General features: G+C 46.6%; 1 protein-coding gene and 1 long non-coding RNA gene across 3 annotated transcripts; one reads left to right on the top strand and one right to left on the bottom strand.

The window, feature by feature from the left end:
- The first annotated feature begins 44,140 nt into the window (after nucleotides 1-44,140).
- LOC141085259 (zonadhesin-like) lies at nucleotides 44,141-143,004 on the top strand. Of its 2 annotated transcripts, none has more exons than XM_073570526.1 (4): nucleotides 44,141-45,106; nucleotides 134,126-134,335; nucleotides 134,481-134,522; nucleotides 141,611-143,004. In XM_073570526.1, exons 1-4 carry the CDS (start codon nucleotides 45,079-45,081, stop codon nucleotides 141,955-141,957), a joined length of 627 nt encoding a protein of 208 aa, XP_073426627.1. In that variant the 5' UTR covers nucleotides 44,141-45,078; the 3' UTR covers nucleotides 141,958-143,004. The 2 variants fall into 2 exon arrangements, 1 of the variants encoding a protein (XP_073426627.1); XR_012231255.1 differs by lacking the exon at nucleotides 44,141-45,106 and adding an exon at nucleotides 131,825-131,984.
- LOC141085260 (uncharacterized) lies at nucleotides 59,905-92,722 on the bottom strand. The gene is made up of 3 exons (XR_012231256.1): nucleotides 92,556-92,722; nucleotides 63,447-63,485; nucleotides 59,905-60,120 (listed from the first exon to the last, which is right to left on the bottom strand). It is a non-coding gene; the product is annotated as an uncharacterized lncRNA (long non-coding RNA).
- Nucleotides 143,005-144,179: the final 1,175 nt, after the last annotated feature.

The raw sequence follows: 144,179 nt of genomic DNA, 5'->3' as shown, positions 1-144,179 counted from the left end.
TTGTGTGATGTGTCTGATGTGTGCTCTCTGCTTGTGTGATGTGTCTGATGTGTGCTCTGTGCTTGTGTAATGTGTCTGATGTGTGCTCTGTGCTTGTGTGATGTGTCTGATGTGTGCTCTGTGCTTGTGTGATGTGTTTGATGTGTGCTCTGTGCTTCTGTGATGTGTCTGATGTGTATTATGTCCTTGTGTGATGTGTCTGATGTGTGCTCTGTGCTTGTGTGATGTGTATGATGTGTGTTCTGTACTTGTGTGATGTGTGCTCTGTTCTTGTGTGATGTGTCTGATGTGTGCTCTGCACTTGTGTGATGTGTCTGATGTGTGTTCTGTGCTTGTGTGATGTGTCTGATGTATGTTCTGTGCTTGTGTGATGTGTCTGATGTGTGCTATGTGCTTGTGTGATTTGTCTGATGTGTGCTCTGTGTTTGTGTGATGGTCTGATGTGTGCTCTGTGCTTGTGTGATGTGTCTGATGTGTGCTTTGTGCTTGGTGATGTGTCTGATGTGTGTTCTGTGCTTGTGTGATGTGTCTGATGTGTGCTCTGGACTTGTGTGATGTGTCTGATGTGTGCTCTGTGCTAGGGTAATGTGTCTGATGTGTGCTATGTGCTTGGGTGATGTGTCTGATGTGTGCTCTATGCTTGTGTGATGTGTCTGATGTGTGCTTTGTGCTTGGTGATGTGTCTGATGTGTGTTCTGTGCTTGTGTGATGTGTCTGATGTGTGTTCTGTTCTTGTGTGATGTGTCTGATGTGTGCTCTGTGCTTGTGTGATGTGTCTGATGTGTGCTCTGTGCTTGTGTGATATGTCTGATGTGTGCTTTGTACTTGTGTGATGTGTCTGATGTGTGCTTTGTGCTTGGTGATGTGTCTGATGTGTGCTCTGTGTTTGTGTGATGTGTCTGATGTGTGCTCTATGCTTGTGTGATGTGTCTGATGTGTGCTCTGTGCTAGGGTAATGTGTCTGATGTTTGCTATGTGCTTGAGTGATGTGTCTGATGTGTGCTATGTGCTTGTGTGATGTGTCTGGTGTGTGCTATGTGCTTGTGTGATGTGTCTGATGTGTACTATGTCCTTGTGTGATGTGTCTGATGTGTGCTCTGTGCTTGTGTAATGTGTCTGATGTGTGCTCTGTGCTTGTGTGATGTGTATGATGTGTGTTCGGTACTTGTGTGATGTGTTCTCTGTACTTGTGTGATGTGTCTGATGTGTGCTCTTTGCTTGTATGATATGTCTGATATGTGCTCTGTGCTTGTGTAATGTGTCTGATGTGTGCTATGTGCTTGTGTGATGTGTCTGATGTGTGCTCTGTGCTTGTGTAATATGTCTGATGTGTGCTCTGTGCTTGTGTGATGTGTCTGATGTGTGCTCTGTGCCTGTGTGATATGTCTGATGTGTGTTCTGCGCTTTTGTGATGTGTCTGATGTGTGCTGTGTACTTGTGTGATGTGTTTGATGTGTGCTCTATGCTTGTGTGATGTGTCTGATGTGTACTATGTCCCTGTGTGATGTGTCTGATGTGTGCTCTGTGCTTGTGTGATGTATCTGATATGTGCTCTGTGCTTGGGTGATGTGTCTGATGTGTACTCTGTCCTTGTGTGATGTGTGCACTGTGCTTGTGTAATGTGTCTGATGTGTGCTCTATGCTTGTGTGATGTGTCTGATGTGCGCTCTGTGCTTGTATGATGTGTCTGATGTGCGCTCTGTGCTTGTATGATGTGTCTGATGTGCGCTCTGTGCTTGTGTGATGTGTCTGATGTGCGCTCTGTGCTTGTGTGATGTGTCTGATGTGTGCTCTGTGCTTGTGTGATGTGTCTGATGTGTGCTCTGTGCTTGTGTGATGTGTCTGATGTGTGCTCTGTGCTTGTGTGATGTGTCTGATGTGTGCTCTGTGCTTGTGTGATGTGTTTGATGTGTGCTCTGTGCTTGTGTGATGTGTCTGATGTGTACTATGTCCTTGTGTGATGTGTCTAATGTGTGCTCTGTGCTTTTGTAATGTGTCTGATGTGTGCTCTGTGCTTGTGTGATGTGTATGATGTGTGTTCTGTACTTGTGTGATGTGTGCTCTGTACTTGTGTGATGTGTCTGATATGTGCTCTGTTCTTGTGTGATGTGTCTGATGTGTGTTCTGTGCTTGTGTGATGTGTCTGATGTGTGCTATGTGCTTGTGTGATGTGTCTGATGTGTGCTCTGTGTTTGTGTGATGGTCTGATGTGTGTTCTGTGCTTGTGTGATGTGTCTGATGTGTGCTCTGTGCTTGTGTGATGTGTCTGATTTGTGCTCTGTGCTTGTGTAATGTGTTTGATGTGTGCTTTGTACTTGTGTGATGTGTCTGATGTGTGCTCTATGCTTGTGTGATGTGTCTGATGTGTGCTTTGTGCTTTGTCTGATGTGTGTTCTGTGCTTGTGTGATGTGTCTGATGTGTGCTCTGTTCTTGTGTGATGTGTCTGATGTGTGCTCCGGACTTGTGTGATGTGTCTGATGTGTGCTCTGTGCTAGGGTAATGTGTCTGATGTGTGCTATGTGCTTGTGTGATGTGTCTGATGTGTGCTCTGTGTTTGTGTGATGTGTCTGATGTGTGCTCTGTGCTTGTATGATTTGTCTGATGTGTGCTCTGTGCTTGTGTGATGTGTCTGATGTGTGCTTTGTACTTGTGTGATGTGTCTGATGTGTGCTTTGTGCTTGGTGATGTGTCTGATGTGTGCTCTGTGTTTGTGTGATGTGTCTGATGTGTGCTCTGTGTTTGTGTGATGTGTCTGATGTGTGCTCCGGACTTGTGTGATGTGTCTGATAAGTGCTCTGTGCTTGTGTAATGTGTCTGATGTGTGCTATGTGCTTGTGTGATGTGTCTGATGTGTACTCTGTCCTTGTGTGATGTGTCTGATGTGTGCTTTGTGCTTGTGTAATGTGTCTGATGTGTGCTCTGTGCTTGTGTGATGTGTATGATGTGTGTTCTGTACTTGTGTGATGTGTTCTCTGTACTTGTGTGATGTGTCGGATGTGTGCTCTGTACTTGTGTGATGTGTCTGATGTGTGCTCTTTGCTTGTGTGATGTGTCTGATGTGTGTTCTGTGCTTGTGTGATGTGTCGGATGTGTGCTCTGTTCTTGTGTGATGTGTCTGATGTGTGCTCTGTTCTTGTGTGATGTGTCTGATGTGTGCTCTGTGCTTGTGTGATGTGTCTGATGTGTGTTCTGTGCTTGGGTGATGTGTCTGATGTGTGTTCTGTGCTTGTGTGATGTGTCTGATGTGTGCTCTGTGCTTGTGTGATGTGTCTGATGTGTGTTCTGTGCTTGTGTGATGTGTCTGATGTGTGCTCTGTTCTTGTGTGATGTGTCTGATGTGTGCTCTGTTCTTGTGTGATGTGTCTGATGTGTGCTCTGTTCTTGTGTGATGTGTCTGATGTGTGCTCTGTGCTTGTGTGATGTGTCTGATGTGTGTTCTGTGCTTGGGTGATGTGTCTGATGTGTGTTCTGTGCTTGTGTGATGTGTCTGATGTGTGCTCTGTGCTTGTGTGATGTGTCTGATGTGTGTTCTGTGCTTGTGTGATGTGTCTGATGTGTGCTCTGTGTTTGTGTGATGTGTCTGATGTGTGCTCTGTGCTTGTGTGATGTGCCTGATGTGTGCTCTTTGCTTGTGTGATGTGTCTGATGTGTGCTCTGTGCTTCTGTGATGTGACTGATATGTGGTCTGTGCTTGTGTGATGTGTCTGATGTGTGGTCTGTGCTTGTGTGATGTGTCTGATGTGTGCTCTGTCCTTGTGTGAAGAGTCTGATGTGTGCACTGTGCTTGTGTGATGTGTCTGATGTGTGTTCTGTGCTTGTGTAATGTGTATGTGTGCTCTTTGCTTGTGTAATGTGTATGATGTGTGCTTTATGCTTGTGTGATGTGTCTGATGTGTGCTCTCTCCTTGTGTGATGTGTTTGATGTGTGCTCTGTGCTTGTGTGATGTGTCTGATGTGTGCAGTGTGCTTGTGTGATGTGTCTGATGTGTGTTCTGTGCTTGTGTAATGTGTATGTGTACTCTTTGCTTGTGTAATGTGTATGATGTGTGCTTTATGCTTGTGTGATGTGGCTGATGTGTGCTCTCTCCTTGTGTGATGTGTTTGATGTGTGCTCTGTGCTTGTGTGATGTGTCTGATGTGTGCAGTGTGCTTGTGTGATGTGTCTGATGTGTGTTCTGCGCTTGTGTGATGTGTCTGATGTGTGCTCTGTTCTTGTGTGATGTGTCTGATGTGTGCTCTGTTCTTGTGTGATGTGTCTGATGTGTGGTCTGTGCTTGTGTGATGTGTCTGATGTGTGCTCTGTGCTTGTGTGATGTGTGCTATGTGCTTGTGTGATGTGTCTGATGTGTGCTCTCTGCTTGTGTGATGTGTCTGATGTGTGCTCTGTGCTTGTGTGATGTGTCTGATGTGTGCTCTCTGCTTGTGTGATGTGTCTGATGTGTGCTCTCTGCTTGTGTGATGTGTCTGATGTGTGCTCTGTGCTTGTGTAATGTGTCTGATGTGTGCTTTGTACTTGTGTAATGTGTCTGATGAGCTCTCTTTGCTTGTGTAATGTGTCTGATGTGTGCTATGTGCTTGTGTGATGTGTCTGATGTGTGCTCTATGCTTGTGTGATGTGTCTCATGTGTGCTCTGTGCTAGTGTAATGTGTCTGATGTGTGCTAAGTGCTAAAGTGATGTGTCGGATGTGTGCTATGTGCTAGTGTAATGTGTCTGATGTGTGCTATGTGCTTGTGTCTGATGTGTGCTATGTGCTTGTGTGATGTGCCTGATGTGTGCTCTGTGCTTGTGTGATGTGTCTGATTTGTGCTCTGTGCTTGTGTGATGTGTCTGATGTGTGGTCTGTGCTTGTGTGTTGTGTGCTATGTGCTTGTGTGATGTGTCTGATGTGTGCTCTCTGCTTGTGTGATGTGTCTGATGTGTGCTCTGTGCTTGTGTGATGTGTGCTCTGTGCTTGTGTAATGTGTCTGATGTGTGCTATGTGCTTGTGTAATGTGTCTGATGTGCTCTCTTTGCTTGTGTAATGTGTCTGATGTGTGCTCTGTGCTTGTGTAATGTGTCTGATGTGTGCTATGTGCTTGTGTAATGTGTCTGATGTGTGCTATGTGCTTGTGTAATGTGTCTGATGTGCTCTCTTTGCTTGTGTAATGTGTCAGATGTGTGCTATGTGCTTGTGTGATGTGTCTGATGTGTGCTCTGTGATTGTTTGATGTGTCTGATGTGTGCTCTGTGCTTGTGTGATGTGTCTGATGTGCGCTCTGTGCTTGTGTGATGTGTCTGATGTGCGATATGCGCTTGTGTGATGTGTCTGATGTGTGCTCTGTGCTTGTGAGATGTGTCTGATGTGTGTTCTGTGCTTGTGTGATGTGTCTGATATGTGCACTGTGCTTGTGTGATGTGTCTGATGTGTGCTCTGTGCTTGTGTGATGTGTCTGATGTGCGTTCTGCGCTTGTGTGATGTGTCTGATGTGTGCTCTGTGCTTGTGAGATGTGTCTGATGTGTGTTCTGTGCTTGTGTGATGTGTCTGATATGTGCACTGTGCTTGTGTGATGTGTCTGATGTGTGGTCTGTGCTTGTGTGATGTGTGCTCTGTGCAATGTGTCTGATGTGCTCTCTTTGCTTGTGTAATGTGTCTGATGTGTGCTATATGCTTGTGTGATGTGTCTGATGTGTACTCTGTCCTTGTGTGATGTGTCTGATGTGTGCACTGTGCTTGTGTGATGTGTCTGATGTGTGCACTGTGCTTGTGTGATGTGTCTGATGTGTGCTCTGTGCTTGTGTAATGTGTGTGATGTGTGCTCTGTGCTTGTGTAATGTGTATGATGTGTGCTATGTGCTTGTGTGATGTGTGCTCTGTGCTTGTGTGATATGTCTGATGTGTGCACTGTGCTTGTGTGATGTGGCTGATGTGTGCTCTGTCCTTGTGTGATGTGTTTGATGTGTGCTCTGTGCTTGTGTGAGGTGTCTGATGTGTGCAGTGTGCTTGTGTGATGTGTCTGATGTGTGTTCTGCGCTTGTGTGATGTGTCTGATGTGTGCTCTGTTCTTGTGTGATGTGTCTGATGTGTGCTCTGTTCTTGTGTGATGTGTCTGATGTGTGCTCTGTGCTTGTGTGATGTGTCTGATGTGTGCTCTGTGCTTGTGTGATGTGTCTGATGTGTGTTCTGTGCTTGTGTGATGTGTCTGATGTGTGCACTGTGCTTGTGTGTTGTGCCTCATGTGTGCTCTGTGCTTGTGTGATGTGTCTGATGTGTGCTCTGTGCTTGTGTGATGTGTCTGATAAGTGGTCTGTGCTTGTGTGATGTGTGGTCTGTGCTTGTGTGATGTGTCTGATGTGTGCTATGTGCTTGTGTGATGTGTCTGATGTGTGCTCTCTGCTTGTGTGATGTGTCTGATGTGTGCTCTGTGCTTGTGTGATGAGTCTGATGTGTGCTCTCTGCTTGTGTGATGTGTCTGATATGTGCACTGTGCTTGTGTGATGTGCCTGATGTGTGCTCTGTACTTGTGTGATGCGTCTGATGTGTGCTCTGTGCTTGTGTGATGTGTCTGATATGTGGTCTGTGCTTGTGTGATGTGTCTGATGTGCGCTCTGTGCTTGTGTGATGTGTCTGATGTGCGCTCTGTGCTTGTGTGATGTGTCTGATGTGTGCTCTGTGCTTGTGTGATGTGTCTGATGTGTGCTCTGTGCTTGTGTGATGTGTCTGATGTGTGCTCTGTCCTTGTATGATGTGTCTGATGTGTGCTCTGTGCTTGTGTGCTTGTGTCTGATGTGTGCTCTGTGCTTGTGTGATGTGTCTGATATGTGCTCTGTGCTTGTGTGATGTGTCTGATGTGTGTTCTGTGCTTGTGTGATGTGTCTGATATGTGCTATGTGCTTGTGTGATGTGTCTGATGTGTGCTCTGTGCTTGTGTGATGTGTCTGATGTGTGTTCTGTGCTTGTGTGATGTGTCATATGTGTTCTATGCTTGTGTGATGTGCCTGATGTGTGCTCTGTGCTTGTGTGATGTGTCTGGTGTGTGCTCTGTGCTTGTGTGATGTGTCTGGTGTGTGTTCTGTGCTTGTGTGATGTGTCTTACGTGCGCACTGTGCTTGTGTGATGTGTCTGATGTGCGTTCTGTGCTTGTGAGAAGTGTCTGATGTGTGCTCTGTGCTTGTGTGATGTGTCTGATGTGTGCACTGTGCTTGTGTGATGTGTCTGATGTGCGTTCTGCGCTTGTTTGACGTGTCTGATGTGTGCTCTGTGCTTGTGAGATGTGTCTGATGTGTGTTCTGTGCTTGTGTGATGTGTCTGATGTGTGTTCTGTGCTTGTGTGATGTGTCTGATGTGTGCACTGTGCTTGTGTGATGTGCCTGATGTGTGCTCTCTGCTTGTGTGATGTGCCTGATGTGTGCTCTCTGCTTGTGTGATGTGTTTGATGTGTGCTCTGTGCTTGTGTAATGTGTCTGATGTGTGCTCTGTGCTTGTGTAATGTGTCTGATGTGTGGTCTGTGCTTGGGTGATGTGTCTGATGTGTGCTCTGTGATTGTGTGATGTGTCTGATGTGTGTTCTGTACTTGTGTGATGTGTCTGATGTGCGCTCTGTGCTTGTGTGATGTGTCTGATGTGCGTTCTGCGCTTGTGTGATGTGTCTGATGTGTGCTCTGTGCTTGTGAGATGTGTCTGATGTGTGTTCTGTGCTTGTGTGATGTGTCTGATATGTGCACTGTGCTTGTGTGATGTGTCTGATGTGTGCTCTGTGCTTGTGTGATGTGTCTGATGTGCGTTCTGCGCTTGTGTGATGTGTCTGATGTGTGCTCTGTGCTTGTGAGATGTGTCTGATGTGTGTTCTGTGCTTGTGTGATGTGTCTGATATGTGCACTGTGCTTGTGTGATGTGTCTGATGTGTGGTCTGTGCTTGTGTGATGTGTGCTCTGTGCAATGTGTCTGATGTGCTCTCTTTGCTTGTGTAATGTGTCTGATGTGTGCTATATGCTTGTGTGATGTGTCTGATGTGTACTCTGTCCTTGTGTGATGTGTCTGATGTGTGCACTGTGCTTGTGTGATGTGTCTGATGTGTGCACTGTGCTTGTGTGATGTGTCTGATGTGTGCTCTGTGCTTGTGTAATGTGTGTGATGTGTGCTCTGTGCTTGTGTAATGTGTATGATGTGTGCTATGTGCTTGTGTGATGTGTGCTCTGTGCTTGTGTGATATGTCTGATGTGTGCACTGTGCTTGTGTGATGTGGCTGATGTGTGCTCTGTCCTTGTGTGATGTGTTTGATGTGTGCTCTGTGCTTGTGTGAGGTGTCTGATGTGTGCAGTGTGCTTGTGTGATGTGTCTGATGTGTGTTCTGCGCTTGTGTGATGTGTCTGATGTGTGCTCTGTTCTTGTGTGATGTGTCTGATGTGTGCTCTGTTCTTGTGTGATGTGTCTGATGTGTGCTCTGTGCTTGTGTGATGTGTCTGATGTGTGCTCTGTGCTTGTGTGATGTGTCTGATGTGTGTTCTGTGCTTGTGTGATGTGTCTGATGTGTGCTCTGTGCTTGTGTGATGTGTCTGATGTGTGTTCTGTGCTTGTGTGATGTGTCTGATGTGTGCACTGTGCTTGTGTGTTGTGCCTCATGTGTGCTCTGTGCTTGTGTGATGTGTCTGATGTGTGCTCTGTGCTTGTGTGATGTGTCTGATAAGTGGTCTGTGCTTGTGTGATGTGTGGTCTGTGCTTGTGTGATGTGTCTGATGTGTGCTATGTGCTTGTGTGATGTGTCTGATGTGTGCTCTCTGCTTGTGTGATGTGTCTGATGTGTGCTCTGTGCTTGTGTGATGAGTCTGATGTGTGCTCTCTGCTTGTGTGATGTGTCTGATATGTGCACTGTGCTTGTGTGATGTGCCTGATGTGTGCTCTGTACTTGTGTGATGCGTCTGATGTGTGCTCTGTGCTTGTGTGATGTGTCTGATATGTGGTCTGTGCTTGTGTGATGTGTCTGATGTGCGCTCTGTGCTTGTGTGATGTGTCTGATGTGCGCTCTGTGCTTGTGTGATGTGTCTGATGTGTGCTCTGTGCTTGTGTGATGTGTCTGATGTGTGCTCTGTGCTTGTGTGATGTGTCTGATGTGTGCTCTGTCCTTGTATGATGTGTCTGATGTGTGCTCTGTGCTTGTGTGCTTGTGTCTGATGTGTGCTCTGTGCTTGTGTGATGTGTCTGATATGTGCTCTGTGCTTGTGTGATGTGTCTGATGTGTGTTCTGTGCTTGTGTGATGTGTCTGATATGTGCTATGTGCTTGTGTGATGTGTCTGATGTGTGCTCTGTGATTGTGTGATGTGTCTGATGTGTGTTCTGTGCTTGTGTGATGTGTCATATGTGTTCTATGCTTGTGTGATGTGCCTGATGTGTGCTCTGTGCTTGTGTGATGTGTCTGGTGTGTGCTCTGTGCTTGTGTGATGTGTCTGGTGTGTGCTCTGTGCTTGTGTGATGTGTCTTACGTGCGCACTGTGCTTGTGTGATGTGTCTGATGTGCGTTCTGTGCTTGTGAGAAGTGTCTGATGTGTGCTCTGTGCTTGTGTGATGTGTCTGATGTGTGCACTGTGCTTGTGTGATGTGTCTGATGTGCGTTCTGCGCTTGTTTGACGTGTCTGATGTGTGCTCTGTGCTTGTGAGATGTGTCTGATGTGTGTTCTGTGCTTGTGTGATGTGTCTGATGTGTGTTCTGTGCTTGTGTGATGTGTCTGATGTGTGCACTGTGCTTGTGTGATGTGCCTGATGTGTGCTCTCTGCTTGTGTGATGTGCCTGATGTGTGCTCTCTGCTTGTGTGATGTGTTTGATGTGTGCTCTGTGCTTGTGTAATGTGTCTGATGTGTGCTCTGTGCTTGTGTAATGTGTCTGATGTGTGGTCTGTGCTTGGGTGATGTGTCTGATGTGTGCTCTGTGATTGTGTGATGTGTCTGATGTGTGTTCTGTACTTGTGTGATGTGTCTGATGTGTGCTCTGTGCTTGTGTGATGTGTCTCATGCGCGCTCTGTGCTTGTGTGATGTGTCTGATGTGCGCTCTGTGCTTGTGTGATGTGTCTGATGTGCGCTGTGCTTGTGTGATGTGTCTGATGTGTGCTCTGCACTTGTGTGATGTGTCTGATGTGTGTTCTGTGCTTGTGTGATGTGTCGGATGTGTGTTCTGTGCTTGTGTGATGTGTCTGATGTGTGCTCTGTGCTTGTATGATGTGTGTGATGTGTGCTATGTGCTTGGGTAAGATGTCTGATGTGTACTCTGTCCTTGTGTGATGTGTCTGATGTGTGCACTGTGCTTGTGTAATGTGTCTGATGTGTGCTCTGTGCTTGTGTGATGTGTGCTATGTGCTTGTGTGATGTGTCGGATGTGTGTTCTGTGCTTGTGTGATGTGTCTGATGTGTGCTCTGTGATTGTGTGATGTGTCTGATGTGTGTTCTGTGCTTGTGTGATGTGTCTGATGTGTGCTATGTGCTTGTGTGATGTGTCTGATGTGTGCTCTGTGCTTGTGTAATGTGTATGATGTGTGCTCTGTGCTTGTGTGATGTGTCTGGTGTGTGCTCTGTGCTTGTGAGATGTGTCTGATGTGTGTTCTGTGCTTGTGTGATGTGTCTGATGTGTGCACTGTGCTTGTGTGATGTGTCTGATATGTGGTCTGTGCTTGTGTGATGTGTCTGATGTGTGGTCTGTGCTTGTGTGATGTGTCAGATGTGTGCTATGTGCTTGTGTGATGTGTCTGATGTGTGCTCTGTGCTTGTGTGATGTGTCTGATGTGTGCTCTGTGCTTGTGTAATGTGTCTGATGTGTGCTCTGTGCTTGTGTGATGTGTCTGATGTGTGCTCTGTGCTTGTGTGATGTGTTTGATGTGTGCTCTGTGCTTCTGTGATGTGTCTGATGTGTATTATGTCCTTGTGTGATGTGTCTGATGTGTGCTCTGTGCTTGTGTGATGTGTATGATGTGTGTTCTGTACTTGTGTGATGTGTGCTCTGTTCTTGTGTGATGTGTCTGATGTGTGCTCTGCACTTGTGTGATGTGTCTGATGTGTGTTCTGTGCTTGTGTGATGTGTCTGATGTATGTTCTGTGCTTGTGTGATGTGTCTGATGTGTGCTATGTGCTTGTGTGATTTGTCTGATGTGTGCTCTGTGTTTGTGTGATGGTCTGATGTGTGCTCTGTGCTTGTGTGATGTGTCTGATGTGTGCTTTGTGCTTGGTGATGTGTCTGATGTGTGTTCTGTGCTTGTGTGATGTGTCTGATGTGTGCTCTGGACTTGTGTGATGTGTCTGATGTGTGCTCTGTGCTAGGGTAATGTGTCTGATGTGTGCTATGTGCTTGGGTGATGTGTCTGATGTGTGCTCTATGCTTGTGTGATGTGTCTGATGTGTGCTTTGTGCTTGGTGATGTGTCTGATGTGTGTTCTGTGCTTGTGTGATGTGTCTGATGTGTGCTCTGTTCTTGTGTGATGTGTCTGATGTGTGTTCTGTTCTTGTGTGATGTGTCTGATGTGTGCTCTGTGCTTGTGTGATGTGTCTGATGTGTGCTCTGTGCTTGTGTGATATGTCTGATGTGTGCTTTGTACTTGTGTGATGTGTCTGATGTGTGCTTTGTGCTTGGTGATGTGTCTGATGTGTGCTCTGTGTTTGTGTGATGTGTCTGATGTGTGCTCTATGCTTGTGTGATGTGTCTGATGTGTGCTCTGTGCTAGGGTAATGTTTCTGATGTTTGCTATGTGCTTGAGTGATGTGTCTGATGTGTGCTATGTGCTTGTGTGATGTGTCTGGTGTGTGCTATGTGCTTGTGTGATGTGTCTGATGTGTACTATGTCCTTGTGTGATGTGTCTGATGTGTGCTCTGTGCTTGTGTAATGTGTCTGATGTGTGCTCTGTGCTTGTGTGATGTGTATGATGTGTGTTCGGTACTTGTGTGATGTGTTCTCTGTACTTGTGTGATGTGTCTGATGTGTGCTCTTTGCTTGTATGATATGTCTGATATGTGCTCTGTGCTTGTGTAATGTGTCTGATGTGTGCTATGTGCTTGTGTGATGTGTCTGATGTGTGCTCTGTGCTTGTGTAATATGTCTGATGTGTGCTCTGTGCTTGTGTGATGTGTCTGATGTGTGCTCTGTGCCTGTGTGATATGTCTGATGTGTGTTCTGCGCTTTTGTGATGTGTCTGATGTGTGCTGTGTACTTGTGTGATGTGTTTGATGTGTGCTCTATGCTTGTGTGATGTGTCTGATGTGTGTTCTGTGCTTGTTTGATGTGTCTGATGTTTGCTCTGTACTTGTGTGATGTGTCTGATGTGTGCTCTGTACTTGTGTGATGTGTCTGATGTGTGTTCTGTGCTTGAGTGATGTGTCTGATGTGTGCTCTGTGCTTGTGTGATGTGTCTGAAGTGTGCTCTGTGCTTGTGTGATGTGTCTGATGTGTACTATGTCCCTGTGTGATGTGTCTGATGTGTGCTCTGTGCTTGTGTGATGTATCTGATGTGCGCTCTGTGCTTGTGTGATGTGTCTGATGTGTACTCTGTCCTTGTGTGATGTGTGCACTGTGCTTGTGTAATGTGTCTGATGTGTGCTCTATGCTTGTGTGATGTGTCTGATGTGTGCTCTATGCTTGTGTGATGTGTCTGATGCGCGCTCTGTGCTTGTATGATGTGTCTGATGTGCGCTCTGTGCTTGTGTGATGTGTCTGATGTGCGCTCTGTGCTTGTGTGATGTGTCTGATGTGTGCTCTGTGCTTGTGTGATGTGTCTGATGTGTGCTCTGTGCTTGTGTGATGTGTCTGATGTGTGCTCTGTGCTTGTGTGATGTGTCTGATGTGTGCTCTGTGCTTGTGTGATGTGTTTGATGTGTGCTCTGTGCTTGTGTGATGTGTCTGATGTGTACTATGTCCTTGTGTGATGTGTCTAATGTGTGCTCTGTGCTTGTGTAATGTGTCTGATGTATGCTCTGTGCTTGTGTGATGTGTATGATGTGTGTTCTGTACTTGTGTGATGTGTGCTCTGTACTTGTGTGATGTGTCTGATATGTGCTCTGTTCTTGTGTGATGTGTCTGATGTGTGTTCTGTGCTTGTGTGATGTGTCTGATGTGTGCTATGTGCTTGTGTGATGTGTCTGATGTGTGCTCTGTGTTTGTGTGATGGTCTGATGTGTGTTCTGTGCTTGTGTGATGTGTCTGATGTGTGCTCTGTGCTTGTGTGATGTGTCTGATTTGTGCTCTGTGCTTGTGTAATGTGTTTGATGTGTGCTTTGTACTTGTGTGATGTGTCTGATGTGTGCTCTATGCTTGTGTGATGTGTCTGATGTGTGCTTTGTGCTTTGTGATGTGTCTGATGTGTGTTCTGTGCTTGTGTGATGTGTCTGATGTGTGCTCTGTTCTTGTGTGATGTGTCTGATGTGTGCTCCGGACTTGTGTGATGTGTCTGATGTGTGCTCTGTGCTAGGGTAATGTGTCTGATGTGTGCTATGTGCTTGTGTGATGTGTCTGATGTGTGCTCTGTGTTTGTGTGATGTGTCTGATGTGTGCTCTGTGCTTGTATGATTTGTCTGATGTGTGCTCTGTGCTTGTGTGATGTGTCTGATGTGTGCTTTGTACTTGTGTGATGTGTCTGATGTGTGCTTTGTGCTTGGTGATGTGTCTGATGTGTGCTCTGTGTTTGTGTGATGTGTCTGATGTGTGCTCTGTGTTTGTGTGATGTGTCTGATGTGTGCTCCGGACTTGTGTGATGTGTCTGATAAGTGCTCTGTGCTTGTGTAATGTGTCTGATGTGTGCTATGTGCTTGTGTGATGTGTCTGATGTGTACTCTGTCCTTGTGTGATGTGTCTGATGTGTGCTTTGTGCTTGAGTAATGTGTCTGATGTGTGCTCTGTGCTTGTGTGATGTGTATGATGTGTGTTCTGTACTTGTGTGATGTGTTCTCTGTACTTGTGTGATGTGTCGGATGTGTGCTCTGTACTTGTGTGATGTGTCTGATGTGTGCTCTTTGCTTGTGTGATGTGTCTGATGTGTGTTCTGTGCTGGTGTGATGTGTCGGATGTGTGCTCTGTTCTTGTGTGATGTGTCTGATGTGTGCTCTGTTCTTGTGTGATGTGTCTGATGTGTGCTCTGTGCTTGTGTGATGTGTCTGATGTGTGTTCTGTGCTTGGGTGATGTGTCTGATGTGTGTTCTGTGCTTGTGTGATGTGTCTGATGTGTGCTCTGTGCTTGTGTGATGTGTCTGATGTGTGTTCTGTGCTTGTGTGATGTGTCTGATGTGTGCTCTGTTCTTGTGTGATGTGTCTGATGTGTGCTCTGTTCTTGTGTGATGTGTCTGATGTGTGCTCTGTTCTTGTGTGATGTGTCTGATGTGTGCTCTGTGCTTGTGTGATGTGTCTGATGTGTGTTCTGTGCTTGGGTGATGTGTCTGATGTGTGTTCTGTGCTTGTGTGATGTGTCTGATGTGTGCTCTGTGCTTGTGTGATGTGTCTGATGTGTGTTCTGTGCTTGTGTGATGTGTCTGATGTGTGCTCTGTGTTTGTGTGATGTGTCTGATGTGTGCTCTGTGCTTGTGTGATGTGCCTGATGTGTGCTCTTTGCTTGTGTGATGTGTCTGATGTGTGCTCTGTGCTTCTGTGATGTGACTGATATGTGGTCTGTGCTTGTGTGATGTGTCTGATGTGTGGTCTGTGCTTGTGTGATGTGTCTGATGTGTGCTCTGTCCTTGTGTGAAGAGTCTGATGTGTGCACTGTGCTTGTGTGATGTGTCTGATGTGTGTTCTGTGCTTGTGTAATGTGTATGTGTGCTCTTTGCTTGTGTAATGTGTATGATGTGTGCTTTATGCTTGTGTGATGTGTCTGATGTGTGCTCTCTCCTTGTGTGATGTGTTTGATGTGTGCTCTGTGCTTGTGTGATGTGTCTGATGTGTGCAGTGTGCTTGTGTGATGTGTCTGATGTGTGTTCTGTGCTTGTGTAATGTGTATGTGTACTCTTTGCTTGTGTAATGTGTATGATGTGTGCTTTATGCTTGTGTGATGTGGCTGATGTGTGCTCTCTCCTTGTGTGATGTGTTTGATGTGTGCTCTGTGCTTGTGTGATGTGTCTGATGTGTGCAGTGTGCTTGTGTGATGTGTCTGATGTGTGTTCTGCGCTTGTGTGATGTGTCTGATGTGTGCTCTGTTCTTGTGTGATGTGTCTGATGTGTGCTCTGTTCTTGTGTGATGTGTCTGATGTGTGCTCTGTGCTTGTGTGATGTGTCTGATGTGTGCTCTGTGCTTGTGTGATGTGTCTGATGTGTGTTCTGTGCTTGTGTGATGTGTCTGATGTGTGCACTGTGCTTGTGTGTTGTGCCTCATGTGTGCTCTGTGCTTGTGTGATGTGTCTGATGTGTGCTCTGTGCTTGTGTGATGTGTCTGATAAGTGGTCTGTGCTTGTGTGATGTGTGGTCTGTGCTTGTGTGATGTGTCTGATGTGTGCTATGTGCTTGTGTGATGTGTCTGATGTGTGCTCTCTGCTTGTGTGATGTGTCTGATGTGTGCTCTGTGCTTGTGTGATGAGTCTGATGTGTGCTCTCTGCTTGTGTGATGTGTCTGATATGTGCACTGTGCTTGTGTGATGTGCCTGATGTGTGCTCTGTACTTGTGTGATGCGTCTGATGTGTGCTCTGTGCTTGTGTGATGTGTCTGATATGTGGTCTGTGCTTGTGTGATGTGTCTGATGTGCGCTCTGTGCTTGTGTGATGTGTCTGATGTGCGCTCTGTGCTTGTGTGATGTGTCTGATGTGTGCTCTGTGCTTGTGTGATGTGTCTGATGTGTGCTCTGTGCTTGTGTGATGTGTCTGATGTGTGCTCTGTCCTTGTATGATGTGTCTGATGTGTGCTCTGTGCTTGTGTGCTTGTGTCTGATGTGTGCTCTGTGCTTGTGTGATGTGTCTGATATGTGCTCTGTGCTTGTGTGATGTGTCTGATGTGTGTTCTGTGCTTGTGTGATGTGTCTGATATGTGCTATGTGCTTGTGTGATGTGTCTGATGTGTGCTCTGTGATTGTGTGATGTGTCTGATGTGTGTTCTGTGCTTGTGTGATGTGTCATATGTGTTCTATGCTTGTGTGATGTGCCTGATGTGTGCTCTGTGCTTGTGTGATGTGTCTGGTGTGTGCTCTGTGCTTGTGTGATGTGTCTGGTGTGTGCTCTGTGCTTGTGTGATGTGTCTTACGTGCGCACTGTGCTTGTGTGATGTGTCTGATGTGCGTTCTGTGCTTGTGAGAAGTGTCTGATGTGTGCTCTGTGCTTGTGTGATGTGTCTGATGTGTGCACTGTGCTTGTGTGATGTGTCTGATGTGCGTTCTGCGCTTGTTTGACGTGTCTGATGTGTGCTCTGTGCTTGTGAGATGTGTCTGATGTGTGTTCTGTGCTTGTGTGATGTGTCTGATGTGTGTTCTGTGCTTGTGTGATGTGTCTGATGTGTGCACTGTGCTTGTGTGATGTGCCTGATGTGTGCTCTCTGCTTGTGTGATGTGCCTGATGTGTGCTCTCTGCTTGTGTGATGTGTTTGATGTGTGCTCTGTGCTTGTGTAATGTGTCTGATGTGTGCTCTGTGCTTGTGTAATGTGTCTGATGTGTGGTCTGTGCTTGGGTGATGTGTCTGATGTGTGCTCTGTGATTGTGTGATGTGTCTGATGTGTGTTCTGTACTTGTGTGATGTGTCTGATGTGTGCTCTGTGCTTGTGTGATGTGTCTCATGCGCGCTCTGTGCTTGTGTGATGTGTCTGATGTGCGCTCTGTGCTTGTGTGATGTGTCTGATGTGCGCTGTGCTTGTGTGATGTGTCTGATGTGTGCTCTGTGCTTGTGTGATGTGTCTGATATGTGCTCTGCACTTGTGTGATGTGTCTGATGTGTGTTCTGTGCTTGTGTGATGTGTCGGATGTGTGTTCTGTGCTTGTGTGATGTGTCTGATGTGTGCTCTGTGCTTGTATGATGTGTGTGATGTGTGCTATGTGCTTGGGTAAGATGTCTGATGTGTACTCTGTCCTTGTGTGATGTGTCTGATGTGTGCACTGTGCTTGTGTAATGTGTCTGATGTGTGCTCTGTGCTTGTGTGATGTGTGCTATGTGCTTGTGTGATGTGTCGGATGTGTGTTCTGTGCTTGTGTGATGTGTCTGATGTGTGCTCTGTGATTGTGTGATGTGTCTGATGTGTGTTCTGTGCTTGTGTGATGTGTCTGATGTGTGCTATGTGCTTGTGTGATGTGTCTGATGTGTGCTCTGTGCTTGTGTAATGTGTATGATGTGTGCTCTGTGCTTGTGTGATGTGTCTGGTGTGTGCTCTGTGCTTGTGAGATGTGTCTGATGTGTGTTCTGTGCTTGTGTGATGTGTCTGATGTGTGCACTGTGCTTGTGTGATGTGTCTGATATGTGGTCTGTGCTTGTGTGATGTGTCTGATGTGTGGTCTGTGCTTGTGTGATGTGTCAGATGTGTGCTATGTGCTTGTGTGATGTGTCTGATGTGTGCTCTCTGCTTGTGTGATGTGTCTGATGTGTGCTCTGTGCTTGTGTAATGTGTCTGATGTGTGCTCTGTGCTTGTGTGATGTGTCTGATGTGTGCTCTGTGCTTGTGTGATGTGTTTGATGTGTGCTCTGTGCTTCTGTGATGTGTCTGATGTGTATTATGTCCTTGTGTGATGTGTCTGATGTGTGCTCTGTGCTTGTGTGATGTGTATGATGTGTGTTCTGTACTTGTGTGATGTGTGCTCTGTTCTTGTGTGATGTGTCTGATGTGTGCTCTGCACTTGTGTGATGTGTCTGATGTGTGTTCTGTGCTTGTGTGATGTGTCTGATGTATGTTCTGTGCTTGTGTGATGTGTCTGATGTGTGCTATGTGCTTGTGTGATTTGTCTGATGTGTGCTCTGTGTTTGTGTGATGGTCTGATGTGTGCTCTGTGCTTGTGTGATGTGTCTGATGTGTGCTTTGTGCTTGGTGATGTGTCTGATGTGTGTTCTGTGCTTGTGTGATGTGTCTGATGTGTGCTCTGGACTTGTGTGATGTGTCTGATGTGTGCTCTGTGCTAGGGTAATGTGTCTGATGTGTGCTATGTGCTTGGGTGATGTGTCTGATGTGTGCTCTATGCTTGTGTGATGTGTCTGATGTGTGCTTTGTGCTTGGTGATGTGTCTGATGTGTGTTCTGTGCTTGTGTGATGTGTCTGATGTGTGCTCTGTTCTTGTGTGATGTGTCTGATGTGTGTTCTGTTCTTGTGTGATGTGTCTGATGTGTGCTCTGTGCTTGTGTGATGTGTCTGATGTGTGCTCTGTGCTTGTGTGATATGTCTGATGTGTGCTTTGTACTTGTGTGATGTGTCTGATGTGTGCTTTGTGCTTGGTGATGTGTCTGATGTGTGCTCTGTGTTTGTGTGATGTGTCTGATGTGTGCTCTATGCTTGTGTGATGTGTCTGATGTGTGCTCTGTGCTAGGGTAATGTGTCTGATGTTTGCTATGTGCTTGAGTGATGTGTCTGATGTGTGCTATGTGCTTGTGTGATGTGTCTGGTGTGTGCTATGTGCTTGTGTGATGTGTCTGATGTGTACTATGTCCTTGTGTGATGTGTCTGATGTGTGCTCTGTGCTTGTGTAATGTGTCTGATGTGTGCTCTGTGCTTGTGTGATGTGTATGATGTGTGTTCGGTACTTGTGTGATGTGTTCTCTGTACTTGTGTGATGTGTCTGATGTGTGCTCTTTGCTTGTATGATATGTCTGATATGTGCTCTGTGCTTGTGTAATGTGTCTGATGTGTGCTATGTGCTTGTGTGATGTGTCTGATGTGTGCTCTGTGCTTGTGTAATATGTCTGATGTGTGCTCTGTGCTTGTGTGATGTGTCTGATGTGTGCTCTGTGCCTGTGTGATATGTCTGATGTGTGTTCTGCGCTTTTGTGATGTGTCTGATGTGTGCTGTGTACTTGTGTGATGTGTTTGATGTGTGCTCTATGCTTGTGTGATGTGTCTGATGTGTGTTCTGTGCTTGTTTGATGTGTCTGATGTTTGCTCTGTACATGTGTGATGTGTCTGATGTGTGCTCTGTACTTGTGTGATGTGTCTGATGTGTGTTCTGTGCTTGAGTGATGTGTCTGATGTGTGCTCTGTGCTTGTGTGATGTGTCTGAAGTGTGCTCTGTGCTTGTGTGATGTGTCTGATGTGTACTATGTCCCTGTGTGATGTGTCTGATGTGCGCTCTGTGCTTGTGTGATGTGTCTGATGTGTACTCTGTCCTTGTGTGATGTGTGCACTGTGCTTGTGTAATGTGTCTGATGTGTGCTCTATGCTTGTGTGATGTGTCTGATGTGTGCTCTATGCTTGTGTGATGTGTCTGATGTGCGCTCTGTGCTTGTATGATGTGTCTGATGTGCGCTCTGTGCTTGTGTGATGTGTCTGATGTGCGCTCTGTGCTTGTGTGATGTGTCTGATGTGTGCTCTGTGCTTGTGTGATGTGTCTGATGTGTGCTCTGTGCTTGTGTGATGTGTCTGATGTGTGCTCTGTGCTTGTGTGATGTGTCTGATGTGTGCTCTGTGCTTGTGTGATGTGTTTGATGTGTGCTCTGTGCTTGTGTGATGTGTCTGATGTGTACTATGTCCTTGTGTGATGTGTCTAATGTGTGCTCTGTGCTTGTGTAATGTGTCTGATGTGTGCTCTGTGCTTGTGTGATGTGTATGATGTGTGTTCTGTACTTGTGTGATGTGTGCTCTGTACTTGTGTGATGTGTCTGATATGTGCTCTGTTCTTGTGTGATGTGTCTGATGTGTGTTCTGTGCTTGTGTGATGTGTCTGATGTGTGCTATGTGCTTGTGTGATGTGTCTGATGTGTGCTCTGTGTTTGTGTGATGGTCTGATGTGTGTTCTGTGCTTGTGTGATGTGTCTGATGTGTGCTCTGTGCTTGTGTGATGTGTCTGATTTGTGCTCTGTGCTTGTGTAATGTGTTTGATGTGTGCTTTGTACTTGTGTGATGTGTCTGATGTGTGCTCTATGCTTGTGTGATGTGTCTGATGTGTGCTTTGTGCTTTGTGATGTGTCTGATGTGTGTTCTGTGCTTGTGTGATGTGTCTGATGTGTGCTCTGTTCTTGTGTGATGTGTCTGATGTGTGCTCCGGACTTGTGTGATGTGTCTGATGTGTGCTCTGTGCTAGGGTAATGTGTCTGATGTGTGCTATGTGCTTGTGTGATGTGTCTGATGTGTGCTCTGTGTTTGTGTGATGTGTCTGATGTGTGCTCTGTGCTTGTATGATTTGTCTGATGTGTGCTCTGTGCTTGTGTGATGTGTCTGATGTGTGCTTTGTACTTGTGTGATGTGTCTGATGTGTGCTTTGTGCTTGGTGATGTGTCTGATGTGTGCTCTGTGTTTGTGTGATGTGTCTGATGTGTGCTCTGTGTTTGTGTGATGTGTCTGATGTGTGCTCCGGACTTGTGTGATGTGTCTGATAAGTGCTCTGTGCTTGTGTAATGTGTCTGATGTGTGCTATGTGCTTGTGTGATGTGTCTGATGTGTACTCTGTCCTTGTGTGATGTGTCTGATGTGTGCTTTGTGCTTGTGTAATGTGTCTGATGTGTGCTCTGTGCTTGTGTGATGTGTATGATGTGTGTTCTGTACTTGTGTGATGTGTTCTCTGTACTTGTGTGATGTGTCGGATGTGTGCTCTGTACTTGTGTGATGTGTCTGATGTGTGCTCTTTGCTTGTGTGATGTGTCTGATGTGTGTTCTGTGCTTGTGTGATGTGTCGGATGTGTGCTCTGTTCTTGTGTGATGTGTCTGATGTGTGCTCTGTTCTTGTGTGATGTGTCTGATGTGTGCTCTGTGCTTGTGTGATGTGTCTGATGTGTGTTCTGTGCTTGGGTGATGTGTCTGATGTGTGTTCTGTGCTTGTGTGATGTGTCTGATGTGTGCTCTGTGCTTGTGTGATGTGTCTGATGTGTGTTCTGTGCTTGTGTGATGTGTCTGATGTGTGCTCTGTTCTTGTGTGATGTGTCTGATGTGTGCTCTGTTCTTGTGTGATGTGTCTGATGTGTGCTCTGTTCTTGTGTGATGTGTCTGATGTGTGCTCTGTGCTTGTGTGATGTGTCTGATGTGTGTTCTGTGCTTGGGTGATGTGTCTGATGTGTGTTCTGTGCTTGTGTGATGTGTCTGATGTGTGCTCTGTGCTTGTGTGATGTGTCTGATGTGTGTTCTGTGCTTGTGTGATGTGTCTGATGTGTGCTCTGTGTTTGTGTGATGTGTCTGATGTGTGCTGTGTGCTTGTGTGATGTGCCTGATGTGTGCTCTTTGCTTGTGTGATGTGTCTGATGTGTGCTCTGTGCTTCTGTGATGTGACTGATATGTGGTCTGTGCTTGTGTGATGTGTCTGATGTGTGGTCTGTGCTTGTGTGATGTGTCTGATGTGTGCTCTGTCCTTGTGTGAAGAGTCTGATGTGTGCACTGTGCTTGTGTGATGTGTCTGATGTGTGTTCTGTGCTTGTGTAATGTGTATGTGTGCTCTTTGCTTGTGTAATGTGTATGATGTGTGCTTTATGCTTGTGTGATGTGTCTGATGTGTGCTCTCTCCTTGTGTGATGTGTTTGATGTGTGCTCTGTGCTTGTGTGATGTGTCTGATGTGTGCAGTGTGCTTGTGTGATGTGTCTGATGTGTGTTCTGTGCTTGTGTAATGTGTATGTGTACTCTTTGCTTGTGTAATGTGTATGATGTGTGCTTTATGCTTGTGTGATGTGGCTGATGTGTGCTCTCTCCTTGTGTGATGTGTTTGATGTGTGCTCTGTGCTTGTGTGATGTGTCTGATGTGTGCAGTGTGCTTGTGTGATGTGTCTGATGTGTGTTCTGCGCTTGTGTGATGTGTCTGATGTGTGCTCTGTTCTTGTGTGATGTGTCTGATGTGTGCTCTGTTCTTGTGTGATGTGTCTGATGTGTGGTCTGTGCTTGTGTGATGTGTCTGATGTGTGCTCTGTGCTTGTGTGATATGTCTGATGTGTGCTATGTACTTGTGTGATGTGTCTGATGTGTGCTCTGTGCTTGTGTAATGTGTCTGATGTGTGCTATGTGCTTGTGTGATGTGTCTGATGTGTGCTATGTGCTTGTGTGATGTGTCTGATGTGTGCTCTGTGCTTGTGTGATGTGTCTGATGTGTGCTATGTGCTGGTGTGATGTGTGCTCTGTGCTTGTGTGATGTGTCTGATGTGTGCACTGTGCTTGTGTGATGTGGCTGATGTGTGCTCTGTCCTTGTGTGATGTGTTTGATGTGTGCTCTGTGCTTGTGTGATGTGTCTGATGTGTGCACTGTGCTTGTGTGATGTGTCTGATGTGTGCTCTGTGCATGTGTGATGTGTCTGATGTGTGTTCTGCGCTTGTGTGATGTGTCTGATGTGTGCTCTGTTCTTGTGTGATGTGTCTGATGTGTGCTCTGTTCTTGTGTGATGTGTCTGATGTGTGCTCTGTGCTTGTGTGATGTGTCTGATGTGTGTTCTGTGCTTGTGTGATGTGTCTGATGTGTGTTCTGTGCTTGTGTGATGTGTCTGATGTGTGCTCTGTGCTTGTGTGATGTGTCTGATGTGTGCTCTGTGCTTGTGTGATGTGTCTGATGTGTGCTCTGTGCTTGTGTGATGTGTCTGATGTGTGCTCTGTCCTTGTGAGATGTGTCAGATGTGTGCACTGTGCTTGTGTGATGTGTCTGATGTGTGCTGTGTGCTTGTGTGTTGTGTCTGATGTGTGCACTGTGCTTGTGTGATGTGTCTGATGTGTGCTCTGTGCTTGTGTGATGTGTCTGATGTGTGGTCTGTACTTGTGTGATGTGTCTGATGTGTGCTCTGTACTAGTGTGAAGTGTCTGATGTGTGCACTGTGCTTGTGTGATGTGTCTGATGTGTGTTCTGTGCTTGTGTGATGTGTCTGATGTTTGCACTGTGCTTGTGTGATGTGTCTGATGTTTGCACTGTGCTTGTGTGATGTGTCTGATGTGTGCTCTGTGCTTGTGTAATGTGTCTGATGTGTGCTATGTGCTTGTGTGATGTGTGCTATGTGATTGTGTGATGTGTCTGATGTGTGCTCTGTGCTTGTGTAATGTGTCTGATGTGTGCTATGTGCTTGTGTGATGTGTCTGATGTGTTCACTGTGCTTGTGTGATGTGTCTGATGTGTGCTCTGTGCTTGTGTAATGTGTTTGATGTGTGCTATGTGCTTGTGTGATGTGTCTGATGTGTGCTCTGTGCTTCTGTAATGTGTTTGATGTGTGCTATGTGCTTGTGTGATGTGTCTGATGTGTGCTCTGTGCTTGTGTGATGTGTCTGATGTGTGCTCTGTGCTTGGGTAATGTGTCTGATGTGTACTCTGTCCTTGTGAGATGTGTCAGATGTGTGCACTGTGCTTGTGTGATGTGTCTGATGTGTGCTGCGTGCTTGTGTGTTGTGTCTGATATGTGCACTGTGCTTGTGTGATGTGTCTGATGTGTGCTCTGTGCTTGTGTGATGTGTCTGATGTGTGGTCTGTACTTGTGTGATGTGTCTGATGTGTGCTCTGTACTAGTGTGAAGTGTCTGATGTGTGCACTGTGCTTGTGTGATGTGTCTGATGTGTGTTCTGTGCTTGTGTGATGTGTCTGATGTTTGCACTGTGCTTGTGTGATGTGTCTGATGTGCGATCTGTACTTGTGTGATGTGTCTGATGTGTGCTCTGTACTTGCGTGATGTGTTTGATGTGTGCACTGTGCTTGTGTGATGTCTGATGTGTGCTCTATGCTTGTGTGATGTGTCTGATGTGTGCTATGTGCTTGAGTGATGTGTCTGATGTGTGCACTGTGCTTGTGTGATGTGTCTGATGTGTGCTCTGTGCTTGTGTAATGTGTATGATGTGTCCTCTTTGCTTGTGTAATGTGTATGATGTGTGCTATATGCTTGTGTGATGTGACTGATGTGTACTCTGTCCTTGTGTGATGTGTCTGATGTGTGCTCTGTGCTTGTGTAATGTGTATGATGTGTGCTATGTGCTTGTGTGATGTGTGCTCTGTGCTTGTGTGATGTGTCTGATGTGTGCACTGTGCTTGTGTGATGTGGCTGATGTGTGTTCTGTGCTTGTGTAATGTGTATGATGTGTGCTATGTGCTTGTGTGATGTGTCTGATGTGTGCTCTGTGCTTGTGTAATGTGTATGATGTGTGCTATGTGCTTGTGTGATGTGTGCTCTGTGCTTGTGTGATGTGTCTGACATGTGCTCTATGCTTGTGTGATGTGTCTGATGTGTGCTATGTGCTTGAGTGATGTGTCTGATGTGTGCTATGTGCTTGAGTGATGTGTCTGATGTGTGCACTGTGCTTGTGTGATGTGTCTGATGTGTGCTCTGTGCTTGTGTAATGTGTATGATGTGTGCTATGTGCTTGTGTGATGTATGCTCTGTGCTTGTGTGATGTGTCTCATGTCTGTTCTGCGCATGTGTGATGTCTGATGTTTGCTTTGTACTTGTGTGATGTGTCTGATGTGTGCTTTGTACTTGTGTGATGTGTCTGATGTGTGTTATGTGCTTGTGTGATGTGTCTGATATGTGCTCTGTTCTTATGTGATGTGTCTGATGTGTGCTATGTGCTTGGGTGATGTGTCTGATGGGTACTCTGTCCTTGTGTGATGTGTCTCATATGTGCACTGTGCTTGTGTGATGTGTCTGATGTGTGCTCTGTGCTTGTGTGATGTGTCTGCTGTGTGCTCTGTGCTTGTTTGATGTGTCTGATGTGTGCTCTGTGCTTGTGTGATGTGTCTGATGTGTGCTCTCTGCTTGTGTGATGTGTCTCATATGTGCACTGTGCTTGTGTGATGTGTCTGATGTGTGCTCTGTGCTTGTGTGATGTGTCTGCTGTGTGCTCTGTGCTTGTTTGATGTGTCTGATGTGTGCTCTGTGCTTGTGTGATGTGTCTAATGTGTGCTCTCTGCTTGTGTGAAGTGTCTGATGTGTGGACTGTGCTTGTGTGATGTGTCTGATGTGTGCTCTGTGCTTATGTGATGTGTCTGATGTGTGCTCTGTGCTTGTGTGATGTTCCTGATTTGTGCTCTGTGCTTGTGAGATGTGTCAGATGTGTCTGATGTGTGCACTGTACTTGTGTGATGTGCCTGATGTGTGCACTGTGCTTTTGTGATGTGCCTGATGTGTGCTCTGTGCTTTTGTGATGTGTCTGATGTGTGCTCTGTGCTTGGGTAATGTGTCTGATGTGTATTCTGTCCTTGTGTGATGTGTCTGATGTGTGCTCTGTGCTTGTGTGATGTCTGATGTGTCTGATGTGTGCACTGTACTTGTGTGATGTGCCTGATGTGTGCACTGTGCTTGGATAATGTGTCTGATGTGTGCTCTGTCCTTGTGAGATGTGTCAGATGTGTGCACTGTGCTTGTGTGATGTGTCTGATGTGTGCTGTGTGCTTGTGTGTTGTGTCTGATGTGTGCACTGTGCTTGTGTGATGTGTCTGATGTGTGCTCTGTGCTTGTGTGATGTGTCTGATTTGTGTTCTGTGCTTGTGTGATGTGTGCACTGTGCTTGTGTGATGTGTTTGATGTGCGATCTGTGCTTGCGTGATGTGTCTGATGTGTGCTCTGTGCTTGTGTGATGTCTGATGTGTGCTCTATGCTTGTGTGATGTGTCTGATGTGTGCTATGTGCTTGAGTGATGTGTCTGATGTGTGCACTGTGCTTGTGTGATGTGTATGATGTGTGCTCTTTGCTTGTGTAATGTGTATGATGTGTGCTATATGCTTGTGTGATGTGTCTGATGTGTGCTCTGTACTTGTGTAATGTGTATGATGTGTGCTATGTGCTTGTGTGATGTGTGCTCTGTGCTTGTGTGATGTGTCTGATGTGTGCACTGTGCTTGTGTGATGTGGCTGATGTTTGCTCTGTCCTTGTGTGATGTGTTTGATGTGTGCTATGTGCTTGTGTGATGTGTGCTATGTGCTTGTGAGATGTGTCTGATGTGTGCACTGTGCTTGTGTGATGTGTCTGATGTGTGCTCTGTGCATGTGTGATGTGTATGATGTGTGTTCTGCGCTTGTGTGATGTGTCTGATGTGTGCTCTGTTCTTGTGTGATGTGACTGATGTGTGCTCTGTTCTTGTGTGATGTGTCTGATGTGTGCTCTGTTCTTGTGTGATGTGTCTGATGTGTGCTCTGTGCTTGTGTGATGTGTTTGATGTGTGCTCTGTTCTTGTGTGATGTGTCTGATGTGTGCTCTGTGCTTGTGTGATGTGTCTCATATGTGCACTGTGCTTGTGTGATGTGTCTGATGTGTGCTCTGTGCTTGTGTGATGTGTCTGCTGTGTGCTCTGTGCTTGTTTGATGTGTCTGATGTGTGCTCTGTGCTTGTGTGATGTGTCTAATGTGTGCTCTCTGCTTGTGTGAAGTGTCTGATGTGTGGACTGTGCTTGTGTGATGTGTCTGATGTGTGCTCTGTGCTTATGTGATGTGTCTGATGTGTGCTCTGTGCTTGTGTGATGTTCCTGATTTGTGCTCTGTGCTTGTGAGATGTGTCAGATGTGTCTGATGTGTGCACTGTACTTGTGTGATGTGCCTGATGTGTGCACTGTGCTTGTGTGATGTGCCTGATGTGTGCTCTGTGCTTTTGTGATGTGTCTGATGTGTGCTCTGTGCTTGGGTAATGTGTCTGATGTGTATTCTGTCCTTGTGTGATGTGTCTGATGTGTGCTCTGTGCTTGTGTGATGTCTGATGTGTCTGATGTGTGCACTGTACTTGTGTGATGTGCCTGATGTGTGCACTGTGCTTGGATAATGTGTCTGATGTGTGCTCTGTCCTTGTGAGATGTGTCAGATGTGTGCACTGTGCTTGTGTGATGTGTCTGATGTGTGCTGTGTGCTTGTGTGTTGTGTCTGATGTGTGCACTGTGCTTGTGTGATGTGTCTGATGTGTGCTCTGTGCTTGTGTGATGTGTCTGATTTGTGTTCTGTGCTTGTGTGATGTGTGCACTGTGCTTGTGTGATGTGTTTGATGTGCGATCTGTGCTTGCGTGATGTGTCTGATGTGTGCTCTGTGCTTGTGTGATGTCTGATGTGTGCTCTATGCTTGTGTGATGTGTCTGATGTGTGCTATGTGCTTGAGTGATGTGTCTGATGTGTGCACTGTGCTTGTGTGATGTGTATGATGTGTGCTCTTTGCTTGTGTAATGTGTATGATGTGTGCTATATGCTTGTGTGATGTGTCTGATGTGTGCTCTGTACTTGTGTAATGTGTATGATGTGTGCTATGTGCTTGTGTGATGTGTGCTCTGTGCTTGTGTGATGTGTCTGATGTGTGCACTGTGCTTGTGTGATGTGGCTGATGTTTGCTCTGTCCTTGTGTGATGTGTTTGATGTGTGCTATGTGCTTGTGTGATGTGTGCTATGTGCTTGTGAGATGTGTCTGATGTGTGCACTGTGCTTGTGTGATGTGTCTGATGTGTGCTCTGTGCATGTGTGATGTGTATGATGTGTGTTCTGCGCTTGTGTGATGTGTCTGATGTGTGCTCTGTTCTTGTGTGATGTGACTGATGTGTGCTCTGTTCTTGTGTGATGTGTCTGATGTGTGCTCTGTTCTTGTGTGATGTGTCTGATGTGTGCTCTGTGCTTGTGTGATGTGTTTGATGTGTGCTCTGTTCTTGTGTGATGTGTCTGATGTGTGCTCTGTGCTTGTGTGATGTGTCTGATGTGTGCTCTGTGCTTGTGTGATTTGTCTGATGTGTGCTCTGTCCTTGTGAGATGTGTCAGATGTGTGCACTGTGCTTGTGTGATGTGTCTGATGTGTGCTCTGTACTTGTGTGATGTATCTGATGTGTACTCTGTCCTTGTGTGATGTGTCTGATGTTCGCACTGTGGTTGTGTGATGTGTCTGATGTGCGCACTGTGCATGTGTGATGTGTCTGCTGTGTGTTCTGTGCTTGTGTGATGTGTCTGATGTGTGCTCTGTGCTTGTGTGATGTGCCTGATGTGTGCTATGTGCTTGTGTGATGTGTTTGATGTGTACTCTGTCCTTGTCTGGTGTGCGCACTGTGCTTGTGTGATGTGTCTGATGTGTGCTAAGTGCTTGTGTAATGTGTCTGATGTGTGCTCTGTGCTTGTGTGATGTGTCTGATGTGTGCTCTGTGCTTGTGTGATGTGTCTGATGTGTGCTTTGTACTTGTGTGATGTGTATGATGTGTGCTATGTGCTTGTGTAATGTGTCTAATGTGTGATCTATGCTTGTGTGATGTGTCTGATGTGTGCTTTGTACTTGTGTGATGTGTCTGATGTGTGTTTTGTGCTTGTGTGATGTGTCTGATGTGTGCTCTGTACTTGTGTGATATGTCTGATGTGTGCACTGTGCTTGTGTGATGTGTCTGATGTGTGATCTATGCTTGTGTGATGTGTCTGATGTGTGCTTTGTACTTGTGTGATGTGTCTGATGTGTGCTCTGTGCTTGTGTAATGTGTCTGATGTGTGCTCTGTGCTTGTGTAATGTGTCTGATGTGTGCTCTGTGCTTGTGTGATGTGTCTGATGTGTGTTTTGTGCTTGTGTGATGTGTCTGATGTGTGCTCTGTACTTGTGTGATATGTCTGATGTGTGCACTGTGCTTGTGTGATGTGTCTGATGTGTGATCTATGCTTGTGTGATGCGTCTGATGTGTGCTTTGTACTTGTGTGATGTGTATGATGTGTGCTATGTGCTTGTGTAATGTGTCTGATGTGTGATCTATGCTTGTGTGATGTGTCTGATGTGTGCTTTGTACTTGTGTGATGTGTCTGATGTGTGTTTTGTGCTTGTGTGATGTGTCTGATGTGTGCTCTGTACTTGTGTGATATGTCTGATGTGTGCACTGTGCTTGTGTGATGTGTCTGATGTGTGATCTATGCTTGTGTGATGTGTCTGATGTGTGCTTTGTACTTGTGTGATGTGTCTGATGTGTGCTCTGTGCTTGTGTAATGTGTCTGATGTGTGCTCTGTCCTTGTGTGATGTGTCTGATGTGTGCTCTGTGCTTGTGTGATGTGTCTGATGTGTGCTCTGTGCTTGTGTGATGTGTCTAATGTGTGCTCTGTGCTTGTGTGATGTGTCTGATGTGTGCTCTGTGCTTGTGTAATGTGTCTGATGTGTGCTCTATGCTTGTGTAATGTGTCTGATGTGTGCTCTGTCGTTGTGTAATGTGTCTGATGTGTGTTCTGTGCTTGTGTGATGTGTCTGATGTGTGCTCTGTGCTTGTGTGATGTGTCTCATGTGTGCTCTGTGCTTGTGTGATGTGTCTCATGTGTGCTCTGTGCTTGTTTGATGTGTCTGATGTGTGCACTGTGCTTGTGTGATGTGCCTGATGTGTGTTCTGTGCTTGTGTGATGTGTGCACTGTGCTTGTTTGATGTGCCTGATGTGTGGTCTGTGCTTGTGTGATGTGTCTGATGTGTGTTCTGTGCTTGAAAAAATGTGTCTGATGTGTGCACTGTGCTTGTGTGATGTGCCTGATGTGTGCTCTGTGCTTGTGTGATGTGTGTGATGTGTGCTCTGTGCTTGTGTGATGTGTCTGATGTGTGCTCTGTGCTTGTGTGATGTGCCTGATGTGTGCTCTGTATTTGTGTGATGTGACTGATATGTGTGCTGCGCTTGTGTGATGTGTCTGATGTGAGCTCTGTGCTTGGGTGATGTGCCTGATGTGTGTTCTGTGCTTGTGTGATGTGTCTGATGTGTGCTCTGTTCTTGTGTCATGTGTCTGATGTGTGCTCTGTATTTGTGTGATGTGTCTGATGTGTGTTCTGTGCTTGTGTGATGTGTCTGATGTGTGCGCTATGCTTGTGTGATGTGTCTGATGTGTGCTATGTGCTTGGGTGATGTGTCTGATGTGTAATCTGTGCTTGTTTGATGTGTCTGATGTGCGCACTGTGCTTGTGTGATGTGTCTGATGTGCGCACTGTGCTTGTGTGATGTGTCTGATGTGTGCTCTGTGCTTGTGTGATGTGTCTGATGTGTGCTCTGTGCTTGTGTGATGTGTCTCATGTGTGCTCTGTGCTTGTGTGATGTGACTGATGTGCGCTCTGTACTTGTGTGATGTGTCTGATGTGCGCTCTGTGCTTGTGTGATGTGTCTGATGTGCGCTCTTTGCTTGTGTAATGTGTCTGATGTGTGCTCTGTTCTTGTGTCATGTGTCTGATGTGTGCTCTGTTCTTGTGTCATGTGTCTGATGTGTGCTCTGTATTTGTGTGATGTGTCTGATGTGTGTTCTGTGCTTGTGTGATGTGTCTGATGTGTGCGCTATGCTTGTGTGATGTGTCTGATGTGCGCACTGTGCTTGTGTGATGTGTCTGATGTGTGCTCTGTGCTTGTGTGATGTGTCTGATGTGTGCTCTGTGCTTGTGTGATGTGTCTCATGTGTGCTCTGTGCTTGTGTGATGTGACTGATGTGCGCTCTGTACTTGTGTGATGTGTCTGATGTGCGCTCTGTGCTTGTGTGATGTGTCTGATGTGCGCTCTTTGCTTGTGTAATGTGTCTGATGTGTGCTCTGTTCTTGTGTCATGTGTCTGATGTGTGCTCTGTCCTTGTGAGATGTGTCAGATGTGTGCACTGTGCTTGTGTGAAGTGTCTGATGTGCGCACTGTGCATGTGTGATGTGTCTGATGTGTGTTCTGTGCTTGGGTGATGTGTCTAATGTGTGTTCTGTGCTTGTGTGATGTGTCTAATGTGTGTTCTGTGCTTGTGTGATGTGTCTGATGTGTGCACTGTGCATGTGTGATGAGTCTGATGTGCGCACTATGCATTTGTGATGTGTCTGATGTGCGCACTGTGCATTTGTGATGTGTCTGATGTGTGCTCTGTGCTTGTGTGATGTTCCTGATTTGTGCTCTGTGCTTGTGAGATGTGTCAGATGTGTCTGATGTGTGCACTGTACTTGTGTGATGTGCCTGATGTGTGCACTGTGCTTGTGTGATGTGCCTGATGTGTGCTCTGTGCTTTTGTGATGTGTCTGATGTGTGCTCTGTGCTTGGGTAATGTGTCTGATGTGTATTCTGTCCTTGTGTGATGTGTCTGATGTGTGCTCTGTGCTTGTGTGATGTCTGATGTGTCTGATGTGTGCACTGTACTTGTGTGATGTGCCTGATGTGTGCACTGTGCTTGGATAATGTGTCTGATGTGTGCTCTGTCCTTGTGAGATGTGTCAGATGTGTGCACTGTGCTTGTGTGATGTGTCTGATGTGTGCTGTGTGCTTGTGTGTTGTGTCTGATGTGTGCACTGTGCTTGTGTGATGTGTCTGATGTGTGCTCTGTGCTTGTGTGATGTGTCTGATTTGTGTTCTGTGCTTGTGTGATGTGTGCACTGTGCTTGTGTGATGTGTTTGATGTGCGATCTGTGCTTGCGTGATGTGTCTGATGTGTGCTCTGTGCTTGTGTGATGTCTGATGTGTGCTCTATGCTTGTGTGATGTGTCTGATGTGTGCTATGTGCTTGAGTGATGTGTCTGATGTGTGCACTGTGCTTGTGTGATGTGTATGATGTGTGCTCTTTGCTTGTGTAATGTGTATGATGTGTGCTATATGCTTGTGTGATGTGTCTGATGTGTGCTCTGTACTTGTGTAATGTGTATGATGTGTGCTATGTGCTTGTGTGATGTGTGCTCTGTGCTTGTGTGATGTGTCTGATGTGTGCACTGTGCTTGTGTGATGTGGCTGATGTTTGCTCTGTCCTTGTGTGATGTGTTTGATGTGTGCTATGTGCTTGTGTGATGTGTGCTATGTGCTTGTGAGATGTGTCTGATGTGTGCACTGTGCTTGTGTGATGTGTCTGATGTGTGCTCTGTGCATGTGTGATGTGTATGATGTGTGTTCTGCGCTTGTGTGATGTGTCTGATGTGTGCTCTGTTCTTGTGTGATGTGACTGATGTGTGCTCTGTTCTTGTGTGATGTGTCTGATGTGTGCTCTGTTCTTGTGTGATGTGTCTGATGTGTGCTCTGTGCTTGTGTGATGTGTTTGATGTGTGCTCTGTTCTTGTGTGATGTGTCTGATGTGTGCTCTGTGCTTGTGTGATGTGTCTGATGTGTGCTCTGTGCTTGTGTGATTTGTCTGATGTGTGCTCTGTCCTTGTGAGATGTGTCAGATGTGTGCACTGTGCTTGTGTGATGTGTCTGATGTGTGCTCTGTACTTGTGTGATGTATCTGATGTGTACTCTGTCCTTGTGTGATGTGTCTGATGTTCGCACTGTGGTTGTGTGATGTGTCTGATGTGCGCACTGTGCATGTGTGATGTGTCTGCTGTGTGTTCTGTGCTTGTGTGATGTGTCTGATGTGTGCTCTGTGCTTGTGTGATGTGCCTGATGTGTGCTATGTGCTTGTGTGATGTGTTTGATGTGTACTCTGTCCTTGTCTGGTGTGCGCACTGTGCTTGTGTGATGTGTCTGATGTGTGCTAAGTGCTTGTGTAATGTGTCTGATGTGTGCTCTGTGCTTGTGTGGTGTCTGATGTGTGCTCTGTGCTTGTGTGATGTGTCTGATGTGTGCTTTGTACTTGTGTGATGTGTATGATGTGTGCTATGTGCTTGTGTAATGTGTCTAATGTGTGATCTATGCTTGTGTGATGTGTCTGATGTGTGCTTTGTACTTGTGTGATGTGTCTGATGTGTGTTTTGTGCTTGTGTGATGTGTCTGATGTGTGCTCTGTACTTGTGTGATATGTCTGATGTGTGCACTGTGCTTGTGTGATGTGTCTGATGTGTGATCTATGCTTGTGTGATGTGTCTGATGTGTGCTTTGTACTTGTGTGATGTGTCTGATGTGTGCTCTGTGCTTGTGTAATGTGTCTGATGTGTGCTCTGTGCTTGTGTAATGTGTCTGATGTGTGCTCTGTGCTTGTGTGATGTGTCTGATGTGTGTTTTGTGCTTGTGTGATGTGTCTGATGTGTGCTCTGTACTTGTGTGATATGTCTGATGTGTGCACTGTGCTTGTGTGATGTGTCTGATGTGTGATCTATGCTTGTGTGATGCGTCTGATGTGTGCTTTGTACTTGTGTGATGTGTATGATGTGTGCTATGTGCTTGTGTAATGTGTCTGATGTGTGATCTATGCTTGTGTGATGTGTCTGATGTGTGCTTTGTACTTGTGTGATGTGTCTGATGTGTGTTTTGTGCTTGTGTGATGTGTCTGATGTGTGCTCTGTACTTGTGTGATATGTCTGATGTGTGCACTGTGCTTGTGTGATGTGTCTGATGTGTGATCTATGCTTGTGTGATGTGTCTGATGTGTGCTTTGTACTTGTGTGATGTGTCTGATGTGTGCTCTGTGCTTGTGTAATGTGTCTGATGTGTGCTCTGTCCTTGTGTGATGTGTCTGATGTGTGCTCTGTGCTTGTGTGATGTGTCTGATGTGTGCTCTGTGCTTGTGTGATGTGTCTAATGTGTGCTCTGTGCTTGTGTGATGTGTCTGATGTGTGCTCTGTGCTTGTGTAATGTGTCTGATGTGTGCTCTATGCTTGTGTAATGTGTCTGATGTGTGCTCTGTCGTTGTGTAATGTGTCTGATGTGTGTTCTGTGCTTGTGTGATGTGTCTGATGTGTGCTCTGTGCTTGTGTGATGTGTCTCATGTGTGCTCTGTGCTTGTGTGATGTGTCTCATGTGTGCTCTGTGCTTGTTTGATGTGTCTGATGTGTGCACTGTGCTTGTGTGATGTGCCTGATGTGTGTTCTGTGCTTGTGTGATGTGTGCACTGTGCTTGTTTGATGTGCCTGATGTGTGGTCTGTGCTTGTGTGATGTGTCTGATGTGTGTTCTGTGCTTGAAAAAATGTGTCTGATGTGTGCACTGTGCTTGTGTGATGTGCCTGATGTGTGCTCTGTGCTTGTGTGATGTGTGTGATGTGTGCTCTGTGCTTGTGTGATGTGTCTGATGTGTGCTCTGTGCTTGTGTGATGTGCCTGATGTGTGCTCTGTATTTGTGTGATGTGACTGATATGTGTGCTGCGCTTGTGTGATGTGTCTGATGTGAGCTCTGTGCTTGGGTGATGTGCCTGATGTGTGTTCTGTGCTTGTGTGATGTGTCTGATGTGTGCTCTGTTCTTGTGTCATGTGTCTGATGTGTGCTCTGTATTTGTGTGATGTGTCTGATGTGTGTTCTGTGCTTGTGTGATGTGTCTGATGTGTGCGCTATGCTTGTGTGATGTGTCTGATGTGTGCTATGTGCTTGGGTGATGTGTCTGATGTGTAATCTGTGCTTGTTTGATGTGTCTGATGTGCGCACTGTGCTTGTGTGATGTGTCTGATGTGCGCACTGTGCTTGTGTGATGTGTCTGATGTGTGCTCTGTGCTTGTGTGATGTGTCTGATGTGTGCTCTGTGCTTGTGTGATGTGTCTCATGTGTGCTCTGTGCTTGTGTGATGTGACTGATGTGCGCTCTGTACTTGTGTGATGTGTCTGATGTGCGCTCTGTGCTTGTGTGATGTGTCTGATGTGCGCTCTTTGCTTGTGTAATGTGTCTGATGTGTGCTCTGTTCTTGTGTCATGTGTCTGATGTGTGCTCTGTTCTTGTGTCATGTGTCTGATGTGTGCTCTGTATTTGTGTGATGTGTCTGATGTGTGTTCTGTGCTTGTGTGATGTGTCTGATGTGTGCGCTATGCTTGTGTGATGTGTCTGATGTGCGCACTGTGCTTGTGTGATGTGTCTGATGTGTGCTCTGTGCTTGTGTGATGTGTCTGATGTGTGCTCTGTGCTTGTGTGATGTGTCTCATGTGTGCTCTGTGCTTGTGTGATGTGACTGATGTGCGCTCTGTACTTGTGTGATGTGTCTGATGTGCGCTCTGTGCTTGTGTGATGTGTCTGATGTGCGCTCTTTGCTTGTGTAATGTGTCTGATGTGTGCTCTGTTCTTGTGTCATGTGTCTGATGTGTGCTCTGTCCTTGTGAGATGTGTCAGATGTGTGCACTGTGCTTGTGTGAAGTGTCTGATGTGCGCACTGTGCATGTGTGATGTGTCTGATGTGTGTTCTGTGCTTGGGTGATGTGTCTAATGTGTGTTCTGTGCTTGTGTGATGTGTCTAATGTGTGTTCTGTGCTTGTGTGATGTGTCTGATGTGTGCACTGTGCATGTGTGATGAGTCTGATGTGCGCACTGTGCATTTGTGATGTGTCTGATGTGCGCACTGTGCATTTGTGATGTGTCTGATGTGTGCTATGTGCTTGTGTGATGTGTCTGATGTGTGTTCTGTGCATGTGTGATGTGTCTGATGTGTGTTCTGTGCTTGGGTGATGTGTCTAATGTGTGTTCTGTGCTTGTGTGATGTGTCTGATGTGTGCACTGTGCATGTGTGATGTGTCTGATGTGTGTTCTGTGCTTATGTGATGAGTCTGATGTGCGCACTGTGCATTTGTGATGTGTCTGATGTGTGCTATGTGCTTGTGTGATGTGTCTGATGTGTGTGATGTGTCTGATGTGTGCTCTGTGCTTGTGTGATGTGTCTGATGTGTGCTCTGTGCTTGTGTGATGTGTCTGATGTGTGCTCTGTGCTTGTGTGATGTGTCTGATGTGTGCTGTATGCTTGTGTGATGTGTCTGATATGTGCTTTGTACTTGTGTGAGGTGTCTGATGTGTGCTATGTACTTGTGTGATGTGTCTGATGTGTACTCTGTCCTTGTGTGATGTGTCTGATGTGTACCCTGTCCTTGAGTGATGTGTCTGATGTGTGCTCTATGCTTGTGTGATGTGTCTGATGTGTGCTATGTGCTTGGGTGATGTGTACTCTGTGCTTGCGTGATGTGTCTGATGTGTAATGTGTACTCTGTCCTTGTGTGATGTGTCTGATGTTTGCACTCTGCTTGTGTGATGTGTCTGATGTGTGTTCTGTGCTTGTGTGATGTGTCTGATGTGTGTTCTGTGCTTGTGTGATGTGTCTGATGTGTGTTCTGTGCTTATGTGATATGTCTGATGTGCGCACTGTGCATGTGTGATGTGTCTGATGTGTGTTCTGTGCTTGTGTGATGTGTCTGATGTGTGTTCTGTGCTTGTGTGATGTGTCTGATGTGTGCACTGTGCATGTGTGATGTGTCTGATGTGTGTTCTGTGCTTGGGTGATGTGTCTAATGTGTGTTCTGTGCTTGTGTGATGTGTCTAATGTGTGTTCTGTGCTTGTGTGATGTGTCTGATGTGTGCACTGTGCATGTGTGATGAGTCTGATGTGCGCACTGTGCATTTGTGATGTGTCTGATGTGCGCACTGTGCATTTGTGATGTGTCTGATGTGTGCTATGTGCTTGTGTGATGTGTCTGATGTGTGTTCTGTGCATGTGTGATGTGTCTGATGTGTGTTCTGTGCTTGGGTGATGTGTCTAATGTGTGTTCTGTGCTTGGGTGATGTGTCTGATGTGTGCACTGTGCATGTGTGATGTGTCTGATGTGTGTTCTGTGCTTATGTGATGAGTCTGATGTGCGCACTGTGCATTTGTGATGTGTCTGATGTGTGCTATGTGCTTGTGTGATGTGTCTGATGTGTGCTCTGTGCTTGTGTAATGTGTCTCATGTGTGCTCTGTGCTTGTGTGATGTGTCTGATGTGCGCACTGTGCTTGTGTGATGTGTCTGATGTGTGTGATGTGTCTGATGTGTGCTCTGTGCTTGTGTGATGTGTCTGATGTGTGCTCTGTGCTTGTGTGATGTGTCTGATGTGTGCTCTGTGCTTGTGTGATGTGTCTGATGTGTGCTCTGTGCTTGTGTGATGTGTCTGATGTGTGCTCTGTGCTTGTGTGATGTGTCTGATGTGTGCTCTGTGCTTGTGTGATGTGTCTGATGTGTGCTCTGTGCTTGTGTGATGTGTCTGATGTGTGCTCTGTGCTTGTGTAATGTGTCTGTGTGCTCTGTGCTTGTGTGATGTGTCTGATGTGCGCACTGTGCTTGTGTGATGTGTCTGATGTGTGTGATGTGTCTGATGTGTGCTCTGTGCTTGTGTGATGTGTCTGATGTGTGCTCTGTGCTTGTGTGATGTGTCTGATGTGTGCTCTGTGCTTGTGTGATGTGTCTGATGTGTGCTCTATGCTTGTGTGATGTGTCTGATATGTGCTTTGTACTTGTATGAGGTGTCTGATGTGTGCTATGTACTTGTGTGATGTGTCTGATGTGTACTCTGTCCTTGTGTGATGTGTCTGATGTGTACCCTGTCCTTGAGTGATGTGTCTGATGTGTGCTCTATGCTTGTGTGATGTGTCTGATGTGTGCTATGTGCTTGGGTGATGTGTACTCTGTGCTTGCGTGATGTGTCTGATGTGTAATGTGTACTCTGTCCTTGTGTGATGTGTCTGATGTTTGCACTCTGCTTGTGTGATGTGTCTGATGTGTGTTCTGTGCTTGTGTGATGTGTCTGATGTGTGTTCTGTGCTTGTGTGATGTGTCTGATGTGTGTTCTGTGCTTATGTGATATGTCTGATGTGCGCACTGTGCATGTGTGATGTGTCTGATGTGTGTTCTGTGCTTGTGTGATGTGTCTGATGTGTGCACTGTGCATGTGTGATGTGTCTGATGTGTGTTCTGTGCTTGTGTGATGTGTCTGATGTGTGTTCTGTGCTTATGTGATGAGTCTGATGTGCGCACTGTGCATTTGTAATGTGTCTGATGTGTGCTCTGTGCTTGTGTAATGTGTCTCATGTGTGCTCTGTGCTTGTGTGATGTGTCTGATGTGCGCACTGTGCTTGTGTGATGTGTCTGATGTGTGCTCTGTGCTTGTGTGATGTGTCTGATGTGTGCTCTGTGCTTGTGTGATGTGTCTGATGTGTGCTCTGTGCTTGTGTGATGTGTCTGATGTGTGCTCTGTGCTTGTGTGATGTGTCTGATGTGTGTTCTGTGCTTGTGTGATGTGTCTGATGTGTGCTCTGTGCTTGTGTGATGTGTCTGATGTGTGTTCTGTGCTTGTGTGATGTGTCTGATGTGTGTGATGTGTCTGATGTGTGCTCTGTGCTTGTGTGATGTGTCTGATGTGTGCTCTGTGCTTGTGTGATGTGTCTGATGTGTGCTCTGTGCTTGTGTGATGTGTCTGATGTGTGCACTGTGCATGTGTGATGTGTCTGATGTGTGTTCTGTGCTTGTGTGATGTGTCTGATGTGTGCTCTGTGCTTGTGTGATGTGTCTGATGTGTGTTCTGTGCTTGTGTGATGTGTCTGATGTGTGCTTTGTACTTGTGTGATGTGTCTGATGTGTGCTCTGTACTTGTGTGATGTTTCGGATGTGTGCTCTATGCTTGTGTGATGTGTCTGATGTGTGCTCTGTGCTTGTGTGATGTGTCTGATGTGTGCTCTGTGCTTGTGTGATGTGACTGATGTGTGCACTGTGCATGTGTGATGTGTCTGATGTGTGTTCTGTGCTTGTGTGATGTGTCTGATGTGTGCTCTATGCTTGTGTGATGTGTCTGATGTGTGCTCTGTGCTTGTGTGATGTGTCTGATGTGTGCTCTGTGCTTGTGTGATGTGACTGATGTGTGCTCTGTGCTTGTGTGATGTGTCTGATGTGTGTTCTGTGCTTGTGTGATGTGTCTGATGTGTGCTCTGTACTTGTGTAATGTGTCTGATGTGTGCTCTGTACTTGTGTGATGTGTCTGATGTGTGCTCTATGCTTGTGTGATATGTCTGATGTGTGCTCTGTACTTGTGTGATATGTCTGATGTGTGCTCTGTACTTGTGTAATGTGTCTGATGTGTGCTCTGTACTTGTGTGATGTGTCTGATGTGTGTTCTGTGCTTGTGTGATGTGTCTGATGTGTGCTCTGTACTTGTGTAATGTGTCTGATGTGTGCTCTGTACTTGTGTGATGTGTCTGATGTGTGCTATGTGCTTCTGTGATGTGTCTGATGTGTGCTCTGTACTTGTGTGATGTGTCTGATGTGTGCTCTATGCTTGTGTGATGTGTCTGATGTGTGCTCTGTACTTGTGTAATGTGTCTGATGTGTGTTCTGTACTTGTGTGATGTGTCTGATGTGTGCTATGTGCTTCTGTGATGTGTCTGATGTGTACTCTGTACTTGTGTAATGTGTCTGATGTGTGCTCTGTACTTGTGTGATGTGACTGATGTGTGCTCTGTGCTTGTGTGATGTGTCTGATGTGTGCTCTGTACTTGTGTGATGTGTCTGATGTGTGCTCTATGCTTCTGTGATGTGTCTGATGTGTGCTCTGTACTTGTGTGATATGTCTGATGTGTGCTCTATGCTTGTGTGATGTGTCTGATGTGTGCTCTGTGCTTGTGTGATATGTCTGATGTGTGCTCTGTACTTGTGTAATGTGTCTGATGTGTGCTCTGTACTTGTGTGATGTGTCTGATGTGTGTTCTGTGCTTGTGTGATGTGTCTGATGTGTACTCTGTACTTGTGTAATGTGTCTGATGTGTGCTCTGTACTTGTGTGATGTGTCTGATGTGTGCTATGTGCTTCTGTGATGTGTCTGATGTGTGCTCTGTGCTTGTGTGATGTGTCTGATGTGTGCTATGTGCTTGTGTGATGTGTCTGATGTGTGCTCTGTACTTGTGTGATGTGTCTGATGTGTGTTCTGTGCTTGTGTGATGTGTCTGATGTGTGCTCTGTACTTGTGTGATGTGTCTGATGTGTGCTGTGCTTGTGTGATATGTCTGATGTGTGCTCTGTACTTGTGTAATGTGTCTGATGTGTGTTCTGTGCTTGTGTGATGTGTCTGATGTGTGCTCTGTGCTTGTGTGATGTGTCTGATGTGTGCTATGTGATGTGTCTGATGTGTGCTCTGTACTTGTGTAATGTGTCTGATGTGTGTTCTGTGCTTGTGTGATGTGTCTGATGCAGGCTCGGACTGGCCCACAAAGGTACTCTTGGATCCCTCGGTGGGCCCCGCCCCCGAATGTCACTGTCACTCACTGGTCGCTGGTACCCAGGGGCAGGGCCGGCGTCAGCACCCGGGCAAGTGCTGGGGCACTGGCGAGATGGGAGGGCCCACTCACGCTGTCTGGGATACCCGCCGGCCCCCGCCACGCCCCCCATGTACTGACCCCATCCTGCGCCCTCCGCGAGGGACCCACGCAGTGACGCAGCCCCTTACAGCCAGCAATGATCATCGCTTCCTTCCACTGTAATCTTGTGTGCGGTGCCAGCACAGGACCTGTGATGAGGTCACAGGAGGGGAGGAGTCGGGTCACATGACCAGGGTGGCTGCAGGACTCTGCTCTGATGGCCGCTTTTCATTATGGTGCTGGTCTGGATGGATGAGGTAACATTTATGTGTGGGACAGTGGGCTCAGGGAGGGGTTTAACAAGGTGGATGTAGCAGAGCCGTGTGTGTACTTGTGTGGGGTCAGGAGGGGTTTAACAAGGTGGATGTAGCAGAGCCGTGTGTGTACTTGTGTGGGCTCAGGGAGGGGTTTAACAAGGTGGATGTAGCAGAGCCGTGTGTGTACTTGTGTGGGGTCAGGAGGGGTTTACAAGGTGGATGTAGCAGAGCCGTGTGTGTACTTGTGTGGGTTCAGGAGGGGTTTACAAGGTGGATGTAGCAGAGCCGTGTGTGTACTTGTGTGGGGTCAGGGAGGGGTTTAACAAGGTGGATGTAGCAGAGCCGTGTGTGTACTTGTGTGGGGTCAGGGAGGGGTTTAACAAGGTGGATGTAGCAGAGCTGTGTGTGTACTTGTGTGGGGTCAGGGAGGGGTTTAACAAGGTGGATGTAGCAGAGCCGTGTGTGTACTTGTGTGGGGTCAGGAGGGGTTTTACAAGGTAGATGTAGCAGAGCCATGTGTGTACTTGTGTGAGGTCAGGGAGGGGTTTACAAGGTGGATGTAGCAGAGCCGTGTGTGTACTTGTGTGGGGTCAGGAGGGGTTGTACAAGGTAGATGTAGCAGAGCCGTGTGTGTACTTGTGTGAGGTCAGGGAGGGGTTTACAAGGTGGATGTAGCAGAGCCGTGTGTGTACTTGTGTGGGGTCAGGGAGGGGTTTAACAAGGTGGATGTAGCAGAGCCGTGTGTGTACTTGTGTGGGGTCAGGGAGGGGTTTAACAAGGTGGATGTAGCAGAGCCGTGTGTGTACTTGTGTGGGGTCAGGGAGGGGTTTTACAAGGTGGATGTAGCAGAGCCGTGTGTGTACTTGTGTGTGGTCAGGGAGGGGTTTTACAAGGTGGATGTAGCAGAGCCGTGTGTGTACTTGTGTGGGGTCAGGAGGGGTTTACAAGGTGTATGTAGCAGAGCCGTGTGTACTTGTGTGGGGTCAGGAGGGGTTTACAAGGTGGATGTAGCAGAGCAGTGTGTGTACTTGTGTGGGGTCAGGGAGGGGTTTAACAAGGTGGATGTAGCAGAGCCGTGTGTGTACTTGTGTGGGCTCAGGGAGGGGTTTACAAGGTGTATGTAGCAGAGCCGTGTGTACTTGTGTGGGGTCAGGAGGGGTTTACAAGGTGGATGTAGCAGAGCCGTGTGTGTACTTGTGTGGGGTCAGGGAGGGGTTTAACAAGGTGGATGTAGCAGAGCCGTGTGTGTACTTGTGTGGGCTCAGGGAGGGGTTTAACAAGGTGGATGTAGCAGAGCCGTGTGTGTACTTGTGTGGGGTCAGGAGGGGTTTACAAGGTGGATGTAGCAGAGCTGTTTGTGTACTTGTGTGGGTTCAGGAGGGGTTTACAAGGTGGATGTAGCAGAGCCGTGTGTGTACTTGTGTGGGGTCAGGGAGGGGTTTAACAAGGTGGATGTAGCAGAGCCGTGTGTGTACTTGTGTGGGGTCAGGGAGGGGTTTAACAAGGTGGATGTAGCAGAGCCGTGTGTGTACTTGTGTGGGGTCAGGGAGGGGTTTAACAAGGTGGATGTAGCAGAGCCGTGTGTGTACTTGTGTGGGGTCAGGGAGGGGTTTTACAAGGTGGATGTAGCAGAGCTGTGTGTGTACTTGTGTGGGGTCAGGAGGGGTTGTACAAGGTAGATGTAGCAGAGCCGTGTGTGTACTTGTGTGAGGTCAGGGAGGGGTTTACAAGGTGGATGTAGCAGAGCCGTGTGTGTACTTGTGTGGGGTCAGGGAGGGGTTTAACAAGGTGGATGTAGCAGAGCCGTGTGTGTACTTGTGTGGGGTCAGGGAGGGGTTTAACAAGGTGGATGTAGCAGAGCCGTGTGTGTACTTGTGTGGGGTCAGGGAGGGGTTTTACAAGGTGGATGTAGCAGAGCCGTGTGTGTACTTGTGTGTGGTCAGGGAGGGGTTTTACAAGGTGGATGTAGCAGAGCCGTGTGTGTACTTGTGTGGGGTCAGGAGGGGTTTACAAGGTGGATGTAGCAGAGCCGTGTGTGTACTTGTGTGGGGTCAGGAGGGGTTTACAAGGTGGATGTAGCAGAGCCGTGTGTGTACTTGTGTGGGGTCAGGAGGGGTTTACAAGGTGGATGTAGCAGAGCCGTGTATGTACTTGTGTGTGATCAGGGAGGGGTTTAACAAGGTGGATGTAGCAGAGCCGTGCGTGTACTTGTGTGGGGTCAGGAGGGGTTTACAAAGTGGATGTAGCAGAGCCGTGTGTGTACTTGTGTGGGGTCAGGAGGGGTTTACAAGGTGGATGTAGCAGAGCCGTGTGTGTACTTGTGTGGGGTCAGGGAGGGGTTTAACAAGGTGGATGTAGCAGAGCCGTGTTTGTACTTATGTGGGGTCAGGGAGTGGTTTAACAAGGTGGATGTAGCAGAGCCGTGTGTGTACTTGTGTGGGGTCAGGAGGGGTTTAACAAGGTGGATGTAGCAGAGCCGTGTGTGTACTTGTGTGGGGTCAGGGAGGGGTTTAACAAGGTGGATGTAGCAGAGCCGTGTGTGTACTTGTGTGGGGTCAGGAGGGGTTGTACAAGGTAGATGTAGCAGAGCCGTGTGTGTACTTGTGTGGGGTCAGGAGGGGTTGTACAAGGTAGATGTAGCAGAGCCGTGTGTGTACTTGTGTGGGGTCAGGGAGAGGTTTAACAAGGTGGATGTAGCAGAGCCGTGTTTGTACTTATGTGGGGTCAGGGAGGGGTTTAACAAGGTGGATGTAGCAGAGCCGTGTGTGTACTTGTGTGGGGTCAGGAGGGGTTTAACAAGGTGGATGTAGCAGAGCCGTGTGTGTACTTGTGTGGGGTCAGGGAGGGGTTTAACAAGGTGGATGTAGCAGAGCCGTGTGTGTACTTGTGTGGGGTCAGGAGGGGTTGTACAAGGTAGATGTAGCAGAGCCGTGTGTGTACTTGTGTGGGGTCAGGAGGGGTTTACAAGGTGGATGTAGCAGAGCCTTGTGTGTACTTGTGTGAGGTCAGGGAGGGGTTTTACAAGGTGGATGTAGCAGAGCCGTGTGTGTACTTGTGTGGGGGTCAGGGAGGGGTTTTACAAGGTGGATGTAGCAGAGCCATGTGTGTACTTGTGTGGGGTCAGGGAGGGGTTTAACAAGGTGGATGTAGCAGAGCCGTGTGTGTACTTGTGTGGGGTCAGGGAGGAGTTTTACAAGGTGGATGTAGCAGAGCCGTGTGTGTACTTGTGTGGGGTCCGGGAGGGGTTTACAAGGTGGATATAGCAGAGCCGTGTGTGTACTTGTGTGGGGTCAGGGAGGGGTTTAACAAGATGGATGTAGCAGAGCCGTGTGTGTACTTGTGTGGGGTCAGGAGGGGTTTACAAGGTGGATGTAGCAGAGCCGTGTGTGTACTTGTGTGAGGTCAGGGAGGGGTTTTACAAGGTGGATGTAGCAGAGCCGTGTGTGTACTTGTGTGGGGTCAGGAGGGGTTGTACAAGGTGGATGTAGCATTGCCGTGTGTGTACTTGTGTGGGGTCAGGAGGGGTTTTACAAGGTGGATGTAGCAGAGCCGTGTGTGTACTTGTGTCGGGTCAGGGAGGGGTTTAACAAGGTGGATGTAGCAGAGCCATGTGTGTACTTGTGTTGGGTCAGGGAGGGGTTTAACAAGGTGGATGTAGCAGAGCCGTGTGTGTATTGTGTGGGGTCAGGGAGGAGTTTTACAAGAAGGATGTAGCAGAGCCGTGTGTGTACTTGTGTGGGGTCAGGAGGGGTTTAACAAGGTGGATGTAGCAGAGCCGTGTGTGTACTTGTGTGGGGTCAGGGAGGGGTTTTACAAGGTGGATGGAGCAGAGCCGTGTGTGTACTTGTGTGGGGTCAGAAGGGGTTTACAAGGTGGATGTAGCAGAGCCGTGTGTGTACTTGTGTGGGGTCAGGAGGGGTTAACAAGGTGGATGTAGCAGAGCCGTGTGTGTACTTGTGTGGGGTCAGGGAGGGGTTTTACAAGGTGGATGTAGCAGAGCCGTGTGCGTACTTGTGTGGGGTCAGGGAGGGGTTTAACAAGGTGGATGTAGCAGAGCCGTGTGTGTACTAGTGAGGGGTCAGGAGGGGTTTACAAGGTGGATGTAGCAGAGCCGTGTGTGTACTTGTGTGAGGTCAGGGAGGGGTTTTACAAGGTGGATGTAGTAGAGCCGTGTGTGTACTTGTGTGGGGTCAGGGAGGGGTTTAACAAGGTGGATGTAGCAGAGCCGTGTGTGTTCTTGGGTGGGGTCACGAGGGGTTTACAAGTTGTACGGAGCAGAGCCGTGTGTGTACGAGTTGTACAGAGCAGAGCCGTGTGTGTACGAGGTGTACGGAGCGAAGCCGTGTGTGTACGAGGTGTATGGAGCAGAGCCGTGTGTGTACGAGGTGTACGGAGCGAAGCCGTGTGTACGAGGTTTATGGAGCAGAGCCGTGTGTGTATGAGATGTACGGAACGGAGCCGTGTGTGTACGGAGCTGAGCCGTGTGTTTATGGAGCGGAGCAGAGCCGGGGGTGTACGGAGTGAAGCTGCGTGTGTACAAGGTGTACGGAGCGGAGCCGTGTGTGTACGAGGCATACAAAGTGGAGCCGTGCGTGTATGGTGGGGAGCATTTATACCTCCCGAGTCCCAACTGTCCCGGATCCAGCGAGACAGTCCCGATTTTGAGAGAGAGACTGCCCCAGCCGGGAGCATACTTTCCCCGCGGGACACAGGAGTACACAGCGGACCCCCAAGGAGCAATTTAAAACTTGCACGTAACGTTCTGCCGGAAGTGACGTGCTGGAAGCTGATCAGAAATTAGGTCATTTCAGTAGGAGATTGTGACGGAACCATGGAGGCACTTCAGGGAATGCTTCACATCCATCACCGTGTCCTCCTCTGACAGCGGACAGCGAGATTGCCTTGGAATCGGGGATGTCGGCCATGTGAGCGGATCATGATCTGTCCTGCACCAGGAGGCTCAGGTAGGCACTACAATGGGAGCTGGGCTGCTATAGTATCTTTATAGAATTTTTCTTTCTCTGTTTCTTTCTCTCTCTGTTCTTTCTCTCTAATCTTTTTTTTCTCTCTCTCTGTTCTTTCGCTCTCTGTTCTTTCTTTCTGTCTCTGTTCTTTCTCTCTGTCTGTTCTCTCTTTCCTCTTTCTTTCTCTGTCCTTTCTTTCCCCTCTTCCTCTCTGTTCTTTCCCCTCTTTCTTTTTCTCTCTACCTCTCTGTTCTTTCTTTCCCCTCCTTCTTTTTCTCTCTCTCTGTTCTTTTTTTCTGTCAACTCTTTTTCTCTCTCCTTTCTTTCTTTCTTTCTTTCTTTCTCTCTTTGTTCTTTTTTTCTGTCCACTCTTTCTTTCTCTTTGTTCTTTTTCTTTCTTTCTTCTTTCTCTCTGTTCTTTCTTTCCCCTCTTTCTTTCTCTATCTGTTCTTTCTTTCTTTACCCCCTTTCTTTCTCTTTCTCTCCGTTCTTTTCTTTCTCTGTGTTCTTCCTTTCTTTTTCTCTGCTCTTTTCTTTCTTTCTTTCTTTCTTTCTCTGTTCGTTCTTTCTATGTTCTTTCTTTCTCTCTCTGTATCTTTCTCTGTTCTTCCTTCCATTCTTTCTCTTTCTTTCTCTGTTCTTTCTCTCTCTCTCTTCTTTCTTTCATGCGTACACTACTAATCAGTAGCCTCCATCACATGAACGTGTTTTGCCACAGAGCGAGTGTCCGTGTGAATCACATGCGTGTCCGTGTGATCCACATGGAGACAAGTCCGTTTTTGGCCGTCACCACGGATGTCACATGGCATGAGTCGTGGTATGTGTTAAGGGGGGGCCAACTGAGACTTTTTTGCCCGGGGCCCTCAAAAACCTGGAGCCGGCCCTGCCCAGGGGTGGGATTCAGCGGGTTCTCCCTGGTATCTGGTACACAGGCCAACGCCGGGTCAGTGAGTTACTGTCTGTATGTGCTGCGTATTGGGGACCTGTGCTGCCTACTAGGGACCTGTGCCTGCCTTTTGGGGACCTGTGCTGCTTATTAGGGACCTGTGCTGCCTACTAGGGACCTGTGCCTGCCTATTGGGGACCTGTGCTGCCTACTAGGGACCTGTGCTGTCTATTGGGGACCTGTGCTGCCTATTGGGGACCAATGCTGCCTATAGGGAACAATGCTGCCTATTGGGGACCTGTGCTGCCTATTGGGGACCTGTGCTGCCTATTGGGGACCAATGCTGCCTATAGGGAACAATGCTGCCTATTGGGGACCTGTGCTGCCTATTGGGACCTGTGCTGCCTATTGGGGACCTGTGCTGCCTATTGGGTACAATGCTACCTATTGGGGACCTGTGCTGCCTATTGGGACCTGTGCTCCCTATTTGGGACCAATGCTGCCTATTGGGGAACAATGCTGCCTATTGGGGACCTGTGCTGCCTATTGGGGACCTGTGCTGCCTATTGGGGACCTTTGCTCCCTATTTGGGACCAATGCTGCCTATTGGGGACCTGTGCTACCTATTGGGGACCTGTGCTGCCTATTGGGGACCTGTGCTACCTATTGGGGACCTGTGCTGCCTATTGGGGAGTTGTGCTGCCTATTGGGAACCTGTGCTGCCTATAGGGACCAATGCTGCCTATTGGGGACCTGTGCTGCCTATTGGGGCAGCTAATCGCACGGGTACCGGGAGGCTTTCGCCGCTAAGACCGGCAGGCAGCAACACTGCCTGGCTGCTCCGGGGGAATTTTAGCCCCCCCTGCAGATACGAACTCTTCGATTGGCTGGGCTGTGTAGCATCTACCATGGAACTCTTGTTGGGACAAAAGTGATCACTATACCCCCTACGTTAATCCTTTGGGGTGTAGATTCCAAAATGGGGTTACTTTTTAACTTCAAAGTAACACAGGTCAGATTTGCAAAAAATGGCCTGGGCATTAAGGTGAAAACAGGCCTGCGGCCCTAAAGGATTAAATGAATCGTAGTGCGGAAAGATCTGCAGCATATGAACAAAGGTGCAGCTTTTAGTAGAATTAGGATGCTGAAATGATGCAGATTTGGCGTGGGATATACGGCAAAAGAACCCATTGTGTAATTCTGCGGTCTCAAAGCCTAAATGTTGAGTTGTACATTACTGTAGGTGGGCCCCTAAAATTAATTCCCTTAGTGGGCCCTAGACACCCCAGTCCGACCCTGGTGCTATCGGAAAGAGTCTTCAGTGCTGCTGGATCAATCCTGACAGAAAAAAGGACCCGTCTGTCGATCCAAAATGTGGATGATCTAACCTTCATTAAAATGAACCACGCATGGGTTTCCAAGGATTCTGTCCCACCGTCCTCTGATGACACATAGGTTGACAGAAAAATGGCTTGCTTTGGTCCTCCTCTTCCTGGGACTTGAACAATTTCGCATTTTGCATCAGCTGAATGTTCAACATCAACATATGCCGCTTTCTAAAACTCCCTAACTGTGCTGCCCCCCCCCCCCCATGGCCGGGGTTACCACCTAGCGCACAAAACCGTGCGAGTGCCGTTGCCCTGGACAGGTGGGTAGGCCGACTCTTGGGCGCGGGCACTGGCACAGGGTCCCTCATAGTGCAATCAGGTGTCTCTGACGGTGGTGGTGCACACCCGCCGTCAGACACACCGCCGTACTATGAGGGGCCCAGTGCCAGTACCGATGCCCACGAGTGGGCCCCCCTTGCTTGAGCAGAGCCCCAGCATTTGCAATGTTTACCTCTCCCTGCTCCTCCGCTGTGTAGTCTGGGCCGTCAAATCCATACTGGGCCTGACACCGTCTGAACCTGCCTCCTGATCTATAGACATATATTTTGAATGTGTACACTATGCTATCCATACATGTTATCCGGTGATACAGTACCCTTTCTCACCTTTGTGCAATCACGTGTAATCCATACTGGGCCTGACACCGTCTGAGCCTGCCTCCTGATCTATAGACATATATTTTGAATGTGTACACTATGCTATCCATACATGTTATCCGGTGATACGGTACCCTTTCTCACCTTTGTGCAATCACGTGTAATCCATACTGGGCCTGAGAACGGTTGGCGAGCTGTTAAGCAAGCTACAGCACCTGTGGTTTGCACACGTAAGTTTTTCATTTTTTCAGGAATGACGGTTAGGCCTAATTCCGGAACTGCGGTTGACCTGCACTTACTGGGAAATCATCGTTCGCGGGTAATAATTGTAATCCCAGATCCCCATCACTAACGGTGTTCAGCGGGTTATCTGCACCTGTAAGGCTAGTTTCACATTAGCGCTTTTGAGTGCAGCAACGGCCTGCGCACGGCCGCCGCTAAGCCCCGTCCCTGCCGCGCCTCCGCCGGTAGCTCCGCCTACCGGCGCATGACGCTGCATGCGTCCTGCGTCCCCTATCTTTATCACTGGGGGCGCAGGCCGTGCGCGGTATGAGTTTGGCGGCGCATGCGCCTTTTTGACGGTGCGCCAACCTGCGCCAAACGCAACCTGCTGCAGTTTGGTTGCGCTCGGCGCACGGTCAAAAAGGCGCATGCGCCGCCAAACGCATACTGCGCACGGCCTGCGCCCCCAGTGATAAAGATAGGGGACGCATGCAGCGTCATGCACCGGTAGGCGGAGCTACCGGCGGAGACGCGTCAGGGGCGGGGCTTAGCGGCGGCCGTGCGCAGGCCGTCGCTGCGCTCAAAAGCGCTAATGTGAAACTAGCCTAAGCGACAAACGCTGGCCCTTTCAGTGTAGCGCACATGCAGCCACGGACATGTAAGGGCATGACACACCAGTTATTGGCCAATCTCATGTGCCAGAGCCTCGTGTGTCCCTCTAGTAAGCCGGACTCGGACCGCGGGGTATGACGGAGTCTCATTCGTTAACGGAATTAAGCTTGCAATGTGTGCATCTGTTCTGTAGCTGGCATGGTTGAGGTTGCCCGTGTTGAGTCAAATTACGCTGCAGGCTCCACTCCTGGTGGTGCCCTTCTGGACATTCCTTTAAGGTTCAGCTTTGCAACCATACTGCCCACGTAAAACAAACACTTTGCCTTCATGAACGCTATTTGGAGGGTCGTGACTCGTGGGAATAACGCCGCCCAATCAGTTAACCTGCTAGAGAGATCCTTCGTTGCTCCCAAGTATGATATCACACTCCCTAGGAGGAAGGTAATGCCACTGTGGCGACCGTACTCCTGGGGGCGACACAAGTGCACTGATGCCCAGCCACTGCTCGATGAATCTGCTGGTACATTGACCCAGACCACTACATTCCCCTCGCACGCTACACGGCCTGAATCTGACCCTGATGAAACTCAGGTTACCCTTCCCATATACTGTTCCATCTTACACGGTGACAAAGAGGAAGCTGCAGGTGAAAGTGCAGGATCGGCCCACCCGCCATCAGACACACCACTGTACTATCAGGGGCCCTGTGCCAGTGCCGTCGCCAACGAGTGGGCCCCCCCTGCTTGCTCAGGATCACAGCACTTGCAAGGTTGAAATACTGTGCAGTGAGATGGAAGATGGGGACGACGAGGAGTCCAGACTAGTACAGGGATTCCCTAGCGAGGAGACTTATTTCATTGTTTTCAATGCTGGGACAGCAATTTTTGGGGAGCACTATACTCTGGAGAATGATAGATGGGGCCCACCATACACTGGAACATTCCAAAGGTGGACATCAGACACTGGAGCAGCATTTACAGGGCCCATTATACACTAGAGCATTAGAAATGGGGCCCATTATGTTTGGAGCATTATTTGGGCCCATAAGACAGTGGAGCTTCATCCATGGGGACCAACATATACTGTAGCATTATGTGGAGCTCATCATATACTGTTTCAAACATTATATGGGACCAATGATTCTGTATGGAGAAATAGATGGGCCTCGTCATGAGATGTAAAAAGTGAAGTATTTTTCTTTGTAGTATACCACTATTTCTCTGCCGTATCGGAGCAGCATGAGTTGTGGTATTATGTGTTAAAGGGGCGCTTTTTCGCCCAGGGCACATGAAAACCTGGAGCCAGCCCTACCCCCCCACAACTTTAGCCAAATAACCCCCATTTTTCAGTGCGTAACTTGTATTATGAAGTAAATAAAGGGTGACAAGCTTCAGTAATAAGAATTTATGCTTTTGGCATTCAAATGGGCACTGTAAGTGTGTTTCCTGTCCTCCTCTCACTGCCGACTTTTCTTCCCCATTGACTTACATTGGGTTTTCGTGTTTCAGTCGGACCCCCGACTTTTCCCTATAGTCGGCCGATTTCGTTCGACCCGACTTTTGCGAAAGTCGGGTTTCGCGAAACCCAACTCGACCCGAAAAAAGGCAAAGTCGCTCATCTCTAATGAACAACTATCATACCTTGAGATTTTAGCTCTACCCAACCCCCTTTAACAGTAATCTCTTTACATCCAAAAAGGCAAAGACTGACCATTACTGGCAACTACTGTCAGTTCATCAGTTGGGCCACGGGTAAGTTCAGAATCAGCTCAATACCTCTTGTAAAGAATGTACGACGTAGTGGTCACCTGAGAGCCAGTGTCCAGCAAAGCGTTCATGGGGATACCGTCAATCACCACCGGAAGGATTGGTCTCCCTCCAACATACTTAGCTCTCCAGTTCTTTGGGCCTGGGGATCCTATTCCTGGGGGTTGGGCCTCTAACCCCTGGGATTGCTCGTTTAAAGGACAGAATCTTGCAAGATGACCTGCCTTATATCAGCGACGACAGATGGGACGTCCGTCCTGGTCATAGCGATTGTTGTTCCTTCCTCGAAGTGGTGGGGTTCTCCTCCTCCAGAGCCATGGGACATCCTCTTGACTGGAAGCAAGCTGGATCTTTTCTTTAGAGGACACTTGCAGAGACTGCACATTTTTAGTAAGCGCAGCCATTCCTTTGGTCAACTCCTGGACCTGAAGACGCAGCTCTTCAGTTGGATCTTTATCCAGAGTCTGTGCATCAGCCTCCACAGGGATGGAAGGGAAAGACGTTGCTTCCGGGTGGTAGGTGATCGCTGGGCGCCTCAGGGGCGCTGGACAGCTGTCAGTGGGTTCCTGCAGAACCCGTATAACCCTGTCCTTAAAATCAGCAAAGTCCAGATCAGGGTCTTGCAGGGTTATGATGCTCAATTGTCCTCTGTGTGTACTGGATAGAAGTCCTTCAATGAACTGCTCCTTTAACAGTTTATCTTCCTCCTTTACACTGTCAGGATGAACTTGCTTAACTGCTCGCAGCGCCTCCTGCAGGTTGAGAGCATAGTCCCTTATACTGTCCTGTGCCTTCTGTTTACAGCCAAAGAACCTCATCTTGATTTCAGCTGCAGTGCCGGTGTCAAAGGTGCTTCTCAGCTTGGCCAGGATCTTTGCAACAGTCTCTTTATCAGTGTCCTGCCTGGCTTTCACCTCTCTCTGCACCCGTTAGCTGTCCATTCAGGATATTCACTTTCTCGCTTTCAGACAGAGGGTATACTTTAAACAAACTGCACAGTCTCTCTTTAAATTCACTCAGGGTGTGTGACTCACCCGAGTACTGCGTTTGCCAGGCCGCTCCCGGTATGTAGGGCATAGACAGCGGCATGATGGGGACCACCGCAGCAGGCGCTCCTCCTTGCGGTGCTGCGGGGTTGGCGGCGGCGTCCGCCTCTGCATCACCTTGTCTCTCTTTAAATTCACTCAGGGTGTGTGACTCATCCGAGTACTGAGGTACCCAGGCCGCTCCCAGTATGTAGGGCATGGACAGCGGCATTATGGGGACCGCTGCGGCGGGCGCTCCTCCTTGCGGTGCTGCGGGATCGGCAACCGCTTCCGCTGCTGCACTGCTGTGTGGCGAGGACATTCTCTTCCCCCCTAGTTAACGTTAGCAAGGGCCGGGGGTTGTATGAGCTCGCCGGCGGCCGCTTCGCAGGCCCGACGCTCTGGGCTGTAGGCCTCAGCTCCTCCCCTTCTCGCGCACTGTCCTCTCTTCCCGCGCGGCACTACACTTCTTCGCGCTCTGTGCTAGGCTCCGCCCACGAAGGCCCGCCTCTTTTGGTTCCCGCGCGCGTCAAGCAGTGCGGCAATGGCGGAAATTGGCGCCAATTTCACACTCAGTCTTTTACACCAACACAGTCTATGGCACACAGGACCCGGGGGTACTGGGCTCCGTAATCCTGTTTGTGACGCCAAGTTGGGTCGGTACCGGGCCGGTATCAGTGGGATGTGTCACAGCAGCAGTGACCCAGACTGTGGCCCTGGGTGCCCAAGTAATGGGGAAAATGGGAATGGTGGAATATAGTTAGATGAATAGTTCATGACGCCACCCGTGGTGTTCGGCAAGGGAGGTGTTAAGCCGACGCTGCATGCAGATCCGCTGGGACTGATGGTATGGTGCAGCAGAGATGTAAAAGCTCCCCACAGGTGAAGCTGTAGTCCCAGGGCAGTGTAGATGTGGTTGGCACGGGGATGTAGCGGTGCCGGAAAGGTAGGAAGCAGACAAGACACAGCGGGGTGCAATTTCTGTACCTTTACTTGATAACCGCAGTCCAGGGTCCTGATTACAGATGGTAACGGAGCAGGCTAGCCTGGAAGCAACTCAGGGATTCTCTCTCAACAGATGGGCTGTGCAGTCTCCTTCCTAGCGCTTACTTAAGGGATCTCCAGTACTGAGTTACACTGAAGTTCCTCCTGTCAGATGTTCCTAAGAACTCTACTTGTACGGCAGACAACTGTAGCCTGTTCCAGGGACTCCTCACTCCTAAGTCCCGGCTCACTATCCGTGTTGCTGTTGTTCCCTCAAGTCTTAGATGGGAGTATTGCATTTACAGCCTGCTACTCCTCTGGTGTCGTAGGACCATCAGTGTCCATCCATACAGCCGTGGAGACCAGGGAGATGAGCTTTTCCTCTCAGCTCTATCTCAGCGCTCCTTCCACACGTCTGCACACTTCACCCTCCGCAGACTAACTCACCACTCCTTCCTCTTGGCCCTCAGCGAGCACTCCTCCCCTTAATTCCGGTTCAGAACTCCCCCTGCTGGCCTGGAGTGGAACTGTGTTGCATGCATAGATTGACTGCGAGAGGGACCCGTCATTGCCTCCAAGCCTGGCATTACCCTCCCTGGAGAAAGGCAAAGCCACTGTGGCGGCCATGCTCCTGATGGAGCCACAGTTGCATGGTATTATGGTGAAGCCTGAAGTTTTTTGGTCCTTCTCTGGCTGATGTGATGTTCTGCAATGTGTAAAATAGCCATGATTAATTGAGGAGATAAAACGTCTGCTCCATTTCTTGCTTTGGTTTTTATACAGGCTTTGACAGTCCCTCATGATTGGCTGCACTATAAATGTGATATTATGGTTACATGGTACTACGGTGAAGCCTCAGGCCATGTGGTCCTTCCCTGGCTGATCTAATCTTCTGCAAGGTATAGAATGGCAATTGGCAACTGAGGCAGTAAAACGGCTGCTGCATTTCGTGCTTTGTTTTCTATACAGGCTATGACAGTCCCTCATGATTGACTGCATTATACAATGTGATGTGATGGTTACATGGTAATATGGTGAAGCCTGAAGTCATGTGGTCCTTCTCTGGCTGATCTAATCTTCAGCAATGGCCGGAGCTGAGCCTCCCCCTCCCCTACAGAAGAGGCGTGGGCGGAGGCCAAACATGACGGGGGGTTGGAAGGTGAGGGTGGGGGGAGCGTCTTCGGGGAATGGGGGGCGTTGCACATTTAAAAGGGGGTGCAGTGGGCCTTCCTCCCTCTCTGTTCCCGCTCTTACCTGCAGCTTGTCACCAGCCACTATGTCGGCCGTGGATCGGGCCTTGGAGTGTCTCCGGCAGGCGTCCATGTCGCAGCCTCCTGGCTGTTTGGCGGCGCAGCTGGCCTCTATCTCGCCTGGGACCACCGTGCAGGCGACACAGCCGGGGAGGAGAGAGCTACGGACCAGAAGGGTGAGGCCTCCCGAGCGGCTCTCCCCTGACTCGGCTCCCCGGGCCTCCCGATGGCGTAGGAGCCCCTCCCGGGACCCTCCAAGCCGTGCGCCGCGCGCTCCCCGCAATAGCGGGCCCCGGCTTGGGAGGAATCCGCAAGCCCGGCGAGGCCCTGCGGCGGTGCCCAGCCCGACGGCTCGCTCTCTGCAGGGGGCGGGGCGGACACGCGCCGGGCGGCGCAGCTCCACACAGGCATCGGGGGGCTGTGGTGACGGCGCTCCAGCGTCACAGCCTGCTCTCTCCTCCGGTTCGCGGTCGGGCAGCCCCGGGACGGCGGCCTGCCAGGCGGCAGGGCCCAGCACCTCACCCCTCACCGGGAGGGGGACTTTTGGGGGGTCGGGGGACTGCGGCGGGGGGGTGCCCGCACCGTGGTCTGCCTCTCACGCGGGGCGGCATGACAGGAGGTCCTGCAGCAGGGATGCAGCAGCCTGCAGAGCGGCAGGGCCTGTGGCTTCCACCCCATCAGACGGCGGCAGGTGGCGCGCTCTGGGGGCACATGCGTCATCACCGGGGGCCGTTACAGCAGGGTCAGATGGTAGGGGATCCAGGACCCATGACGCGGCGACCCAGGCAGCGTGGTCGCCAGGAGATTGGCTAGCGGGATCCACCCCGGGTTTCGGGTCCTGCACCCCTGATCCTCCGGGAGAGAGTCCTCAGCGTCAGCGCCAGTCCAGCGGCGCCAGCTTCGCTACAAGAACAGGTGTACATTCATCCGCGGATCCTGGTCGTTCGGCTGGAGGGCCCACAGCCCCCTCGCAGCCCGGTGAGTATGCCTCTGTGTCTACTGTTTTGTCTTCCTCTTTGGCGGGTGTGGGTTCCCCGGCGGATGGTACTGGGGTTGGAGGGGGTGTAGTTAACATGTTAGGGGATGTGCGGAATTTGTTGTCGCGCTTGGAGCGGGGTTTTCTTGCGACATCTCCGTTGGCGGCTTGGGTGGGGTCACAGTCCGGGGGGCAGGTGTGGCCGAGCGGGTTGGAGCCGTCCGGGCGTGCACGAGACCAGGTGTCAGTGTCTGTGCAAACGGAAAAGGAGCCGGAGGGTCGGGTGCACTTAGATGACAGGGCTCATGGGGAGGTATACGTTTGTTTTGAAGGCCCTCTGGGGGCTCATTTAAAGAAGGAGGTAAAGGAGCGTATTTGGAAGGACGAATACGTGGAAATTTTTTCGTTGTTGCCCCTCGAAAAATTTAACTTGGACAAGAGTAAGAAAGAGGACAGCAAGAAGGAGGAGGAGGAGAAGCGTAGGTGGCGACTCATTCCTCAGACGTTCGTGAATTGGCAGCAGGCGTTTGCCATTTTTGCGAGCGTTATCGGAGAAAAGGCCCCTGACAATTGCTCGGCATTGTTTTGTTACCTGGATGCGATCGGGGAAGCTTACAGAGTTTATGGGGGTCAGGCGTGGCTTCGGTACGACGATCAATTCCGGCAGAGGAAGGCCGTTCGGCCAGCCATTCGTTGGGACCAGAAGGATATTGGGTTGTGGATGCGGGTCATAGCGCAAAACAAGTTTGGGAGCTCCTTTCATGGGGGGGCTGGCAGCACCATCCAGAGTAGCGGAAACGCCAGTGCCACGAGTGGAAGCGGACAGGGGCAGTCCGGAAATCACAAGGTGGGGGTTTGCTGGCAGTTCAATGATGGGCAGGTTTGGGGCGAACTGCAAATTCAAACATCTCTGCTCTACCTGTAACGGGGCTTCACAGGGAGCATCTAAGTGTTTTAAGAAAGGAAAGTCAGGAGCTGGGGGCGGTAATTCAAAAGGGGGAGACTCCGGTGAATCTGGAAAGGATGGTCCCTTATCTAAATAGATACACGGACAGGGAGAAGGCTGCATTGTTACACGCAGGTTTTAAGGATGGGTTCGTTATTCCTCAGCCTCCTTTCGTTATTCCGCTAGTTCTAAAATATTTACGTTCTGCGCTGGTTCATGCTTCAGTTGTTTCAGAAAAAAATTGAAAAGGAGGTTTCTTTGGGCCGCATGGCGGGCCCTTTCGAGGCTCCCCCGTTTCCGGATCTGGTGGTTTCCCCTCTGGGCGTCGTTCCGAAGAAGGAGCCGAATAAATTTCGGCTTATTCAGCACTTGTCGTTTCCTCGTGGGAGGTCGGTCAATGATGGGATTGATCCGGAGATTTGTTCAGTGGTCTACTCGTCGTTTGATGAGGCTGCTCGGTGGGTGCGGAGCTGTGGTCGGGGGGCGCTTCTGGCTAAGACAGACATTGAAGCTGCGTTTCGCTTATTACCGGTTCATCCGAACAGCATGAGGCAGCTGGGTTGTTTTTGGGACGGCAAGTTTTTCGTGGACAGGTGCTTGCCAATGGGTTGCTCATTGTCCTGCGCATATTTTGAGGCATTTAGTTCTTTTCTGGAGTGGGTCGTTCGGGAGGTATCCGGTTGGGACTCAGTTATCCATTATTTGGATGATTTTCTGTGCGTCGGTCCCGCAGATTCATTGCGTTGTCAGAGAATTCTCCAGGCTATTGAATGGGTTGCTGAGCGATTTGGCGTGCCGTTGGCGCCCGGTAAAACGGAGGGCCCCGCTACGTGCCTGCGTTTTCTGGGGATTGTGATTGATACTGTTGCGTGGGAGTTCAGGCTACCTGAGGATAAGTTGGTGGATTTGCGGGCGGAAGTGGTTCGTGCGCGTCATTTGAAGAAGATATCGTTGCGTGACCTCCAGTCAGTGCTGGGGAAGTTGAATTTTGCGTGTCGGGTGATGCCGATGGGGCGAGTTTTTTCACGTAGGCTGGCCAGCGCTACTGCAGGGATTCAGGCCCCCCCATCATTTCATCAGATTGTCGTTGGATCTCAGGGCTGATTTGGCGGTATGGGAGTCTTTTTTGGTCGGCTACAATGGCCGCTCTTTGGTGATGTCAGACGTCGTTGGGAATGATGTCTTGGAATTGTTCACGGATGCTGCTGGCGGTGTAGGCTTCGGTGCTTACTTCAGAGGACAGTGGTGCGCGTCTCGTTGGCCCGATGAGTGGTTTGCGATCGGTTTGGTGCGTAACATTACGTTGTTGGAGATTTTTCCGATCCTTGTGGCCGTTCATTTGTGGGGGTCCGAGTTTCGCGATCGGCGCGTCCGTTTCAATTGTGACAACATGGGCGTTGTGAGTGCGATTAACGGTCTTACCGCGTCGTCGCCTCCAGTCGTTCGAGTGTTGCAACAGTTGGTTTTGCTATGCTTGTCCTTGAATGCACATGTGACTGCGTCTCATGTTCCTGGAGCCAAGAACGACATAGCTGACTCTCTCTCTCGTTCGCAGTGGGATCGTTTCCGCTCGTTGGCGCCAGAAGCGGAGGTCGAGGGTTTAGCTTGCCCCGAGGAATTGTGGAACCTGGCTTACGGGCCGCAGAGTCGCTGATCGAAGCTTCCTTGGCGCCTAAAACTTGGGAGGCTTACCAGGCAGTGTGGCGGATGTGGGAGGAAGTTGTTGCAGCTGGTCTGGTCGATGGTTTTGGGCAGGATCAAGAAGGGATGTTGTTGGCCTTGTTGGGGCGCGGCTCCGTCGAGGGTTGGTCGTGTGCAAAAGTTTCTCGCATTTTGGTCGGCCTGTCCTTTGGTTTTCACTTGCGTGGTTGTCAAGATTTGACAAAGACGTTTTTAGTCAAACAGGCGGCGAAGGGTTTTCGTCGGGGCCGAAGCAAGGGGGATTTGAGGAGGCCGGTATCCTTCAATTTATTGGAGCAATTGGATCTCACGCTGGAGTCCGTATGTTCTACGCGTTACGAGGTCTTGTTGTTTCGCTTGGCTTTTTCGTTTGCATTTTTTGGGGCTTTACGTGTTGGTGAACTTGTTTCTTCCAGTAAGAAATTGGCAGGGGGGTTATTGGCCAGGGATGTTGTATTGACTTCGGGAGGGGTTGAATTTTGGTTGCGACGTTCCAAGACGGATCAGTCGGGAAGAGGTCGCCGGGTGGTGTTGGGGAAGGTGCCTGGTTCTGCAATGTGCCCTGTTCAGTGCTTGAGGAATTTTTGGGACTTGCATCCCAGCTTGTCTGGGTCTCTCTTGTGTCATCTTGACGGCGGTAGTTTGTCCAGATATCAGTTTGATGCCGTTTTTAAGAAGTCCGTTCGGTGGCTGGGCCTGGATGACTCTCGCTTTGCTCCTCATTCTTTCAGGATAGGGGCGGCGACGGAAGCGGCAGTGGGGGGTTTGGATCCGGCTGCTATACGGCGCATTGGTGGTTGGAAGTCTGACCGATATCGGAGTTAAGTTAGGCCTTAGTCGTCATTTGTGTTGTTAGCACTCATCCTTTTTTGTTTCAGGTGTCGAACCTTTGCTGGTTTGGATTTTTGGGCACTCCTTCGTTCATTGGGGAGCTTTGAGAGCTGATGTTCGACATGAAGGCAGACAACTGGGCTTCCCCAGGAGCACGGCGGTGGTGCGGTGGCTCGGCTTCCGGGGGATGGAATGGCGGAGGGTTTTACAGGAAATTCACGTGTGTGCCCAGTTGGATCGCGCACCGGACATTCTTGTTCTTCATGTGGGGGGCAATGATTTGGCGGTTAGGCCTTTTCGGGAACTTATAAAGGACATCAAGCAGGATTGTTTGCGGTTGTGGTTGTTATATTGGGGGGTCACCATTGTGTGGTCTGAAATAGTTCCACGCAGGAGGTGGCGTTCCATGAGGTCCCTGGTAAAGGTCAACAAGGCCAGGATTAAAGTTAACAGGGCGGTGTCTTCCTTTGTGGTAAGAAACGGGGGTGTGGCTGTGCGTTTTTGAAAGGGGGGGGAGTCCTTGGAGTCGTTTGGAAATTTGGTTTTTGGAGATTCACTGTATAGGGTCTCCTCTGTTTATAAGTTGGTGGTGGTGATCTGGTGAAAGGTGGATGGGGAGTTCCGTAAAGAGTGCGGATCCCCTAGTTGCCTAGTGGACAGACGTGTCGGTGGTTGGTGCTCCCGAGCCTGTGGGGTAACGGCTGGGAGTAATATGTGGGGTTCTGTCCACAGCATTTTGGGGACGATTCACCTAGATCTTGTGGCTTCAAGGACTCCTCCTCCGGGGTCAAGTTACTGTATCTATGTTATTTATAATACTTTATTGTTAATGTTGTTTGTTTACTAAAAGGCTGCTGTGGCCATATAAATTCCAAAAGAAACCTTTGGTCTTTGGTTTTATGTTGCGGCGTATGGGATTAATTTGTGTTTGGGTGGGGGGTGCGGGGTTGTGGGTGGGTCCCGCCTCCCCCGGCTGGGAGCAACTTGACAATACCAACGTCATGCAATGTATAAAATGGCAATGGACAATTGATGGGATTCATGCTAATGTGATCGCAAATTGTTAAAATTTGTCAAGTTCAATTAATTCCCAAAAAATCAATGCCAACTTGTTTCTCATCAAGTTGATTCACTCATTTCCATTTATTTGGTTTGATTGAATAAAAAAACATGTTTTATGCGATAAAAATCATTTTTGTGTCACCACATTCTGAGATCCAGGTTTATTTTTCTTAGTCCATAGTTGTTAAGCACCTTAAATGTCTCAACTAGTTTTGGTGTAGTGGTACCTCCATTCCATTTTTCCTGTACCTGGCTGTAAGGTAACTCGCTACAGCAGAAATTCGGCCACATTATTTTTCTGTAATAGACAGCTAGGAGCACAAAGGTTCATCTACCATGAAGGATTATCACAAACAAAAGATCATAATCACACTCATTTCACGTTAATCTTCAGGGTTAACAGGCTGCCGATTACCTCGATGAACAATGAATGATTTCAATAAGATTTTTTTTTTTGGGGGGGGGTGCGAGTTTTATGATCAGAGAAGATTTAATTTTTAATTTTTGTTTTCATTCCCATTTAATTCTAATTTACTTTTCTAGAAAAGTGTGAGATCACAGAAACAGATAATAATTGTATCTCAGGACACAGCTGTGCCCTTTATTGTGTCAGATATTTAATATGGACATTGATCCTTCAAAATACATTGACCCGAATTGGGATCTCGGACAAATCCACTGTCACAAAAGCAGTTCTGAGTTCTCTTTTCAAGACACGGCTGCTTGGGAGCTTCACAGATTTCATCACAATATCCATTTCTGAGAGTACTGTGCGGTAAGCAATAAAGACCTGTAGAGTTAGAAAAAGGGTCAAATTTGCCATCACAAGTTTTGAGAAAAGAGGAAACTAAAAAAGTTGCAAAATAAGCACTGCAAAGATTTCTACTTTACAGTCTTTGTGACTTTTTTTTATAATTTCAACTTCTTTTCTTTTGTTTGTTTATTCTTACACCGTATGAGCTACTCTTCACAATTTTCCTACAATAATTTTCTGTCATGATCCATGCTAGATCAGGACTGATATAAAGCACAGGTAAACTTTTTTTTCTGTGCTTAGGTTTGATTTTTGCCCCCAGTGGCCATTAGGATTATCGCACTGTGGTGTCTTTTGTTCTAAATTTGCTCCCCAGTGGTGGTGAGCGTCATTGCACTCTGTTTCTTTAGTTAATTGCACATGTTTATAATGCAGGTGTGATTGCTGGCTCTGCTATAAAAGAGTTACAGGTGTTGCAATCACCGTTGGTGATAGTATTCATTTCAACCATCCTTGGTGGAGAAAGGAGCTGGAGAACGTTCCTTGCAGCACTGGCTTAGCCCTTGTGTGGAAGGAGTCATAGGGGATTTCCTTGCAGCTCTGACAGAGCTTGGTGGCAGCGTTTCAGGAGGAGAGCTGTATTCTGGTGGTGGACTCTGTTGCCAGGAGCAAGTGCAACAGAGTAAAGCTAAGTGGTGTTTCCCTGTTTGTGTTTTCTCTTCGTGTGTATTAGTACAGCGGTGGGTCCAGTGTCTGTGCCACCCAGCTCCCTAGCAAGGGATAGGTGTAGGGTGTGCTAGGGTGACAGGTATCCTGAGCGGCACCCGGTGCGGAACCAGCATAGGGAACGTCAGGAGTGTTAGGGACACTGACTCAGGGGAGTGCAGGAGGTCTCCACGTCCCCTTTCCCTATCGCAGGGCCCACCATTGTAACTGTTTTCCCTTCCCCTTGTCTTGTTGTTTTAGTTACTGGCCTGCGGGCCGTGTCACACAGGACTGTACCACGTGCCGCGTCTTGTTGTTTATAGTTACCGGCCTGCGAGTCGCGTCACACAGGATGGGTCCACGTGACATTTTCCAGTTAAATAAAAACATATCTTCCCTATTGTGCTTCAGCATAAAATTTGGTTTATGGAGACAACCAATATTGTTGAGGTGTTTATACCCTTATGCATGTTCAATATAACTGTGTTTCTGTAGAGATAAAAATATGTTGTATGGCTGGATAAGTCCTGGTTAGAGATAATGTGTCACCGAGGTGCCTAGCCTCAATGATTTGAAACCCAGAGAGCACATATAGTACTGAGAGATTCCTTAATGGGCACGGATTTTAGGGCCAGGTTTTAGGAATGACTGCAAGAGCTAGGTGGGACTGGCCATTCCCTTTCCTCTAGTGCCAGGCCTTTCAATGGAAGATTGAAAGTAACCCATCTGCATTCAGAAACTCAATGGGGCTATGGAGAACACCATTGAAAGTCAACTCAAGACAACTAGCACAAGTGACCATCAAATGCAGCATATACCAAGGTGATGAACTGTCCCCATTGCTGTTCTGCCTAGGCTTGAACCCCCTCAGTCAGATAATTACAGAGTATGGCTATTGATACAAGTTCAAGAGTGGAAGCACCATCAGCCACCTCCTCTACATGGATGACCTCAAGCTGTATGCGAAAAACAAACCAGACATCAATTCACTGATCCACCTGACGAGGATCTACAGTGAAGACTTCGGGATGTCCTACGGACTGGAGAAGTGCGGCCAATTGGTAATAAAGAGAGGCAAGATAGTCAAGACCTATGGAGTGGAATTACCAGCAGGGCACATAGCAGATATACACACATGCTACAAGTACCTCAGCATCCCATAGGGATACGGTAACCACGATGAGGAGGCAAGGAAAGCAGCAACATCCAAATACCATCAAAGGGTAAGACAGGTCTTGAAGAGCTAGTTCATTGGGAAGAATAAAATTTGCGCCATCAATACATATGCCCAACCAGTTATCAGATACCCTGCCGGCATAGTGTGCTGGCCAAAAGAAGAGATGGAAGCTGCAGATGTGAAGACACAGATGCTCCTCACAATGCATGGAGGTCTCCACTCTAAGTTTAGCACCCAAAGATTGTATACCACCAGAATGGAGGGTGGTCATGGCTTGATAAGCATCCAATCCACCATCACGGATGAAACAAGGTGTATCCAGGAATACATTTGAAAAATGGCACCAAAAGATGAGATGCAGCAGCAACAACAGATCTGGAAGGAGGAACAGGAACATGACGCGCCATGGCATGACAAGACGCTGCATAGGATGTACCATCAACAGATAATGGAGGTGGCTGACACAGAAAAACCCTAGCAATGGCTGGAGAAAGCTGGACTCTGAGACAGCACAGAGGCATTAATCATAGCGGCACAAGAGCAAGCACTAAGGACAAGATCCATAGAAGCAGGAATCTACCACAAAAGACAAGACTCAAGGTGCAGACTATGCAACGAAACCTCAGAAACCATCCAACACATAGTGGCAGGATGCAAAATGCAAACAGGAACAGCGTATACTGAACGCCACAACCACATAGCGGGAATTGTATGCAGGAACATCTGCACAGCATATGGGCTAAGTCCCCCTAAGTCCAGGTGGGAGACCCCAGTAAAAGTGGTGAAGAATGAAAGGGCTAAAATCCTGTGGGACTTCAAGATCCAGACGGATAAGCAGGTGAGGGCTAACCAACTAGACATTGTCATAGTAGACAAGGATCAGAAGACAGCAATGATAATAGATGTGGCAGTGCCAAGTGACAGCAACATCAGAAAGAAGGAATATGAGTAGCTGGAGAAATACCATGGCCTCAAAGGAGAACTCGAGAAGATGTGGAAGGTGAAGGCAGCAGTGATTCCAGTGGTGATAGGAGCACTTGGAGCACTGACCCCCTAAGTTGGAAGAATGACTACCACAGATCCCAAGAGCAACATCTGAGCTCTCTGTCCAGAAAAGCGCAATGCTGAGAACAACTAAGATCCTGTGCAGAAACCTCAAACTCCCAGGCCTCTGGTAGATGACCTGAGGATGAGAAAGGACAGCAAAGCCCAACCCCATTGGGGGTAAGAAGGAAGTTTTTTTTTACATTTATATGTGTGTGTGTGTGTGTATGTATGTAAAGCATATATTCTATGTGTCTATGTACATGTGTGTGTATATACATATTTGTAAGGAGTGCATGTAAGTGAGCATGGTGTATATCTGTGTGTATCTATATACGTATATTTATTTAGGTCTGTGTGTGCAGTATGCAGTGTATGTGCATGGTATGTGTGTTCCCCAAGTTCATGCATTATTTCCTGAATAAATTCTCCTTACCTGAACATATTGGTGGTCTCTGGCTCAGACATGGCAGAACTGTGGAAATGCAAAAGTTACAGATTAGGGTTGTTTTTTTTTGTTTTACTTTTTTCATGCTCACAGTCACCCAGCTGAGGTCACTGATATTTTCTAAGTTACTCATAAACTTTTTGGATCACAGTATGAAAATAGAAGACATCCATATAAAGGGACAATTCAATTGTTGGTGGTGTCATAATCTGCACCAAGGACTCGAGTTTGTAAAGTGGGGCACATGTTTAATATATTACACAATCTAGAAATAAATGCCAGTATTAGAATATAAATTGTTAGCTCAAAATTGGCTTCTTCCCTTAAAATTAATGTCTGACCCTTTAACAAGCCTTGGAATATCAAGGGACATTATCTAAGTCCATCATCCACCTGCAGACATCTCTTCAGGGGTGTTACTCCTCCTTAGTACAAAGCATTGTTTTGCAGTAAAAATGAGGCACCACTTGATTTGTTGATACTATGTAATGAGATGTCTATGCTATATGTGCCAATTTGTGGACACCAAGTAGTTGTTATACATTCATGGCCAAAAGTGTTAGCATCCTGGAAATTGTTCAAGAAAATGAAGTATTTCCCATAAAATTATTGCAATGACACATGTTTTGTTATACTCAAGTTTATTTCCTTTGTGTGTATTGGAGCAGCACAAAAACAGAGAAAAAAAGGCAAGTTGAACATAATTTCTCACAAAATCACAAAAATGATCCAGACAAAATTGTTAGCACCTTTCTTAAATTGTAGGTAAATAACTTTGTTTTAAGCATGTGATACCCATTGAAACTCACCTGTGGCAAGTAACAGGTATGGCCAATATGAAAATCACACCTGAAACCAGATAAAATGGGGAGAAGTTGACTCAATGTTTCCATTGTGTGTCTATGTGTGCCACACTAAGCATTGAGAACATAAAGAGGAGAAGAGAACTGTCTGAAAACTTGAGAATCAATATTGTTGAAAAATATCAACAATCTCAAGTTTACAAGTCCATCACCAGAGATCTTGATGTTCCTTTTTCCATGGTGCACAAAATAATCAAGAAGCTTATAACCCATGGCACTGTAGCTAATCTCCCTGGACGTGGACGTCAGATAACAATTGATGAAAGGTTACAACGCAGGAAAGTCTGAATTTTGGATAAGCAGGTCCAACTAAGTTCCAAAGAAATGCAAGTTCTGCAGACTCATGGGGCATCAGTGTCAGCACAAACTATCTGTCCACATGTGAATTAAATGAAACGCTATACCAGGAGATCCTGGAGGACCCTACTACTGACACAGACATTAAAAAGCTAGAATGAAGTTTGCCAAAATGTACGTGAGTAAGCCAAAATCCTTATGGGAAAGTATCTTGTGAACAGATGAGAAGAAAATACAGGTTTTTGGTAAATCACAGCATTATACTGTTTACAAAAGCAGAATGAGGAATACAAATAAAAAAACACAGTACATACAGTCAAATATGGTGGAGGTTCACAGATGTTTTGGGGTTGCTTTGCTGCTTCTGGCACTGGGGACCTTGACTGTGTGTAAGGCATGATGAAATCTGAAGATTAACAAAGGATTTTAGGTGGCACGCTTATGGGGGCATGGCCTGGCTGAGGATGAGAGCAGACATAGGGAGGGAGCGCTCTGGGAACTATAGCTTATCCTTAACTCCACTGGGCCATAACAGCGTTGATTTACAGCCTCATAACTTCCAAGATTATCCTGCTTGCATTGGTACCCACAGAAGACGGTTTTGTGGACGGAGGAGCAAATAAAAAGTCAAAGGTGGCAGCGGCGGGAAAACCAGAAGCCTTCCAAGCTGGCGCTGCAGAGTCTACTACAGGTATCCAAGCAGGCAGGGCTGCAGCCTTACATGCAGTGGAGAGGCTGGCAGAGTAGCCAGGGGATCAGAGAAGAGCTTCCAGGCCCCATATAAACAGCTGCAGGAGAAATCTGACTCCACTCAGGTTAACTCCTAAGATGCCATTAGAGAGAATGGGGGGAGTAGTGCTAGCTCCCATCCACTGCATTCCTGTACACAGGACAATCCTGCAATCTCAGCCACATTCCAACAGAGTACAGAGCCTACACTGGAGGACATCCTAACTGCCGCAAATCATTATGGCACTGCCATGTCATCCATCAGTACTCAAATAGGTCAAATTAAAGAGGAAATCTCTGGCATGAGGCAGGGCCTCCAGGAAGTTAATGATCGCATGGCAGCATCAGAAGGGAGGATTACTGACCTTGAGGATAAAGTACCACAGATATCGCAAGTTTCCCGCAGACACGAGCAGCAGCTGTCAGCTCTGTTGATGACTTGGAAAACAGACTAAGAAGAAATAATGTAAGAGTTATTGGAGTGCCGGAGATAACAGAAGGAACTAATCCCACTGAATTCTTTGAGAAATGGATTCACCAAATTTTTGATGCTGAGGTCCTGTCCCCACTTTATGCTGTGGAACGAGCCCATAGGGTTCCTACCAGACCCCTTCCACCGGGAGCTCCCCCAAGGCCAGTTTTAATGAAATTACTCCACTACAAAGACCTGTGGGCGGCCAGAAATAAAGATTCTATAATGGTAGATGGCCACAGAATATCATTTTTTCCTGATTACTCCGTTGAAATATCCAAATGGAGAGCTCAATTTACGAATGTGAAAAGGCGCCTGAGGAACCTCCAAGTTTCATACTCTATGCTGTATCCGGCTAGGCTCAGAGTGGTAGCTTGGAATGAAACATTCTGTTTTGAAAATCGTAAAGATGCTTCACATTGGCTGGACACGAATCAGCAACGGCTTAGACAAGAACAGCGATGCTGAAATATATTTGTTATGGCATGTGTCATCTAGGATTATTAGTTCGGCCATCGTCACTATAACATAACCACTATGACCCAGTGGATTGTCCACTTTGTTATCCATTATTCAGTCCCGGTGGATCTCTTTAAATTTCATATTACTTCATTTTCCGTTTTCAGAGCTGTAGGCTTGGCTTCATTCTTCGGCTTCAGGATGAACTGGTGCTCTTACATTGACTTTTTTGTCATGTTGCGGTTGCAGTTTGCAGGGTGGGTAAGGGTGGGAAGGGGTATGGTAGTGGCTGTTCTAACTGAGGTTTTTCTTTTTCATAACTTTTATGTGCTGCTGATCTTAGTGCTGCTCTCAGATGCCAGAACAGGTGGAATCCACCTGATAGTCATATTTGTTTATTCCATTTATCTGTCTCACTGTAATGATGGGTAAAGTCAACTTTCTTTCATGGAATGTTCGCGGTCTGGGGGATGCTACTAAAAGGGTGGCAGTTATGGATTATATTAGACCCCATTTTCCTGCAATAGTGTGCCTACAGGAGACTCATCTGGAACAAGATAAAATATCATTCTTGACTCGTGCATGGATGAGCTCTGGATATCACTCAACATATTCGAGTTATTCTAGGAGGTTATTTTGGTCCATAGGTCTATCCCTTTTATATTGATTGCATCTACAATAAATCAAGACGGTAGATATGTATGTATTCACTGTAAAGTTTTTAATACGGAATTGTTATTGATAATAGTACATATTCCTCCCCCTTTTAATAATACTGTCATGAATATTATAGCTGGTATTATTGGAAGGACCCCAGGGGTTCTGGTGATGTGCATGGGGGATTTTAATAACATCGTTCACCCATATCTGGATAAGCACAATGCGGATGCAAGCCTACATCACCCTATTTCTAGATTTGGGGAGATGGTGGCAGAGCTCTCATTGTTAGATCTGTGGAGAGTCAAAGCAGTTCTCGTGCTATTCTAAAACGCATAATACTCTATCTAGAATAGACTTGGTCCTGGGTTCGGAAGAAATATTGCACATGATGGACATAATTGCATACTTACCCAGAATACTATCTGATCACTCTCCCATGCTAACTAGTCTTAACCTCCTACCAGGTTTGAGTCTTTCTCGTAATTTGTGGTCATTCAACCCTTTTTGGTTACAGATTGTAGACATAGAGCCGACCTCGCTTGCCCTCAAACATTATTTTCGTGAAAATGATATTGGTGAAGTATCGCTTAATATGATATGGGATGCTATGAAAGCCTGTTTGAGGGGGACTTTAGTTCAGGGGGTCAGCAGGTCCAAGACTAAATCTATTCAGTTTGGAGTATTTCTTAGGGAACGTGTCCAGGCGGCAGAGCATAAATACATATCTACAGGGAAATTACGAGATTTGTTGGAGTGGAAGTGTGGCGCCCCCAGGAGTATGGTCGCCACAGTGGCATTACCTTCCTCCTAGGGAGTGTGATGTCATGCTTGGAAGCAATGAAGGGTCTCGCTATCAGTTAAATACAACACACAGCACAGTTCCCACTCCGGGCCAGCAGAGGGAGCTCTGAACCAAAACTGGGAGAAGGGCTGCTCTCTGGAGGCCAGGAAGGGGAAATTAGTTAGTTCGTGTAAGGAGGGAAACGTGTGTGGACATGAGGAGAGGAGCTGGAAGATTGAGCAGAGTTCGGGCTCACTTCTAGCTGTAGCGCATGATCTGGAGTCCGGTCTCCAAGGTTGTATGGATACTGATGTTCCTGCAGCAGAAACCAGAGGATTAGGAAGCTGTAAATGCTCTGTTTCCACATAAGACTCGGAGGCACAACAGCAACGTGTGAGCCAGAAGAAGAAGGCTACAGCTGTCTGCCATACGAGGGAGTTCCAAAAGAGAGCAAGCAAGAGGAACTTCAGTGTAACTCAGTACTGTATGTACCTCAAATAAGCGCTAGAAAGGAGACTACACAACCCATCTGCATAGAGAGATTCCTAAGTTGCTTCCAGGCTGGCCAGCCTCTGTTCCATCTGTAATCTGGATCCTGGACTGCACTTGCAAAGCAAAGTAAAGGTAAAGGAAATTGCACCCTATTGTGTCATTGCCTTCTTCTTGCAACCCCTTCAGCACTGCTACATCTCTGTGCCCAACACTGCACCCTAATCCTGAACACGTACTTCTACTGCCCTGGGACTACAGCTCTACCTGTGGGGAGCTATTACATCTTGCTGCCTTATACCACCTGTCCCAGAGGATCTGCCTGCAGCGTCGGCTTAACCCCTTCATTGTCGAGCACCACAGGTGGCGTCACGTATCATCCACTTATAAACTTTAATCAGCCATGCTTCACCCCTTTTACATGGACGCCCAGGGCCACGGACCGGGTCACTGCTACTGTGACACTTCCCTCTGAGATACCGGCCTGTTACCAAGTACCCCACTGCTCTGGCGGGTGACCCATTTTGGCATCACGAACAGGATTTATGGAGCCCGGTGCCCCCGGGTCCTGTGTGCCAGAGACTGTGTTGTGTGCCATAGACTATTTGCGCAATTGCCACCATTACCCCGCTGCTTGGCGCGCGCGGGAAGCCAAAGAAGCGGGCCGTCGTGGGTGGAGCCAGACTAAAAGCACAAAAAAGTGAAGTGCTGCGTGGGAAGAGGCCAGCGCGCGGGAAGTGAGGGGCAGAGGCCTGTGTCACCCAATCATCCAGCCTGCAGAGTGGCAGCCGGTAAGCCAGCGCAACCCAGGGCCTGGCCAAACATTAACTAGGGGGGAGGAGAATGTCTGAGACAAGAGCAGATGCAGCGGTGGACGCCACCCCCCACAGCACTGCAAGATGCAGGGGCCAGCGCAGATGTGGCTCCAATGGCACCGCAGAATCCAGCAGCCAGCGCTGCCTCCAGAGCACCGCAAGAATCAGCGCCCACCGCAGCAGTCCCCATAATGCCGCTGTCCATGCCCTATATACCAGGAGCGGCCTGATTACCGCAGTACTCAAGGGAGTCACATACCCTGAGTGAATTTAAAGAGAGACTGTGCAGTTTATTTGAGGTGTATCCTCTGTCTGAAAACCAAAAAGTGAACATCCTTATTGGGCAGCTAACTGGTGCAGCACAAAGGGAAGTAAAAGCCTGGCAGGACACTGACAAAGAGACTGTTAAAAAGATCCTGGCTAAGCTAAGAAGCACCTTTGATGCCCGCACTGCAGCTGAAATAAAAATGAGATTCTTTGGGTGTAGGCAGAGAGTGCAGGACAGTGCTATGCTCTTATCCTGCAGGAGGCGCTGCGAGCCATAAAGCAGATTGACCCTGACAGTGTGAAAGATAGAGACAGACTGTTAAAGGAGCAGTTTATTGAAGGACTCCTATCCAGTACCCACAGAGCACAGCTGCGCATCATAGCCCTACAAAACCCTGACCTAGACTTTGCAAACTTCAAAGACCGGGCTATCCGGGTGCTGCATGAACCAAATGTCAGCATTCCAGTGCCCCCTAGGCGCCCAGCGATCACATACCACCAAGAAGCAGCATCTTTCTCTCCCAGCCCTGTGGAGAAGATCCAGCTGGCCTCCAGTCCAGAGGATGTCCCGTGGCTACGGAAGAAGAGGATCCCGCCACGCCGAGGGAGAGACAACGATCACTATGACCATAATGGACGTCCCATCTGTCGTCGCTGCTGCAAGGCAGGCCACATCTCAAGATCTTGTCATTTAAACGAGCAACCCCTGGGGCAGGGGGCCGACCACAAGGCCCAAAGAACTGGCGAGCCAAGTATGTTGGAGGGCGACCGGTCCTCCCAGTAGTGATTGACAGCATCCCCATGAATGCTTTTCTGGACAGTGGCTCTAAGGTGACAACTATGCCATAAATCCTTTTACAAGCGGTATTGGGCTGACTCTGAACTTACTCGCGGCCCAAGTGATGAACTCACAGTAGTTGCCAGCAATGGTCAGTCTTTGCCGCAAGTAGGATGTAAAGAGATTACCATTAAAGTGGGGCGAGTAGAGTTAAAATCTCAAGGTCTGATAGTTGTAGACATTGATCGACGAGAATGTAACCCAATGATGACCTTAGGTACTAATGTGATTGAAAATTGTCTTGCCGAGGTTATTGGTTTGTTGCAACAGGTGGCTGAGACTGCTGGTTCCAGTGAACAACGAGTCGTGCAGAAGGAGATCAAGGCCCTGATGCAAAGACAGCAAGTAGAACTGTCTGGCGGAGAAATTGGCAGCGTCAGAGTGAGTGATCCTTTCCCCATTGCGATACCCCCCAGATGTGAAATGTTAATTTGGTGTCGGGCAGCCATAGGCCTCAGAGGAAAAGATTACCAAGCATTGGTAGAGCCAGTGTACTCTGATAGCCGGCCCACTGTCCTGACAGCCAGAGGGGTAGTCGATGTCCGAAAAGGGAGAGTACCTGTACGCCTCTTGAATTGTGGGGAAGAGGAGGCCACAATACCTCGGTATGCCACAGTTGCTAAGCTGCTTACCGTCAGTAACAACGCAATATGTGATGCAGAGCCCTTGGTCTCATCCGACCAGGTGGAGGACAATGGCTCTGTAAAGCAGCTGGAGGAGTGGTGTCAGCAGCTGCAGGTGGGAACTGACTCCACCCCTTCATACCAAAAGAATGGGGTTTACCGAGTGACTCATGAGTATGAGCGTGTATTCAGTAAACACCCTCTAGACTTTGGGAAGGCAAAAGGGGTTCAACACCATATCCCCACTGGAGATCATCCACCCATTAAAGAAAGGTACCGGCCTATACCCCCAACACAATATCAATGTGCCAAAAGTATGCTGCGGAAAATGAAGGAGGCTGGGGTGATCAGAGACAGTTGTAGCCCCTGGGCAGCTCCAATAGTCTTTGTGAAAAAGAAAGACGGTACCATGAGAATGTGTGTTGATTACAGCAAAATTAACAGCATTACACATAAGGATGCGTACCCATTAACCGGAATTGAAGAGTCATTAGCAGCACTTAAAACTGCTAACTATTTTTCCACCTAAGATCTCACTAGTGGATATTGGCAGGTTCGCGTGGCAGAGGCAGACAAGGAGAAAACAGCGTTTACCACACCAATGGGTCTCTGCGAGTTCAACTACATGCCGTTCGGGCCCTGCACCGCCCCAGGGACATTTCATTGGCTAATGGAGTGCTGTCTTGGACACAAGAACTTTGAGACAGTCCTGTTGTACCTTGATGATGTCATTGTTTTCTCCAAGACTTATGAAGACCATCTGAAACACCTGGCTGAGGTGTTTGAAGCATTGTCCAACTTTAGCCTGAAGGTGAAGCCATCCAAATGCCACCTCCTGAAGCCCAAGGTACAGTACCTCAGTCATGTGGTGAGTGCAGAAGAAGTGGCACCGGATCCTGACAAAGTCACTGTCATCCGAGACTGGCAGAAGCCCAGCAACCTCCATGAAGTGCGTCAATTCCTCAGGTTCGTAGGCTACTACCGAAGGTTCATCAAAGGCTTCACTGAGATAGCCACGCCTATGCAAAATCTTCTGGTGGGCCAGCCCAAGAAAGCAAGGAAGAAGAGTCCTACATTTGAATGGAATGAGGAATTGGAGAGGTCCTTCACTCGACTGAAGATGGCTCTCACAGGAGATGAAGTTCTGGCCTACCCAGATTATGACCAATCATTTGTTTTGTATACTGATGCCAGCAACGTGGGACTGGGAGCAGTACTTTCACAGGTACAGAATGGCAAAGAAAGAGTGATCTCCTACACAAGCAAGAAGCTTTGTCCCACTGAAAGGAACCCTGACAACTACAGTTCCTTCAAACTGGAGTTCCTCACCATAGTCTGGGCTGTGACTGAATGATTCAAGCATTACCTAGCTTCAGCCAAGTTTACCATCTTCACGGACAACAACCCGTTGACTCACTTGGAGACTGCAAAGCTAGGCGCACTGGAGCAGCGATGGATGGCCCGGCTGTCTAACTATGAATTTACCATCAAGTACCGAGCGGGGCACAAGAATGCCAATGCTGATGCGCTGTCCAGAATGCCCAATCTGCCAGATGCAGGAGAAGACCATGAGGCACTCGAAGAAATAGTATTACCTGCCTTCCACCGGCCAATTGCGGCCCAACGTGCCCAAGGAGTGAGAAACAGATGATCTATCGTGAAAGAGGCCACCCTAAATCCATTGCCTCATCATGACTGGGCAGAAACCAGGATGGCGACCCCGCAGTCCGCCTGCTAAAGGAGCTACTGTCACAAGCTGACTCACGCCCAGATCCAGATGCTCCTGAAGAAACCCAGCAGTTGTGGAAGGAAAGACGCAGGCTTTTCATCTATGAGGGAAAGCTGTGTAGGAGGAGTATCAATGCCCGCACTCATGAGTTGGTCTGGCAAGAGGTAGTCCCAAAGAGAGAGGCATCAATGGTCTTGGAGGCATACCACAATAGAGCTGGACACTTCGGATGGAAGAAGTTGGAGGCCTTGCTCCGGGAGAGATTCTACTGGGCTGGTATGAGGAAGGCCATTGAAAATTGGTGCCGGGAGTCCACTGTGGACAATGCAACCTGCGCAGGAAGGACCATAACAGCCAGCGAGCTCCTTTGCAGCCAATAATAACCAAACAACCGCTTGAATTGGTCGCCCTGGACCATGTGAAGCTGGTTCCAAGCCATTCAGGCTACGTTTATGCTCTTACCATCGTTGACCACTACTCGAGATTCCTGGTAGTCGTGCCTGTCAAGGATCAAAGCGAGTGCTCACAGATCAAGGTCCAGCCTTTGAGGCGGAAGTGTTCCAGGAATTCTGTAACTTGTACGGTTGTACCATCCACAGACCAATGGCATGTGTGAAAAGATGAATCAGGTGGTGATCGATCTACTGAAGACCTTGCCTTTGGAGGAGAGGAATATGGCCAGAGAAGTTGCCAGATCTGGTAGACCTCAACAATCACATTCCTGTGAATTCCACCAACTGCACTCCAGCCTACCTAATGAGAGCGAGGCCTGGCAAGCTGCCTATTGATTTGGATATGGGAGTCCTAACACCTGAAGTGACATCACCAGATGCTGACTGGGATACAGAGTGGCAGCAACAGTACCGTAGAGTACAAGAGTGCGTAGAAAAGAGTCTAGCTCAGGCGAGACAAAAACAAGAAAAGAACTACAATCAACATGCACCAGCAGTCCCCTTGTCACCAGGAGAACAAGTCCTAAAGAGGAAAAGGAGGATGCATAAATTGGATGACCGGAGGAATAGGAAGCTGTAAATGCGCTGTTCCCACATAAGACTCAGAGGCACAACAGCAACGTGTGAGCCAGAAGAAGAAGGCTACAGCTGTCTGCCATACTGAGAAATACACAAACAACAATGGAGCCTATAACCCATAACCACAAATCTGCATATTTTCATTAGATATAAAGATATTTTCTTAAATACAAAAAGGACTACAATTATTTACTTCATGTGATAACTAGAGTTGAGCGACTTTTGGTTTTTTATGGTCGAGTTTCGTTCCGTGAAACCCGACTTTTCCAAAAGTCGGGTCGAGCAAGATCGGCCGATTATAGGGAAAAGTCGGGGTCGTCCCAAAACACGAAACCCAATGTAAGTCAATGCACAAAAGGAAATTTTCTGCTCACCCCTCTTCACTCCTAATCACACCTCCGACGCACGGAAACACCCTGACCCGGGTGTATAGTGCATGCACAACATAGAAAAAGATTTTCCAGCGTCTCCAGGAGATAAAATAACAATTGCTTTATTGAAAATATAAAATCTTCTTACCATCGAGTAAAAACAACATAAAGAGGCATATGGGGGGAGCACTTTCCTACGCGTTTCATCCTGAAAGGGCTAAATCATGGAATGCATGGAATTCAGGGTGAAACGCGTAGGAAAGTGCTCCCCTCCATATGCCTCTTTATGTTGTTTTTACTTGATGGTAAGAAGATTTTATATTTTCAATAAAGCAATTGTTATTTTATCTCCTGGAGACGCTGGAAAATCTTTTTCTATGTTGTGCAATGTAAGTCAATGGGGAATAAAAGTCGGCAGTGAGAGGAGTACAGGAAACACACCTACAGTGCTCATTTGAATGCCAAAGGCATCAATTCTTCTTACTTAAGCTGGTCAACCTTAATTAACTTCATAATACAAGTTACGCACTGAAAAATGGGGGTTATTTGGCTAAAGTTGTGGGGGGGTAGGGCTGGCTCCAGGTTTTCATGTGCCCTGGGTGAAAGAGCGCCCCTTTAACACATAATACCACAACTCATCATGCTCCGATACGGCAGAGAAATAGCGGTATAGTACAATGAAAAATACTTCACTTTTTACATCTCATGACGAGGCCCATCTATTTCTCCATACAGAATCATTGGTCCCATATAATGTTTGAAACAGTATATGATGAGCTCCACATAATGCTACAGTATATGTTGGTCCCCATGGATGAAGCTCCACTGTCTTATGGGCCCAAATAATGCTCCAAACATAATGGGCCCCATTTCTAATGCTCTAGTGTATAATGGGCCCTGTAAATGCTGCTCCAGTGTCTGATGTCCACCTTTGGAATGTTCCAGTGTATGGTGGGCCCCATCTATCATTCTCCAGAGTATAGTGCTCCCCAAAAATTGCTGTCCCAACATTGAAAACAATCAAATAAGTCTCCTCGCTAGGGAATCCCTGTACTAGTCTGGACTCCTCGTCGTCCCCATCTTCCATCTCACGGCACAGTATTTCAACCTTGCAAGTGCTGTGATCCTGAGCAAGCAGGGGGGGCCCACTCGTTGGCGACGGCACTGGCACAGGGCCCCTGATAGTACAGTGGTGTGTCTGATGGCGGGTGGGCCGAACCTGCACTTTCATCTGCAGCTTCCTCTTTGTCACCGTGTAAGATGGAACTGTATATGGGAAGGGTAACCTGAGTTTCATCAGGGTCAGATTCAGGCCGGGTAGCGTGCGAGGGGAATGTAGTGGTCTGGGTCAATGTACCAGCAGATTCATTGAGCAGTGGCTGGGCATCAGTGCACTTGTGTCGCCCCCAGGAGTACGGTCGCCACAGTGGCATTACCTTCCTCCTAGGGAGTGTGATGTCATGCTTGGGAGCAACGAAGGATCTCTCTAGCAGGTTAACTGATTGGGCGGCGTTATTCCCACGATTCATGACCCTCCAAACAGCGTTCATGAAGGCAAAGTGTTTGTTTTACGTGGGCAGTATGGTTGCAAAGCTGAACCTTAAAGGAATGTCCAGAAGGGCACCACCAGGAGTGGAGGCTACGGCGAAATTTGACTCAACACGGGCAACCTCAACCATGCCAGCTACAGAACAGATGCACACATTGCAAGCTTAATTCCGTTAACGAACGATACTCCGTCATGCCCCGCGGTCCGAGTCTGGCTTACTAGAGGGACACGTGAGGCTCTGGCACATGAGATTGGCCAATAACTGGTGTGTCATGCCCTTACATGTCCGTGGCTGCATGTGCGCTACACTGAAAAGGCCAGCGTTTGTCGCTTACAGGTGCAGATAACCCGCTGAACAACGTTAGTGATGGGGATCACTGATTACAATTATTACTCGCGAACGATGATTTCCCAGTAAGTGCAGGTCAACCGCAGTTCCGGAATTAGGCCTAACCGTCATTCCTGAAAAAAATGAAAAACTTACGTGTGCAAACCACAGGTGCTGTAGCTTGCTTAACAGCTCGCCAGCCGTTCTCACGCCCAGTATGGGTTACACGTGATTGCACAAAGGTGAGAAAGGGTACCGTATCCCCGGATAACATGTATGGATAGCGTACACATTCAAAATATATGTCTATACATCAGGAGGCAGGCTCAGACGGTGTTAGGCCCAGTATGGCTTGCACGTGATTGCACAAAGGTGAGAAAGGGTACCGTATCCCCGGATAACATGTATGGATAGCGTACACATTCAAAATATATGTCTATACATCAGGAGGCAGGCTCACACGGTGTTAGGCCCAGTATGGCTTGCACGTAATTGCACAAAGGTGAGAAAGGGTACCGTATCCCCGGATAACATGTATGGATAGCGTACACATTCAAAATATATGTCTATACATCAGGAGGCAGGCTCAGACGGTGTTAGGCCCAGTATGGATTGCACGTGATTGCACAAAGGTGAGAAAGGGTACCGTATCCCCGGATAACATGTATGGATAGCGTACACATTCAAAATATGTCTATACATCAGGAGGCAGGCTCAGACGGTGTTAGGCCCAGTATGGATTGCACGTGATTGCACAAAGGTGAGAAAGGGTACCGTATCCCCGGATAACGTATGGATAGCGTACACATTCAAAATATATGTCAATACACCAGGAGGCAGGCTCAGACGGTGTCAGGCACAGTATGGATTTGACGGCCCAGACTACACAGCGGAGGAGCAGGGAGAGGTAAAGATTGCAAATGCTGGGGCCCTGCCCAAGCAAGGGGGGCCCACTCGTGGGCATCGGTACTGGCACTGGGCCCCTCATAGTACGGCGGTGTGTCTGACGGCGGGTGTGCACCACCACCGTCAGAGACACTTGATTGCACTATGAGGGACCCTGTGCCAGTGCCCGTGCCCAAGAGTCGGCCTACCCACCTGTCCAGGGCAACGGCACTCGCACGGTGTCGTGCGCTAGGTGGTGACCCCGGCCATGGGGGGGGAGGCAGCACAGTTAGGGAGTTTTAGAAAGTGGCATATGCTGATGTTGGACATTCAGCTGATGCAAAAGGCGAAATAGGTCAAGTCCCAGGAAGAGGTGGACCAAAGCAAGCCATTTTTCTGTCACCCTATGTGTCATCAGGGGAAGGTGGGACAAAATCCTTGGAAACCCATGCATGGTTCATTTTAATGAAGGTTAGATCATCCACATTTTGGGTTGACAGACGGGTCCTTTTTTCTGTCAGGATTGATCCAGCTGCACTGAAGACTCTTTCCGATAGCACACTTGCAGCTGGGCAAGCGAGCTCCTGTAAGGCATATTGTGCCAATTCAGGCCAGGTGTCCAGTTTAGCAGCCCAATAGTCAAAGGGGAATGACCTGTGTGGGAGAACATCGATATGGGAGGAAAAGTAGTTTGTAACCATAGTTGACAACTGCTGTCTCCTGTCACTTTCCATCGATGCTGTATTACCAGTTGTGTGAGCGGTACTTGAAAAATCAGTCCACAACATTGTCATGAAACCCCTGTCTCCAACGCCACTTCTTCTGTGTGCACCATGAACACCTCTGCCAAGCTGCCCCCGGCCCGTATGGCTCGTGTGAGAACCATCACCGCTGCTGTGTGCTGGGAAAGCCTCAAGCAACTGATTTACCAGAGTTGCTTGTTTATTAGCCAATATTAGGTCAAGGTTCTCCTGTGGCAGGATGTTTTGTACTTTGCCTTTATAGCGTGGATCCAGGATGCTGGCCAACCAGTAGTCGTCATCGTTCATCATTTTGGCAATGCGGGGGTCCCTTTTTAGGATCCGCAAGGCATAATCTGACATGTGGGCCAATGTTCCCGGTGTCAATGATGCACTGCGAGTGCTGGTTGGAGGAGCACTTTCTGGCAAATCCACATCCCTCCAGTCACGCACAAACCCTGTACCAGACCTTGCCACGCCAACATTTTCACTTGCCCCACGAGATGCATCCTCCTCCCCTAAGTATTCATCCCCATCATCATCCTCCTCCTCCTCTTCTTCCTCCAACTCGTCCAGGAGAGGTCCCTGAGCAGACAATGGCTGAATGTCATCAAGGATTCCCTCCACCTCTTCCTCCTCGTCAACATTGGCTGCAGACGCCTGCTCCTTAAGGTGCGTCAAAGTTTGCATGAGCAGACGCATAAGTGGGATGCTCATGCTTAGGATGGCGTCGTCTGCGCTTACCAGCCTTGTGCATTCCTCAAAACACTGAAGGACTTTACAGAGGTCTTTCAGCTTCGACCACTGCACACCTGTCAACTCCATGTCTGCTCTCAAAGTGCCTGGCCGTGTATCCTCCCACAAATGCATTATGGCCTGCCTCTGCTCGCACAGCCGCTCCACCATGTGCAGGGTGGAGTTCCACCTTGTTGCAATGTCGATAATGAGGCGGTGGTTGGGAAGGTGGAGCAATCGCTGCAGCTTCTGCATACGAACGGAGTGTACAGGCGACCGGCGGATGTGCGTGCACAGTCTTCGCACCTTATGGAGCAGGGCCGTTAACTCCGGATAATTTTTGAGGAAGCACTGCACCACCAGGTTCAAGGTGTGAGCCAAGCAAGGTATGTGGCTGAGTTTTGAAAGGGCTATGGCTGCCACAAAATTACGGCCGTTATCACTAACTACCTTGCCTGCCTCAAAATGTACACTGCCCAGCCATGACTCAGTTTGTCGCTTCAAGTACTCGGCCAGCACCTCGGCGGTGTGTCTGTCGCCCAAACACATCATCTGCAACACAGCCTGCTGACGCTTTCCACTAGCTGCTCGATAGGGGGACACCTTGTGTGCAACAGTGGCAGCTGCAGATGGAGTGCTCGTACGACTGCGCTCTGTGGACGAGCTTTCGCTTCTGGAGGAGGAGGAGGAGGGTGGAACGCCTACAGCCAACTGTTTCCTATACCGTGGGCTAGGCAGCACTGTCCCACCACCGCTGTCCCCTGTAGACCCTGCATCCACCACATTAACCCAGTGCGCAGTGATGGACACGTAACGGCCCTGGCCATGCCGACTGGACCATGCATCAGTTGTGAGGTGCACCTTTCCACTCACTGACTGCTTGAGTGCATGGACAATGCGGTCTTTCACATGATGGTGGAGGGCTGGGATGGCTTTGCGAGAGAAGAAGTGGCGACTGGGTAGGTCATAGCGTGGTACTGCATAGGCCATGAGTTCGCGGAAAGCTGCGCTTTCCACCAACCGATAGGGCATCATCTCAAACGAGATTAGTTTGGCAATGTGGGCGTTCAAACCCAGTGTACGCGGATGAGAGACTGAGTACTTTCTTGACCTACTCATACTGTCTGGGAGGGTGAGCTGGACTTGAGAGCTGCATATGGTAGAAGTAGCGGTGGACAGGGCGGACTGAGAGAGGGTTGATGATGGTGATGGAGTTGGTGTTCTTTCTGATGGCCTAGATTCAGTATTTCGTTGATATAACAGTGGGATTCCCTGACTGCTGTGGCCTTGCAACGACACCTCAACATTTGCTGCTGTGCTAACCGGTGGGCTTACAGTGGGGGAAACAATGTAGCGTTGCTGACTACCTTCTTTGTGATCAGTTGCACATGTGGCACTTGAGGTTTGGTGTTGTGTCCACGCTTGCAAGTGCATGCTGGTTAAATGTCTAAGCATGCAACTGGTATTCAAATTTTTCAGATTTTTCCCTCGGCTAAAGGTCTTTGCGCACTTCTTACAGATAACCTTGGCCTGATCATGAGCATTTTGTTCAAAAAAGTGCCACACTGCACTCTTCCTACTTTGGCAGACATTTTGCGGCCTAGCACGCTGTGATCTTTTGACCCTCTGGACAAGCTGTCCAGCAACTCTTTTGATTTTTGGAACCTGTCTTTGGAGTGCTCCAGGCCTGCCAGATAACAGCTGTTGTGATGTTGATGTCTGCTGTGGATGCTCCTCATCTGAGCTATTGGAAGCAGCACCCTCTTCCTCCAATGGATGTCAATCTGGGTCAACAACTGGGTCATCCATCACCTCCTCTTCAATGTCATGTGCACCTTCCTCTGTGTCACCGTGTATGGTGGTATAGTGTGCGGGAAGGGGCACCTGAGTCTCATCAGGGTCAGAATCTGGCTCTGTACACTGCGAGGACAATGTAGTGCTCTGAGTGAATGTACCAGCAGAATCATCAATCAAAATCAACAATTAAATCGTCATGTGTAGACTATATACTGTATCTGTCTTGTTAGATGTTACTTGTTGTATCTGTTGTTATATATTATGTTGCCTCTTTGCCACAAAGAATTCCTTGTATATATGTAATATGTACTTGGCGATAATAATAAATTTGATTAAAAAAATTTGATAATTTGATCTATCAGCGGCTGTGCATCAGTGCACTCCATGTCAGATTCATCTTGGCCTGGGTAATTCACCATTTCACTTGATAATCCAGGCATGGTATGTGAAAACAGCTCCATGGAGTAATCAGTAGTATGGCCTGCGTCATCCTTCAATCTTGGTTGTGGTGAAGGACACAAGGAAAGGTGTGGTTCATGAACATGAGCCTCCAATGACGACTCAGTGCTTTTACTTTTTACAACTTCAGAAGAGGAGGCGATAGAGCTGGAGGCTGAGTCAGCAATGTAAGACAAAACTTTTTCCTGATGCTCTGGCGTTAAAAGCGGTTTGCCAACTCCTAGAAAACTAAGCCTTCGAAGCCTTATGGAGCCAGACGCAGGCTCAACACCTCCTGCATTCGGTCCTATTTTGCTTTTGCCACTACCATCAGATCCACCACCAACACCATCATTACCAGCTGCCAACCCCCGCCCAATTCCACGGCCTCTTCCACCAGCCTTCCTCATTTTTGGTAGAAATGTAGACAAAATCCAACAAACTATATAGTAATGTAAAACAAGGTACAAGGTGTCTATAGGACAGGGGAGATTTAGATTTTCTGCACACACTAGTGGACACTGGACACTTTTGGATTGTGTGAGGCCCACTGAATATCAGAGCGCTATGTCACAGGCTCGATGGCACAGGTGTGAAAAAAGTGACTACAGGATAAGGGAGATTTTGAATTTCTGTGAGATTTTGAATTTCTGTAGACACTTGTGGACACTGGACACTTGGATTGTGTGAGGCCCACTCAATATCACAGCACTATGTCACAGGCTCGATGGCACAGGTGTGAAAAAAGTGACTACAGGATAAGGGAGATTTAGATTTTCTGCAGACACTTGTGGACACTGGACACTTGGATTGTGTGAGGCCCACTGAATATCACAGCGTTATGTCACAGGCTCGATGCAGCAGGTGTGAAAAAAGTGACTACAGGATAGGGGAGATTTTGAATTTCTGCAGACACTTGTGGACACTGGACACTTGGATTGTGTGAGGCCCACTGAATATCACAGCGCTATGTCACAGGCTCGATGCAGCAGGTGTGAAAAAAGTGACTACAGGATAGGGGAGATTTTGAATTTCTGCACACACTTGTGGACACTGGACACTTGGATTGTGTGAGGCCCACTGAATATCACAGCGCTATGTCACAGGCTCGATGCAGCAGGTGTGAAAAAAGTGTCTACAGGATAAGGGAGATTTTGCATTTCTGCAGACACTTGTGGACACTGGACACTTTTGGATTATTTGAGGCCCAATGAATATCAGAGCGCTAAGCCACAGGCTCGATGCAGCAGGTGTGAAAAAAGTGACTACAGGATAAGGGAGATTTTGAATTTCTGCAGACACTGGACACTTTTGGATTGTGTGAGGCCCAATGAATATCAGAGTGCTATGTCACAGGCTCGATGCAGCAGGTGTGAAAAAAGTGACTACAGGATAAGGGAGATTTTGAATTTCTGCAGACACTTGTGGACACTGGACACTTTTGGATTGTGTGAGGCCCACTGAATATCAGAGCGCTATGTCACAGGCTCGATGGCACAGGTGTGAAAAAAGTGAATTGTAGAATTGGGCAGAATAGGAATCTCCCTAGAGTGTAGGTCTGTAAGAACGGAACAAGTCCTCCACAGTGACACACAGATAGCTTCACTGTGGCTGTGATAACAGCCGTTACACGGTACTGTGTGAGGAGCGTACACCGCTGTATGGTGTAAATAAATGCACGCTCAGTACCTTAGCAGGACAAAAAAAAAATTGGGATTGCTTTTAAAAAAGCAGTTTGCAGAGCAGTGGGGAAACAGCAATGCAGCTGTCAGGAAGCCTTAGAAGGCAGCCTAACAACCAACACCGCTGATCCACCACAATATAGCCTCCCCTTGCACTGCACACACAGTGACTGGTGTGTTGCACAGGCAAAATCGCTAGCAGCAGAAGCAGTTTTTTTTTCTTCTTCCCTGCCTAACGCTCTCCCTACAGAATCAGCAACCTCTCCCTATGCTAAGATCGGCAGAAGTAAGATGGCGGTCGGCGTGCACGCCCTTTTATAACCCCTGTGACGCCCACCAAAGCAAGCCAATCACTTGCATGCCCTTCTGAAAGATGGTGGCGACCCCTGCCTATGTCATCACGTTGCCCACAGTGTCCGTGGATCCTGATTGGCTGAAAAAGAGCGCTAAACAAACTTTTGAAACGCGACTTTGGCGCGTAAGTCGCCGACCTCGTGGCCGACCTCATCCTAAGGTCGGGTTTCGTTTCATGAAACCCGACTTTGCCAAAAGTCGGCGACTTTTGAAATTGTTCGACCCGTTTCGCTCAACTCTAGTGATAACCATAAACAGAGAGCAGATGGTAAAAATCCAGATGCACCGGTAAAACTACAACGCACTGTGACATGGTCCAGCAAAAAACACCACCCTATAAAACGTACAGTCATATGTTAAAGTTTGGGCACCCCTATTAATGTTAACCTTTTTTCTTTATAACAATTTTGGCTTTTGCAACAGCTATTTCAGTTTCATATATCTAATAACTGATGGACTCAGTTATATTTCTGGATTCAAATGAGGTTTATTGTACTAACAGAAAATGTGCAATCTGCATTTAAACAAAATTTGACCGGTGCAAAAGTATGGGCACCTCAACATAAAAGTGACATTAACCCCTTCACCCCCAAGGGTGGTTTGCACGTTCATGACCGGGCCAATTTTTACAATTCTGACCACTGTACCTTTATGAGGTCATAACTCTCGAACGCTTCCATGGATCCCGGTGATTCTGACATTGTTTTCTCGTGACATATTGTACTTCATGTTAGTGGTAAAATTTCATTCAAATAACTTGCGTTTATTTGTGAGAAAAACGGAAATTTGGCGAAAATTTTGAAAATTTCGCAATTTTCCAACTTTGAATTTTTATGCCCTTAAATCACAGAGATAAGGCACACAAAAAACTTGATAACTAACATTTCCCACATGTTTACTTTACATCAGCACAATTTTGGAACCAAAATTTTTTTTTGTTAGGAAGTTATAAGGGTTAAAAGTTGACCAGCGATTTCTCATTTTTACAACACCATTTTATTTTTAGGACCACATCACATTTGAAGCCACTTTGAGGGGTCTATATGATAGAAAATACACAAAAGTGACACCATTCTAAAAACTGCACCCCTTAAGGTGCTCAAAACCACATTCAAGAAGTTTATTAACCCTTTAGGTGCGTCACAGGAATTTTTTTGAATATTTAAAAAAAAATGAACATCTAACTTTTTTTCATAAAAAAAATACTTCAGGTTCAATTTTTTTTATTTTACCAAGGGTAACAGGAGAAATTGAACTGCAAAAGTTATTGTGCAATTTGTCCTGAGTACGCAGATACCTGATATGTGGGGGGGAACGACTGTTTCGGCGCATGGCAGAGCTCAGAATGGAAGGAGCGCCGTTTGACTTTTTCAATGCAAAATTGGCTGGAATTCAGATTGGACGCCATGTCACGTTTGGAGAGTCCCTGATGTACCTAAACAGTGGAAACCCCCTACAAGTGACCCCATTTTGGAAACTAGACCCCCCCAAGGAACTTATCTAGATATGTGGTGAGAACTTTGAACCCACAAGGGCTTTACAGAAGTTTATAACGTACAGCGGTACAATTAAAAAATCATATTTTTTCCACAAAAATGATCTTTTCACCCCAATTTTTATTTTCCCAAGGGTAACAGGACCCTAAAAGTTATTGTGCAATTTGTCCTGAGTACGCTGATACCCCACATGTGGGGGTAAACCACTATTTGGGCGCATGGCAGAGCTCGGAAGGGAAGCAGCGCCATTTGACGTTTTTGGCTGGAATTGAGATCGGACACCATGTCGCGTTTGGAAAACCCCTGATGTACCAAAACAGTGGAAACCCCCCACAAATGACACCATTTTGGAAACTAGACCCCCTAAGGAACTTATCTAGATGTGTGGTGAGAACTTTGAACCCCCATGGGCTTCACAGAAGTTTATAACATAAAGCCATACAATTAAAAAATCATATTTTTTAAACAAAAATGATCTTTTCACCCTCAATTCTTATTTTTCCAAGGGTAACAGGACCCTAAAAGTTATTGTGCAATTTGTCCTGAGTACGCTGATACCCCACATGTGGGGATAAACCACTATTTGGGCGCATGGCAGAGCTCGGAAGGGAAGCAGCGCCATTTGACGTTTTTGGCTGGAATTGAGATCGGACACCATGTCGCGTTTGGAAAACCCCTGATGTACCAAAACAGTGGAAACCCCCCACAAATGACACCATTTTGGAAACTAGACACCCTAAGGAACTTATCTAGATGTGTGGTGAGAACTTTGAACCCCCATGGGCTTCACAGAAGTTTATAACATAAAGCCATACAATTAAAAAATCATATTTTTTCCACAAAAATGATCTTTTCACCCTCAATTCTTATTTTTCCAAGGGTAACAGGACCCTAAAAGTTATTGTGCAATTTGTCCTGAGTACGCTGATACCCCACATGTGGGGGTAAACCACTATTTGGGGGCATGGCAGAGCTCGGAAGGGAAGCAGCGCCATTTGACGTTTTTGGCTGGAATTGAGATCGGACACCATGTCGCGTTTGGAAAACTCCTGATGTACCAAAACAGTGGAACCCCCCACAAATGACACCATTTTGGAAACTAGACCCCCTAAGGAACTTATCTAGATGTGTGGTGAGCACTTTGACCCCCCCAGTGCTTCACAGAAGTTTACAACGCCCGGGCGTGAAAATAAAAAATTCGTATTTTTTCCACAAACATGATCTTTTAGTCACCATTTTTTTATTTTCCCAAGGGTACCAGGAGAAATTGGACCCCAAAAGTTGTTGTCCAATTTGTCCTGAGTATGCTGATACCCCATATGTGGGAGAAAACTACTGTATGGGCACACGTCGGGGCTCGGAAGGGAAGTAGTGACGTTTTGGAATGCAGACTTTGATGGAATGGTCTGCGGGTGTCATGTTGCCTTTGGAGAGCCCCTAATGTACCTAAACAGTGGAAACCCCCCACAAATGACACCATTTTGTAAACTAGACCCCCCAAGGAACTTATCTAGATGTGTGGTGAGCACTTTGACCCCCCCAGTGCTTCACAGAAGTTTACAACGCCCGGGCGTGAAAATAAAAAATTCGTATTTTTTCCACAAACTTGATCTTTTAGTCACCATTTTTTTTATTTTCCCAAGGGTACCAGGAGAAATTGGACCCCAAAAGTTGTTTTCAATTTGTCCTGAGTACGCTGCTACCCCATATGTGGGAGAAAACTACTGTATGGGCACACGTCAGGGCTCGGAAGGGAAGTAGTGACGTTTTGGAATGCAGACTTTGATGGAATGGTCTGCGGGTGTCATGTTGCCTTTGGAGAGCCCCTAATGTACCTAAACTATTGAAACTCCCCACAAGTGACCCCATTTTGGACACTAGACCCCCCACGGAACTTATCTAGATGTGTGGTGAGCACTTTGAACCCCCAAGTGCTTCACAGAAGTTTATAACACTCGGACGTGAAAATAAAAAAATCATTTTTTTTCCACAAAAATGATATTTTTGCCCCCAATTTTTTATTTTCCTAAGGGTAACAGGAGAAATTGGACCCCAAAAATTGTTTTGCAATTTGTCCTGAGTAGGCTGATACCCTACATGAGGGGGTAAAACACTGTTTGGGCGCATAGCAGAGCTTGGAAGGGAAGGAGCACCATTTGACTTTTTCAACTCAGAATTGGCTGGAATTGAGATCAGACGCCATGTTGCATTTGGAGAGCCCCTGATGTGCCCAAACAGTGGAAACCCCCAATTCTAACTCCAACCCGAACCCCAACACGCCCCTAACCCTAGCCCTAACCCTAACCCTAGCCCTAACCCTAGCCCTAGCCCTAACCCTAACCCTAACCCTAGCCCTAACCCTAACCTAACCCTACCCCAACACACCCCTAGCCCTAACCCTAATGGAAAAATGGAAATAAATACATTTTTTTTATTTTATTATTTTTCCCTAACTAAAGGGGTGATAACGGGGGGTTTGATTTACTATTTATGGCGGTTTTTATGTTTGGCGGCTGTCGCACGCTAAAAGACGCTTTTTATTGTAAAAATAGTTTTTGCATCACCACATATTGAGAGCTATAATTTTTCCGTATTTTGACCCACCGAGTCATGTGAGGTCTTATTTTTTGCGGGACGAGTTGACGTTTTTATTGGTACCATTTTCGGGCACGTGAAATTTTTTGATCGCTTTTTATTCCGATTTTTGGGACGCAGAATGAACAAAAACCAGCGTTTCATGAATTTCTTTTGGGGGGGGTGCGTTTACACCGTTCCGCGTGCGGTAAAATTGATAAAGCGCTTTTATTCTTCGGGTCAGTACGGTTACAGCGATACCTCATTTAGGTTGTTTTTTTATGTTTTTGTCGGTTTTATGCAATGAAAACTATTTTATATAAAAAATAATTATTTTTGCATCGCTTTATTCTGCGAGTTATAACTTTTTTATTTTTTTGCTGATGATGCTGTGTGGCGGCTTGTTTTTTGCGGGACAAGATGACGTTTTCAGCGGTACCATGGATATTTATATGCGTCTTTTTGATCTCGCGTTATTGCACTTTTTGTTTGGCGGTATGATAATAAATCATTATTTTTTGCTTCGTTTTTTATTTTTATTTTTTAAGGGGTTCGCTAAAGGGGTTAACTAATGGGACAGTTTTATAGGGCAGGTCGTTACGGACGCGGCGATACCTAATATGTGTACATTTATTGTTTTTTTTTTTTATTATTTTAAAAAAATGAATTTATTGGGGAATATTTTTTTTTTACTAATTTATTTGGCGATTTTTTTTAATTTATTTTTACACTTTTTTTTAAATTTTTTTTTTACTTTATTACATAGTCCCAGGTGGGACATCACTGTCCTGTGACAGATCGCTGATCTGTCACATCACAGATCACTGTGACAGATCAGCAATCTGTCACAGGCAGTGCACAAGGCTTCCTCATGCCTGCGCTTTGCAGGCACTGAGGAAGCCAGCTTCCCCAGGCCCCCGAAGGCCCCCGTCGCCATCTTGGATTCGGGGGCCTGGAGGATAGGAGTCCCCCGCAGCAGCGCTGCACATTGCGCTGCCGTGGGGGGCTCAGGGAAGCACGGAGGGAGCCCCCTCCCTGCCGATGCTTCCCTTTAACTCCCGGTACACCGCGATCGCGTTTGATCGCGGTGTGCAAGGGGTTAATGTGTCGGGGGCGGTCCGTGACCGCCCCTGACACATTGTGCCGGGTGTCAGCTGTGATAATCAGCTGACACCCGGCCACGATCAGCGGCGCTCACCACGTGGGCGCCGCTGATCGCGGTAGACGTACTATCCCGTCCCCGGTCATACGGGCCCGGGTACCGTGGACGGGATAGTACGTCTCATGTCAGGAAGGGGTTAATATTTCGTAGATCCTCCTTTTGCAAAAATAACAGCCTCTAGTCACTTCTTGTAGCTATTAATGAGTTCCTGGATCCTGGATGAAGGTATTTGTGACCATTCCTGTTTACAAAACAATTCCAGTTCAGTTAAGTTTGATTGTCGCCGAGCATGGACAGCCCGCTTCAAATCATCCCACAGATGTTCAATGATATTCAGGTCTGGGGACTGGGATGGCCATTCCAGAACATTGTAATTGTTCCTCTGCATGAATGCCTGAGTAGATTTGGAGCGGTGTTTTGGATCATTGTCTTGCTGAAATATCCATCCCCTGCGTAACTTCAACTTCGTCACTGATTCTTGCATATTATTGTCAAGAATCTGCTGATACTTAGTTGAATCCATGCGACCCTCAACTTTAACAAGATTCCCGGTGCCGGCATTGGCCACACAGCCCCAAAGCATGATGGAACCTCCACCAAATTTTAATGTGGGTAGCAAGTGTTTTTCTTGGAATGCTGTGTTTTTTAGCCTCCATGCATAACGCCTTTTTGTATGACCAAACAACTCTATCTTTGTTTCATCAGTCCACAGGACCTTCTTCCAAAATGTAACTGGCTTGTCCAAATGTGCTTTTGCATACCTCAGGCGACTCTGTTTGTGGCGTGCTTACAGAAATGGCTTCTTTCGCATCACTCTCCCGTACAGCTTCTCCTTGTGCAAAGTGCGCTGTATTGTTGACCGATGCACAGTGACACCATCTGCAGCAAGATGATGCTGCAGGTCTTTGGAGGTGGTCTGTGGATTGTCCTTGACTGTTCTCACCATTCTTCTTCTCTGCATTTCTGATATTTTTCTTGGCCTGCCACTTCTGGGCTTAACAAGAACTGTACCTGTGTTCTTCCATTTCCTTACTATGTTCCTCACAGTGGAAACTGACAGGTTAAATCTCTGAGACAACTTTTTGTATCCTTCCCCTGAAAAGCTATGTTGAATAATCTTTGTTTTCAGATCATTTGAGAGTTGTTTTGAGGAGCCCATGATGCCACTCTTCATAGGAGAATCAAATAGGAGAACTACATGCAAGTGGCCACCTTAAATACCTTTTCTCATGATTTGATATACCTGGCTATGAAGTTCAAAGCTCAATGAGGTTACAAAACCAATTTAGTGCTTCAGGAAGTCAGTAAAAAGTAGTTAGGAGTGTTCAAATCAAGAAAATGATAAGGGTGCCCATACTTTTGCACCGGTCAAATTTTGTTTAAATGCAGATTGCACATTTTCTGTTAGTACAATAAACCTCATATGAATCCAGAAATATAACTGAGTCCATCAGTTATTAGATATATGAAACTGAAATAGCTGTTGCAAAAACCAAAATTGTTATAAAGAAAAAAGGTTAACATTAATAGGGGTGCCCAAACTTTAACATATGACTGTATATATCATGGTAAAATGCCATATGAGGGAGTTCCAAAAGAGAGCAAGCAAGAGGAACTTCAGTGTAACTCAGTACTGTATGTACCTCAAATAAGCGCTAGAAAGGAGACTACACAACCCATCTGCATAGAGAGATTCCTAAGTTGCTTCCAGGCTGGCCAGCCTCTGTTCCATCTGTAATCTGGATCCTGGACTGCACTTGCAAAGCAAAGTAAAGGTAAAGGAAATTGCACCCTGTTGTGTCATTGCCTTCTTCCTGCAACCCCTTCAGCACTGCTACATCTCTGTGCCTAACACTGCACCCTCTTCCTCAACACCTATTTCTACTGCCCTGGGACTACAGCTCTACCTGTGGGGAGCTATTAGATCTTGCTGCCTTATACCTTCTGTCCCAGAGGATCTGCCTGCAGTGTCGGCTTAACCCCTTCATTGCCAAGCACCACAGGTGGCGTCACGTATCATCCACTTATAAACTTTAATCAGCCACACGTTTCACCCCTTTTACATGGACGCCCAGGGCCACGGACCGGGTCACCGCTACTGTGACACTTCCCTCTGAGATACCGGCCTGTTACCGAGTACCCCACTGCCCAGGCGGGCGCCCCAGAAGGAGGCACAAAAGGGGTATGACTCTCACATTAAAGAAAGAGCTAATACCAAAATATTATTTTCACAGCACAGATTTTTTGAAGAAGGGGAGAAGGCAGGCCACCTCTTAGCAGTAATTTCTAGGGCACAGAGGGGGAATTCATTTATTGGAGCACTCAGGGATCAAAATGGAGTATTGGTTAATTGTCCTGACAAAATCTTAACAATTTTCTCTGAATTTTATAAAGAGCTTTACAGCTCTAAGTTACAATCTAACAAAGAACAAATAATGTCTTACATGGATGGTATTTCATTGCCCACACTTTCAGACACGGACAGGATTTACTTAAATAGCCCATTACACTTGGAAGAATTATAAGATGCGGTTGTATCTATGCCCAATAATAAATCACCGGGTTCAGATGGCATACCTGCGGAGATTTATAAAAAGTTTGGAGATGTTTTACTTCCCCAGCTCCTTAAGACCTTTCAGGGGGTGGCTGGGACTGGTTCTCTACCCCCATCAATGCAGGAGGCTCTAGTTGTAGTTATCCTTAAACCAGACAAAGATCCTTTATTGCCTAATGCCTGATGCCTACAGATGTTAAAATTATTGCCAAAGTATTAGCCACCAGAGTGAACAGAGTGATATCTTCCCTAATCCATACAGATCAATCTGGATTTATGCCCTCCAGATCAAATATTCGATGGTTATATCTTAATTTACAATTACCGGCCGACAACTCGGGAGACAGGGTGGTCTGCTCTCTTGATGCAGCCAAGGCATTTGATTCTGTTGAGTGGGAATTTCTCTGGGCTGTACTACATACATTTGGGCTGGGGGATTCATTTATCTCTTGGGCAAAGGGGTGTCTCAACATACTTCTATATGGAATACCCCTACCCTTTCTAATCTCAGCCGCTTGGAGGGTTTTGAGAGCTGGGCCCGAAGAGGGATACGTAGAATTGAACATATATTGGAGGGAGTTAGAATTAGAGATTTTACTTATTTGCGTATGGAATTTGGGATCCAGAATTCTGAATTTTACAAGTATTTACATTGCAGGAAAACCTATGCCACAGAATAAGATTATACGGCGTATTGAAAAATCCACAGGAACAGCTGGGATGATTTCTCATTTATATACTGTAGGGACATACTGCATTTGGTGCTTCTGAATCATCCTGTACGTGCGAAGGAGAGGTGGGAGCAAGATATTGGTCCTATTGACAATTTATGGTCAGAAATATTAGAAAGAGTTCCCGGACTCTCGCTGGGAGAAGCAAATCGTTTGTCACATTTATACGTAATTTATCAAGTTTATCGCACTCCCAAGTTTTTGTTCGATATTGGAGTTAGGCCCGCTCCTCTTTGTCCAAGGTGTCGAACAAACACAGCCACCCTACTGCACATGTTATGGTCGTGTCCAAATCTTTAAGCGTTCTGGAGAGGAGTAATAGGGATAATTAATAGAGTATATTCGGTTGAGCTGAGAAGAACCCCCTTTGTATGCACCCTAGGATATATAGAAGACTTGCCAATAGAAGAGGTCGGGAAGTTAGCTGTATCTAGAATGCTTTTTATGGCCAGAAAATTGATAGCCCAGTATTGGATCTCCCACCAAACCCCTCAATTGCAGAATATGTAATTAAAATTAACTGGTTAGTTAATTTGGAAAGCGGTATATATCGCAAGAGAGAATCTATTTCCAAATTTGAAAAAATATGGGCATGTTGGATTGATCATTCTGGTCTTGCGTCGAGAGAGCTGACCAGGTTCAGGTTGGGTCTATCCTGATACGATGATATAAAGGTGGAACAAGATTTGACTCTGACAGAGATGATTACATTATAATTTGATTTGGCTTACAATAAGGAGACTTCAGATATGTAGCTCTTTAATTGAGACTTATACTAACCTGTTGTTATCTTCCTTTGTACTGTTGTAACAATTTTCAGAGCGGCACTATATGTAATCAGCTATACCATTTTACCATTAAAATATTGTTTGCATTGGGGTTGTAAACTGGGAGGAAGGGGGGAGCGGGGTTAGAGGTGTATGTACCTCTATTGCGGGTTGTTGTTTTCTTTGTTTTTCCTTTTTGTATTAAAAATTTCAATAAAAATTACTTTAATTAAGAAAAAGGATTTTGGGTGGCAATGTAGTGTCCCATGTCAGAAAGCTGTGTTTGCTTCCTAGGTCATGGGTCTTCCAGCAGGACAGTGACCCCAAACATACTATAAGAAGGCCCCAGAAATGGATGGAAACAAAGTGCTGGAGAGTTCTGAAGTGACAGCAAAGATTCCAGATCTAAATCCCATTAATCACATGTAGAGAGATCGTACAATTTCTGTTGGGAGAAGGCACCTTCACATACGAGAGACCTGGAAGAGTTTGTGAAAGAAGAGTCATCCATAATTCCAGTTGAGAGGTGTAAGAAGCTTGTTGATGGTTATAGAAAGCGATTGATTGCAGTTATTTATTCTATATAGTGCAAACAAATATTAAGTTGAGGGTGCCAACAATTTTGTTTGTCCTATTTAAGGATTTTTTTGTGAAATAATGTCCAATTTGCCGTTTGTTTAAATTTTTTTTGTTGTTCCAATACACCTAAAGGAAATAGTGTATAGCAAAACTTGTAATTATAGTATTTTTCTGGGAGAAAAATTTCATTTTCTGGAACAATTTCAAGGATGCCAACACTTTTGGGCTATGACTGTATGTATTTCAGCCTGAAATGGAAAAGGTGGGCAGTGGGCACAAAGAAAACGAAAATTCTGTCATACCAAGTATCACCAGTAGAAGAAGTCTCAGCAGAGCCATCGGCAATTACTTAGTCTGAAAAATATCAACTGCATGCATTATATAATCAGCTCTTTATACCAATCAGCAGCTGTTAAAGCAAATGCATAAAAACATTATTTCAACTAATCAATGAAACGTGAGAGAAGATTCTTGCAGCCTGAACCGTATGAATCGGACACATGATGCTTTATTGAAGCCGTATATGTTTTATTCTGAAACAGCTTATTGTTCAGATGATAGAAATTTAGCAAAATATTAAAATTCTTTTATTTGTGTCAGTTTAATATTTTTTTCTGCGAAGGACAATGATATAATAAACCCAATATTGATTTATGTAACTCAATGCCAGAGGTGCAATACCTGACACATACATTAAATGGAGTGGCGCTGTTTCTGGAAAAAGTGAAGTCCTCTGCATTTTACGGAACTTATTGTTTGTTTTCTGAGATAGCTCATTGCTTATTATTCTTACAAATCCTAACAAGTCACAGGTGAAAAATATAGTAACTCACTGATACGTCTTAGGAAATCAGGTGAGGTTTCGACAAATTCCACGATTAACAATATGATATATTTATATTTTGTCGTCCAGCAAGGAGACAACGCAAAGTCAAGTTGTTGTCTGACTTTTGAATGCACTGCCAGACGTTTTATACTCCTAGAATACAGTAAATATTCAAGTACATTTGTCTCTTTCTTATTGGTTAGAATCTATATGCATAAGCAGCAACTTTTTGAAATGTTGAATAACAAATAACAGTCTCCTGAATGTGTCCACTTATCTCTAGCTAAGCCACAGGTGTAGAAAGTCACAAGTCTTGCACAAGGTTGTAAGCAAACATTATTTTCCCTGCTGTAGGCACAAGCATTTTTGGAGCATATTTTGCTACAACTTTTAACTCTTGATTTTCTGGACACTACGTGTCCTGAATATGTAATATATTCAGCAGCAGATCCCGTTGGTACAATCAGATCTGACATACCCAGGATCACACACAAACACCTGTGACATTTACTTAACTTGTCTTGTGATTTGTCCAAATCTTTTTCCATGAGTCTTAAGTATTAGGCCGGGATCAGACATGAGCGGAATACAGCCGAGTCTCGCATGTTAATACCCAGCACTGCCGTTGGCACTCGGGAGCGGAGCGTGAGGCTCCATGTATTGCTATGCAGCGGCACCCTTTGCTCCTGAGTGCTGGCGGCAGTGCCTGGATTAACATGCGAGACTCAGCCGTGTTTCTTGTATGTGTGGTCCCGGCCTCATTCTGTATCTCATTGTTTGTCTTAATTTAGGTATTAGTAAAATAAAGGATTAATTTGATGTTATTCAGCCTTTCTGTTTGATAACACATAAAATCCTTCTATGTATTAATTCAGCTAATTTAACCAGGAAATATGTGGATTTTCATAGTATATGAAATCTCTGACCTTTCCTGGTGCCTGCGCACTGAAGTACTTGGCTCTGCCCTCAACAGGGCAGGTGAAGTAGGTCGCGACAGAAGCAAAGAGGAGGAAGTCATCGCATGAAGATAGGAGGCACCGGACCCGGACCTGCATCGCCCATCGGACCGAACCAATGATGACCTGGTTATTAGAAAGGCAGATAAGGGTGGGGGAACAGTAGTGTTGATATCATCCTTATATTTTAAGGAAAATTATAGAATCTTGCAAGATACTATCACCTATGTCCTTTCCTCACTAAATGAAGCAGAATTCCTGTAGCTATACAGGCAGCTAAACCGCTATAATGGGGTCCAATAAGGAGACTGTAGTTGAATCTGTGCTTTATTGAATGTGATGGTATATTGATGCGGTGAAACTACAAACAAAAACATATATGCATGCAATCAATACTGGGTTCATCAGGGATTCATATATACTTAGTACATCATCTGCACTAATAGCTAACCAGGGGAGAACTATTTAACCCCTTCCTGACATCAGACGTACTATCCCGTCCATGGGACCCGGGCCCCTATGCCCATGGACGGGATAGTACGTCTAGCGCGATCAGCGGCCCCCACGTGGTGAGCGCCGCTGATCACGGCCGTGTGTCAGCTGATTATCACAGCTGACACCCGGCACTATGTGTCAGGGGCGGTCACGGACCGCCCCCGACACGTTAACCCCTTGCACACCGCGATCAAACATGATCGCGGTGTACCGGGAGTTAAAGGGAAGCATCGGCAGGGAGGGGGCTCCCTCCGTGCTTCCCTGAGCCCCCCACGGCAGCGCAATGTGCAGCGCTGCTGCGGGGGACTCCTTTCCTCCAGGCCCCCGGATCCAAGATGGCGACGGGGGCCTGGAGGAAGCAGGCTTCCTCAGTGCCTGCAAAGCGCAGGCATGAGGAAGCCTTGTGCACTGCCTGTGACAGATTGCTGATCTGTCACAGTGACCTGTGATGTGACAGATCAGCGATCTGTTACAGGACAGTGATGTCCCACCTGGGACTATGTAATAAAGTAAAAAAAAAATAAAAAAAAAGTGTAAAAATAATTTTAAAAAAATCGCCAAATAAATTAGTGAAAAAAAAAAAAATTATTCCCCAATAAATTCATTTTTTGAAAATAAAAAAAAACCAAAACAATAAAAGTACACATATTAGGTATCGCCGCGTCCGTAGCGACCCGCCCTATAAAACTGTCCCATTAGTTAACCCCTTTAGTGAACCCCTTAAAAAATAAAAATAAAAAACGAAGCAAAAAATAATGATTTATTATACCGCCAAACAAAAAGTGCAATAACGCGCGATCAAAAAGACGCATATAAATATCCATGGTACCGCTGAAAACGTCATCTTGTCCCGCAAAAAACGAGCCACCACACAGCATCATCAGCGAAAAAATAAAAAAGTTATAGCTCGCAGAATAAAGCGATGCAAAAATAATTAATTTTTATATAAAATAGTTTTCATTGCATAAAACCGACAAAACATAAAAAAACGACCTAAATGAGGTATCGCTGTAACCGTACTGACCCGAAGAATAAAACCGCTTTATCAATTTTACCGCACGCGGAACGGTGTAAACGCACTCCCCCAAAAGAAATTCATGAAACGCTGGTTTTTGTTCATTCTGCGTCCCAAAAATCGGAATAAAAAGCGATCAAAAAATGTCACGTGCCCGAAAATGGTACCAATAAAAACGTCAACTCGTCCCGCAAAAAATAAGACCTCACATGACTCGGTCGGTCAAAATACGGAAAAATTATAGCTCTCAATATGTGGTGATGCAAAAACTATTTTTATCAGCATACTCAGGACAAATTGGACAACAACTTTTGGGGTCCAATTTCTCCTGTTACCCTTGGGAAAATAAAAAAAATGGTGACTAAAAGATCATGTTTGTGGAAAAAATACGAATTTTTTATTTTCACGCCCGGGCGTTATAAACTTCTGTGAAGCACTGGGGGGTTCAAAGTGCTCACCACACATCTAGATAAGTTCCTTGGGGGTCTAGTTTCCAAAATGGTGTCATTTGTGGGGGGTTTCCACTGTTTAGGTACATCAGGGGTTTTCCAATCGCGACATGGTGTCCGATCTCAATTCCAGCCAAAAACGTCAATGGCGCTGCTTCCCTTCCGAGCTCTGCCATGCGCCCAAATAGTGGTTTACCCCCACATGTGGGGTATCAGCATACTCAGGACAAATTGCACAATAACTTTTAGGGTCCTGTTACCCTTGGGAAAACAAAAATTGGGGTGAAAAGATCATTTTTGTGGAAAAAATATGATTTTTTAATTGTACCGCTGTACGTTATAAACTTCTGTAAAGCCCTTGTGGGTTCAAAGTTCTCACCACATATCTAGATAAGTTCCTTGGGGGGGTCTAGTTTCCAAAAAGGGGTCACTTGTAGGGGGTTTCGACTGTTTAGGTACATCAGGGACTCTCCAAAATTGACATGGCGTCCGATCTGAATTCCAGCCAATTTTGCATTGAAAAAGTCAAACGGCGCTCCTTCCATTCTGAGCTCTGCCATGCGCCGAAACAGTCGTTCCCCCCCACAAATCAGGTATCAGCGTACTCAGGACAAATTGCACAATAACTTTTGCAGTCCAATTTCTCCTGTTACCCTTGGTAAAATAAAAAAAATTGAACCTGAAGTATTTTTTTTGTGAAAAAAAGTTAGATGTTCATTTTTTTTTAAATATTCAAAAAAATTCCTGTGACGCACCTAAAGGGTTAATAAACTTCTTGAATGTGGTTTTGAGCACCTTAAGGGGTGCAGTTTTTAGAATGGTGTCACTTTTGGGTATTTTCTATCATATAGACCCCTCAAAGTGGCTTCAAATGTGATGTGGTCCTAAAAATAAAATGGTGTTGTAAAAATGAGAAATCGCTGGTCAACTTTTAACCCTTATAACTTCCTAACAAAAAAAAATTTTGGTTCCAAAATTGTGCTGATGTAAAGTAAACATGTGGGAAATGTTAGTTATCAAGTTTTTTGTGTGCCGTATCTCTGTGATTTAAGGGCATAAAAATTCAAAGTTGGAAAATTGCGAAATTTTCAAAATTTTTGCCAAATTTCCGTTTTTTTCACAAATAAACGCAAGTTATTTGAATGAAATTTTACCACTAACATGAAGTACAGTATGTCACGAGAAAACAATGTCAGAATCACCGGGATCCATAGAAGCGTTCCAGAGTTATGACCTCATAAAGGTACAGTGGTCAGAATTGTAAAAATTGGCCCGGTCATGAACGTGCAAACCACCCTTGGGGGTGAAGGGGTTAAGCAGGCTATTATGAGACAGGAATTGGATACAGGAAGCATAAATACATACCAGCGATGCTGTCACAAGGGAAGAAGAGAAATGAGATGCTTCCTGAGGGAAAATGGGGACTGAACTAACTATAATCCTTTGTAAAAGGCTACCAGGATGCATTGCAAATGGACGGAAATAGCATAGTGAAAGTAAAACACACAATAACACTACGGTTATGGAGCCAGAAAACACTGTAAACATTAACAAGCAGATAATCAGGGATTATGAATTAAATGTCGGAGACAGAACAACTTATATCCCCCTAGCCAAGGACCAGACTGCTTTCTATAAAGTTAAAAGCTAAATTAGACAGATTGTTGCAGGAGGATTTGAGGGAAGGAATTTTTGATCAAAAATCATTTGATTATCATGGTAGTAAATTCACCAGTTATGCCAATCTATCACTTCCTGCCTAAAATCCATAAAGGTGTTTCCCTTCCCCCCCTTTCAGACCAATTAAATCAGGTATTGGGTCTTTGGGAGAAAAAGTACGGGAATGGATTGACTTTTTTCTGCAACCTTTGGTGAAGGAAATACCAGGTTTTATACGAGACAAAAATACCTTGGTGCAAAGTTTTCAAAATATGAAATGGGAAAAATGTTTTTCGTGGTTAACCTGTGACATCATAAACTTATACCCCTCTATACCACACCATATTGCTTTAGACAGCCTAGAAATGGCGGTGCGGTGACCTGCGCCGAACGCAACATGTTGCATTTTGGTGCGGTCGCCGCACCGTCAAAACGACGCATGCGGAGGCATCCGCATACATTGGCACAGCCTGCGTATCTAATGCTAAAGATAGGGTACACAGGCCGCATGCTGACGTGGGGCGAAGCTGACCAGAGGAGGTGCGGCCATGGGCAGAGCTTCACGGCGGAAGTCGGCATCCCTCCGCAGCTCTTCCATACGCTAGTGTGAAACTCGCCTAAGCGTGCTCCCACCTTGGCTAGTTTGCTTTCACCGTTTATTATTGAGTGATAGCACACAAAGCAAACGTACCTGGTTGTCTTGCACGTGTTTTTATGGTTGTGGTCATGCTCATAGTATTGCTTGCAGTTATGCAACCAGGAGTAAAATTCACTCACAATCTCACACACTCCCACACACACTCACAGTCACACTCACACTCATACACTCACACTCTTCCACGAACACACACTCACATTCACACACTCACAGTCACACTCACACACTCACAATCATACACTCACACTCTTCCACTAACACACACTCACATTCACACACTCACAGTCACACTCATACTCTCCCAATCCCAAATGCAGGAGGACGACCATAAGGGGTGAGCTGAATTATTTTACTTTTTTTTTCCAAATGTTAATCTGTGGGGCAGCTTCCATCATTCGTTTATTAAAACGTGCGATTGAAATTGCAGCATGCTGCGATTTGCACCGTTTGTCGTCCGAGACTCGCCAATGCAAGTTTATGGGTGCGAGAAAAAAACGGATACCACACAGACTATCAGTGTGACTTGCGAGAAATACACACCGTGTCCTTTGAAAAGCCGGCAATTCATATGTGGCTATACAGTAAAATCACACTGACATGTTATAATATCAAAGATAGAGTACATGTATACCTGTAGAATAGGTATATATATATATATCAGTTACATATATACATATATGTTTTTTTTATATTTCACAGAGAGACGTGGTAGAATAGCCATTAATTCATTTGTTAGCTTCTGAAAAATCAGAAGCCGAAAGGATAGGAGACAAGGTTTACATATAGTAAACCCATGCAGGACAGTTAGATTTATATATTTCAGTAAAACAACCATATCCTAAACGGATATCAAGAATGTATGAAAAATGATTGTATCTTAAAAAATCAATTTATTAGCCAATATTAAAACAATAAATATTATGAGTGCTCACAGATCAATCAGAAACGGTTGGGAACAAACACAGTCAGCCAGATAAAAAAATGATTATACATATAGCGCTAGGCGGTATAAAAACTCATATATACCGCATATCAATAAATGCTCATGGTTTTCCTTTTTAAAATATTGCACAAATTTGTAAACAAATTTAATAGAAAGCAGCTAAATCATTTAAAGTGTACTAAAAGTTAAATAACAAGACCCCTGACCGCTGCCAATGACAAAGTGTCTGTGTGCAGCCAAAAAATACATCATGGCGCCTGACCGCTGCTTACAATAAAGTGTCTATGTGCAGACCGAGAGCCGAACTCATGTCACTATGAGGATGTGAGTAATTAATGAAATGAGAGGTAATCTCCCACCATGAATATGCAAAGCCGAAACGCGCATCAGGGGACGCGTTGTGGGTCCCGACACAGCATCACAGGTAATTCTATACGCTTTGCATATTCATGGTGGGAGATTATCTCTCGTTTCATTAATTACTCACATCCTGGTTATGGCCCCCCTGGCTAAAAAAATCTGCCCCCGCCACCCCAGAAAAGGCACATCTGTAAGATGCGCCAATTCTGGCACTTAGCCTCTCTCTTCCCACTGCCCTGTAGCGGTGGCATATGGGGTAATATTCTGCATGTGTGTGATTATTTAACCCTTTACAATCTTCAGGATTAATAATGGATAGGTGTTTTATTGACACCTCTCCATTACTAAGCCACGTTTAATGTAACCTTACAATGCAAAGATGACATTAACCTCTTATTACCCCATATGCCACCCCTACAGAGCATTTGGAAGAGAGAGGCTAAGTGCCAGAATTGGCGCATCTTACAGATGCGCCTTTTCTGGGGTGGCTAGGGGCAGATTTTTATTAACCGGGGGGGGGGGCAATAACCATGGTCCCTTTCTAGGCTATTAATATCTGCCTTGAGTCACTGGCTTTCCTTCTCTGGAGCCCACGCCAGTTTTTACTTCAATACATTCTTTTAATACATACAGGTCCCAAATTTTACATACACATGCTAATAACAGTGTTAGACACTGACATTAGTGATGAGCGAACATGCTCGCCACTAATCGTTACGCACCCGAGCGCCGAGCATTTCCGGGAATACTCGCCGGGAACTCGGGTCTCCACCTTGCATTTTTGGCGGTTTTTAAAGACCCCATCAACATGCAAGGATTGTCTGCCAGGCACTGTAGCGCTGCAGCCATCTTTGCTGTGGTCTTGCAGTGATTGGCTGGCCGCACAGCATCATCAGGGGTTTAAGAGACTGGACGCTGTGCTGCTCGGCGCATTCGACTCCGGATTGAGATCGTGTAGGGAGAGCTGCTCCTGAGATAGGGTCAGATTTGGGGATTTATTAGTCAGTGTGGGATCTACCATCCTAAACTACTCAAATCCAGGTAAACCAACAGTCCTTCTAAGGACTAATTCCGGAGTATATATGTTGCAGTGTTAGGTAGGCAGGGGAATGTACGTCGCTCTATACATATCAGTGCAAGGCCTGTAGGTACTGTATGTGTGTATATAGATATCATTGCATACATCAAGAGGGTCCATTCCATTACTGTCTGCTGCTGCTACCTATAGCATATATTGACTGTATATACCTAGCCCCAGGTATAATTGGCTGGTAAAAAATTTTTTGCCAGGTAAATAGAGATTAGTTTATTGCAAAGCAATCCAGAGCCCTTTTTTTTCTCCATTTGCTTTTTGACACTGCACAATACAGCCAGATCCTTTTCCTAGCACAGCATGAAAATCTAGCAATCTTAAAAGGGTCCCAAAAATCAATTTTTAGTGTGCAGAGAAATCTTTCATTTTAATGTGGTACGGTAGAGTAGAATTTTTTTTATTGCCTTACACAATTTCTTTTCTTTTCAATGTTCTTTTTATTGAAGTTAATAAAGTTACATACAATATCAAGCAAATTGCAGTCAAAATTGTTATTTATCTTACAATCTTCGTTTATCAGAAAATGAACAAATAGCATGTAATATCTATTCATGACATTGAGATCTACCATGTAAAGGTTAGAAAGTGCTATAAATCAGAAGGTTCATCTAGTAGTGTGAAACAGGCCTAAGCTGGAAATCCATAGATGCAGTGTAAAGTATGGAAATGCTAGAGAGCGTCAACTGATTATAGGGGAGTTGTGACTATTATAGACTCTCATACAATGCATCAGAAATCATAGCATACGACAAAGAACTATTCAGGGTCTTTAAAGTCAACATTTAATCACAAAATGACCTATTGAAGAACTCGCACGCTCCCTGCATGCCTCCCCAGCCCACAAATCCTGTATAATGTCTTTTGTTGCATGGATAAAATAAAAAAGACTTTGGAATATTGAATCCAAATGGTGAGTGCCACATTTTTTTTCTTTTGGATAATGAGAATGAACATGTACTTTCACTGCTGAGCACCCCGCATTGGAAAAGTGTAAAGGAGAAAGCAGTTCGTTTGATGCAGTGAGTAACCGGAGACTGAGAAGGGGTTAACAAGTATTTACTAAACAATCGATAACAGTAATACTCCTTGCAGGGAGGTAAAGACAATGGCAAAGAGAATATAGAAGATAAACGGGACACTTATCGGTTGAAGTTCTGACAGGAGGAAGGCTGCAATATCTCCCGGAGGCGTCTCAAACGATGCACAAAGTCTCTGGTTCTGCTCCGAAGAAACAAGTAATACTGCTGCCCGACAGTGCCAAAGAATTCAGTTCTCTTTGTCTTTGGTACGCTGGAACATGGAAACAGCCTCTTCGACTGCCGGTCTCAATCGTGGATGGTAAACGAACCATTGGAACCACTGAAATGTTTTCTCAAGGCCGAAGTGAGCCCCCCTCTCGTGAGCTTTGGTAGCCAGCGTAGGTAGTACTGTCTCTGGTATCACGACCTGCCAGGAAGCTCCCAGTTCTTCCTGGAGTTGTACCTTCCGGTATAGCAGTCCATTTCTCATCTGTAGCTGCTCCCACTACCATAAGATCTTTAATGCTACTGGGGTCAAAGCACTTCGCTGCTTTGGACTAAGCAGCTCCCCCACTGTCACCCAGTGCCTAAACAAAGCGAGTTCACAATCCTCCTGCTGTAATTGGACCCACTCATCCCGAGATCTTCCCAATACTCCTCCATGGCAGAGGGTTTGTATCTGGTCCAGCGTGGCCGTCACCGTCCCAGCAGTCCTTCAAAATCGGGGAACCTCCTCCCACTCCAGCAATTCACCCCTACTCTTCCCCAGTGGTGCATGTCTTGCGCTAGACAGGGCATCAGCGTGTGTGTTCTCTGCTCCTCTCCTGTAGGTGATCCGATACTAGAACTTTGCCTTCCTGGCCACCCAAGGTTGCTTTAAGGCAACTAGTTTAGCATTCTCCTGGTGTGCCAACGGGTTATTATCGGTACGTACCAGTACCTCCGAGCCAGACAGGTATTCTGTGAATCTCTCCGTCATAGCCCACACCAACGCCAGCAGGTCCAGCATTGAAGGAGCTGTAATTGACTGGGTTGCGCTCGGAATTGTGGAGGGACCGACTAGCATCACCCTCACCCTCTCTCTCCCGTCCTGCACCTGCAACAACACCGCTCCAAGTCCGTGCAAGCTGCTGTCAGTGTGGACAATGAGCGGTAAAGAGAAGTCTGCATAAGCCAGTACCGGGGCCTCGGTTAGTGCCTTTTTAGCTCACAAAACACCTTCTCCTGCCTTACTTCCCAGCGAATGGATCTCTCCTTGGCATTCGGAGGTACTCCCTTCACGAGTTCGAGCAACAGTTGTACCACGCGAGTAAAGTTCTTCACAAAACGACGGTAGTATCCCGTTAGTCCTAGGAATGCATGTACATTCTTCATGCCTTCTGGAGTCGGCCAATCACTGATCACTTTTGTGACGGTCTCACTCCATCGGCGGAAACAATATGCCCCAAGTAATCGATCTGAGTCTGGAACAGGTGACACTTCTGGGGTTTCACTTTTAGCCCATACCTCTGTAGACATTCCCTTGCCACGTGCCTTGACCATTGTAAATGGACTAGAATATTTTACACGTTCACTACAAATGGCTGAATTTAGAGCGAAATTGTATGTGATACATAAGCGGGAAAACCACACTTTAACCTATCTGGACTGTAGTTAAAAATGTTTTTTTAGGGCCAATAAGTACGGTAACATACTGTAAAAACACAAGAATATGTAGGCCTAAAATGCCCAAATTTTTAGCACACAGCTGTATGAGGCGTGTCACAGATAGACCCCACTGTAAAATATGTGGCCTGTTTATTACAAAAATGCAACATAGTGCTGTATATAACTTGAGTAACAGACAGGAAAACACTGGAATACCGGCCTAAAAACTCAAATTTTTATCACACGGATGCATGAGTGTCACAGATATACCACACTGTAAAATATGTGGCCTGTTTTTTTTTTAATGCAAAAGAGTGCTGGATATAACTAGAGTGACAGTGAAATTTAGACCTAAAATGCCAAAGTTTTTTGCACACGGATGTATGAGGCGTGTCACAGATATACCCCACTGTAAAATATGTGGCCTTTTTAAAAAAAATGCTAAATAGTGCTGTAAATAAGTACAGTGACACACAGGACAAAAATGTAAAACCGGCCTAAAGTGGCCAAACCTAGCACGCAGAATCGCAGATATATGAACTGTGTTCTTCACTGTCCTATTAAGGGAATAGAAGAATCCAGGATATCTATAAACAGAAAGATAGTGAGGAAACACTTAGCTAACCTAAATGAATTCAAGCCTCCAGGTCCAGATGAATTACACCCCAGAGTACTGAAGGAGATAGCAGAAGAAATTTTTGAACCCCTCTCCATAATCTTTGAAAATTCTTGGAGAACAGGAGAAGTCCCAGAAGACTGGAGAAGAGCAAATGTTGTTCCTATCTTCAAAAAGGGGAAGAAGGCGGACCCAGGCAACTATAGGCCGGTGAGTCTGACTTCTATACCAGGAAAGATCTTTGAACAAATTATTAAACAACATGTATGTCAGTGCCTGGATAAGAATGAAGTGATTAAACAGAGTCAGCATGGGTTTGTAACTAGTAAGTCATGTCAGACTAACTTAATTTCCTTCTATGACGGAATCACTGATTGGGTGCATCAAGGAAATGCTGTAGATATAGTATATCTTGACTTCAGCAAAGCATTTGACAAAGTATCTCACACAATCCTTATTGAAAAAATGACTAAGTATGGAATGGACAAGGCAACTGTTAGGTGGATTCATAACTGGCTTAGTAATCGGACCCAAAGAGTGGTCGTAAATGGCTGCACATCCTGTTGGAAGAATGTCTCAAGTGGGGTACCACAGGGCTCTGTCCTGGGCCCTGTATTGTTCAACATCTTTATCAACGATTTAGATGAAGGAATTGAAGGTAAACTGATTAAATTTGCTGATGACACAAAGCTAGGAGGGATAGCTAATACTAGAGAAGAGAGAGAGAGGATTCAAAAAGATATAAATAAACTGGAGAAGTGGGCAGCAACTAACAGAATGGTTTTTAACAGGGAAAAATGCAAAGTACTACATCTGGGCAATAAAAATGAAAAAAGCATATACAGAATGGGAGGAATAGGCCTAAGCAAGAGCACATGTGAAAAAGACTTGGGTATACTAATAGATCACAGACTGAATATGAGTCAACAGTGTGATGCAGCAGCAAAAAAAGCAAATGCAATTCTAGGATGTATTAACAGAAGCATACAGTCTAGATCACGTGAAGTCATTATTTCCCTCTACTCCTCTTTGGTCAGACCTCATCTGGAATATTGTGTCCAGTTTTGCGCACCACATTTTAAAAAAGACATCAACAAACTGGAGCAAGTTCAGAAAAGAGCAACCAGAATGGTGACCGGTCTGCAAACCCTGTCTTATGAGGAAAGGTTGCAGGATTTGGGATTGTTTAGTTTGCAAAAGAGAAGACTGAGAGGAGACTTGATAGCTGTCTACAAATATCTAAAGGGCTGTCACATTGTAGAAGGATCAACTTTATTCTCATTTGCACAAGGAAAGACTAGAAGCAATGGGATGAAACTGAATGGGAGGAGACACAGATTAGATATTAGAAAAAACTTTTTGACAGAGTGATCAATGAGTGGAACAGGCTGCCACAATAAGTGGTGAGTTCTCCTTCAATGGAAGTCTTCAAACAGAGGCTGGACAGACATCTGACTGGGATGATTTAGCGAATCCTGCTTTGAGCAGGGGGTTGGACCAGATGGCCCAGGAGGTCCCTTCCAACTCTACGATTCTATGATTCTATGATTCTATAAGCTATCCCAGAGATACCACTATGACAAATGTGTGCCTTTATTTTTTGCTTTTTTTGGCTAAATAGTGCTGTAAATAAGTACAGTGACACACAGGACAAAAATGGAAAACTGGCCTAAACTGGCCAAACTTGAAGCACGCACAGATATGAGCTGACACGGAGATACCACACTGACAAATATGTGGCCTGTATATTTTGCTTTTTAGGCTAAATAGTGCTGCATATAACTACAGTGACAGACAGCAAAAGAAAATTGAATTTAGGGATAAGATGACCAAAATTTTTAGCAGATGGATGGATGAGGTGTGTCACAGATATACCGCACTGTAAAATATGTGGCCTGTATGTATTTTTTGGGGGGGTTCAGCAAAATGGTGTCAAGAAATTGTGTAAGGCTAGTTTCACACTAGCGTATTTTACATGCAGCGCACGTATTTTACATGCTAAAGATAGGGTGCGCAGATCGCATGCGGCCGTGTGCGATAGTAGGAGGAGATGACTGGACGGGGCGGGCAGGGGGCGGGGCTTAGCGGCGCTGTGCGCTGCATGTAGAATACGCTAGTGTGAAACTAGCCTAAGACACTAAAAAAAGCTACTCTACAGTACCACATAAAAATTAAATATTTCTCTGAGCACTAAAAAGTGATTTTTTGGGACCCCTTTAAAATTGCAGGATTTTCATGCTGTGCTAGGAAATGGATCTGGCTGTATTGTGCAGTGTCAAAAAGCAAATGGAGAAAAAAAAGGGCTCTGGATTGCTTTGCAATAAAAAAATCTCTATTAACCCTGGCCACAATTTTTTTCCAAGCTAATTAGATCTGGGGCTAGATATATACGGTCAATGGAATGGACCCTCTTGATGTATGCAATGATATGTATATACACACATACAGTGCCTGCAGGCCTTGCATTGATATGTATAGAGCAACGTACGCTACCCTGCCTACCTAACACTGGAACCTATATACTCTGGAATTAGTCCTTAGTAGAACTGTTGGTTTAGTTGGATTTGAGTAGTTTACAATGGTAGACCCCACACTGACTAATAAATCTCAAAATCTGACCAAATCTCGGCAGCCGCTCTCCCTACACTATCTAAATCCAGAGCTTATACCCCTGATGATGCTGTGCGACCAGCCAATCACTGCACGACCACAACAAAGATGGCTGCGGCGTTTCATTGCCTGGCAGATAAACCCTGCATCATGATTGGGTCTCTAAAGTCCAAGTTCCCGCCGAGTAATCCCGGAAATGCTCGGTGCTCGCCAAGTACGAGTAACAAGTAGTGGCGAGCACGTTAGCTCATCACTAGTTATTATATTACTATGTTACTATTACGTCATAATGCCACCAGATGACGTAAAGTGCAGAAAGGAATTAACTAGAACGCTCAAAATCTCTGAGAGGAGAAAAATGTGTGCATATTTAGAAAGGTAAGTATGAACATGCTAATGGAAGAATGGTTAACAAGAATGAAAGTAATCTCATAGCTTACCCATGTGAGGGATAGCACTAACGTGAGTGACTTACCCATGTAGACAACACAGGATCCACCATTCACAGTATCTGATGTCACAGCTCACTTCCTCCTCTTCCTGTATAATGACTGATAACACCTCTATACACACTAGATAATACAGGATCCCTCATTCACAATAGGTGATATCACAGCTCACCTCCTCTTCCTATTGTACAATGACAGATAACACCTCTATATACAGTAGATAACACAGGATCCACCATTCACAATAGGTGATGTCACAGCTCACCTTCTCCTCCTGTACAATGACTTAAAACCCTTTATATACAGTAGACAGCACAGTATCCACCATTCACAATAGGTGATGTCACAGCTCACTTTCTCCTGTACAATGACTGATAACACCTCTATACAAAGGGGATAATACAGGATTCTCCATTTACAATAGGTGATATCACAGCTCACCTCCTCCTCCTGTACAATGACTGATAACACCTCTATATACAGTAGATAATACAGGATCCCTCATTCACAATAGGTGATATCACAGCTCACCTCCTCCTATTGTACAATGACAGATAACGCCTCTATATACAGTAGATAACACAGGATCCACCATTCACATTAGGTAGTGTCAGAGCTCACCTCCTCCTCCTATTGCACAATGACTGATAGCACCTTTATATACAGTAGATAACACAGCAGCCACCATTCACAATAGGTGATGTCATAGCTCACCTCCTCTTCCTGTACAATGACTTGTAATACATCTATATACAGTAGATAACACAGGAGCCGGCATTCATAATAGGTTATGTCACAGCTCACCTCCTCCTATTGTACAATGACAGATAACACCTCTATATACAGTAGGTAACACAGGATCCACCATTCACATTAGGTACTGTCAGAGCTCACCTCCTCCTCCTATTGCACAATGACTGATAACACCTTTATATACAGTAGATAACGCAGCAGCCGCCATTCACAATAGGTGATGTCATAGCTCACCTCCTCTTCCTGTACAATGACTGATAAGTTGATAACACCTCTATATACAGTAGATAACACAAGATCCACCATTCACAATAGGTGGTGTTAGAGCTCACTTCCTCCTCCTAATGTGCAATGACTGATAACACCTTTATATATAGTAGTTAACACAGGATCCCTAATTCAAAATAAGGGATGTCACAGCTCACCTCCTCCTCCTGCACAATGACTGATAACACCTCTATACACAGTAGATAACACAGGATCCACCATTCACAATAAGGGATGTCACAGATCACCTCGTCCTCCTGTACAATGACGGATCACACCTCTATATACAGTAGATAACACAGGATCCACCATTCACAATAGGTGATGTCACAGCTCACCTCTACCTCCTACTGTACAATGACTGATACACCTCTATATGCAGTAGTTAACACAGGATCCACCATTCACAATCAGCTCACCTCGTCCTCCTGTATAATGACTGATAACACCTCTATATACAGTAGATAACACAGGATCCACCATTCACAATAAGTGATGTCACAGCTCACCTCCTCCTACTGTACAATGACTGATAACACCTCTATATACAGTAGATATCACAAGATTCACCGCTCACAAAAAGTGATGTTGCAGCTCCCCTCCTCTACAATGACTGATAACACCTCTATGTAGAGTAGCTAATACAGGGTCCACCATTCACAACAGGTGATGTCACAGCTCACCTCCTCCTCCTCCTGTACACTTCTATATACAGTGGATAGCACAGGAGCCACCATTCACAATAGCTGTTAGGAACATGGTTGGAATCAAATTGTCGGAGGAGCACGAGCAGGAACCAGCAAGAGATTGTGTTAGGAGTTAATGATATTGGTAGAGAGGGCTATGAGCTGAGCAGAGAAGAGGGGATCAGCCATGAAGGATGTCAGTGTCCAATACTACGTTAATAACTACATGGATTTGATAATCCAGTTTGGGAATATAACATAAACGTGTCACCCGGATCACACAAAAGGCTCAATAATAGCGTGACTCACGGACTCACCTTTCCAGTTCTTCTTGCGTCGGATGCCCTTTCCGTACACGCACAGTATTTGTTGTACTCACTGAATTTGCATGTGAGTATGTAATTCCAGGTAGAAATAAATGTGACCTATAGAAATCATGCACAATAAAAAAAAAAAAAACATTTAGGATCCCAGCTATGAAAGCGCTGAGGCTCTTCCATAAGGAAGAATAGTGTGAAGCATGGCAAAGTCAAGGTTGCACATAAAGTCTTGATCTCATCTTCTTTCCTTCCGTGGAGCAGGGGTGTGGAAGCCACATAAATATACGACCAATAGATCCAAATAGAGTTGAGCGACTTTTGGTTTTTTAGGGTCGAGTTTCGTTTCGTGAAACCCGACTTTTCCAAAAGTCGGGTCGAGCAAGATCGGCCGATTATAGGGAAAAGTCGGGGTCGTCCCGAAACACGAAACCCAATGTAAGTCAATGGGGAATAAAAGTCGGCAGTGAGAGGACAGGAAACACACCTACAGTGCTCATTTGAATGTCAAAAGCATCAATTCTTCTTACTTAAGCTGGTCAACCTTAATTAACTTCATAATACAAGTTACGCACTGAAAAATGGGGGATATTTGGCTAAAGTTGTGGGGGGGTAGGGCTGGCTGCAGGTTTTCATGTGCCCTGGGCGAAAGAGCGCCCCTTTAACACATAATACCACAACTCATGCTGCTCCGATACGGCAGAGAAATAGCGGTATAGTACAATGAAAAATACTTCACTTTTTACATCTCATGACGAGGCCCATCTATTTCTCCATACAGAATCATTGGTCCCATATAATGTTTGAAACAGTATATGATGAGCTCCACATAATGCTACAGTATATGTTGGTCCCCATGGATGAAGCTCCACTGTCTTATGGGCCCAAATAATGCTCCAAACATAATGGGCCCCATTTCTAATGCTCTAGTGTATAATGGGCCCTGTAAATGCTGCTCCAGTGTCTGATGTCCACCTTTGGAATGTTCCAGTGTATGGTGGGCCCCATCTATCATTCTCCAGAGTATAGTGCTCCCCAAAAATTGCTGTCCCAACATTGAAAACAATGAAATAAGTCTCCTCGCTAGGGAATCCCTGTACTAGTCTGGACTCCTCGTCGTCCCCATCTTCCATCTCACTGCACAGTATTTCAACCTTGCAAGTGCTGTGATCCTGAGCAAGCAGGGGGGGCCCACTCGTTGGCGACGGCACTGGCACAGGGCCCCTGATAGTACGGTGGTGTGTCTGATGGCGGGTGGGCCGAATCTGCACTTTCATCTGCAGCTTCCTCTTTGTCACCGTGTAAGATGGAACAGTATATGGGAAGGGTAACCTGAGTTTCATCAGGGTCAGATTCAGGCCGGGTAGAGTGCGAGGGGAATGTAGTGGTCTGGGTCAATGTACCAGCAGATTCATCGAGCAGTGGCTGGGCATCAGTGCACTTGTGTCGCCCCCAGGAGTACGGTCGCCACAGTGGCATTACCTTCCTCCTAGGGAGTGTGATGTCATGCTTGGGAGCAACGAAGGATCTCTCTAGCAGGTTAACTGATTGGGCGGCGTTATTCCCACGAGTCATGACCCCCCAAACAGCGTTCATTAAGGCAAAGTGTTTGTTTTACGTGGGCAGTATGGTTGCAAAGCTGAACCTTAAAGGAATGTCCAGAAGGGCACCACCAGGAGTGGAGCCTACGGCGTAATTTGACTCAACACGGGCAACCTCAACCATGCCAGCTACAGAACAGATGCACACATTGCAAGCTTAATTCCGTTAACGAACGAGACTCCGTCATGCCCCGCGGTCCGAGTCCAGCTTACTAGAGGGACACGTGAGGCTCTGGCACATGAGATTGGCCAATAACTGGTGTGTCATGCCCTTACATGTCCGTGGCTGCATGTGCGCTACACTGAAAAGGCCAGCGTTTGTCGCTTACAGGTGCAGATAACCCGCTGAACAACGTTAGTGATGGGGATCACTGATTACAATTATTACCCGCGAACAATGATTTCCCAGTAAGTGCAGGTCAACCGCAGTTCCGGAATTAGGCCTAAACGTCATTCCTGAAAAAAATGAAAAACTTACGTGTGCAAACCACAGGTGCTGTAGCCTGCTTAACAGCTCGCCAGCCGTTCTCACGCCCAGTATGGGTTACACGTGATTGCACAAAGGTGAGAAAGGGTACCGTATCCCCGGATAACATGTATGGATAGCGTACACATTCAAAAGATATGTCTATACATCAGGAGGCAGGCTCAGACGGTGTTAGGCCCAGTATGGCTTGCACGTGATTGCACAAAGGTGAGAAAGGGTACCGTATCCCCGGATAACATGTATGGATAGCGTACACATTCAAAAGATATGTCTATACATCAGGAGGCAGGCTCAGACGGTGTCAGGCCCAGTATGGATTGCACGTGATTGCACAAAGGTGAGAAAGGGTACCGTATCCCCGGATAACATGTGTGGATAGCGTACACATTCAAAAGATATGTCTATACATCAGGAGGCAGGCTCAGACGGTGTAAGGCCCAGTATGGCTTGCAAGTGATTGCACAAAGGTGAGAAAGGGTACTGTATCCCCGGATAACATGTATGGATAGCGTACACATTCAAAAGATATGTCTATACATCAGGAGGCAGGCTCAGACGGTGTAAGGCCCAGTATGGCTTGCAAGTGATTGCACAAAGGTGAGAAAGGGTACCGTATCCCCGGATAACATGTATGGATAGCGTACACATTCAAAAGATATGTCTATACATCAGGAGGCAGGCTCAGACGGTGTCAGGCCCAGTATGGCTTGCAAGTGATTGCACAAAGGTGAGAAAGGGTACCGTATCCCCGGATAACATGTATGGATGGCGTACACATTCAAAAGATATGTCTATACATCAGGAGGCAGGCTCAGACGGTGTAAGGCCCAGTATGGCTTGCAAGTGATTGCACAAAGGTGAGAAAGGGTACCGTATCCCCGGATAACATGTATGGATAGTGTACACATTCAAAAGATATGTCTATACATCAGGAGGCAGGCTCAGACGGTGTTAGGCCCAGTATGGCTTGCAAGTGATTGCACAAAGGTGAGAAAGGGTACCGTATCCCCAGATAACATGTATGGATAGCGTACACATTCAAAATATATGTCTATACATCAGGAGGCAGGCTCAGACGGTGTCAGGCACAGTATGGATTTGACGGCCCAGACTACACAGCGGAGTAGCAGGGAGAGGTAAAGATTGCAAATGCTGGGGCCCTGCCCAAGCAAGGGGGGCCCACTTGTGGGCGTCAGTACTGGCACTGGACCCCTCATAGTACGGCGGTGTGTCTGAAGGCGGGTGTGCACCACCACCGTCAGAGACACTTGATTGCACTATGAGGGACCCTGTGCCAGTGCCCACACCCAAGAGTCGGCCTACCCACCTGTCCATGGCAACGGCACTCGCACGGTGTCGTGCGCTAGGTGGTGACCCCGGCCATGGGGGGGGGAGGCAGCACAGTTAGGGAGTTTTAGAAAGTGGCATATGTTGATGTTGGACACTCAGCTGATGCAAAAGGCGAAATAGGTCAAGTCCCAGGAAGAGGTGGACCAAAGCAAGCCATTTTTCTGTCACCCTATGTGTCATCAGGGGAAGGTGGGACAAAATCCTTGGAAACCCATGCATGGTTCATTTTAATGAAGGTTAGATCATCCACGTTTTGGGTTGACAGACGTGTCCTTTTTTCTGTCAGGATTGATCCAGCTGCACTGAAGACTCTTTCCGATAGCACACTTGCAGCTGGGCAAGCGAGCTCCTGTAAGGCATATTGTGCCAATTCAGGCCAGGTGTCCAGTTTAGCAGCCCAATAGTCAAAGGGGAATGACCTGTGTGGGAGAACATCGATATGGGAGGAAAAGTAGTTTGTAACCATAGTTGACAACTGCTGTCTCCTGTCACTTTCCATCGATGCTGTATTACCAGTTGTGTGAGCGGTACTTGAAAAATCAGTCCACAACATTGTCATGAAACCCCTGTCTCCAACGCCACTTCTGATGTGTGCACCACGAACACCTCTGCCAAGCTGCCCCCGGTCCGTACGGCTCGTGTGAGAACCATCACTGCTGCTGTGTGCTGGGAATGCCTCAAGCAACCGATTTACCAGAGTTGCTTGTTTATTAGCCAATATTAGGTCAAGGTTCTCCTGTGGCATGATGTTTTGTAATTTGCCTTTATAGCGTGGATCCAGGATGCTGGCCAACCAGTAGTCGTCATCGTTCATCATTTTGGCAATGCGGGGGTCCCTTTTTAGGATCCGCAAGGCATAATCTGACATAATCTTTTATACCTTTCCTGATGTCTTTTTGGACCTCTAATTTCAACCTTGGATCTATGCAACGTTTTCATCTCGTGGATTGCGACGTTCCTGCACGCTGGTCTGCTGTGGGATGGAAAATGCAGCACACCCCCACACTTTCTACTGCTGCCGGGCACACTGCATATGGTTTTTACCCGGATCCTCCACTACCACCCACAAGTCCCCTGCTGGCATGGCCACTTTGGGGTACGCAATATGGTCCATCTCAGCTAATACTACCGACGGATGTATGCTGCTGCCCACAGCCTGTGTCAGTGATACAGCCATATGTGCTTAGCGGAGAGCACCGTATACAGTATGCCACGGAGAGGTCTCCCGGGATGGATGGAATCACTGATCGGATGGTTGTCCCTAGGTCTGTCGCTAATCGAGTAGTGTATTCAAGGAGTCGTCTTCTGGAAATGCGCAGGACAAAGTCTTCTCCAGCAGTTGCAATACCACATGTTCCACGGGAAATGAGGAGACCTTTCAGAGGTTGCAGAGCAGGCAAGAAGACCAAGTCCTGGAGGAGAAGGTTTAAACCTGCAGTCCCATCCATCATCATGGGTAATGTACGATCGCTTGGTAACAAGTCGGATGAACTGCTGGCTCTGAGTAAGACCCGGAAGGAGTTCAGGGAATGCAGTCTCATGTGCTTTACAGAAACCTGGTTGCATGAGGACGTCCCGGATTCAAGTATATCGGTACCGAGGTTTCAAATGGTTCGGGCTGACAGGGACAGAGTGAAGTGCGGTAAGAAGAAGGGTGGAGGAGTGATACTGTACATTAACAACAGATGGTGTAATCAGGGGCATGTAACAGTAAAGGAGAGACATTGTTGCCCAAACATTGAACTATTAGCAGTGGGCCTCAGGCCTTACTATCTGCCTAGAGAATTCTCTCTTGTTATTGCAGTGGTGTCGTATATACCACCATCTGCAAATCCAGAGGCAGCTGGGGATGTACTGTCTGGGGTGATTGCCCGGCTTCAGACGAAACACCCTAACTCTCTAACTGTCATTTCTGGGGATTTTAATAGAGCCAAGATCTCATTACCAAAATTCTATCAATATGTCAAATGTTCTACAAGGGACAATTATATATTGGATCTCCTCTATGCCAGTGTTAAGGATGCTTACTCATCATCTGCATTGCCCCCCCTGGGGAAATCTGACCACAATCTCATACTATTGTCTCCAGCTTATCAACCAGTTGTCTGCAAACAACCAGCGACAATTAAACGGATAAGGAAATGGTCTCCGGCAGCTGAAAAGACTTTACAAGACTGCTTTGAATGCACAGACTGGGAGGTGTTATGTGCCAGGGAACCTAATGATGATGTTAATGAGGTTACCAGGAGAGTTACTGATTACATCAACTTTTGTACTGACAATATTGTACCTATTCATGAGGTTCGGTGTTTTGCAAACAATAAGCCTTGGATTACAAAAGAATTGAAACATCTACTAAACAGGAAAAAAAAAGCTTTTGAAAGGAAGGACAAGGAGGAAATGAAAATTGTTCAGAGAGACTTAAAGGGGAAAATTAGGATTGCCCGTGAAGCATTCAGAATTAAATTGGAAAATAAATTGTCACATAACAACTCCAGAGAAGTGTGGGCTGGAATGAAGCTTTTGACTGGGTTTAAGGCAAGGTCAGATCAGGGGGGTGGGGGGCTGATCATGGCTAATGAAATGAATGTTTTTTTCAACAGATTCAACAATAAATGTGCCATGTCAACAGAGGAGAGGGCCGGGGAGAGACGAGCAATATCAACTGGGGGGAGGAAGTCGGAGTCTTTCTTGATCTCCGAAAATGATGTGAGGGAACAGTTTAGTAAGCTGGTCATGGGTAAAGCAGCAGGGCCTGATGGTATCTGTCCACGTGTCCTCAGAGTGTGTGCGAATCAGTTGTGCACTGTCTTCCAGCACCTGTTTAACTGGAGCTTACAATCACAGAGAGTACCAGTTCTATGGAAGACTTCTTGCCTGGTGCCGGTTCCCAAGACTACCTTCCCGAGCTCCCATAATGACTATAGACCGGTGGCCTTAACATTGCATGTGATGAAGTCCTTGGAGAGAATTGTACTTGCCTACTTGTGTCCGAGGGTGTCTGCTTTTACGGACCCCCTTCAGTTTGCGTATCGGCAGAGTCTGGGGGTGGACGATGCTGTAGCGTATCTACTACAAACAGTACATTCCTTTTTGGACAATGATAGAACCACTGTGCGTGCCATGTTCTTCGATTTCTCCAGTGCATTCAACACCTTACAGCCACTATTATTACGTAAAAAGCTGGTTGAAATGGCGGTTGATGAGGGACTAGTGAATTGGATCATTGATTATCTGTCGGACAGGCCACAGTTTGTGAGGTTGGGGGCGGCCGTATCGGATAGTGTGCGGAGTAGTGTTGGAGCCCCTCAGGGAACGGTGCTGTCGCCATTCCTTTTTACGTTATACACAGCTGATTTTCAGTATAAATCAGACCTTTGTCACCTTCAGAAGTACTCTGATGACTCAGTGATAGTCGGAGGTATTGAGAGAGACCGGGGGGAGGAGGAATACAGAAGGGTGGTTTTGGACTTTGTTGACTGGTGCCAGGCTAACCATTTAGAACTCAACGTAAAGAAAACCAGGGAGCTGGTGTTGAGTTATGGAAGGTGCATGAAGGATTGCTTACCTATCACTATTGATGGTCAGGATGTGGAGATGGTGGAGAATTTCAAATATTTGGGGGTTCACCTGGACAGCAAGCTTGATTGGAGGTGCCATATGGAGAAGGTTTGCAAGAAAGGGATGAGTAGACTTTACTTCCTAAGGAAGTTAAGGTCGTTTAATGTGTGTAGCAAAATGCTTGAAATGTTCTACCAATCCATTGTGGCGAGTGCAATCTTTGATGCAATTATATGCTGGGGTAGTAGTGTGCGCACAGCTGACGCGAATAAGCTGAATAAACTTATCAAGAAGGCTAGTGCGGCGGTGGGTCTACAACTCAGGACTTTCGAGGAGGTATTAGAGGATAGAATTACTAAGAAATGCAAGGCTATAATGAGCAACAATACACACCCGCTCTATGAACTGTTTGCGAAGCAAAAGAGCACATTCAGCAAGCGTCTACTCCAACTAATGTGTAAAAAGGAAAGATATAGAAAATCGTTTGTTCCGACAGCTGTGGGGATGTTTAACAAATGTATAAGTGTAAAGCATCCCAAGACTAAATGAAGTTCAAAGTGTATGGGGGGGAATTGGTGAGTTACAAGTACCAGTCTATCCGCATCTGCTGTCCATATAGACTTATTTTGTAAAGTGTGTTTTGTTCTTGTAATGTTCTTGATCTTTGTTCTGCTGCTGTAATACTGTAATTTCCTCCGGGATCAATAAAGTTTATCTAATCTAATCTAATCTAATCTAATGTGGGCCAATGTTCCCGGTGTCAATGATGCACTGCGAGTGCTGGTTGGAGGAGCACTTTCTGGCAAATCCACATCCCTCCAGTCACGCACAAACCCTGTACCAGACCTTGCCACGCCAACATTTTCACTTGCCCCACGAGATGCATCCTCCTCCCCTAAGTAATCATCCCCATCATCATCCTCCTCCTCCTCTTCTTCCTCCAACTCGTCCAGGAGAGGTCCCTGAGCAGACAATGGCTGAATGTCATCAAGGATTCCCTCCACCTCTTCCTCCTCGTCAACATTGGCTGCAGACGCCTGCTCCTTAAGGTGCGTCAAAGTTTGCATGAGCAGACGCATAAGTGGGATGCTCATGCTTAGGATGGCGTCGTCTGCGCTTACCAGCCGTGTGCATTCCTCAAAACACTGAAGGACTTTACAGAGGTCTTTCAGCTTCGACCACTGCACACCTGTCAACTCCATGTCTGCTCTCAAAGTGCCTGGCCGTGTATCCTCCCACAAATGCATTATGGCCTGCCTCTGCTCGCACAGCCGCTCCACCATGTGCAGGGTGGAGTTCCACCTTGTTGCAATGTCGATAATGAGGTGGTGGTTGGGAAGGTGGAGCAATCGCTGCAGCTTCTGCATACGAACGGAGTGTACAGGCGACCGGCGGATGTGCGCGCACAGTCTTCGCACCTTCTGGAGCAGGGCTGTTAACTCCGGATAATTTTTGAGGAAGCACTGCACCACCAGGTTCAAGGTGTGAGCCAAGCAAGGTATGTGGCTGAGTTTTGAAAAGGCTATGGCTGCCACAAAATTACGGCCGTTATCACTAACTACCTTGCCTGACTCAAGATGTACACTGCCCAGCCATGACTCAGTTTGTCGCTTCAAGTACTCGGCCAGCACCTCGGCGGTGTGTCTGTCGCCCAAACACATCATCTGCAACACAGCCTGCTGACGCTTTCCACTAGCTGCTCGATAGGGGGACACCTCGTGTGCAACAGTGGCAGCTGCAGATGGAGTGCTCATACGACTGCGCTCTGTGGATGAGCTTTCGCTTCTGGAGGAGGAGGAGGAGGGTGGAACGCCTACAGCCAACTGTTTCCTATACCGTGGGTTAGGCAGCACTGTCCCACCACCGCTGTCCCCTGTGGACCCTGTATCCACCACATTAACTCAGTGCGCAGTGATGGACACGTAATGGCCCTGGCCATGCCGACTGGACCATGCATCAGTTGTGAGGTGCACCTTTCCACTCACTGACTACTTGAGTGCATGGACAATGCGGTCTTTCACATGATGGTGGAGGGCTGGGATGGCTTTGCGAGAGAAGAAGTGGCGACTGGGTAGGTCATAGCGTGGTACTGCATAGGCCATGAGTTCGCGGAAAGCTGCGCTTTCCACCAACCGATAGGGCATCATCTCAAACGAGATTAGTTTGGCAATGTGGGCGTTCAAACCCAGTGTACGCGGATGAGAGACTGAGTACTTTCTTGACCTACTCATAGTGTCTGGGAGGGTGAGCTGGACTTGAGAGCTGCATATGGTGGAAGTAGCGGTGGACAGGGCGGACTGAGAGAGGGTTGATGATGGTGATGGAGTTGGTGTTCTTTCTGATGGCCTAGATTCAGTATTTCATTGATATAACAGTGGGATTCCCTGACTGCTGTGGCCTTGCAACGACACCTCAACATTTGCTGCTGTGCTAACCGGTGGGCTTACAGTGGGGGAAACAATGTAGCGTTGCTGACTACCTTCTTTGTGATCAGTTGCACATGTGGCACTTGAGGTTTGGTGTTGTGTCCACGCTTGCAAGTGCATGCTGGTTAAATGTCTAAGCATGCAACTGGTATTCAAATTTTTCAGATTTTTCCCTCGGCTAAAGGTCTTTGCGCACTTCTTACAGATAACCTTGGCCTGATCATGAGGATTTTGTTCAAAAAAGTGCCACACTACACTCTTCCTACTTTGGCAGACATTTTGCGGCCTAGCACGCTGTGATGTTTTGACCCTCTGGACAAGCTGTCCAGCAACTCTTTTGATTTTTGGACCCTGTCTTTGGAGTGCTCCGGGCCTGCCAGATAACAGCTGTTGCGATGTTGATGTCTGCTGTGGATGCTCCTCATCTGAGCTATTGGAAGCAGCACCCTCTTCCCCCAATGGATGCCAATCTGGGTCAACAACTGGGTCATCCATCACCTCCTCTTCAATGTCATGTGCACCTTCCTCTGTGTCACCATGTATGGTGGTATAGTGTGCGGGAAGGGGCACCTGAGTCTCATCAGGGTCAGAATCTGGCTCTGTACACTGCGAGGACAATGTAGTGCTCTGAGTGAATGTACCAGCAGAATCATCTATCAGCGGCTGTGCATCAGTGCACTCCATGTCAGATTCATCTTGGCCTGGGTAATTCACCATTTCACTTGATAATCCAGGCATGGTATGTGAAAACAGCTCCATGGAGTAATCAGTAGTATGGCCTGTGTCATCCTTCAATCTTGGTTGTGGTGAAGGACACAAGGAAAGGTGTGGTTCATGAACATGAGCCTCCAATGACGACTCAGTGCTTTTACTTTTTACAACTTCAGAAGAGGAGGCGATAGAGCTGGAGGCTGAGTCAGCAATGTAAGACAAAACTTTTTCCTGATGCTCTGGCGTTAAAAGCGGTTTGCCAACTCCTAGAAAACTAAGCCTTCGAAGCCTTATGGAGCCAGACGATGACGCAGGCTCAACACCTCCTGCATTCGGTCCTATTTTGCTTTTGCCGCTAACATCAGATCCACCACCAACACCATCATTACCAGCTGCCAACCTCCGCCCAATTCCACGGCCTTTTCCACCAACCTTCCTCATTTTTGGTAGAAATGTAGACAAAATCCTACAAACTATATAGTAATGTAAAACAAGGTACAAGGTGTCTATAGGACAGGGGAGATTTAGATTTTCTGCAGACACTTGTGGACACTGGTCACTTGGATTGTGTGAGGCCCACTGAATATCACAGCGCTATGTCACAGGCTCGATGGCACAGGTGTGAAAAAAGTGACTACAGGATAAGGGAGATTTTGAATTTCTGGGAGATTTTGAATTTCTGCAGACACTTGTGGACACTGGACACTTGGATTGTGTGAGGCCCACTGAATATCACAGCGCTATGTCACAGGCTCGATGGCACAGGTGTGAAAAAAGTGACTACAGGATAAGGGAGATTTTGAATTTCTGGGAGATTTTGAATTTCTGCAGACACTTGTGGACACTGGACACTTGGATTGTGTGAGGCCCACTGAATATCACAGCGCTATGTCACAGGCTCGATGGCACTGGTGTGAAAAAAGTGACTACAGGATAAGGGAGATTTTGAATTTCTGGGAGATTTTGAATTTCTGCAGACACTTGTGGACACTGGACACTTGGATTGTGTGAGGCCCACTGAATATCACAGCACTATGTCACAGGCTCGATGGCACAGGTGTGAAAAAAGTGACTACAGGATAAGGGAGATTTAGATTTTCTGCAGACACTTGTGGACACTGGACACTTGGATTGTGTGAGGCCCACTGAATATCACAGCGCTATGTCACAGGCTCGATGCAGCAGGTGTGAAAAAAGTGACTACAGGATAAGGGAGATTTTGAATTTCTGCAGACACTTGTGGACACTGGACACTTGGATTGTGTGAGGCCCACTGAATATCACTGTGCTATGTCACAGGCTCGATGGCACAGGTGTGGAAAAAGTGACTACAGGATAAGGGAGATTTTGAATTTCTGCAGACACTTGTGGACACTGGACACTTGGATTGTGTGGGGCCCACTGAATATCACAGCGCTATGTCACAGGCTCGATGGCACAGGTGTGAAAAAAGTGACTACAGGATAAGGGAGATTTTGAATTTCTGCAGACACTTGTGGACACTGGACACTTGGATTGTGTGAGGCCCACTGAATATCACAGTGCTATGTCACAGGCTCGATGGCACAGGTGTGAAAAAAGTGACTACAGGATAAGGGAGATTTTGAATTTCTGGAAGATTTTGATTTTCTGCAGACACTTGTTGACACTGGACACTTGGATTGTGTGAGGCCCACTGAATATCACAGCGCTATGTCACAGCCTCGATGGCACAGGTGTGAAAAAAGTGACTACAGGATAAGGGAGATTTTAAATTTCTGCAGACACTTGTGGACACTGGACACTTGGATTGTGTGAGGCCCACTGAATATCACAGCGCTATGTCACAGGCTCGATGGCACAGGTGTGAAAAAAGTGACTACAGGATAAGGGAGATTTAGATTTTCTGCAGACACTTGTGGACACTGGACACTTGGATTGTGTGAGGCCCACTGAATATCACAGCGCTATGTCACAGGCTCGATGCAGCAGGTGTGAAAAAAGTGACTACAGGATAAGGGAGATTTTGAATTTCTGCAGACACTTGTGGACACTGGACACTTTTGGATTGTGTGAGGCCCACTAAATATCAGAGCGCTATGTCACAGGCTCAATGGCACAGGTGTGAAAAAAGTGAATTGTAGAATTGGGCAGAATAGGAATCTCCCTAGAGTGTAGGTCTGTAAGAACGGAACAAGTCCTCCACTTATCCTTCCACAGTGACACACAGATAGCTTCACTGTGGCTGTGATAACAGCCGTTACACGGTACTGTGTGAGGAGCGTACACCGCTGTATGGTGTGAATAAATGCACGCTCAGTACCTTAGCAGGACAAAAAAAAAAATTGGGATTGCTTTTAAAAAAACAGTTTGCAGAGCAGTGGGGAAACAGCAATGCAGCTGTCAGGAAGCCTTAGAAGGCAGCCTAACAACCAACACCGCTGATCCACCACAATATAGCCTCCCCTTGCACTGCACACACAGTGACTGGTGTGTTGCACAGGCAAAATCGCTAGCAGCAGAAGCAGTTTTTTTGTCTTCTTCCCTGCCTAACGCTCTCCCTACAGAATCAGCAACCTCTCCCTATGCTAAGATCGGCAGAAGTAAGATGGCGGTCGGCGTGCACGCCCTTTTATGACCCCTGTGACGCCCACCAAAGCAAGCCAATCACTTGCATGCCCTTCTGAAAGATGGTGGCGACCCCTGCCTATGTCATCACGTTGCCCACAGTGTCCGTGGATCCTGATTGACTGAAAAAGAACTCTAAACAAACTTTTGAAACGCGACTTTGGCGCGTAAGTCGCCGACCTCATGGCCGACCTCATCCTAGGGTCGGGTTTCGTTTCATGAAACCCGACTTTGCCAAAAGTCGGCGACTTTTGAAATTGTTCGCCCAGTTTCGCTCAACTCTAGATCCAAAGGTAGAAAAAGTAACTCCTTTATTAGGGGGAAATGACAAAAACGGGGAGCATGTGGAACATGTGCAACAAACAAACATGAAAGTGCAGCAATACTCAAGGACGAGTCAACCTTGCCAGTCCAAAAAATATATATATTGTATTATATTAGTATTAATCATCTGAAATACAGCCATTTACAGAGAATATAAAAATAGACCACCTGATGTACTCTCCGGTGCAATATGAGGGAATAAGGTGAACCTATAGGTGAGGAGGATAAAAGATATACCTCTATCCCTCAGGGGGTATCCAATACATATATGTGCGTATATATATAAGTGCCGATTACAATTAAAACGGCACAGCCAAACTGCAAATGTGGCCACTAGATTAACATCTGCATAACTTCATAGACAATACTGATAATAAGGCACCACATATATGGAGAGGCATTATACCCACCCCCAGGGGGGAGCACATGATAACACCCACTCACATAAGAATTAACAGCGCTGGATAAGAGTTACCTCAGGGGACGAAAATTCGGATGGCCGGGCGGTCAGCGTGTCGCCCAGACGCGCGTTTCGGAGACCCATGACGAAGGAGTATATCTGCGAAATGCGTGTCGGGGAGACACACTGACTTCCCAGCCATCCGAATTTGCCAAGTGCTTCACAGAAGTTTATAACGCAGAGCCGTGAAAATAAAAAATCATTTTTTTGCGTAAAAAAAATGATTTTTAGCCCACAATTTTTTTTCACAAGCGTAACAGGATAAATTGGACCCCAAAAGTTCTTGTCCAGTTTGTCCTGAGTACCCTGGTACCCCATATATGGGGGAACCATTGTTTGGGCACACGTAAGGGCTCGGAATGGAAGTAGTGACGTTTTGAAATGCTGACTTTGAAGGAATGGTCTGCGGTCATCGTTACGTTTGCAGAGCCCCTGATTGCCTAAACAGTAAAAAACAACCCCCACAAGTGACCCCATTTTGGAAACTAGACCTTCCAAGTAACTTATCTAGATGTGTGGTGAGCACTTTGAACCCCCGAGTGCTTCACAGTTTATAACGCAGAGACGTGAAAATAAAAAAAATATTGTTTTTTCCACAAAAATAATTTTTTAGCCCCCAATTTTTTATTTTCCCAAGGGTATCAGGAGAAATTAGACCCCCAACGTTGCTGTGCAATTTTTCCTGAGTACGCTGATATCCCATATGTTGGGGTAAACCACTGTTTGGGCACACGTCGGGGCTGGGAAGGGAGGGAGCATCGTTTGACTTTTTGAACGCAAAATTGGCTGGAATCAATGGTTGCACCATGTCGCGTTTGGAGACCCCCTGATGTGCCTAAACAGTGGAAACCCCTCAATTCGAACTCCAACCCTAACCCCAACACACCCCTAACCATAACCCTAACCCCAACACACCCCTAACCCTAATCCCAACCCTAACCATAACCCTAACCACAAGCCTAACTCTAATCCCAACGCTAACCCCAACACATCCCTAACCCTAATCTTAAACCTAATTCCAACCCTAACCCTAATTCCAACCCTAACCCTAATTTCAACCCTAAACCTAATTCTAATCCTAACCCTAATTCCAACCCTAACCCTAATTCCACCCTAACCCTAACCCTATTTCCAACCCTAACCCTAATTCTAACCCTAACCCTAACCCTAATGGAAAAATAAAAATAAAAATAATTTCTTTATTTTATTATTTGTTCCTGACTATGGGGGTGATAAATGGGGGGTTTATTTACTTTTCATTCTATTTTGATCACTGTGAGAGTTTATCACAGTGATCAAAATGAATGAATGGAATAGGCAGCCGGCGGGCGCACTGAGCATGCGCCTGCCATTTTCTAATATGGCGGCGCCCATGGTCCGGGACCGCGGGACACCGGGAGCTATAGCGGCACTCGGTAGGTAACGGGGGGTGGGAGGGGAGGTAATTGGAAGGTGGGGGGAGCGGAGGGTAGGCGGGGGGAGCAGATGATGACAACGGCGTCACATCACCGCTGTCATTCAGTGGCTGGGGGCAGTGGGGGGGTTGGATCGGTGTCACCAGCCATGTCCGATGCTACTGCAGCATCGGCCATGGCTGGATTGTAATATTTCATCAATTTTCAATTTTCATTGATGAAATATTACTATCGCTTTGATTGGCTGTTTCACTTTTAACAGCCAATCAGAGCGATCGTAGCCACGTGGAGGCGAAGCCACACCCCTTGTGGTGAAGTGCAAAGCCCCATGTATCTGCGGGTAGGGTGACCTTTCAGTGACCCTGGTCACCCGACCCGCAGGGGGGCTTTAAAGTCATGATGCCACATAGGCGTCACTGGTCATAATGGCACAGGATTTCATGACGTCTATGTGGTGTCATTGGTCGTGAAGGGGTTAAGGATTATGGAGGCCACTGTGCTCTTAGGAACCTTGAGTACTGCATAAATTCTTTTGTAACCTTGGCCGGCCAGATCTGTGCCTTGCCACAATTCTTTCTCTGGGCTCCTTGGCCAGTTCCTTTGACCTCATGATTCTCATTTGGTCTGACATGCACTGTGAGCTGTGAGGTCTTATATGGACAGGTGTGTCCCTTTACAAATCAAGTCCTATCAGTTTAATTAAACACAGCTGGACTCCAATGAAGGAGTAGAACCTTCTCAAGGATGATCACAAGGAAAAGGACACCATGTGACTTATATATAAGTGTATGAGCAAAGGGTATGAATACTTATTGACCATGTGATATTTCAGTTTTTCTTTTTTAATAACTTTGCAAAAATGTCTACATTTCTGTTTTTCAAGATGGGGTGCAGAGTGTACATTAATGAGAAAGAAATGAACTATTTTGAAGTTACCAAATTGCTGCATTGAAACACAGAGTTAAAAATGTAAAGGGGTCTGAATACTTTCAATACACCCTGTATCTATTTCTGTGTATAGCTGCTAATGAGTTAGTTGTTTCTAATCATTTCACATCTCTCCATTTAATGATTTTCTGCTGGGTTTGTGCTTGTTCCCAGATATACTGATGTGAAATATGAATTCTTCGCTTTTTCAGAATTTTGGCAGGAAATTCAAATTTCGGCAAATTTATTATCCCCAAATTGATAGTCCTTCAAATTCTCCGATTGCTTTGAAAAAGTGCATATGTGTGATTAAATTACAGCAGCACCTCTACCACCACATCGACCAAGCGAGCTGCTAGCTATGTGCACCCCCTTGCCCTTACAAATGCTCTGACTCTTCTACTCCTTTTTCCTATCAATGAAACCTGTATATTATTTTTTTTTTCACACACACTAATCTTTTTCACTGCTGAGCTGTCACACACTATCTGTACAGTGTCATCAGTATTTTATAACGTTCTCTCCACATCTCTATGGGTAAGCTTTGACCTGTGATGTTTTCTCACTATCTAGATTCACCACAAATTGTTGGAAATCCATAGCTGCAGTGTAAAGTATGGAAATGCTAGAGAGCGTCAACTGATTATAGGGGCGTTGTGACTATTATAGACTCTCATACAATGCATCAGAAATCATAGCATACGACAAAGCAGACAAACTATTCAGGGTCTTTAAAGTCAACGTTTAATCAGAAAATGACCGATTGAAGAACTCGCACACTCCCTGCATGCCTCCCCAGCCCGCAAATCCTGTATAATGTCTTTTGTTGCATGGATGAAATAAAAAAGACTTTGAAATATTGAATCCTAATGGCGAGTGCCACATTTTTTTTTCTTTGGGATAATGAGAATGAATACGTACTTTCACTGTTGAGCACCCCGCATTGGAAAAGTGTAAAGGAGAAAGCAGTTTGTTTGATGCAGTGAGTAACCGGAGACTGAGAAGGGGTTAACAAGTATTCACTAAACAATCGATAACAGTAATATTCCTCGCAAGGAGGTAAAGACAATGGCAAAGAGAATATACAAGTGTGACGACTCCTGGAGTGGACCCTCTGGGTCGTGACACCAACCCTCCCAGGGCGAGCTGACCTAGTGAAGACCACCCCCTATACAGGGAGTGTCAGGGGCAAGCCCCAGGGGGTGAGGCACCACGACTGCTGGCACCAGGCGGCCGGCTTACAGGAGACACGAGTGGGTGAGAGTGTCTGCAGGAACGTGTAAAGTGTGGACATGGGAACACGTGGTATACAGAGACTTCGTTCGTCCGGGTGTGAGTGAAGCAGGAGGCGTGCAAGGAGCACGTCAGAGCACTGAGTCAGGCAGCAGGTGTGCCAGGAGGTGTAACAGAGTAAGAGACAGAGTACAGGGTAAGAGCGTGTGCCAGGAGGCACAACCGAGTATGAGACAGAGTACAGTGTCAGAGCATGTGCCAGGAGGCACAACCGAGTACGAGACAGAACACAGGGTCAGAGCGTGTGCCAGGAGGCACAACCAAGTACAAAGCAGAGTGCAGATTCAGAGCGTGTGCCAAGAGGCACAACAGAGTGCAAGGCAGAGGACCTGAGTACAGCGCACAGCCAGGCAGGGACACGGAAGACCAAGCCAGGAGCACAACAATAATCAGGCACCTCCCCTAGGGGGAGGTCGTCTGATATAGCACATGACTACTACTGGTTCCGGGTCAGGACCTAGCCAGAAAGCACATGACCACTACAGGTTCCGGGTCATGTCCTCCATTACCATAGAGAGGACCGAGCCCTATACAGCACTGACATGAGCGCGCAAGCGCAAACGTGACATGTAGGAGGAGGCCCGGGGACGGGAGCTGCGCGTGCGCACCCTACGGGACCCCCGGAGTGACCGCAGCTCCGGAAGAGATGACGTCGGGACCGAGGTCCCGCCCCCAGGTGAGCACGGCGTGACAGTACCCCCCCTTTATGCCCCCTCTTTCTAAAACTGGAGAGGAACTTAGACAAAATCTGGGGTGCGTGGATATTCTCCCTGGGTTCCCATGACCTCTCCTCGGGGCCAAAACCCTTCCAATCGACCAGGAACATGGTTCTCCCTCTTACCTTCTTCATGGCCAAAATGTCATTCACCTCAAACTCATCCCCCAAGCCAACAGGCTGGGGTGTGTGGCCTGGAGAAGGATGAAATTGGTTAAGAACCACAGGTTTTAGGAGAGACACATGGAAGGAATTGGGAATACGGAGTGAAGGAGGCAGCTTCAATTTGTAAGCAACATCATTAATCCGCCTGAGGACCTCAAAAGGACCAATGTAACGGGGACCCAGTTTGTAAGATGGTACCTTAAGGCGGACGTATTTGGTGGAGAGCCACACCTTGTCACCAGGGAGAAATGGAGGAACGTCCAGGCGCCTCTTGTCAGCGTGTAATTTCATTCTGTCCCGTGCTTTCTCAAGAGCGGTTTTGGTCTCCTGCCATACCCTGGAGAACTCCACAGACTGAGAATCGGCAGCAGGTACCCCCGAGACAGGAAGTACCGGTAGAGGCACATTGAGATGCTGTCCAAAGACGATGAAGAAAGGAGACTTGGTAGACGATTCACTGGAGTGATTATTGTAGGCAAACTCAGCCCAAGGAAGTAGACCGACCCAGTCATTCTGATGAGCATTAGAAAAATGCCGGAGATAGGATGTAAGGATCTGGTTGGTACGTTCCACCTGCCCATTGGTTTGGGGGTGATAGGCGGAAGAGAAATCCAATGACACTTTCATGAGTCCGCATAGAGCTCTCCAGAACCGGGAGGTGAATTGGACCCCTCTATCCGACACGATGTGCTGGGGGAAGCCGTGAATCCTGAAGATATGGGAAATGAAGATCTTCGCCAAGTCAGGAGCAGAGGGTAGTCCGGGAAGAGGAATGAAGTGAGCCATCTTTGAAAATCGGTCTACAACCACCAAGACCACAGTACAACCGGAAGAACAAGGCAGATCAGTAATGAAATCCATGGCTATGTGCTGCCATGGAGCCGACGGAATGGGAAGCGGGAACAGAAGACCGGAGGGTGGTTGTCTGGGTATCTTGTTCTGGGCACAGGACGGGCAAGATGCTACAAAGTCTTTAACATCCTGGGAGAGTGAAGGCCACCAATAATGGCGAGAGATTAAGTCCAAAGTCTTTTTGACACCAACGTGGCCAGCAATCTTGGACGAATGTCCCCAATTTAGCACTCGTTTTCGGTTATTCTCAGCCACAAAGGTTCTTCCCGGAGGTAACGTGGTTAACTTGACAGGAGCCACAGTAATTACTTTGGATAAATCAATGATATGAGAGGGTGCTTCCTCTGCATCAGACGACAGGAATGATCTTGACAACGCATCCGCTCTAACGTTCTTATCGCCGGGCCGAAAATGTAGCTCAAAGTCAAAGCGGGCGAAGAATAGGGACCACCTGGCTTGCCGAGGATTGAGCCTCTGTGCGGACTGGATGTACGCCAGGTTCTTATGGTCTGTGAAGATCTTGAATGGATGTATGGCACCCTCCAGTAAGTACCTCCACTCCTCCAAGGCCAATTTAATGGCCAATAGCTCTTTGTCGCCAATGGAGTAGTTCTGCTCAGTGGAGGAAAATACTTTAGAAAAGAAGCCACAGGTGACAAAACGTCCAGAAGAGGATTTCTGCAGAAGGACTGCGCCAGCCCCAGTAGAGGATGCGTCTACCTCGAGAGTGAAAGGTCTACTAACCTCAGGTCGGTGAAGCGCCGGAGCAGCGGCGAAGGCTTGTTTCAACGACTGGAAGGCCTCTTCAGCCTCAGAGGGCCAAGCCTTTGGGTTAGCTCCCTTGCAGATAAGGGACGAGATGGGGCGAACCAACGAGGAAAAATGAGGAACGAACTGTCGGTAGTAGTTCGCAAAACCAAGGAAGCGTTGGATTGCCTTCACCCCATGGGGCTGTGGCCAATCGAGGACGGCGGACACTTTTGCCGGATCCATGCATAGACCTGATTCTGAGATAATGTACCCCAAGAATGGCAGGGACGTTTGCTCGAAGGCACATTTCTCGAGCTTGGCATAAAGGCGGTTCTCCCTCAGGCGCTGGAGGACTTGACGCACGTTCTTTCTGTGGGCGGAGAGGTCTGGAGAAAAAACGAGGATGTCATCCAGATAGACTACCACGCAGGAGTACAGCATATCCCGGAAGACGTCATTCACGAACTCCTGGAAAACCGCTGGGGCATTGCAGAGGCCGAAGGGCATGACCAAGTACTCGTAGTGACCGTCTCTGGTGTTAAAGGCGGTCTTCCACTCATCCCCGGAACGAATGCGGATCAAGTTGTAGGCCCCACGAAGATCCAGTTTGGTGAAAATTCGAGCTCCTCTAAGTCGGTCAAAGAGCTCCGGGATCAATGGCAATGGGTACTTGTTCTTGACCGTGATATTGTTCAGGCCTCGGTAGTCTATGCAAGGACGGAGGGAGCCGTCCTTCTTTTTTACAAAGAAAAATCCCTTTCCCGCGGGCGAGGAGGACTTACGGATGAAACCTCTAGCAAGGTTCTCCTGGATATAGTCAGACATAGCTTGGGTCTCAGCAGGGGATAGCGGGTATATCCTACCCCTGGGTGGCGTAGAACCAGGAATGAGGTCAATCGGACAGTCATATGGCCGATGGGGGGGCAGAGTCTCGGCCTCCTTCTTGTCGAAAACATCTGCAAAGGACCAGTAAGCCGACGGCAGACCTGTAGGTGCCGGGGATGGACCGGCAGAGTTCATCAGACGGACGGGCAACAGGCACTTCTCCTGACAGAACGGTCCCCACCGGAGTATCTCGCCCGACCGCCAGTCCAGGGTTGGCTCATGAGTCCGTAGCCAAGGGAGGCCTAGAAGAAGTGCGTGAGACATGGTGGACAAGACGAGGAAGGAGATCTTCTCCAGGTGCAGGGCTCCGATCTGCAGCTCGATCTCTTCGGTGGCCTGGGTAACGGACTCCAGCACGGACGTACCATTGACCGAAACAATCGACCGAGGAGTCTCCAGGGATCTGACAGGAATCCGGTATTTTTTAACCGCCTCGAGTGTGATAAAATTCCCCTCCGCGCCAGAATCCAGGAAAGCCTCCTCAGAATAACGCTTGGCACCGAGATTCAATAATACGGACACGAGCAGGGGAGGAGAGGAATCACGTACACCTAGGGAGGCCTCTCCTATCAACCCTAGGCGGAGAAGTTTCCCGGCTTCTTGGAGCAGGAACGGAGGAGGGGAGAGGAGCTCCTCTCTCTGGCTAATTCACGGGCACGTTCCTGAAACCGCAGGTCGATGCGTGTCGCCAGTGAGATCAGATCCTCTAAAGAGGTGGGAGTATCCCGACCTGCCAGTACGTCTTTGATCTGACTGGACAGGCCACGCCAAAAGATCCCTACGAGAGCCTCGTTGTTCCAACCGAGTTCGGAGGCCAAGGTACGAAAACGGATGGCATACTGTCCTACCGGTAGCGTACCCTGATGGAGGTTAAAGAGGGACTCGGTGATAGAGGACAGCCGACCCGGCTCGTCGAACACCTTGCGGAAGGTGTCCAAAAAGGTGGAAAGCCGAGAGACGAGTGGGTCATTGCGCTCCCAGAGGGGGTTCACCCATGCTAATGCCTCCCCCTCTAAGTGTGAAATAATAAAGGCAATTTGGGCGCGCTCAGTGGGATAGTGCTGCGGCAAAAGCTCAAAATGTAACCGGCATTGGTTCAGAAATCCTCGACAAAACTTAGGGTCCCCGCTATATCGGGGTGGCTTGCCGAGGCGTGGTATCGGGTGCGGGGCCGAGGACTGGGCAGAAACGGATTGTATGGCCGACAAACGAGACTCCATGGATTTCAAAAAGACCATAATCCTGGTCTGACTCTCCCGTAGGAACACCAGTTCCTTTTGGATGGAGGTGGTGGCACCAGCGGGGTCCATGGCCTGATTATACTGTGACGACTCCTGGAGTGGACCCTCTGGGTCGTGACACCAACCCTCCCAGGGCGAGCTGACCTAGTGAAGACCACCCCCTATACAGGGAGTGTCAGGGGCAAGCCCCAGGGGGTGAGGCACCACGACTGCTGGCACCAGGCGGCCGGCTTACAGGAGACACGAGTGGGTGAGAGTGTCTGCAGGAACGTGTAAAGTGTGGACACGGGAACACGTGGTATACAGAGACTTCGATCGTCCGGGTGTGAGTGAAGCAGGAGGCGTGCAAGGAGCACGTCAGAGCACTGAGTCAGGCAGCAGGTGTGCCAGGAGGTGTAACAGAGTAAGAGACAGAGTACAGGGTAAGAGCGTGTGCCAGGAGGCACAACCGAGTATGAGACAGAGTACAGTGTCAGAGCATGTGCCAGGAGGCACAACCGAGTACGAGACAGAACACAGGGTCAGAGCGTGTGCCAGGAGGCACAACCAAGTACAAAGCAGAGTGCAGATTCAGAGCGTGTGCCAAGAGGCACAACAGAGTGCAAGGCAGAGGACCTGAGTACAGCGCACAGCCAGGCAGGGACACGGAAGACCAAGCCAGGAGCACAACAATAATCAGGCACCTCCCCTAGGGGGAGGTCGTTTGATATAGCACATGACTACTACTGGTTCCGGGTCAGGACCTAGCCAGAAAGCACATGACCACTACAGGTTCCGGGTCAGGTCCTCCATTACCATAGAGAGGACCGAGCCCTATACAGCACTGACATGAGCGCGCAAGCGCAAACGTGACATGTAGGAGGAGGCCCGGGGATGGGAGCTGCGCGTGCGCACCCTACGGGACCCCCGGAGTGACCGCAGCTCCGGAAGAGATGACGTCGGGACCGAGGTCCCGCCCCCAGGTGAGCACGGCGTGACAACAAGATAAACGGGACACTTATCGGTTGAAGTTCTGACAGGAGGAAGGCTGTAATATCTCCTGTCGGTGTCTCAAACGATGCACAAAGTCTCTGGCTCTGCTCTGAAGAAATGAGTAATACTGCCGCCCAACAGTGCCGAAGGATTCATTCCTCTTTGTCTCTGGTATGCTGGAACGTGGAAACAGTCCGTTGCATGAATGTCTCAGAAATGGCGCCGGGCACGGGTAGTGAGCACGTACACTAGCCACAACAATCTGAGGTCTCTCAGAGTAGTCTCTAGGCTGTTGTAACAGTATTTGTGTGTAGCAGAAGTATTCAGTGGTTTGGATACAGACGGTAACTCAATAGCGTCAGGGGTAATCTTCAAGTTAGCACACGGAGGTCTGGAAACAGGGGAGTCATCAGTAGGAGCTGCAGAGAGGGAGTGAACTGTCTCCTGTCACCTTCCCGCCATATCTGACCCGTTCCCATGCTCAGGCCCCCTTAAGTACCCCGCACCCCCTGCTGTCTGACCAGATGGTTTCTCCCTCCCAGGGGAAATCTCCCCCCGCTAGCAGTGGTGAAAGCCCCGATAGCTCCGGCCTTAAAGGGCACCGCACACCGCTGACTCCGTCTTGTCTCACCTTCTTACACAAGTATGCTCTATTATTCAGTTTAAAAGGATTATTCATCACATTTAATAGTGATTGAAGCAATGCTCTAGTGCAGTTCACTTGGTTTCTTTGTGGAGATTAACTCAAGTTTATGTGTTCCACGTATTTTATGAAACCTTTTGTTTGTTTCCCCACAATTGATCTACATTAACAACAAAATTAGGTAGTATTGCAATTTTCACAATGACCTTTGCACATGCTCAATAGATGCTTCAATGCAAAAGTAAGGGTGTGAGTCTGTTCCTTGCTGCAAATGTACATGTGGATTTGCTGAAACAGGAGGAGAGAGTCTAAAACCGCCCCAGTTTCCAGTGTGAAAATTGCAAGATTCTAAAGACTGTGATATGGAAACAAAATGTTAAACCTGATTTACAAAACTACATTTTTTATGACACATTACCTTTAAGACCAAAGTTGGACATCTATTTTGTAGCTGGAAGAATCTGAGCCCTTTTGTATAAAATAAGGTATGTATGCTATTATTTCTAAACACTGTTTTTCGGTGATTCCTTTGTATCTCCGGTCATACTGCACCCACACATACAAATGATACACCAATTGAAAGGTAAACTTGCCCCCTTCAGCAAGAAAATAGCCAAACAAACCACACATCCACGATTTGATCACAAAATACAGTTTAAACATTAATTTTCATAAACCTATAGTAAGGAAAAATGACCTGCAGGTGGCACCACTGTACCCCAAAGCACACTACCAACACATTTGTAAACATGTACTGCTTTTTCGCTGAATACTTCGCCCCAGCACACACGATACACCATTTGAAAGGTAAACTTGCTCCCTTCAGCAAGAAAGCAGCTAAAAAAAACCACACATTCACAATTTTATCACTAAATACAGTTTAAACATTAATTTTCATAAACCTGCAGAAAGACACAATGACCTGCAGGTGGCACCTCAACCGGAAAACATTTTCTGGGCTCTACTTATAAAAACAATTTATTGTATTACCATTCTACATGTATAAATACCTTTACTTTTCTCAGTTCAGATTTGTTTTTTATTCATTTCATTGTGCATTCAGTGCATATAGGGGTGTGACCGCCCTCTTTCTGAGCTGGGAAAGCCATCCAGTCTGGCCTAAGCTGTTACTAGTGGTTCAGCCGCTCGACCCTTATTCACATTCACGCCACTTGGCAAGTGAAAAGGTTTTAAATACTAGAGTAGGGACTGTCCCACAAGGGTTGCCGTGACGTGGCGGGATGGCTTGTACATTATTTTGATCAAAATTATGTTTACTAAATACCCTTATTACTATTATTACCTTTATGCATTATTTGCAGTATATTTTTTACTTTTTAGTTCAGGATATTTGTGTTTTTTGCTTTTCGTTTTCTCTGGTTAATGGTCATGTGTTAATATGCACTTACATTGTGCATACACATTAACTTACTTTTCTCAGTTCAGATTTGTTTTTTGTTTTTTATTTTTTTTTATATATATAAATACCTGTCTGTGTTCATCAGCTCATGAAATACATTTTCATTTGGCCAGCTTGCTTTTTCTGAAATTGCTTGCGCCCCCGATGACCAATGTGTGAAAATTTTGCACGGGCCAAGCTAGTATTTATTAATTATGAGACATCTCATCCTTCCTTGTTTCATCACATTTTATTATTGCTTCATTTAAGGACATGTTGCACAATGTAATAATGAACAGATATGTAATGATGTATGCAAATATTACGGATCTGGTCCTATAAATGGCACAACGGAGAACTCTGTTCAACAGTACATAGACGACCATCCCAGAATTGTGATATTATATCAAGTCACTTGCAGTCTCCAATCTACAGAAGACATGGGCTTCCTGACACTTTCTGTAGTCTTCTTGATGGCAGGTGAGTCTTATTTCACATCTGTACTTCATTAGCTGTTATTTATCTGATCCGTGAATAATATATATATATATAATTACACAGACAAAAATAATAGTTGCAAAATAGTAATCATCATAATAATAAAAGCTTTTTAATCTCATTACAGTGTTACAGTGGCAGACCGACTGTTACAGTATAAAGAAAACAGGTGAGCAGAATTTTCAATTGTTAAGGAAAAGATACAGTGGGAAAAAAGTATTTAGTCAGCCACCAATTGTGCAAGTTCTCCCACTTAAAAAGATGAGAGAGGCCTGTAATTGACATCATAGGTAGACCACAACTATGAGAATCAAAATGAGAAAACAAATCCAGAAAATCACCTTGTCTGATTTGGCAAGATTTATTTTTCTAATTATGGTGGAAAATAAGTATTTGGTCATTAGCAAAAGTTAATCTCAATATTTTGTTATATATCCTTTGTTGGCAATGACAGAGGTCAAACGTTTCCTGTAAGTCTTCACAAGGTTGGCACACACTGTTAGTGGTATGTTGTCCCATTCCTTCATACAGATCTCCTCTAGAGCAGTGATGTTTTGGGCCTGTCGCTGGGCAGCACGGACTTTCAAATCCCTCCAAAGGTTTTCTATGGAGTTGAGATCTGGAGAGTCCTGGTCAGGGGCGGACACTGACAGCTTGGGGCCCCTGTGCAAGAAATGTGTCTGGGCTCCCTTCCTTTCATGGCGGCAAAGCTAATATATATATATATATATATATATATATATATATATATATATTGTATACACTGCTCAACGGCTCCAAAAAAATAAAGGGAACACTTAAACACCATCTAACTCCAAGTCAATCACACCTCATATTAATTTTAATTTACAATAATCATTTTTATGTTTTATTGCTCTCAATGCATTACATGTGTAATGAATAAATTTTGGCAACTGGAATTTGTCATTCAGTGATATATAGGATGTGTTCCCTTTTTTTTTTTTAGCAGTATGTATATATCTATATATTTAGATATACAGTATATATATATATATATATATATATATATATAGGCACACACACACATAGATGTATATATATTACATGGTCTCCTATATTATGTATATTACCATCCCTTATTATACAGCGCTCTCTCATGTTATGTACAGTCCCTTACATATTGGATTATACGGTATAGAGTCCTGGTTTTTATAACATACCATCCTGTCTTGTTAGCTGTATAATGCAATGATGGCTGATGGAGCATGGGAAAGCTTCTTTTTTAATGGAGGAGCTTATGGACTGGTCGCTCCTCCATCAGCAGTCATTTTATATCTAAAAAGAGAGGGGACTATGTAATAAAAGAGGGCACTGTGAATAACAAAATTAACAAGAATACACTATGTAAGAGACAGCACAGTACATAACAGCAGAGGAAGCTATATAATAAGGGACGGCACCATATATAACTAGAGAGGACGGTACGTAATAAGGGACGGTGTTATACATAATAAAAGATGAAACAATGTAACTAAGGATGGTGTTATACAGAATTAGTGAGTACACTATATGCTAAGGGTCTGTGTTATCTATTTATATAATTGCCTTAAATTGTCTGTCATCCACTTCCGTCTGGATGTCCTCGAATCCCACTATCCACCGCATCGCCCCGGAAGTACGCCGACTGCCATATTGGAATACCCAAGTGATAGGTATTCCAATATGGCACCCGCTGGTGGTACCAGGCCCTTCCACAGTACCACCAGCGGGACACCTCCGGAACCCCCACACCGCTGGACCCGCCGCCGGACCCCGCCGCCGCCGGACCCACCGCCAGGACCCCCCGCCGCTGCTGGACCGACCGCCGGACCCCCCGCCGCTGCTGGATCCGCTGCCGGACCCACCACTGCCTGCCCACCCGCCTCCATGCAGTCACAGCCGGCAGGAAAGACCGCGGCTTGCGGCCTGTGCTGGAGATGGGGTGCGGCCACCCTCTGGTGGCGCCACACACCATCTCCAGCACAGGCCGCAAAACACCGTCTTTCCTGCCGGCTGTGACTGCACAGAGGTGGGTGGGCCGCCACCCCCAGCGCAACTCCCAGCGCCACAAAGCTGCCCCCATCGTGATGTCACTGCCCTCCCGATGTGATAGCATTGGGCCCACATCTAGTACATAATGATAATAATGTCTTCCTCCACCTCTACCTGTTCCTATGTCCATTATAAGTGTTTTCTTCCCATCCCAATCCCCCACACCTCTCATTGTCCTCCTTCCCCCCGCATCCCATTATTGTCCTCTCCCCCACCCCATCATTGCCCATTCCACAACCTCCATCATTTCCTCCTCTCCCACCACCCCCATTATTGCCCTTTCCACTACCACCATCATTGTCCTTTCCGCCACCACCATCATTGCATTCTCCCCCACCACCCCATCATTGTCCTTTCCACCACCACCATCATTGCATTCTACCCCACCACCCCATCATTGTTCTTTCCACCACCTCCATCATTTCGTCCCCCTCCACCCCATTATTGCCCTTCCCACCACCTCCATCATTGCCTTCTCCCCCACTATCCCCATCCTTGCCCATTCCACTAAGTCCATCATCTTCTCCTCCCCCACAATCCCCATCCTTGCCCATTCCACCACTTCCATCATTTCCTCCTCCCCCACCATCCCCATCATTGCCCTCTCCATCACCCCATCATTCTCTTTTCCCCATTACCCCATCATTGCCATCTCCTCCACCTACACACAGACATACACAACACCATTCACCTCTCTGCACATTCCCCTACAGTGCTGCGCATGCACACACACACACCACCACTCATCTCCACACACATACAACACACATACTGTACATACAGAAAACACACACACAACTTCTCTCACCTCTCTGCAGGTTTCCCCGCAGCTGAAGCATCACCGTCACTGGCAACTTCCTCTCTCTGGCACAGCCGGCCGCTGAGTGATTACATCATCCAGCTCTTTGGTCTTCATTGTAGTGGAGTTAGGAGTGTGACTGAGGTTGTGCACAGGTGTCTTTTACACAGATAACAAGTTCAAACAGGTGTCATTACTACAGGTAATGAGTGGAGGACAGAGGAGCCTCTTAAAGAAGGCGTTACAGTTCTGTGAGATCCTGAATTCTTGCATGGTTTTAGGTGACCAAATACTTATTTTCCACCATAATTTGCAAAATAAATCTTGCCAAATGAGACAAGGTGATTTTCTGGATTTGCTTTCTTATTTTGTCTCTCTTGTGATCTACCTATGATGTCAATTAAAGGCCTCTCTCATCTTTTTAAGTGGGAGAACATGCACAATTGGTGGCTGACTAAATACTTTTTTTTCCCACTGTATGTAAATAGAGAGTGAGAAAAAAGGGGAAAAAAGAGATGCTGCAAAAAAGAATGGGAGAGGGCAGAGGGGTTGAAAAGAGAGAAAGTTATGAGGGGTTACTGCAAAAGAAGGAAAGAGAAAACTGCTGTAAATTCAAAATGCAATCAGAGATAAATAGAGAGCAGAAAGCTGCTGCCATGAGAATGAAGGAGAGAACAGAAAGCTGTTTCAAAGTAAGAGAATAAGAAAGAGGAGAGAACAGCTGTTTAGGAAAAAAGGAGAAAGCTGCTAAAATGACAAGAGAAAGGGGAGACCTGCTGTGAAAAAAGGGCAGGAAAAAGGGGAGAGCTGCTGCAAAAGGAAAGAGCATGAGAAAGGGGAGTGCTGCTGTAAAAGGAAAGGTCAAGAAAAGGGGAGAGGTGCTATAAAAGTAAAGGGCAGGGAAAATGGGAGAGCTGGTGCAAAAGGAAAGGACAAAGGAGAAAGAGGAGAGCTTCTGCAAAAGGAAAGGGCAAGAGAAAAGGGAGAGTGTCATGGTCCAGTCCGGAGTTTATCTTCTGCTGTCTTCACTCCGGACTGGTCATGCGGGGGTTAATCTCCTCAGCCTCGTTCTGGAGCTAGCTGGGCTATTTAAATCCCTCAAAGCCTGCTGACCAGTGTTAGTGATAGCTCAAGCTTGCAGTTTAGAGCCGCTGACCCTTGTACCCTGGTGATCCTCCTGCCTTTGACTGATATTCACGTGTATGACCCGGACTGATTTCTGACCCCGTCTCTTGGTATTCGTCTCTGCTGTTACGTTCCCTCTCTGGCATCTGACTCCCTGGCTTGTACCCCGACCACGTATTTCGTCTCACGTTTTGGACCCCGTGCTCATGTTCTGGCTTTCTGACTCTCGGCTTTGGTATTTTGACTACGTGTTTTGCTGCTCCTTCTGGTACGTCTGCTCCTGCTAGTTTCTGACTCGGTTCGTCTGACTATTCTCTCTCGTTACCTGTGGCACCTGTGCTGTTGCTCAGGGTTGCTGCTCTTAGTGTATAACCTCTCTTCCCTCACCAGCTCCCCCTGGTGGAGGTTTCACTACAGAGAGCTGCTGCAAAAGGAAAGGGCTAGAGAAAGGGGAGAGCTACTGCAAAAGGACAAAGGAGAAAGGCAAGAGCTGCTAAAAAAGGAAAGGGCAGGAGAAAGGGGAGAGCTACTGCAAAAGGAGAAAGGCGAGAGCTGCTGCAAAAGGAAAGGGCTAGAGAAAGGGGAGAGCTACTGCAAAAGGACAAAGGAGAAAGGGGTGAGCCACTGCAAAAGGAAAGGGCAGGAGAAAGGGGAGAGCTACTGCAAAAGGACAAAGGAGAAAGGCGAGAGCTGCTAAAAAAGGAAAGGACAGGAGAAGGGTGAGCCACTGCAAAAGGAAAGGGCAGGAAAAAGGGGAGAGCTACTGCAAAAGGACAAAGGAGAAAGGCGAGAGCTGCTAAAAAAGGAAAGGACAGGAGAAGGGTGAGCCACTGCAAAAGGAAAGGGCAGGAAAAAGGGGACAGCTACTGCAAAAGGACAAAGGAGAAAGAGTAGAGATACTGCAAAAGGAAAGAGCAAAATAAAGAGGAGAGCAGCTGCTGAAAGATAAAGGACAAAGGAGAGAGCTGGTGCAAAAGAAAAGGACAGGAAAAAGGGGAGAGCTGCTGCAAAAGGACAAAGGAGAAAGGCAAGAGCTGCTAAAAAAGGAAAGGACAGGAGAAGGGTGAGCCACTGCAAAAGGAAAGGGCAGGAAAAAGGGGACAGCTACTGCAAAAGGACAAAGGAGCAGCTGCTGAAAGATAAAGGACAAAGGAGAGAGCTGGTGCAAAAGAAAAGGACAGGAAAAAGGGGAGAGCTGCTCCAGAAAGAGAACAGAGAAAGGGGAGAGCTGCTATAAAATGTGAGTGAAGGAGAAAGGGGATGTCATGACACCTAAGATGTCACTGGTGCTGCCTATCGGGGGCACTTGCATAAATCTAGGGAGTGCAGAAACAAGGCATGCCAAGCTCAAGGACCTTAAACTAATGCAGTTCAGGACCTGGCACTGAGCAGTCACTTCACCAGGGGGCGGAGCCACCGCATGTGAATGCAGGGACACTGACCACACAGGGTGCAGTCAAGGCAAAGCGTTTCGGCTGCATTTGGCCTTTATAATTAAAAACGATACAGGAGTGTCAGGGATTCGTGGGAATCCTGTGGATATTTAGTGAGGCACGTCTCAGTATTGTCACTTTCACAAAAGTATGGGGCGTTAAAAGAGGAAAATCCCCAATGGTAAATAAGCCAGGGGACTTTAAGTTGAGTGCCTAGTTTATTTTTATTACTTCATGGTGTGGGGCCCTACTACGGCACCTTCCTTAGTAGTTAGTGCACACGGTTCTCTACTCACACAGGGTGCAGAGCACAAACAGAAAACGTAGTCAAGGAGAGCCGAGGGTCAAAGCCAGGAGGGAGCAATGTACCGAAGGATAAGACACAGAGTAAACAGGGACAAGCCATGAGTTCTGATTACCAGGAGAGACAGAGCAGTACAAAGCAGAATGCAAAGGCAGCAGTCAGGGAACAGAACCAAGTCATACACAGCAAGACACACAAGCACAGAGGCACAACGTAAACCTGGGTCAGCAACCACAAGCCGAGTATACAGACGTGTCACCGACACACAATCCAGGAACTGCCAACGTTAAATGGCCACCCCAGAACCAAAGAGGTGGACTAAAATTAACCCTGACCTGACCAGGATGGAGGCAGCACCATCCTGTCCAGAGTCATGACAGGGGACAGCTTCTGCAGAAAAAGGAAAAGAGAACAATAGAGAGGAGAAAACTGCTGCATAGAGAGAGAGCTGCTAAAAATGACCAGAGACTTGGAAGAGCTGCTGCAATTGTAGAGAAGGAGAAAGTGGAGAGTTGCTGTAAAAGGAGAGTGCAGGAGAAAGGGGAGAGCTGCTGCACAACATTAGGAAGAGAGAGGGAAAAGCTACTGCAAAGCTAAGAAAAGAGAGAGCTGCTATATAAAGAGTATAGTGAACGCTGCTAGAAATGACAAGAGAAAGGGAAGAACTGCTGCCCAACATTAGGAAGAGAGAGGGAAAAGCTACTGCAAAGCTAAGAAAAGAGAGAGCTGCTATATAAAGAATATAGAGAACGCTGCTAGAAATGACAAGAGAAAGGGGAGAGCTGCTGCCCAAACTTAGAAATAGGGACGAGCTGCTGTAAAGATAGAGAACGAGAAAGGAGAAACCTGCTGCAAAGTGACAGAAATGAGGAAGCTGCTAGAAATGATGCGAGGGGAGGGCTGCTGCAAAACTCCTCCAGTGGCCACTGTGGCATGAGAACTTCCTCTGAGGCCATGAGCCGACTGTAAAAAAGTGGCTGTGATCAGGATCCTTTATTAATGACTGGTTTACACGGCACAATCATGGCTGGTAAATGACTGCCGATTGACCAGAATTCTATATGCACAGAATGATCATTAATAGTTCTGTGCACATGAACCGTCATTGTTCTTGGCAGCTCATCTGCTGTTTACACACGACGATGTGCTGTGGATAACAATAATTGTAAAGCTGGCTTACAAAATAGTTGCACTAGACAAATTATGGTTTTACCAGCCTGTTTAGTTGGGCCAAAAATCTGGAGTGAGTTTTCTTATGAACTTGCGTTTCCCAATTATCAACCCATCCAAATAAGTTCCTGATGAAGCCGATTGACACATTCCGTAAATATACTGATCGTGTGAGGTAAACCCTAATCACATGGGAGACCCAACAAGCTCTAGTTATTTGTTGTTAGTCACTACATATGAACGTGGGAGGTTGCCAATATTCACCCTGCAGTGTTTGTGCCAAAAATGTCAGAAAAAATTTGTAATTGACTAAAGTGGACTTTGTGGTTGGTAACAATTCCTTAACATGAGATTTTCATCTTCTTTGGTTCTAGTTTGCCCTCCAAACACTCATTATGGACTCATTACTGGCTGTGATACAACCTGTAGCAGTCCTTTCTACCAGGGGAAACTCTGTACCTACCATGAATATTATGGCTGTAGATGTGATTCCGGGCTTATCCCATCCCCTGCAGGCTGCGTCAAGCCTGAAGATTGCGAAGGAAAATGTGACGCTAACATGCACTATGAGCCTAATGCATCCACCTGCCAACCAAACTGTGAAGAAGGACATAGCCCTGATATCTGTGACACTGCTCCTTCATGTGTCTGTGATGACGGCTATATATTTTCTAATTTTAAGTGTGTGAAGAAAGAAGATTGTCCCGTTCCCTTAGAATAGCCACAGCTCCTTTATAGTTCTACAGTACTGGTCCACACGGTGGACATAAACGTTTAGTCCCTTGTTGATTATTGCCATGAAATGTTAGATTAATTTGTTAGTACCTTCAGCATGTATCTGTATATTATCATATGTGTGAGCATTATAAGGGTATTTGTAAAAGAGCCATGAAGTAGAATAGACCCTCAAAGACGAAGTAGAATGGACCCTAGTAGACCAAGTAGAATAGACCCTCAAAGACGAAGTAGAATAGACCCTAGAAGACCAAGTAGAATAGACCCTAGAACACCATATAGATTAGGCCCTAGAAGACCAACTAGAATACACCCTAGAAAGTCAAGTAGAATAGACCTTAGAAGACCAAGTAGAATAGATCCTAGAAGACCAAGTAGAATAGACCCTAGAAAACCTATTCAATACCATGTTAATGACTTTCTATAAAAACCCCTCTTTCTGCCACTCATCTAGGACAGGGTGGATCAGAAATGAATATTTGGGCAAGTTTAGATGGAGTTGGCATGAATATTGCCTACAGCGTCGTTGATCACTCTGAATGGTCTACTGACACCAAGTCTTCCCCATTTCCAGTTTAGGAAATTAAGAAGAAGTATAGGAAGAAACCACTTAATCAGTTCAATCCTCCTATGTACATAATCCCACACCATTCATTAAGCAGCCTTGCAGCAAGGTGTGGGCTGTGGTTCCAGGGTATGGTAAATTTTTGCAGAGTTGATGATAAACTAGCACTTGATGACGTCGTAAAATCATTACCTTCTTTGTTTATGCAACATGAAACATAATAGACAATATAAACTTAAAGACTCCGGTTTATCTTGTTTATCTTGTGTGATGTTGAATAAATAAAGAAGATAATGTTTTTACGACGTCCTCGAGTTCTGGTTTATCATCAACCCTGTAACTCTAAGAAGAATCCCTGTTATATTCAGTATGTGGATGATTCTGTCACTTATTTCTGTGATCTCGTCTTATAATCCAGAATTATTCTGATTCCAATCTATGTAACAACAATAAAACAGTAAATATGAAGTGTGATGAAGATGTGGATATTATTGGGTTTACAAAGAAGGAAATGTCCAGATTCTTCTGGTTCATATCCCACTGATAGAGATGATTGACTTTATTCAAGGCGAAGTGAAACTTCTACAATTAAAAAGACATTTGTAGGAAGCGTTTGCACAATTTATGGATAAGTAATCTATTTCCAGTATATACATCCATAAATTGTGTGCAGCAAAACCATGACAAGGTCCTTCTTTTATCTGTTGAAAAACATTGGTGGAGCTCAGCCTTGCTCCTTGCTCCATGCCCAATATCCAGGCATTAGTGGTCATCAGTTATAATATACAGTATATCATCCAGATCAACAATTATATCAACTTAATCATTAACTTGGAAAAAAAAAAGATCCTTACTGAGATCGTCCTCCAGTTCAGGTTAGGGCAAATATTTCTTCACTATCAGTGCACATATCCTGGATGGGAGGAAGAAGGCTCCCGTCCGGGAAAAGAAGACCAATCTGGAGACTATAAAGAGTAAATAAGGACTGACTGAAACCAAAGCTTATAACTGGTGAGTTATTATGTCATCACTTTAGTAATATGTATCATTTACCTGGATGACATCAGACATCATCTCTCTTCTGTCTCTTGAATTGCAAAAATATTAATGTAGATAATATAACGCACCAGTAGAAAAATGCTGCAAATAAATGCAACAGAGTCCAGGCAAGTCTCAAAAAAAAGTTTTAAGTCAATATTCCTAGCGATGGATGGACTTTATAGTGGAAGTTGATTTTTTCTGTAAAAAAAGGCATGCGACTTTTTTTTTGCAGGCCAAAAAAATCGCACTGAAGCATTGATAAATAAAACCATTTTTTTATGTATGAAAATTGGGTGAACTCCATGAAGCATCTAATATTTGTGGCACCCCAGAGTCCGGTTGCCATAGTGACATTGCCTCCCTCTAAGGGGTGATGTCATGCCTGGAGGCAAGAGGGGGGTCCACATGCCAGGTAACACAGTGTACATGACGATTCCTACTGCAGGTGAGAAAGGGGAACTTCCTTATAAATTCTGGCCAGCAGGTGGGGATAGTGAGTCAGTAAAAAGACAGCTGAGAGAGTAAACAAGAGAGTTGCTATGGAAACGGGAGCAGTTGGAGCTCATGACAAGACAGTTAGAGACGGTGGGAGTTGGTCTGTG

The sequence above is a fragment of the Dendrobates tinctorius genome, unplaced genomic scaffold, assembly GCF_039654945.1.
Source record: "Dendrobates tinctorius isolate UK_male_01 unplaced genomic scaffold, ASM3965494v1 ptg000028l, whole genome shotgun sequence".
Classification (NCBI taxonomy): domain Eukaryota; kingdom Metazoa; phylum Chordata; class Amphibia; order Anura; family Dendrobatidae; genus Dendrobates; species Dendrobates tinctorius.
Note: the sequence above shows the minus strand (reverse complement) of the source record. Positions and strands in the feature narration are given on the sequence as shown.

Coding starts and splice junctions, on each gene's coding strand:
- LOC141085259 (XM_073570526.1), top strand. CDS start 45,079: ATGATCTGTCCTGCACCAGGAGGCTCAG. Junction 134,336..134,480: donor TGTAGTCTTCTTGATGGCAG/GTGAGTCTTATT, acceptor ATCTCATTACAG/TGTTACAGTGGCAGACCGAC. Junction 134,523..141,610: donor TTACAGTATAAAGAAAACAG/GTGAGCAGAATT, acceptor CTTTGGTTCTAG/TTTGCCCTCCAAACACTCAT.